Here is a 143,835-nt window from a genome sequence, read left to right as displayed (position 1 = left end):
ATCTCCACCCATGGCTTCTTGTCCTGCCCTGAGGTGGTTTGGAGCGCAAGCTGATTCCCACTTCTCTGGGACAGCCCCTCAGATATTGGAAGACTTACCACGTTATCCCTGATCCTTCTCTTTGTTTGGCTAGAGCAGGGGTGTCAAACTCAATTTCATTGAGGGCCGCATCAGCATTGCGGTTGCCCTCAGGGGGCCAAGTGGGCGTGGCCAGGGTGGGTGTTGCCTACTGGGTGGGCGTGGCTAGAGTGCGTATGGCCTACTGGGTGGGCGTGGCCAGCTCTACATCGTTCGCATCAAGGGTGCCTAGGGGGGCCTGGGCAGGAGTGGGACAGATCTGGGGGTCTCTGGCAGGAGGAGGGTCTCTGGGCCAGGGCCAAGGCAGTGGGGGCCGTTCCCTCACTGTTTCCAGGATGGCTTCGCGGGCCACATGAAACCACTTCGCGGGCCGGATCCGGCCCCCGGGCCTTGTGTTTGACATGTCTGGGCTAGAGGCATTTCCTTAACTCTCTTATCATATGATTTAGCCTCCAGGCCTCTTGCCACTTGTGATGCTCTTCTCTGCGCTCTTTGTTGAATCTCAACATCTTTTTCATCTTGTGGTGACCAGAATTGGATGCAGTATTCCAGCAGTGGCCTTACCAGTGCAGTATAGAGAGACCTCAACCTTCTCAAACTGGTGCCCCCCAGATGTATTGAACTTCCCTTTTCAAACTGCCAACCAACCTTCCTAAGAACGTTCAGCCTACCAGAAAAAAAATGAGAAGCAGGAAGAAAGGGGCATGGAGCATGTTGGACGTGACAGGTAGGGGAACGTCAGATTTAAAACTTGCTTTTAAAGCTGATGTTCTCCTCGTGACCAACAGAAACAGGCATCTCATTTGACCCAGTTCACAAAAGCAGGCAGGGGAAAAAAAAGACACCTCAGAGATGTAAGTAATGCTTGTCTTGTATAAACAGGACAAAAAGGTGTATCATTGCGTGGCTTTGGTGTGGCTCTGCTGGCAGCCAACATTTGCAAGATACCCTTGGATTTTGCAACGGTTTCCTCTGCCGTGAGAACAAAGGCAGGATCAAAGAAGAATCAAATTGTGAAATGTGACCCAAAGGTAGATCAAGGTCGTGACATCAGGGCCAAGTGCTCTGCTTCGACTCTTAAGCTCACACAGAATTTGCACATCATGCTGAGCTACCACTCAATTGTGGTTTATTGAACTAATCACAACAAAGACATCAACATATTGTTTACATGCCACTGTGGTGTGGCTTGTACACATTAACTCTAAATTAAACACGGCACAATATGTGTCATTGACCTGGAAGACTCAAGTTCCAGTTCTCCCTCCACCCCAGAAGACCTCTGGGGACACTTCAAATCTGACAGCGCAACCTTTCTCACAGAATGGCTTTTTTCAGGAGACATGTGCTGTAATGGTGTGTGGGAATGACTTTGAGAAACGGGGGGAAGTGTACATCCAACTTGCAAGACTGGTGTCATCCTTGCAAGGTAGTCCAGACAAGCAACATGCCCCGAGGAGCAAATTCTAGTTTACTGTAAGGTTACATGAATAGAATCTTGCAAGTCTGAAAGTACATCTCTCTCCCCCCACCTCACCTTTACTGTCCAAGAAACTGGTGTGTGTGTGTGTGTGTGTGTGTGTGTTTGTGTGTGTGTGTGTTCCTTCTGAGATGTTTGCCCATTCCTTCTGCAGATCCAGCTGTTTCTTATCTGACCATTGTCTAGTCCAGGGGGTAGGCAACCTTGGCTCTTTTATGACTCATGGACTTTAACTCCCAGAATTCCTGAGTCAGCTACTGACTCAGGAATTCTGGGAGTTGAAGTCCATGAGTCATAAAAGAGCCAAGGTTGCCTACCCCTGGTCTAGTCTGTGGCTCTTCCTCCAAGTTCATTCCTACATACTATTACACAGAAGGAAGGAGTACTATGTACAGTCATTTGAACTCCTAGAACTTCTGGAGCTCCTGGAGATGGGATATTACATTTAATAAATAATAGTTGTCCACACATGTCAGCTTGGAACTTGCAACATACTAGATCTGGGATGTCCAACCGTGGCAACTTTAAGATTTGTGGACTTCAATATTGCTGGCTAGGGAATTCTGGGAGTTGAAGTCTACAAATCTTTCAGTTGCCAAGGTTGGACACCCCTGGTCTAGTATGTTGCAAGTTCCAAACTGACACTTATGTGTGGACAACTATTCCATCAGGATTTATGTTACACTAAGCCGTGGTTTACTGAATTCATAAGTGTGGTTCACAGAACACAGCAAGCTGTGGCTTGTAAACCACATAGCACATACGTTAATCTTCTCATTACTTGGAAGCAGCCAAAATTCAGCCAATTTTATGGCTGAATTATGGTGAATGAGCATCCCAGGGAGTGGACTTGGCTATCTTCTCAGACCAGTATTGCACATCCCTGGAATTTGTTAACTGAAGGTTAATGCTGGGGGCCACCACAGGATCAAGATCTCTGTGTCCGGTTAGATGCTGCAAACCAGAGGGAAGAGCTTTCTCTTGAGGAGGACTCTGGTTGAAGCATGGGATTGAGAAGCAACTTTGCAAAAAAGCAACAGCTGATGTCCAGTATACCAAAGTAAGAATAATGATTAGAAAAAAGGAAAAAATACAGCTTAATCAAGTAGATTGGCATAGCTTAAAGGAAGCTGGTTAAGGCCAGGGCAGAAAAGTTCAAGGTGCCAAGTTAAGATGAATCAGGGAGCAGAGGATACACACATTCAACGCCCAACACCTCTGATGGCTTGAAGTTCCCTTTAGCCTGTGTCTCTGTCTTGTTACACGTTGGCCGTGTTCTTATGACAGGTTTATCTGAATCATGTTTATTCCATTTACTTAAGTTTCTGGTTTTGCCCTAAAGCAGGGGTGTTCAACTTCGGCCACTTGAAGATCTGTGGACTATCTGGGAATCTTGGGAGTTGAAGTCCAGAAATTTTTAAGTGGACAAGGCTGGACATCCCTGCCCTAAACAATCGGCTAACTGCACTCACTTGCCTGGTTCACTGCAATATGGTCCAGGGGTTTTTGCAAATGCAACCCCATTTATTTCGTTGAGAGAAGAATCCACACCAGGGGAATGTCATGTGCTCTGTGGTTTGTTGCTTTGGAGGAATGGCAGAAACGGAAGCACAATAAATGAAATGAGGGGTTGCGTCAGACCAAATCTGGCAGCGCCAGAACTCAACCAAAGAGCTTTAGGGGGAGTTCTACACTTCAGAATGCAACATTTGTCCTTTAATGAAAGATTAGGGAACTAGAATCCCATGACAACTCGGATACACCATATCTGGGGACAGCCTGGCTGTGGCTGATGGAAACTGCAGCTCAAAACGTATGGAGAAACCTAGACAAAGGAAACTCCCTGGAATATCTAATGGGTTTTTCAATGAGCCAACTTTCTACAGGAGGTTGGGATTTTTCAAGATGAAACACGGAGCACATACTAAAATATGCATCCATTAGACAGAATAACAGAGTTGAAAGGGACCCTGGAGGTCTTCTAGTCCAATCCCCTGCTCAAGCAGAAGACTCTATACCATTCGGGACAAATGACTGTCCAGCTTCTTCTTAATAGTCTCCAGTGATTGGTTGACCCCGCTGCTCTTTGTGGCAGACCCTCAAATATTGGAACGCTGCTATCTTGTCTCCCTTTGTCCTTCTTTTCACTAGACTTGACATGCCGGTATATATTGAACCCAAGACATTTAACTCCAAATTGCAGCAAGAGTCGTCTTGCCGGGTCTGAAGAAGACCTAATTAGTTCTGATTCCATTTCCTACACTTGCCTAAAGGTTTGTTTTGCTTGTTATTTCAAAGTCCATGCTCCCTTCTGGCCCCCAGGCATCATTCAAGACAGGTGCTAACCATCTAAACATAGAAGCAATTTTTAAAGACCATAAAAACCAGCTACAATAATTAGTCCATCTAAACGGCTGGGAGGGACAGAAAGATCTTGAGCTTTTGACTGAAATTGGAAAGAATGGAGGCTGAGGCCACTTGCGTCCCCCGCCTTGGTGGTGAACACATCTGGATATCTGCAGGCTCCTTGGAAATGGGCCTCTCAGCTCAAGACAGACCTTCTGTAGAGAACTCCTCTCTGGTATGAACCATAAAGCTGTTTGGATTCCTCAAACAAGGCTGCCTCTCTTCAGAGGTCCCCTTGGTTTGTTCACAAAAAAGCCCGCTAACTCTTGGGCTTGTACCTCCATCTGCTGAACTGAAGGAGACGGTGCATCCTCAAAAGTCTCCAGCAATCCTCCCTCTGAAGCCCGTATCTTTTGCATCAAGGCAGGTGTCAAGTGGGAAAAACATTCCCCTCTTTCCTAGAGACCTCCCAGACAGCCGGTGGGATGTTTTCTCAGCATCGAGAGCCAAGGTTTTGCTTTTAATCAGCCTAGATCTTTTCCAGAAGTCTGCTTTGATGGAGACCACCGCTTGGAAAGAATTGGCCCTTACGGTTTTCATGCGTTTAATTTAAATGGAACCGGCAAGGGGCTGTCTCTGCACACAAATTGGGATTATTGTCAGAATCCATTTATATCACAATCAGCCCTGGACAACCCAATTCTTCTCACTGGTACTGGCTTCCTGATGATCTCCCAAACCACCTTCCATAGTTCTCTTCATTAGATCTCAGACACAAAACCTAAAAGGTGTTTCATTAACTGTTCAGGAAACTAAATATATTTAGATCAGGGGTCTTCAAACTTGGCCCTTTTATGACTTGTGGACTTCAACTCCCAGAATTCCTCAGCCAGGCATGCGTGCCTGGCTGAGGAATTCTGGGAGTTGAAGTCCACAAGTCATAAAAGGGCCAAGTTTGAAGACCCCTGATTAAGATACTCCATCTAGGACAGAGGTCTCCAAACTTGGCAGCTTTAAGATCTGTGGACTTCAAGTTCCCAGAATTCCTCAGCATGGCTGGCTGAGGAATTCTGGGAGTTGAAGTCCACAAGTCTTAAAATTGCCAGGCTTGGAGATCCCCTGATCTAGGACAGGCAGAAATTCCATGTTTTGCTAGGCACCATTTCTTTCAGTTGAAACAACACCCAGAAGTCATAAAAGACAGGCTGCGTCAAAGCAGCAAGAACCAATCTCTACTCTTCAGATCCTACTGGATTGCAGGTCTCAACATCCCTCATCACTGGCGGTCGCTGAAAGTTGAGTGAGGTCAACAGCATTGTTCCAGGATAGAATCCTCAGTCTTATAAGTCAAGGTTGCTAACTGCACATGTTCAGAGAAGAGCGTATATGTCATCCTGCTCTTGAGAAATGTCCTCCACCTTCCCAGGTCTCTTGCCAAGCAGAGCAGGAAGGAGCCACAGCCAGGAGTCACTGGGCAGAGGAGACGATAGGAGGAGAGATGTTTGCAAGCAAGGTGGCAAAAGTTCAGAAAGAACCTGGTTGCCCCTTTTCCAACCAAAGGCCTAAAAAACAAAACAAAAGAGTACGCCTTGAATACAATTTGTTGGTCAGAAAAAGTGCATCAGATCCTGGATTTTGGGACAGGAGAAGCAAGTGGATGTTCTTTTGAGTCTTTTTGAACCCCAGATCCAGAAGCTGCTGAACTGGGAGATTTGCAAAGTTCTTAGATCATAACACAAAGAGAAGTGCCAAAGAGCTAAACTTTGACCGCAAGATGCACAAAAGCAAACAATGGACACACTTCAGACAAACATCTATTAAGAATGCATTTTACATCTGGTTAAATCCTGGTTAAATAGTGCAAATAAAAGATGACAGCCAGTCTCAGAGGCAGGCTTTCTAAAAAGCCTGGGCTTTTAAAAAATAATCCTGCTGCTACAAGTAGGCAGGCAGGCACACAACCCTTGCAATGGCCGGGCCATGATTTTCTTCCTGTCCTGCAACAGCATCCCACTTCACACCCGCTTTAAGGGAGAGGGAGGAGGAGGAGAGGAGAGGGAGAGTTGCAAAGTCCTGAGAGTGTCCTGGCACAGTCAGACACCCTCTGCATTTGCCAACCTGACTGGCAGATCTCACCTCCTTGGGTTTGGAGTTTTTCACGGCATGGTTAGGGTCTTCCAGAAAGGAGCTGCCAAATGACGTCTACTTGGATTTGTCTCCAGTTTCTCCTCTCAGCGAACAAAACGGAAGCATGCAAACAGGGCTGAGTCCAGATCAGAAGGGAAACACACACACACACACAGCTCAGATTTAGCTCAGGCTTCAGAAGAGCAACACCCCGAAGCTCCAGGAGAGGTTGCATCCAAAAAAAGGGACCAGCAGCCTGTGGCCCAGCCTGGTATGGAGAAACCCTGTTGGACGGCCGCTCTGATTCAGCAGGAGAAGATCAAGGGACAGCAGCCTCACAGCCAGGGGGCACCAGACCGGGGAAAGCAGATCTATTAGTATAGCAGCAACACATGTCAGAGATCAGCTGGAAATGCAACACACAAACACATGCAAGAGGAAACGCAGCAGCCCGGAAACCCCACCCTTGCAGCCCGTTTCTTCAGCAGCCAATGCTACAACAGATGCTAATGTTCTAACGGCATGTACGCTTGTGTTGTTTTTTTGTTGTCGTCGTTGTTTCCCCTTTGCTTCCATACGTCTGGAACACGCTCGCTTCTCGCGCTCGGTCGCCAAGCTTGCAAATCCTCCGTAGACAACAGCCAGGCTGAGCGTATTTACCCTGGGCTAATGAAATGCCTCTTCTAAATCACCAACAACCTTCTAAGAAAGCATCTGTCTCTTTCCTGTTTTCGTCCACACCGATAGAGTTAAATAAGACAGGCTGAGCGAAGGCAGGTTGGCAGAGAAAGACTCCCTCCAGCTGGACCTTACATGGGCATGGAACTCTTCTCCAATCGGAATCCCGTGCAATAAGCAGGAAGATCATTCGGCCGCCCCTTGTTGCAGCTCCAGCCGGCCATGAAGCCAGCAAAAAAAAAAAAGGGGGGGGGGGGAGAGAGAGAAGCAGACTGTTGAAGCTGAAAGCCAGCAAGCCCAAAGAGAAGTCAATACTTCTCCTTTTTGCTCTTGGTTGCCATCAGGGAGCTCCAGTGTTAGAGAAGGAGGAAGGGCTGGCCCAACTGGGGGTAAAAGTTGCCTGTCTCAGAAGAAATCCAGATGGGTCACATCAAGAAGCAACCACGAGGAAGAGGAGAGGAGAGGTGGAGTAGCAATCGCACGTCTTCTCCTGGGCAGAAGCTGTCTTAGGTCCGGACTTGGAACTTCCCAGCCTTGGTCATGTACTTGATTCCTTTGAAAGGCTTGTACTTCTCTCCATACATGTCTAAACGATTCACCTTCAGGCCTGGAGCGAGCAGAAAAGATGAGGTGTGAAGGCGGAGCAATGGGGAAGACGGAGGAGGCTGCAAAAACTGGGCACAAATTTCACCCCAAAACGTTTTGCAAAACGTTCAGCCAATTGTGGCGGAGAAATTGGATGGGTAACTTCTCTGAACTTCTTCAAAGGAGGAAAACCATTCGCAATAAGTTCTCACAATTCCTCTTAACGCCGACAATACGGGACTGAAGTTTCTTTTGAGGTCTTCTCTAGAGCAGGGGTCTCCAACCTTGGCACCTTTAAGACTTGTGGACTTCAGCTCCCAGAATTCCCCAGCCAGCCAATTCTGGGAGTTGAAGTCCACAAGTTAAGACTTGTTGCCAAGGTTGGAGACCCCTGCTCTAGAGTTTAATGAAAGTATGGGGCTTTGCTTACTTGTGCGGCCCAGTTGCTGGCATGCCGCAGCCCGATACTAGTCCACGGACCGGAGGGTCGGGGACCCCTGCTTTATAAAAGCCCCCCCCAAAAAAGTCAGAGAATTGGAAGATCACAAACCAGAGATCGCCAACTGCTGGATTTTGAACTGGAGGTTAATGGTGGGATTCTCATCAGGCTTGGAGGCCCCTGCCTGAAGACTCATTGTCCCCTTCAAACTGGGCAGCTTCTGAGGGTTGATCTTCCCCACATCCCACGTCAGGAGCTTTCAAGGGGAGAAAGAGATTACAAGATAGTTCACAGTGAATTAATAGCAATAGCAACAGCAATTAGATTTATATAATCGCTTCACAGTGCTTTACAGCCCTCTCTAAGCGGTTTTACAGAGTCAGCCTGTTGCCTCCAACAATCTGGGTCCTCATTGTACCGACCTTGGAAGGAGGGAAGGCTGAGTCAACCTTGAGCCAGTCAGGATCGAACTCCTGACAGTGAGCAGAGTCAGCCTGCAATACCGCTTTCTAACCACTGCGCCACCACAGCTCTTAATCTTAATCCTACAGAAGAGATTGCAACAAACCAGCATAGCTTGATAGGACCAGCAGAAACTGGGCTTTGTGACGCCAGAAGATTGGTTGAACCTACTTGAGTGTTCTCCAAACTGGGACACTAAATATGCTATACAGTTTATGATGACAACTGTGCCCAAAATTTCCACTGGTAAGCAAGACAATTGTTAAGTGAGTTTGCTCCATTTTATGACCTTTTTATCACTGTTGCTATGTGAATCACTGCAGCTATTAAGTTAGTATCACGGTTGTTAAGTGAATCTGGCTTCCGCATTGACTTTGCTTATTGGAAGGTCACAAAAGAGATCAGATGACCCGAGGACACAGTAACCATCCTAAATATCAGCCAACTCTCTGAATTTTGATCATGTGACTCTGGGGATGCTGCAACAGTTGCTAAGTGTGACAAACAGTCACAAGTCACTTTTTCCGGTGCCGTTGTAACTTCGGTTACTATCCGAATGTTTGTAAGGGGAGGACTACTTGTATTACATTTCTCCTTTTTGAGGCTGCTTTGAGCCCACTGTATTTGATGATATTTATTCATCTGTATGGACGATAAGAAAGGCCGAGCGCCAGAGAATTGAGGCCTTTGAACTCTGGTGCTGGAGAAGACTCCTGCGAGTCCCTTGGACTGCAAGGCGATCAAACCGGTCAGTCCTAGAGGAGATCAACCCTGACTGCTCTTTAGAAGGCCAGATCCTGAAGCTAAAACTCAAATACTTTGGCCACCTGATGAGAAGGAAGGACTCACTGGAGAAGAGCCTAATGCTGGGAAAGGTTGAGGGCAAGAGAAGAACAGGACGACAGAGAATGAGGTGGCTGGATGGAGTCACTGAAGCAGTAGGCGTGAACCTAAATGGGTTCCAGAAGATGGTAGAGGACAGGAAGGCCTGGAGGAACGTTGTCCATAGGGTCACGAGGGGTCAGACACTACTTCGGAACTAACAACAACAACAGCAACAACATTAATCTGTAAGTCCTCGTCTCCCCATTTCATTGACATTTTGGCAATCAGTAAACTTTTAGCACAGTTCTCTGTGTTTTCTCAGGAGAGGAAACTTGCTCCGGTCCATGACGGACTCTAAAATGAATTTAGATAAGCGGCTTTAGGCAATTACATTCAATCTATAATCTCCAAATTAGTTCCATTCTCTTCAAAGTCAGGCTTGCCACCTACTGTATGTTTGACAGGCAAGATGAGAAATTGCAGGGCAAATATCTCATTGTTATTCCTCCTGGCAGCCAAATTAGTTATTGCTGAGCAATGGAAATATTTAGATATTATCTCAATGGAGAGGCGGCATCATACGGTCTGGTCTGCAGCATTGCTTGAGAAGGCCATCGATAATAGCCAGGATGTGACAAGGCAAAGCAACACCATTGTTTTCCAAGGAATGGGGGGGATTTAATTGTTTATATGTAAGATTAGAATCCTGGCAGAAACTTGTCTCAAAAACAATGGACACATTAAAATGGCTAACATTATGTGAATTTATTTATTTATTTATTTTAAAAAACCCAATAAGCACTAGTGGTGGATCAAAAATGCCCTATCGAAGTGCTCTCATCTTTGGAATATGGAGGAGAGCCCAAAAAGGTTGTTACAGAACTGGGAATCCATCTCAGCATCTTTCCAGTGGTGAATGGCAGGATACCAAACAACAAAACTATAACACCTAGAACATCTGGCTGTAATCTCCTCTTCTTGAAGAGGTAGAAAGTGGTCCAGGAGAGTTCATTTAATGAGTCCAGTTCATTTAGCGACCATTCGAATGGCACTGAAAAAAGTGACTTATGATCATTTTTCATACTTATGACCATTGCAGCATCCCCATGGTCAGGGGTAGGCAACCTCGGCTCTTTTATGACTCATGGACGTCAACTCCCAGAATTCCTGAGTCAGCACAGCTGACTCAGGAATTCTGGGAGTTGACGTCCATGAGTCATAAAAGAGCTGAGGTTGCCTACCCCTGCCCATGGTCATTTGAGTTACTTTCGGATGCTGGACAACTGACTCACCTTAATGATGGTTGCAGAGTCCTGGGGTCATGTGATCAAGCGTTTTGCAAGCCTCTGACAAGCAAAGTCAATGGGGAAGCCAGATTCGCTTGACAACCACGTTACTAAGTTAACAACTGCAGTGATTTACTTAACAGCTATGGCAAGGAAGGTCATTAAATGGGGCAAAACTCACTTCACAGCTGTCTTGCTTGGCAATGGAAATGTTGGGCTCAATTGAAGTCGTAAGTCAAGGACTACATCTTCTCTGTGGCTATGTCTTCCTTTACACACACACACCCTGAGCCATCCCACTAAAGAGGACAATCCCCTCTAATAAAAAACTTCCAGTTAAACTGGTTTATTGCTAAACAGCCTATGCGTAGGAATCTTCTCAATTAACGGTCAACATTACTTGGATACGGGTCAATGGAATTCAAGCGGGGGTGCTTGTGGCTATGTGAGGATTTTAGGCTGATCCCTCTTTTAACTCTGCCACTAGATTCTGCCACTCCTTCTCCTACAACAGGGAAAGATGACAAACAGATCATCCCAAGAACTAGACTCCCACAAAGAAGAGGGAGTCAAGCTATTCTTCAAAGCACCTGAAAGCAGGACAAGAAGCAACGGATGGAAACTAGTCAAGGAGAGAAGCAACCTAGAACTAAGGAGAAACTTCCTGACAGTTAGAACAATTAACCAGTGGAACAACCTGCCTCCAGAAGTGGTGAATGCTCCAACACTGGAGGTTTTTAAGAAGAGACTGGACAGCCATTTGCCTGAAATGGTATAGGGTTTCCTGCCTGAGCAGGGGGTTGGACTAGATGACCTCCAAGGTCCCTTCCAACTTTATATTATTATTATGATTACTTGACTGAGGGTTCTACTTCCTCACCTTTGTGACAGGATCAAACGTGTGTGTCCCCTGTGAAGGTGTGAGGGTCATGTTAAGCACTCCTTTGGGCATCTGGCTGGTTACCAGTACCCCCTCCACCGTCTTTCCCATGGTCTGCTTGGGCCCCACAGTGATCTCAAAGCGGCCGAGGGAGCTGCTGTCTCGGAAGCTGATGTTGTGCTTCACGTAGACGGGGATGGCCACTAAGCTGCGGAAAAAGAAGAGCATTATCATGGCAAAAGGAGTTGTACCCCACTAATCCCTGGTTGGCATCACAGCAAGAGCAAGTGGAAAGAATAAGCGTGGCTGAAGATTGGCGAGCTGTTGGCATCTCACAAAACTGTGGCATCCTTGGTGCTCTCTGAACTTGGCTGTTTTCTTGTGGACGTTTCATTACCAAACTAGGTAACAGCATCACGCTAAAAGGGTGTGGGATGACTGCTTGTTTATATACTAGTGATATGCCCTGTCCTTGTTCGTGGGAATGTTCTTAGTGATTCCTTGATTAGGTTGTTGATTACGCTTGATGGTTCAAGGAGGCACCAAGAACACTCCCACCGGCACTGACAGGGCAAGCCACTAATATACAAACAAAGAGCAAACCCCACACCCTTCAAGCACTGATGACGTTATCTAGTTTGGTAATGAAACGTCTGCAAGAAAACCACCAAGTTTAGAGAGCGCCAAGGACCCCACAGTTCAACCCTGAGCTACAAATATCCTTTTCTCATAAAACTATTGGGTACCCAAAGTGGTGTAACTCCCGTAGTAGCAGAGACAGCCTGCTGTCCATGCCATCCATGTTTCCACAGACACCTCCCTTGGTGCTGCCGCCTCATCTTAATTTTGCTGTTCAACTGTAGAGAAAGGTGAATAAGAAGCCGCCCTCAAGGATCCCTGATCATCACAATTTTTCTTTTCCCAAAGTACCATTTTTACCTTAGAAAACAAACATGGCCGACAGAGGTGGCCCAATGCTCTAATCAGAAGGCCTGCCCACCTGCACAAGAGAAAAGCTTGCGGGGGGGGGGGGGGAAGGCCAGAAAGGCGATAAGCAGCTTCCTGAAAAGAAAGGGTTAAGCCAGGCAAGAAAGGGCAGAGTGGCGGAAGGGCCTTTAATCCTGAGGGAGTGAGATGTATGTACATTCTTGGATATTGTCCCTCTCTTGATTGGATGGTTTCCCACCAAATGCCCACCAACCTTGGCAGCTCTGCTATGTCACAAAAGCAGTATTCTCTGTCTTGCTGCTTTGCTGAGATAGAAAGCATTGCGTTACGGCAGGGGTCGCCGAACCAGGCAACTTTGAAGACTTGTGGGCTTCAACTCCCAGAATTCCCCAGCCAGCCGAGGTTGGTGGCCGTTTTGTGGGAAACCATCTAATCAAGGCAGCGACAATATTCTAGATATGTCTATATTCATCCTGCCTCTTCCAGATTCAAAGCCCTTCTGCCAGTCTGAATTTGCCTTTCTGTCCGACTTAAACCTTTCCTTTCGGGAAACGGCTTGAATTCCAACATGGCTGGCTGAGGAATTCTGGGAGTTGAAGTCCACGAGGCTTAAACTTGCCCAGTTTGGGGACCCCTGCACTACAGCATCTTAGGGACATTCATCCAAATGGACTGTACCAAGAAGATAGGGGTGACGTCAGTCCTGATACTTGTACCAAGCCAAAGGTAGAATTCTCTGGTGGACGATTCCATCTTCCGTTCCCTTATATAAAGGGAGGGAAAGTCCAAAACGCTGGAAGAATCCATCTTACTTTTGAGCGCTGACGTGGTAAGAGAGCAAGCGGAAGTTCCCGTCAGGGGGGATGAAGGACAGGATGCGTTCGGATTCCCACCGCTTGAAACGCACACAGGGGTGGAAGCTGACATCATCCAGCAATCTGGGGTTCTGAAAGAAGGAGGGGGATAGCTGGAAGTTCCTTGGCTGGGGGTGCTGTTCTCCAGTGTTTCTCAACCTTGGCAACTTTAAGACCTGTGGACTTCAACTCCCAGAATTCTTCAGCTAGCTTTGCTGGCTGGGGAATTCTGGGAATTTAAGTCCGCAGGTCTTAAAAGTTAACAAAGTGGAGAAACATGTTGCCACTCCCTTGTTATGAAGTGCCCAGTTCAGCCATAGCCACATTATGTTGTGCTTTGGTCTTCTCTCCTTGACACGGTTCCCAACCCCCATTTTCAAAGATGTAAACCAGGGGTCTTCAAAGTTGGCAACTTTAAGACTTGTGGACTTCGACTCCCAGAATTCCTCAGCCAGCCCTCTGGCTGAGGAATTCTGGGAGTTAAAGTCCACAAGTCTTAAAGTTGCCAAGTTTGAAGAGCCCTGATGTGAACGCTTCTCATCGCCCTTCCCTTCCACAAGACCCTTCCCCTATTTTGAAACAAAGCTGTTGCACCTCTCTCTTCCAGACTTGTTCCTAATTTCTATCCCTCTCTGCAGGCCGGGAAATAAACTCTGGCAGAATCTTAATATCCCCCAAGAGATGAAGAACCAAAGTCACCTACACCAACTTGATGTATTTATGGCGGCCAAAGCAGAACTCCGGTGCTCTGGTTTTACCGCTTCATACCACCCGTGGGAAGACTTTCTTGCTTTCCTATTTTGGATACTGGCTCCATGATGGTTGGCTGTGAAAGGGCAGCCAGGGAATTTGTTATAACTGGTGGGCGGCAAGAGGGATCTTTCCCCTCTCGTTTTTACCATGAAGGAGAGGGTGAGGTCAGGCATCCCAGTCAATTTCACGCAGGCATCAATCACCCCTTGGATTTCAGCTGTAATTGTGGAACCTGCAACACACACAAGCAAACAAAAAATAATTCACATAGATCAGGAAGGACGTTGGGGCTAGTCTAAACACTCTAACCCTCACATAACCGTTCACATAGTGACCATTTGAACTTATAACAGCAGGGAAAAAAATGATTTATGGCTTTTTTCACACTTACAATGGTTGCAGCATTCCCCCTAATCACGTGATCAAACTTTGGACCCTTGGCAACTGGCTCACTATGACATTGGCAGTGTCTCCTGGGGTCACGTGACCATCTTTTGTGACTTTCTGACAAACAAACTCAAGGGGGAAGCCAGCTTCAATTTGCAACCGTGTTAGTAACTTAACAACTGGAATGATTCACTTAACCACAGCAAGAAAGGTAGTAAAATGGGGCAAAACTCAGTTACTAACAACTGTCTCACTTAGCAATGGAATTTTGGGGCTCAGTTGTGGTTGTAAGTTGAAGACTTATCTGTATTCCTTTTTCAAAAGTTAAGTTTAGAAGAAGAGCAAGCAGAGTCCGGGGGTGGAGTCAAGCAAGTCATCAGCCTAGAGTCGTTACGTTCCCACAAACAATCCAAGTCCAGCCCCTCTTGAATTCTGTTGACTCATATCTAGTGACAACTTACTATTGACCATTAGTTGGCTAGATTTTTTTGAACAGGCATGACCAATAAATCTTCCTAACTGGAACTTGATCAGGGGTCCCCGACCCCCGAGCCGTGGACCGGTACCAGACCGTGGCATGCCAGCAACCGGGCCACACGAACAAGCAAAGCCCCATCTGCGGGATGCAGACAGAACACGAAACCAGGCCCCCTCCAGTCCATGGAAAAATCTCTCTCCACGTAACAGGGCCCTGGTGCCCAAAAGGTTGGGGGCCTCTGGTCTAGATTCTTCATGCCTGACAGTAAGTTTATATTTGCCAAGCTGTAGGCAAAGCAACCACTCATTAACTAATTAGGGAAAGTAAACTAGAAAAGAAAATGCTTTGAAGAGATCACTAAGTTCTAGTCTGCCTGAGGCACAGGAACATGGGGCAGTCCCTCTGTCAGCTCCAGGGAAAAGAAGGCAGGCGTAAATTGGCTTAGCAAAGGACAAAGGCTATGTGGTTTTCCATAAATGCCGAGATTGCTGCTGTCTTTGAGCAAGGACGTGGCTGGAATACCTGATTTGTCGTGGCTGGAATACCTGATTTGTCAATGATGGCGTCTATTTCCTCAATCACATCAAAGTAGGCTTCATTGTTAGTGTACTTCACACTGGTCCGTCGCCAGGGCACCACGGACAGCTGCCCTGTGGGGAGCTGCTCTCCCACATTGGTGCTTCCTGGAAAGACAAAGAAGGGAGGAAGAAGCCAGAACAGGCGCCAGACCAGTCAGTTTAACTGCAGCAATAACATAGGACAAAATGGTAGCCACAACTCAACAATCAAAGCCCTGCTCCTTTTTACGTGTGTCACAGGTCACATAAAAGTAGGTAGGCTTTCGCCATGGAATCAGGGCTACAACCTTACTCTTTCTCTCTCTCTCTCTCAGACACACACACAGAGGAAGAGAGCAATGCTTTGGGGTTGGAAGGTCTGTGCAACCAGCCTGCTGTCTTAGAAACATTAGACGCCAAACAGAAGCAATTTTATTTATGGGGATTACTTGCAGACGTTTCTTTACCCAACTACGTAACATCATCAGTGCTAGCAGTTGGGTAATGAAACGTCTGGAAGAAAACCAGCAAGCTGAGAGAGCACCAAGGACCCCACGAGCTACAAATATTCTCTTCTACAATTTTATTTGCATGGACCTTTTCCTAATATGAGGGATGTGGTGGCTCAGTGGGTTAGGACACTGAGCTTGTTGATCAGAAGGTCGGCAGTTTGGTGGGTCGAATCCCAAGTGCCGCGTAACAGAGTGAGCGCCTGTTACTCGTCCCAGCTTCTGCCAACCTAGCAGTTTGAAAGCACGTAAAAAATGCAAGTAGAAAAATAGGGACCACTACGGTGGGAAGGTAACAGCGTTCCGTGCGCCTTTGGCGTCTAGTCATGCCGGCCACATGACCACGGAGACGTCCTCGGACAAGCGCTGGCTCTTCGGCTTTGAAACGGAGATGAGCACCGGCCCGTAGAGTCGGAAACGACTAGCACGCATGTGCGGGGAAACCTTTACCTTTTACCTTTCCTAATATAAATGTGCAGTTTGATATTCCAAAGCTTTCTACGGGTTCCTTGCTTTTTTTTTATCCTGTTTCCATATCTCTTTAAAATGGCAATCCTCCCCCCCCCAAAAAAAAACAGTGTTGACTATGCTGTTGTACATCTGACACTACCTTGAGAATAAGCAACAGTAAAATAAATATTCAAATATTTTACAGAGGATAATGCTGATTTTTACTCTTAGGGTAATCGGTTGTCCTCAGCACAATCCTACACCACATCATCAGCCAGTGTAACTCAGCGTTAAATCCTAATGGAATTTATTCCCAAGTAAATAGGCATATCACATTAACCTATGATTTGATTAACCATGTTTGTTAACTACATTATAATTGCCATGTTAACCCAAAATCAAACAAAGCACTGGTTTTTGGTAGGATAACTGAACACAGCCCACATAGGCTGTGTCATTGTAATACTCTATGCCAGGGGTAGGCAACCTTGGCTCTTTTATGACTGGTGGACTTCAACTCCCAGAATTCCTGAGCCAGCATGGCTCAGCTTGGAAACCTCTCCCTTTCCCCTCAGCATGGCTGGCTCAGGAATTTTGGGAGTTGAAGTCCACCAGTCATAAAAGAGCCGAGGTTGCCTACCCCTGCTCTACGCCGTGCAAAACTGGACCCTGGAGTTTAGTTTGTACAAAACACTTCACTGTACACTAACTACGTACTGTAGGCTATTCAGCTAACCCCATAAACCACAAATCAACCAACCCCACTTTAGCCTAATGGACTATGTGAGGCCAGTCACAACCATCTACCTGTGATTGTATTGACAACTGTCCGGAGGATTGTCGGCGGCCTGATCAGCTCCTTCAGAATATTGGACTCTGTTGCCAAGGGGAAGCCATTGTCCAGCATCTCCTCAAGCACTTCATAGACCACCACCACGTTGTCCTTGATGACAGCCTCAGAGCAGACTCCGAAATAATCCTGGGGTGGATGGGAAGAAGCAAAACTAAGCAGTTCTCCATTCTTGGGGTCGGCAGCCTCAGGAAAAGAGAAATCCCTTAAGTGCCCAGGAATTAGGTGAGAACCCAAATTATAAATGGCCTCCAAAATAAGGGAACACGAACCGCGGCTCAGAAAGGATTACCTCCTGCCCAGCCTCAGCGGAAAAGAAAGCGGGAGGGAGTGGGGGGGGCAGGATTGTACTGTGGGACCACTAAAACCATCTGGAAATAGCCCATCCCATCATCAGACCAGATGGAGGTACAATTTAAAGAGTCTGCTTCCGTTCATCTGAAGACGATTTGGAATGGAGAAAGCTTCCCTTTGTGGGTTTCCTGCTTCAAAAAGGCCACAAAAGCAGCACTTCTCATTTTACAACCATCAGGAAGCTCCAACAGAAACTGAAAACCAGGAACATGGATAATAAAGGATTCCAAGTGACAACTAAGAGCTCACTCTAATTTCATATAGGCCTGTAAGGAACTATCTATATGGGGATAGGATAGGGGGAAACTTGAGAAGTCCCCAAGGGAAAAAAAAAGCAGAGATCTACATTTAAAATAACTAAAATACAGATGTCGATAGTTTAATATATTTAAAATATGTCTCCAAGAAAATTCATCATAGAATAACAGTTAGAAGGGGCCTGGGAGGTCTCCTAGTGTCTAGTCCAGGGGTAGGCAACCTCGGCTCTTTTATGACTTGTGGACTTCAACTCCCAGAATTCCTGAGACAGACTCAGGAATTCTGGGAGTAGAAGTCCATGAGTCATAAAAGAGCCGAGGTTGCCTACCCCTGGACTAGTCCAAACCCCTGCCCAAGCTGGAGACCCGATATCATTCCAGACAAGTAATTCTCTTCTTAAAAGCCTCCAGTGATGGAGCACCCACAACTTCTGGAGGCAAGCAGTTCCACTGGTTAATTGTTCACACTGTCAGGAATTTTCTCCTTAGTTCTACATTGGATCCTTCCTCGTTGAGTTTCCATCTGTTGCTTCTTGTCCTGCCTTCTGGTGCTAGGGAGAATAGGTTGACCCTCTCCTCTTCTTTGTGGCCGCTCATCAAGGTTCAAGGTCTTAGTGATGGTTTTTAAGTCCTTACATGGCATGGGTCCGGAATACCTCAGGGACCACCTGCTGCCGGCGTCGACTCCCCTCCACCCTGTGCGTTCCCACAGAGAGGGCCTCCTCAGGGTGCCTCCGGTCAGAGAATGCCGGCTGGTGGCCCCCAGGGGGAGGGCCTTCTCTGTGGGCGCCCCGGCTCTGTGGAATCAACTGCCGGTTCAGCTCCGGATGGCACCGGATCTCCGCTCCTTCCGGCGCGGGTTAAAGACCCATTTATTTGAACAAGCTGGCCTGGCCTGATGGGGAGTTACTTAGGGTTTTAATATTTATATATATATTTTATTGTTTTTACTGTGGGCAATAATTTAATTCTTTTTTAACTTTGGTATTTTTGTAGTTTTATGATATGCCCTGTTCACCGCCCTGAGTCCTTCGGGAGAAGGGCGGTATAAAAATATAATAATAATAATAATAATAATAATAATAATAATAATAATAATAATAATAATAATAATAATAATAAATATTGGAACACTGCTATCTCACACTTAGTCATTCTTTTCATTAGACTAGGGCCTAGGCACATCCAATTCCTTGGTGGAGCAGTGGGCTAATGCCTCCTTAAGTAACACCAGCTGCCTGCAATTAGTGCAGGTTCGAGTCCCACCAGGCTCAAGGTTGACTCAGCCTTCCATCCTTCCGAGGTAGGTAAAATGAGGACCCAGATTGTTGGGGGCAATTAAGCTTGACTTTGTAATAATGCCGCTTGGTGTGTGTGTGTGAAAGCCCTAATAAGCAGGCATATACATAGAATGAAGGCTACTGCTAAGCTTGTAAGCCGTCCTGAGTCTTCGGAGAAGGGCGGGATATAAATGGAATTTAAAAAAAATTCCTGCAACTGTTCTTCGTATCTTCTTCTTTTCTTTTATCTGTCCTTTTATCCTCCAGGCCCCTCATCATCTTTGCTGCTCTTCTTTGCACTCTTTCTAGAGTCTCCACATCTTTTTTGCATCGTGGTGACCAAAACTGGATGCCGTATTCCAAGTGTGGCCTTACTAGTGCATTGTAAAGTGGCATTAACACTTCATGTGGATTTTGATTCCATCCCTCTGTTAATGTGGACTAACGGAAAGGACTGAAGCTCTGTGGGAAGCAGAGTCCTTGCATGTAGAAGCTCTCAGATTCAAGTACTGGTATCTTCAAAGTAAGGAAGAAGATATGTCCCAATGACTTGCCTTTTGGTCTCCCAACCCTTTGGGTCAATATATAAAATTGAACTCCAAACTAATCCAAGCTGTTTGCTATCTACTCCTTGTCTTCCCTTTTTTGCAACTCTTCCTATAGAGAAGGTCAGACTTGGGAAAGCACCAATCGTTTAGTTCAGAGGTGTCCATGGATGGCAACAGAGCCTTGGTGGAGCAGTGGGCTAATGCCTCCTTAAGTAACACCAGCTGCCTGCAATTAGTGCAGGTTCGCGTCCCACCAGGCTCAAGGTTGACTCAGCCTTCCATCCTTCCGAGGTAGGTAAAATGAGGACCCAGATTGTTGGGGGCAATTAAGCTGACTTTGTAATAATGCCACTTGGGGGGGGGCGAAAGCCCTAATAAGCAGGCATATACTGTACATAGAATGAAGGCTATTGCTAAGCTTGTAAGCCGCCCTGAGTCTTCGGAGAAGGGCGGGATATAAATGGAATTAAAATAAAATAAAAAAATAAAATTTTTAAGAACTGTCGACTTCAACTCCCAGAATTCTGGGAGAATTCATAGATGGCTGGGGAATTCTGGGAGTTGAAATCCACAAGTCTGAAAATTACCACGGCTGGACACCCCTGGTTTAGTTCATCTTGAAATAGAGATTATCCATCCATAATGGATAGTCTAGTGGAAATAATAGTATATATCCATATACAACGCCTTTGCAAGTTCTGGGACATGAGGTCCTCAAAAATCCTAACTGCCCCTTTACTTAGTCACGTCTTGGGAGAAAGTTTCATCTGAATTTCTGGAAAATTGTTGCCACTCCATATCTGGGTCTACCTCAAGATATCTTGGAGCTACAGACTCTTGAAGTTTCAAACGATTCATACTTCTGTCAGTAGGAAAGTTGAAATTCTCAGAGACTGTAACTTTGATGTGAACAATCAAATTTATCTTGGAATCTCATTCCCCTAAGACAGGAAGTCTTCTGTGGGTGGGAGCTGTATGAAACATGAGGTAGGTACTTTTCTGAAATGGCTGCCATGAGAGAGCTGCCTCTTCGCAAAATGGATGCCACAGTCACAAAACATATTTATTTCTTCAAATGTACTAACTCAGGGTAGGCCACCTTGGCTCTTTTATGACTTGTGAACGTCAAATCCCAGAATTCCTGAGCCAGCTATGCTTTTGCTGGCTGGGGAATTCTGGGAATTGAAATCCCCACATCTTCAAGTTGCCAAGGTTGAGAAACACTGGTCCAGATTTTTTGCAAACAGGAGAAGGGATCAACCATACAGGTATCCACCATCTACCTTTTGATCCCTCCCTGCGAATGCCTCTCTAAAATGTCCCTTTTCTACTCTACTGCAGGCCTTTTCAACCAGTGGTACGGATACCACCTGTGGTACATTGGCACCTGGCAGGTGGTACACGACCATCCTAGAAAAGTGGTAGCGGGGGAGGGGAATGAGTTGAACTGGTGGCAGCACCGCACAAGCTGCTAAGTGAGAGATGGCTGGAGCTGCAGGGCTGTCAGGGCTCAGTGGAAGCGCCAGGATCAGCGGCAGGCTCCAGCTGGAGCTCAGCGCTGATCCTGGCGCTTCTGAGCCCAGAAGAAGCACCGATCAGCTGGAATGTTGCAGCATCTCCAGGGTCTTGTGATTTACATTCTGATGCTTGGCAACTGATTCATATTTATGACGGTCAGTGTCCCAGGGTCATGTGAAGTGACCAAAACCTGCTGCAACCACCCAGCAGACGGGGGGGGGGGGGCGAATAAAAACCAAACACCCACCCCACCCCACCTGCCAATCCTCAACAGAAATGCTCACAACAATGAAAACCGCGGGCAGGCAGGCGTCTTGCTCGGCTGTGGCTTGGGGGGCCCTTTTTCCAGTGCCATTGTAACTTTGAACAGTCACTGAGCGAACTGTTGTAAGTCAAGGACTACTTGTACTTCATCCCTTTTTTCCTTTTTTGTTTTTTTGGTCATCAGGTTTTTGACACCTTGCTAGGCGACTGGTGGTCCTCGGATGTTGCCATATTCTAAAAGTGGTACCGTGGGTGAAAAGGTTGAAAAGCCCTGCTCTATTGCACAGGCGGCAAGTTGAGAAGACAACCTGGGAGGCAGGTAAGGGAAAACGGCTCAAACTTGCCCGGCTTGATCGGCCTGTTTGGCAAAAGACAAGGTACCCCGGGTGCAAACTTTCAGGTGAGTACTGTGAGCCCAGGGATGTGGATTAGCATAAAAGCAGGGCTGGCCTTGCCAAACAAAGCAACTATTTCAAGCAGGATTGGCCACAGGATTCAGCCAGATTTAAAGTGCAGGTAGTCCTCGATTTGCCACAATTCGCTTAGTGACCGTCAAAAGTTACAATGGCATTAAAAAAAGTGACTCATGGCTGTTTTCCACACTTGGAACTGTTGCAACATCCCCCTGGTCATGTGATCGAAATTCGGACACCTGGCATCTGACTCATATTTACGACGCTTGCAGCGTCCCGGGGTCACGCGCTCCCCTTTTACGACCTCGTGACAAGCAAAGTCAACGGTGAAGCCAGATTCTCTTCATAACCGTGTTACAAACTATAGCTGCAGGGGTTCACTTAGCAACTGTGGCAAGGTGGTAAAACGAGATGAAATTCACTTAAAAACTGTCTTGCTTAGCAACAGAAACCTTGGGCTCAATTGTGGCCGTGCGTCGAGGACTACTCTGTGTATGGATTTTGACGTGTTTCTGCCTGTTCAGTCCAGCCGATCCAGACCAAAGCTGGACTAGGATGCCCATCATCCTACTGCCTGGGTAGCACCATCCCACTTCGGAGCGCCACGTTGGGGAAGGTGGTGAAGGCATACGTCTGATGGAGAAGCCATTTGGGGCTTCCGTGAGGGCATGGCTGATCACGGGACCGAGGGATTGCTGTCTGATTAAAGGCCAAATTTCATGTGATTTCAGATCTCGCTTTGTTGTCCTCATCTGCCTCTCCCTCTGTCAGAAAGAAATATTAAACTCAAAGTAGACATCCTGTTCTTGAAAGGGAGGGCAGGAAGGGAATCCAGATCAGCATCAGCACTGGATGGAAGGGTTTTCATTCTTTCCTTGCACTTCACTCTCTCCCACTGAAAACTAACCTTGGAAGGATCAACCTCTAGCACCATTTTTCTGCAGCAATGGCTGCCCCACTGCAGTGGTGGTGCAGGATGTGGAGAGGATATCCATTGCTGCTATGTGGTTAAGAGTGCACTATAATGGGGTTGGAAGGGATTTGGGAGGTCTTCTAGTCCAGCCTCAAGGCAGTTGACCTTATACCTTCCTGGTGAACTGGCTGGCCAGTCTCTTCTTGAAAATCTTCACTGACGGAGACCCCACAACTTCTGGAGGCAAGCCGTTCCACTGGTTAATTGTTCTCACTGTCAAGAAATTTTTCCTTAGTTCTAGGTTGGATCTTGCTTTGATAAGTTAGTACAGGGGTAGGCAGCCTTGGCTCTTTCATGACTTGTGGACTTCAACTCCCAGAATTCCTGAGCCAGCGTAGTGGACCCTTTAAAAATGGGCACATTTTTGACTTTCTTGACACCCGGACCATGGATACTCCTAGCACCACACTCGGACTGGGTTCATATACTGACTCACATTCGGATTATGGTTTACTAAGTAAAGCACAATGGCTGGGTCTAGGGTAAGAGTGCTGTGACCCAGCCAATATGGTTTAGTGGCTAAGGGGCATAGATCGGAAAGCAAAATAAGGCCCTGGAGCGCACTAAGCAAAAGGCAGGCAAACTATTTTATGACATAGCATGTGTCAATCTAACTGACAGCTGTAGCCCAACTCAGTTTTAAGATGTTGTCGCAGTCACACACTCGTTACCGTCTGCAAACATTTTACCAACCTAGAGCGTTTTACTGTAATGGCTTAAGAGTGTTTTGGCAGATTTGGCAACTTTTAAGATGTGCGGACCTCAGCTCCTGGGATTCTCCAACCACCATTCAGAGGTGCCAAGTTGGAAAACCACGGGTTTCAAGTATAACTCCACAATTTCTGGAATTCCCAGCCAGCACTGGGTTGTGTCCAACAATTCTGGGTGAAGCTGACAAGCTAACCATCCCCTCACAGAACCTGAAGCTCAGGAAGAGAAACAAGAATGTCTCCAGTAGGGGAAATAGAGCCAACATTTCTGGAAATGATAAAAAGCAAGCACCCCCCCACCCCCACCCCCCATGCACACAGAGTATGGTAAAAAGTCAAGATGGTAGTCACAATATTATGGTAAAAGGGTTTCCCATTTTTAATTGCATAACAAGATATAATGTAGGTACCGCTTCAATCATATCATTATGGCTGCCATCTTGACATTTACCTTTTGAACTAGTTTCTTGCTGTCGTTAAGGTGCTGGCCTCGAAATCACGAGACTGTGGGTTTTACTCCCGTCTTAGGCATGAACACTGGCTGATTTGGGGACAATCAGCAGGAGATGGTGAGTTCTAGCCCTGCCTTAGGCATGAAAGCCAGACTCTGGGCCAGTGACTCTCTCTCAGCCCAACCAATCTCCTAGGGTTGTTGTGAGGAAAATAAGAGGGGAAGGAGTATTATGCTTGCCCCCTTTAGTTACTTAAAAAAAAGTAATAAAGGTGGGATAAACAAACTCTAATAGATAAATATTGTAAATAAAATACCCTGCAGACATTTTAACACCGCTTTATAAAGCCTTGGTAAGGCCAAACCTGGAATACTGCTTTCAGTTTTGGTCACCACATTATAAAAAATATGTTGAGACTTTGACTGTCCACTCTCTTCTTAAAAGCCTCCAGGGATGGAGGCAACTTCTGTTCCACTGGTTAATTGTCCTCACTGTTAGGAAGTTTCTCCTTAATTCCAGGTTGCTTCTCTCCTTGATTACTTTCCATCCATTGTTTCTTGTCCTGCTTTCAGGTGCTTTGGAGAGTCGGGGGACCCCCTCCTCTTTGTGACAGCCCCTCAAATACTGGAACGCTGCTATCAATGTCACCCCCCTCATCCTAGTTTTCTCTAGATGAGCTGTATCCAAATCCTGCAATGCCAAACGTAGTCCAAAGAATCAACAAAGAATCAATATACAGCAACTAATTGCAACTAATAGTAATTGAAATTAACAAGATAACGAACAAAAACGATTTATTACTAATGCTAATAGCATTACTGTATTTTTTGAACAGGACCTTGAAAGGCCTTTTTAAGGAGCCCAAAATCTGGGGGGAAAATACTGACCATCGTTCCCTACCAATAACTTTTTTCACAGCGATGATATTTTTACAACAATGACTTCTTATGCCTAATGATGTTAGAAGAAAGCATTTGTTAGTCACACTGCATAATCCTACATCACAAGACATCATGTGATTTCCCTGTGTTCTCCTCCTCCTAGCCATAGTTAACTTTCCTCCTAGCCATGTCATCTTTCGACACATGCGTTTTGCACCTCTGTGAATTTCATTATCCATGCTTCTGCATGCTACTTTTTAAACATCCACTTCACAATCCCACCCCCACAAAAAAACCCGACAGTTGTGCATTAATTCTAAATCGCTAGAATACTTCACCTACCTGAAACGTATCCACCACCCGGTGAAGAAACTCAATGACAAAAAGCGGGGGCACTTCTGTTTGGATCACGGCCACGAAGAAGATCTTGTGTCGATACACGCTCAAAAGATAATGGTGAGGGGTGGAGATCACCGGGGGCACATTTTCAGCCTCCGAAGCTCGTTCTTGAGCCTCGAAGAAGTAGTCGCAAACTGAACGGCTGATCACGCTCTTCCAGTGTTTCTCCAGGAAAATGTCTCCAGAGGAGTTGATGAGAAAAAGGCTGTGAATCATTGCTGGTCCAGATGGAGGCCCACCGCTGAGGACCAGTCGCCAACCCAGAGATCAACTGCTCTGTGGCTCCTCAAGTCTAAAAAATCAACACACAAATACACACAAGCACGTAGGATTTCTCAAGTCTGTTCTTTCGCCTCAAGGTTCTCCACCGCTATCAGAATTTGCTGCCTTTCCCGATCTGAGCATGCAATAAGCTAAGAGAATGAAGCGCGAGCCGATTTATAGCTGCCAACACAATCATCAGCAAGAATGTGGGACGAGCACATGAAGATGATGTGGGAAGACACTGCAGAATTTTGACGGCTGTTGCAACATCGAAGGCGAAATTTGAAAAAGGGGGCCAGCCATTGCAGAAGTGCTGGTGACTTTTCTCAGGTAAGATTTTGCCTTAAGGACTTGTAACCAGACAGGTAACTGGAGACAAAAGGAATCTGAGCTGCAGCTAAGAAATGGCTTCAAGAACGTCAGGGTAGAAGTTTTGATTTTCAAAACAGGGGCATCCAAGAAAGAGGGGCATGTAAAAAAAATAATAGAAGGAAAGATGGTGGACATGCACAAAAGTGGGTGGGGCTTTGGTCATGTGGACTTGGCTGCCATCTTGCCTACTTGGATATCCCCCATAGATGCCCCTATTTCAAAGAAACGAACCTTACTGAGGATGTTCTTTGGCCTTGCAGTAGATCAACTGGCCACTGGATCAGAGTTTTGGCAGTGCTCTGACTTTGCCTGTAGTTTAGTGACCATTCGAAGTTATAACAGCACTGACAAAAGTATCTTATATCTGTTACTTCCCACTTACAACCATTTCAGCATCCCAGAGTCATATGATCAAAATTTGGGTGCTTGGCAAGTGCTTCATATTTATGACTGTTGCAGCGTCGATGGAGAAATCGCTTAACAGCCGTATTACTAACTTCACAACTGCAGCGATTCACTTAACAACGGTGGCAAGAAAGGTCATCAAATGAAACAAAACTTAACTACCTTGCTTGGGCTCAATTGTGGTCGTAAGTCAAGGACTATCGGTAAATTCTTTCTTTAAATTTGAATGCTCCCACCACCACCACCACATGCTCACAAGCCTGCAATGACTTTTGACCTACAAATCAAGCTTTGTATGCCTTCCTCTCACCTAAACTTCTTTACGGTCCCCTTTTCCATTATTTATAACCAATCCCAGAATGCATTCTTGCTCTTGGGAAATGCAATTCTGTACTGCATTAGGAGCAGCCACTATTGCCCTGCATTGGGGAAACAAGGACTCACCTTGAGCCTTGAAAAACATACATTTTATTCATTTTTTTTAAAAAAAACCTAATACCAGAATCATTTTATCTACTAAGGGTGCATCTCATTACGTTCACATGACACCTCTTGCAAGCTGTGCTTGCTCCCAAGTAGATTCCAGGTGCGAATCAAGGTGTTGGTTGTTATTCTATATAGCTAGGCTGTTAAAACCAGGGGTCTTCAAACTTGGCCCTTTTATGACTTGTGGACTTCAACTCCCAGAATTCCCCAGCAATCATAGTGTGTGTTCTCTGTCCCCATTCCTATACACTACAGCAGTGTTTCTCAACCTGGCAGAAGCCACACTTTTGTTTCCTATTTTTTTTTAATCCCATTTATATCCCGCCCTTCTCCGAAGACTCAGTGCGGCTTACAATCTAAGCACAAATCAATGTGCTTGTGGCAATGATCCTCTGGGATAGGTTGGTCCCAAAATCATCCCGTCCCTTTCCATAGCTTGAGGCCTGATTTGTACTAGAGTCCCCCTGCTCTGGTCCAACACCTGAACACCAGCCTGATTCCCCTTTGAAGATTAATCTGTTTTGGTTTGTTATTTATATCCTCCATTCCCTGCCCCAGAAGATCAAGATAATATTCCTGGGACAATATTTTTTAACACAACAATCCTGTAAGGTAGGTTGGTCCAACAACCATCATTGGCCCAGTCATCTAAGAAGCTTCCATTTTTAAGGGTTGATCTGAACCTGGGTCTTCCCAGTATTAGTAAAACACCTGAACTGCAAAATGTCCAATTGTAACTCCTTTTACAGTTGCTGGACAACCATAGGAGCCTGAGTCCCCACATTTATACCAAACTTCCATAACTGAAAAAGACAATAATGAAACCAGGATTAAGCAATTTTCTACCTCCAGGTGGTTTTGATGACATCCTACTATTTACTGCTGTGCACACAACTGGTGGGGAATGAAGACCGGGCTGTTTCCATCAGTATTGAACAGTTTTGAATTGCTAAAATGCATGAACACAGTTCCGGCCTGTGTTGCCTTAAAGCAACTAGGAAAAGCAAGATGGGGGCCCTCAGAAATCTCTTCGGGAAACTGAATTCAAAGAGCTCCAGAACACCACAGACTTTCTCTGCAGCCACCCCAAGAGTTCATTGTTACAATGCATCTGAAGCTAGTAAGACTATGTTTCTTTCAGCCAAATCTCTTCTCCCAAACCTTAGACTGTCCTGAAGCCCATGTGAGACCCCTTCTCCCTATATTTTTTTCTCGTCCTTCCAGGGAATCTTTCTGACATCCCCAGAAGGCCAGCCTCCCCCCCCTCCCCCATCGCTTCCATTCATCCCCAGTTATCCTCCAACTGGCGTTGCCCTCTAAATGAAGCCATAATGTGGCTTGTTGAGGTTTCTGTGGACATCTCAGCCTCTATAAACCAGGATTTAGGGCTCAGCACATTATGCAAAGCGACCCTATTGCAGATTGTTAGGCTGTGCAGCCAGTTCATTTGTGGCTTATTAAGCAGGCTCTGCAAAGCCAGTTCATTTGTGGCTTATTAAGCAGGCTCTGCAAAGCCAGTTCATTTGTGGCTTATTAAGCAGGCTCTGCAAAGCCAGATCATTTGTGGCTTATTAAGCAGGCTCTGCAAAGCCAGATCATTTGTGGCTTATTAAGCAGGCTCTGCAAAGCCCGATCATTTGTGGCTTATTAAGCAGGCTCTGCAAAGCCAGATCACTTGTGGCTTATTAAGCAGGCTCTGCAAAGCCAGATCATTTGTGGCTTATTAAGCAGGCTCTGCAAAGCCAGTTCATTTGTGGCTTATTAAGCAGGCTCTGCAAAGCCAGTTCATTTGTGGCTTATTCAAAGAACCAGGGCAAATGATTCAGTTTGGCTCCCGGTGTCTCCGGAAGTCAGATTCTGAGTTCAGATCAAATCGACATGTTCTTTGCCAGGGATTCCCACGGATCTCAATGTACACATGTTGTACTTTGACAATAAAGGTTTATTATTATTGATCTGTGCATATATATTTCAGGTATGCAATATGTTAGCTCAGCTAATATAGGGGTAAATATCTTGCAATCAACACTCAATAAAATAAATAATTGGATCTCAACCCAGAGGGTCCAGGTCAGGCAGGAGACCCTAAGCTTACCTTCTTCCAGAGCCCCTGACCCCAATTCACAGCCTCCGCATCGCAGCCATCGCTTCCTCAAATAAACCGTGATGGGGGGGCGGGAATAGACCCCTCGGAAGCCGCCCACGCTCGCCGTTGATTGGCCAGCGGAGGACAAACCCCCCCCCACACACACTTTCCTCCTATTCCGTGTCGCCGGTTCTTGACAGCTCCGATTGACAGAACTGGTGGCGCTGGGGCAGGGCGGGGCCTCCCAATGCCGTCCATCGATTGGTGGGTAAGTCCCGGCCTCGTCCCCGAATGGCAGCCCGGGAGGCCGGTAAACGCCGAGCCCTGGGAAAAGCTGAGCGAGAGATTGGCTGGCCTTGAAAGGCTCGCGCGAGCCAGGGAGGCGGGTCGCTGCGGCTCTATTAGCAACGGGGCAGTTGCTACGCGCTCAGGTGAAGTTCCCTTTCTCTTCGTCGGGCGGCATGTGACGGGCGGGGGCCGCGCATGCGCATTTGGACAAGCGGGGTGCCTTGGCGACGTTTCCGCGCCGCTTTGCGCCCCTCCTGCTTCGCCTTGACGAGCTTCCGGTCCTCGGTTTACGACCAAGTAGCTACAGAAGGAAAAGTGGACAGGCGTTGCTGCTTAGCAGGGTCAGGGTTCCCACCGCATAAGCCAGGGGTCTTCAAACTTGGCCCTTTTATGACTTGTGGACTTCAACTCCCAGAATTCCTCAGCCAGCGTTGCTGGCTGAGGAATTCTGGGAGTTGAAGTCCACAAGTCATAAAAGGGCCAAGTTTGAAGACCCCTGGCATAAGCCATCTGGGGTGTGTCAGAGCCCAAGCAGCCCAACGTCAGTACAGGGAGTCCTCGGCTTACGAGTACAATTGAACCCCAAATTTCTGTGGTCAGGCAAGTTCGTGAATCACTGCAGTTGTTCGCTTGTCAGAAGGTCACATGACCCAGGGGCACTACGAACGTCATAAATATGAGTAAGTGGCCAAGCATCTGAATTTTTATCACGTGACCTTTGGGGATGCCGCAACGGTCATAAGTGTGAAAAAATGGTCATATCACTTTTTCCGGTGCTGCTGTAACTTTGAATGGTCACTAAATGAATGGTGGTAAGTCGAGGACTCCCTGTACAGGGAGTCCTCGACTTAACAACTACAATTGAACCCCAAATTTTTGTGGCTAAGCAAGACAGTTGTTAAGTCAGCTTTGCCCCATTTTACAACCTTTCTTGCTGCAGTTGTTAAGAGATTCACACCGTGAAGTTAGCAACGGTTGTTAAGTGAATCTGGCTCCCCCATTGACTTTGCTTGTCAGAGTGGTGTTAAAAAGCGATCACTGCAGCCGTCATATATATGAGCCAGTTGCCAAACATCTGAATTTTCATCATGTGACTTTGCGGATGCTGCAATGGTTGTAAGTGGAAAACTCTTATAAATCATTTTTTGAGTATCGTCGTAACTTTGAATGGTCACTAAATGAATGGTTATAAGTCAAGGACTACCTGTGTACACTTCTGGAAATCAAGGCTAACAGAACTGAGGCTTAGCACAATACTGTATGTGTACGGGCTATGGAGCTGATAAATCATTTATAATTACAAGTTACATCCTAGCTCAACTCGGATCTTTCCAATTGCTCCAGATTTCCATTTCCATAATTCACCACCAGGAAGGGTCTTAGTTTGGGAAGAGTGACAAAAGCCCTTTGCAGAACTGAGCGTGCACCCTGCCTAACTATTATTGGTTGCCGTAGCCACCAAGTTCACCCAATGTGTAAAACTATCAATCATGGTGGACAGACCACAGTGGCTGGTTTTGCAGAAGCCTAGATGCAATCTAGGGACGCAGTGGCTCAGTGGGTGAGGATGCTGAGCTTGTCGATCAGATGGTCGGCAGTTTGGCGGGTCGAATCCCGACTGCCGCGTAGCAGAGTGAGCGCCTGTTACTCGTCCCAGCTTCTGCCAACCTAGCAGTTCGAAAGCACGTAAAAAAATGCAAGTAGAAAAATAGGGACCACTATGGTGGGAAGGTAACAGCGTTCCGTGCGCCTTTGGCGTCTAGTCATGCCGGCCACATGACCACGGAGACGTCCTCGGACAAGCGCTGGCTCTTTGGCTTTGAAACGGAGATGAGCACCGGCCCCTAGAGTCGGAAACGACTAGCACGCATTTGCGGGGGAACCTTTACCTTTACCTTTAGATGCAATCTAAAACAAGCAATTCAGTATGAATGTTATACATTTTAAAATTTTAAACAACTCTGTTCCAATGGTGTGGGTAGTTGAACTGATGTGATCCCTGGGTGTAATGTACACTAATATTATATCACTGTAATATACAATTATACCTTATTCTGCTTCATTTTGTTTTAATGTTTTGATTTTTAGTTCTGGTCTGGGGTCGTAACAAACGATGGATGCGGTCTCTGGAGTGTAACTACCTTTTAGTGCAAAGCATTTGTGTTTATCCATATATTTGTATGTTCTCCTTTGGATTATTTTGGAATGATTTTAGATCCCAACTCGGACATAAAACAATAAACTGAATTAAACAACAAAATTTAATTTTAAAAAAAATTTGTTTACAAAAACTAAATTTTTAACAAAATTAGTATAACTGAAGTGTGTTTGTGGAGATTCTCAAGCACCCAAGTCATGGTTGTCCCAAAGGTGCTTTTTCCAAAAGTCCAGTTGCCTTTTGGAAAAAATACCTTTTGGATGACTGATGGATATTTACTGGGAAGGTATATAGTAAACTGTTCTAGGTTTGAAGCAAAAGCAAAGGTTCCCATGGCAACTTAAAATACAAATCAAATTATTAATTGCTTATTTTTGTGTGTGATTGGTTCACAAATTTGTGCAACAATAGCTTTAGTTTTTAAACAGTCACAATGCTCTTGTTAAATTTCAGCACTAGCTGAGTGAAAAAGTCTGGTTAACAAGTGGGTATCTTCTTACATCCCCTTGATTCTCTAGCCAATAAACCAGATAAATATAAATAAATAAACCCAAAGTCTCACTGTGCAAATCCAGAGTTCTTCCTCATTGAGGTTAAAAGAAATAAGAATTTGTAACCAAGAATTTTCCTAACTTTGCAAGAAGAAACTATCGTTTATATACCGTACTTCTATTGCCTGGATCCTCATAGCATTCTAAATAAAAACCTAACAAAGCACAGTACAGTTGAATATTAGATACAGGTGAAAGGCTTAAAAAGGCAGCAAAGAATTAAAACAGGCAACCATTTTATTGGTCAATCAAGTTTTTGCTGTCTGAATCTTTGATTCTAACTTAGTGCAATTGTTGTTGTTGTTGTTAGTTGCGAAGTTGTGTCCGACCCATCGCGACCCCATGGACAACGTTCCTCCAGGCCTTCCTGTCCTCTACCATCTTCTGGAGTCCATTTAAGCTCACGCCTACTGCTTCAGGGACTCCATCCAGCCACCTCATTCTCTGTCGTCCCCTTCTTCTCTTGCCCTCAACCTTTCCCCGCATGAGGCTCTTCTCCAGTGAGTCCTTCCAGTGAGTCAGTTGTCAAGCATCTGAACTTTTATCATGTGACCATGGGGATGCTGCAAGGGTCATAAGCAGTGGTGGGATTCAAATAGGTGAACAGCCGGTTCTCTGTGTGGATGCTGCTTCCGGAAGTCCGTTCTGGGCATGGGCAACAAAAAATTAGCTACCGGTTCTGCCAAACTGGCTGAATCCCACCACTGGTCGTAAGTGTGAAAAATGGTAATAAGTGCATAAAGTCCAATTTTTTTTGTGCTGTTGTAAGTTCAAACAGTCACTAAATGAACTGTTGTAAGTCGGGGACTACCTGTACTGATTTACAAATATCCACCACAGTTTTTTTAAAAAAACAAAAACAAAACCCTAGATCTTTTGAAAACAAAAGAATAATTTTAGTCACAGGGCAAGAATTCCATGACAGAAAAGATCTGATGGAAAGCTGTGGCATATTCTTACTGCCTTGATGGTTGCAATTGACCGCATTGCCAAGCGGTCAAGCGTCATGAGCTCCCACCTTCTTCTTCTTTTTTTTTTTAGGACAAGATGTTCTTGTGTGGGGGTGGAAATCCCGCAGGCATTAGTACAGAGCCTTCAGCTGCTGGCAGGAGCAGGAGATCAGTTCAGGCCTGAAGCTGGTTAGACTTAAAAAGGGAGGGTTTTATTTAGGGTGGACGTGGCAGCTGATGCAGCAAGGAGCGGCAGTTCGGTGTAGTGGTGAGAATGCTGGGTTAGAAACCAGGAGTCCATGAACAGAATTGGAATTGGAATTGGAATTAAAATTAATGGAAGGGGATGGGGTGGGATGGGGTGGGGTGGGGTGGAGTGGAGTGGAGTAGAGTGGAGTGGAGTGGATCAACTTTCCTTGTAATGAAAATGGGCGTCTACGGCCCACTTGCTTATCAAGGACATCTTGTTCTTTGGGAATAGGATACATATCCTGACAGAGATTCCCTGGAGCAGTGTTTCTCAACCTTGGCAACTTTAAGATGTGTAGACTTCAACTCCCAGAATTTAAAGTCCACACATCTTAAAAGATGCAAAGGCTGAGAAATCTTATCTTAGAGCAGGGGTCACTTGGCCCTTTCATGACTTTTATCACGTCCCTCCAGCTTCTCCAAAGCCTGACCCTGCCGTACGAGAAGCCACGCCACGAACTTGCAACCAACTTCTGCATTTGCATGGATGTAGACCTTACAGAGGTGAGAAGCTTTCATTTGGAGCCGTGTCCAGAAATTAATTGGTAGTCAGCACGCACAGTGAAGCCGCAGCCCAAAGGTCCTTGGGTAGGACCCAGTGGTCAGATTCAACCAGTTTGCACCACTTTGGCAGAACCGGTAGCTATTTTTTTGTTGCCCAGGCTCAGAACAGACTTCCGGAAGCGACATCCACACAGAGAACCACTTGTTCACACATTTGAATCCCACCACTAACGGAAGGATCTCTGTGCAAGGGAATTTTTCAGGAGAGGTGTGTCACATGGCGTCAGGCCTCCAAGTTAGCCCAGGCAAGAAGCGCCAGGATTACAGGTAGTCCTTGCCTTACGACTGCGACTAAGCCCAGAATTTCTGATGCTATGCAGGACAGGAATTAAGTGAGTTTTTTACGACCTTTTTTGCCACAGTTGTTAAGTGAATTGCTGAAGTTGTTAAGTGAATCACGTTAAGTGGAGTTGTTAAGCGAATTCTGGCTTCCTACTTTGAGTTGGCTTGTCAGAAGCTAGCTGGGAAGGTTAGAAATGGCGATAATAATAATAGAATAGAATAGAATAGAATAGAATAGAATAGAATAGAATAGAATAGAATAGAATAGAATAGAATAGAATAGAATCTGGAAGGGACCTTGGAGGTCTTCTAGTCCAGCTCTCTGCTCAAGCAGAACCTCTCCCATCTCAGACAGGTGATTGTCTAGTCTCCCCTTAAAAGACTCCAGTGATGAAGCGCCCAAAACCTTTGAAGGCAAGCTGTTCCACTGATTAATTGTCTTCACTGTCAGGAAGTTTCTCCTTAATTCCAGGCTGCTTCTCTCTTTGGTCAGTTTTCAACCATTGTTGGAATCACATGGCCCTGGGACAGTGCAACTGTCATAAATACATGCCAGTTGCCAAGCATCTGAATTTTGATCACATGACCATGGGGATGCTGCAACAGTCATAAGTGTGAAAAATGGTCCTAAGTCCCATTTTTCAGTGCTGTTGTAACTTCAGACAGTCACTAAATGAATGGTTGTAAGTTGAGGACTCCCTGTATGCAAGAAAAATGACAGCAGGGGATGGTCAAAAAAGTCAAAATGGTGGTTGCAGCAGTGCAACCAAAGCTTTACTTTTATACCACTCGCAATAAGAATAACACAATAACAGAGCTGGAAGGGACCTTGGAGGTCTTCTAGTCCAACCCACTGCTCAAGCAGTAGACCCTACACCATTTCAAAGAAATGGACGTCCAATCTTTTCTTGAAAACCACCAGTGTCAGAGCACCCATAATTTCTGGAGGCAGTCCGTTCCATTGGTTAATTGTTCTGACTCTGGAAATTTGTTCTTAGTTCTAGGTTGCTTCTCTCCTTGATCAGTTTCCATCCATTGCTTCTTGTCCTGACTTCTCGTGCTGTGGGGAATAGGTTGACACCCCACCTCCCCCCCCACACCCTCTTCTTTGTTACAGCCCCTCAAATACTGGAACACTGCTATCCTGTCCTGGTCCTTCTCTTCATTAGTCTACTAGACATACCCAATTCCTGCAACCGTTCTTCATATGTTTAGCCTCCAGCCCCCTAATCCTCTTTGTTGCTCTTCTTTGCACTCTTTCTAGAGTCTCAACATCTGATCGCACCATTATGGCTAATGTTTTGAGTTTCTTGACTGTGGGAGCTCCTAGAAAAAGAGAAGAAGAGGAACAAAATGGGGCAGGGCTAGCTGGCTCTTAAAGCTCCCCCACTGCCTAGCCGGAGGGAAGACTGGCCAGATTGACAGAGAGGAGTGATCCTTCATGGAACACCCACCCAAGCGCCCTACACAGTCTAGTTAGAGGGGGCGGTTATCGGTCCCTTGGGGCATCAGGGCAGATGGTAGATGGCCTTCTCATAGCATCCCCTTCCCGGTGGGTAACGGCCTGTCCCGGAGGTCCAGTTAGCCCCATCTTTTGGCAGGCGGATGAAAACAGCACTCTTTTGTGAGCTTTTGAAGCAAGCCTTAAATTAGCAGCGGAGATTTCAAGATATTGTTTTCCTGCTGGAAAATATTTCCCTAGTTTAGCATTGCAAACTGCCTGCAGCCAGCCAATAGGCCGCCTCTGATTCTTTTGCAAGTGAAGACATCGGTGGGTAATTGGGGGAAACCTGCTCCTCATCGTTGGTCAGAGGAGAGTGTGTGTCCCTGGGAAGAAAGCTTTCAGACTAGCTGGGACGCTCCGCTGTCCTGCAAGCCAGCCAGCCGGCCCGCCCCAAAGCCACTTCTGCCATTTGGGGCTTGCTGGAGGAGTCCAGTCTTCCTAATTCTGCGCGCGATGGCCTTTGGCTGTTGCTAGTCCATAGGGGCTGAATGTCACTTAGCCTTTCGATTGGGCATCTGTGTCCTTCAGGCCTGACCTTCAGCGTGCCACAGGGCTCTGTCTTTGGCAGGCCCCCATTCAGGGCAGAGCCCTTTTGGAGAAGGGGGGAAGGAGTCACCTGACCACGTAGCTGAACTCCAGAGGGGGAAAAAAGGTCATAGAGGAGAGGGGAAGAAAGAGAAGAAGAGAGGACAAGAGGCAAGGAGAGAAAGAGTGAGAGGAGGAAGGGAAAGGGAAGAGAAGGGGGGAGGAGAGGAAGAGGGCAAAGGGAATGGAGAAGGGAGAGGAGGAAGAAAAGGAGGAAGGGGAGGGAAGAGGAAGAAGGGAATGGGAAAGGAAGGGGCAAAAGAAGGCTGACAATCACGCATTAAGACCGCAAACAACTGATTTAATCTTCGGCAGCAGCTTCTAGCCTCAAATCATCAGCAAACGATGCCGTGGGAATGGCCTTTGCTTCCCCCCCCCCATCCCACAATGTTAAACCTTATTGGAGTCTGCAAATCTTGGGACAAGATGGTAGCTAAACAACAGAACGGAGAGACTTCTTTGTGCAAGTGCTGGTGCTTACAAGAGAGGCCCCCTGCCTGCCCCCACCCCCATGCTAATGATGCAAGGCTTGGCCTCCACTAACTCCAAGTTTATGAGACGGTTAAAGAGATCCCGAGGGCCCTGTGAATCCGATGCAAAAGCAGCTGGTGCCCTGAAGTAGCAGCCTCCCATTTATGTTAACTCTTGCGGCGCTGCAGCGACCGACCGAGACGGCCGGTCGGGTGTCAAACCTCCCTCTGAACCTGGGAATCTAGGAAACCCCTTTGAGGCCCAAAGCGGCCCGGCCAGGATCTTTAATGACTGAAGTAGACAAAGGAGAGGTTTCAGCAGGTGAGAATGACACCTGATGAAACTGCCTCTGGTCCTCAACGATTATAGGTAGAGCCGTAGAGGCATTTGGAAGGACACATAAAAGATAGTCCTCGACGTATGACCACAACTGAGCGCAAAATTTCTGTTGCTCGGTGAGAAGAGTTGTTAAGTGAGTTTCGCCCCGTTTTACAACCATTCTTGTCACAGTTGTTAGGTGAATCACTGCAATTGTTCAGTTAAGTAATGTGCTTGTTAAGTGAGTCTGCCTTCCCCATTGACTCTGCTTGTCAGAAGGTCGCAAAAGGGGATCGTGTGACCCTGGGACACTGCGACCGTCATAAATGTGAGTCAGTTGCCAAGCGTCCGAATTTTGATCATGTGACCATAGGGAGGCTGCAACGGTCATAAGTGTGAAAAAATGGTCAAAAGCAGTGGTGGGATTCAGCCCGTTCGAACCGGTAGCTAACTTTTTGTTGCCCAGGCCCAGAACGGACTCCCGGCTGTTCCCATGTTTGAATCCCACCACTGGTCAAAAGCCACACTTTTCAGTGCGGTTGTAACTTCAGACGGTCCCTAAACGAACGACTGTAAGTCGAGGACTACCTGTAGAAAGGACAGTACTTCAATGCGTACTGTAAGGAATCCAGTTGACGCGTGTATAAGAAGTAAAATCGTTTTTACTTATTGTACGGCACATAATCCAGAATCAAAGTTCAGCTCAGACTTTCACAAAGAAGCTGGCATCATCTCAAAAGGTGGTTTATGGTAACCTGAATTGCCACATTCCGGATGTCTACTCAAACGGCGCCCTCCAACAATTTTCCTACCATCTAGCAGCTGTCACTGGTTGCAGCCCAGATCTGCTTAGTGAGAAATTAAGAAGACTGAAATGATTTGCTTGTTCCATAAACTAATACGATGAAGCAATGGTTTGCCGTTAAAAACGGTATGTGGGAATGACCTCGGGGATAGGATATAAAGACTAAATCAGGGGTCTTCAAACTTGGCCCTTTTATGACTTGTGGACTTCAACTCCCAGAATTCCTCAGCCAGCGTTGCTGGCTGAGGAATTCTGGGAGTTGAAGTCCACAAGTCATAAAAGGGCCAAGTTTGAAGACCCCTGGACTAAATAATGGTCAGATAAGAGGCAGCTGAGCCCACCGAAGGAGTGGGGGCATGGCATTGGACTGTAAAGACCAGGAGGGAAGTTTCTATTAGTTTAAAAGCACAGGTAATCCTCAACTTACGAAAGTTCATTTAGTGACTGCTCAAAGTTACAGTGGCACTGGAAAAAGCGACTCAGGCCCATTTTTCACACTTGTAACATTTTTCACATTTGCAGCATCCCCATGGTCACATGATCAAAATTCAGATGCTTGGCCAGTGGTTCATGTAAAGGTCGTGTGCTTCACATAGAGACGGACACAGAGCTGGGGTAAAGATGAGTTTATTCTGAACAGAACGAACTGGGGAAACAGGGAAGCCTGGCATCTATTTGTACCTGCCCAGGTGGATGGCATCCAATCAGTTCAAACCTGGGCTTCCTGCCAGTGCAGGTGACAATGGGTGTAGATCCTGGCTTCCCACCAGGCTGACCATGCCTGGGGCTGTCAACAGCTTAACTCATTAGGCTTATCCTGAGTGAGCAGTTATCGCCCGGAGCTGTCCAACCCCTCTGCTGATCTGCACCATCAGCCTCCTGCTGTGCCGTCCTTTGTGTATGCTGGGAGGCATACACTGCAGTTCATCTTTATGAGGGTCGTAGTGTCCTGGGATTACGTGGTCAGCTTTTGTGAGCTTCTGACAAGGAAAGTCAGTGGGGAAACCAGATTCACCTACCAACCGTGTGACTAACTTAAGAACTGCAGTGTTTCACTTAACACCTATGGCAAATGGGGCAAAACTCACGTAGCAAATGTTTCACTCAGCAACATAAATCTTCGGCTCAACTGTGGCCAAGAATTACCCTATAGTCATGGATGATGCTTCTTGTCTGGAGTAGCTCAGAAAGCTGACATCGTTGTACTAATATCTCAGGGGCTGCCCCAAAGAAGAGGGAGTCAAGCTATTTTCCAAAGCATCTGAAAGCAGGACAAGAAGCAACGGATGGAAACTAATCAAGCAGAAAGCAACCTAGAACTAAGGAGCAACTTCCTGACAGTGAGAATAATTAACCAGTGGAACAGCCTGCCTCCAGAAGTGGTGAATACTCCAACACTGGAAGTTTTTAAGAAGAGACTGGCCAGCCATTTGTCTGAAATGGTATAGGGTTTCCTGCCTGAGCAGGGGGTTGGACTAAATGACCTCCAAGGTCCCTTCCAACTTATTATTATTATTATTTTCATACTATTTTCAGAGTGGAAGAAAGTCTTTTTAAACACCTCAAGTGATGTGGAAATGTGCGCTGATCGACTTCACACAGCACCCTAAAATGTAGTTTGAACCTTGGCCATCAGTAATTGAAAACCCTCTTTGTGGCTTAGCATATTTTACAAACTGAGCCTCTTGTTATTCAGATATTAAATCAGGGTTAACAAAACCATAACTTACATGAGATGGAAGAACCAGGTCACTGAACCTCAACTCTCCAAAGAGACTTTGTAAAACTCCAGGAATACTTGTCATTTGCATCTGGAATAGTTTCAAAATCATGTTGGTTCATAATAGGCTGTTTTCTTTGATTATTAATTTCAAGCAGATCACAACTTGGTTGAGCTAATGAAGCAGTGACACTCTTTATAATCTTTTTAGTATGTTAATATTTGCATTTACATACTTTCAATTTACATAAATTACATTACATTACATTAATGCACTGCATTACAATATACATTACATTGATTGACTTAATATACTATAATAAATAGGTTTATTAACTCTCCTACCTGGGAAATACCTCTGTAAGCATACTGGCTTACAGAGAATCACAAACCTATCCCCATTTTAGCTGAAAATGTGAAAACCCAGCTTGCAAAGTTACTTGGTAGTTCAATGTGTTCTGTACAGCCAGAAAATTGGATTCCTCGTGTAAAGCGTTAATAGGTGAATACAGGTAAATGCAACAATACAGAACTGAAGACCCACTTATTCGAACAAGCTGGCCTGGCCTGATGGGGGGATTTTAGGGTTTTTAATGGGTTTTTATACTGTATTGTTTTATTGGGCGATTATTTAATTCTCTTTTTAATTTTTGTATTTGTTATTTATATGTGCCCTGTTCACCGCCCTGAGTCCCTCGGGAGAAGGGCGGTATATAAATTTAATAAATAATAATAATAATAATAATAATAATAATAATAATAATAATAATAATAATAATAATAACTGAAGGAGGTAAATAATATAACTGAATTATATTACTTGTGAAAAATAAGGACAGATTTGTACTTAACAGCACAGCCATGAAGTCCTTGCAAAAGATTAAAATGCTATCATGTGTTTGTGCCCCGAAGATCAGAATAGTGCACTGCACTTCTATGGAAGGAAAAGTTGAAGAAGCAGGATAGAGAGAGTATTGATGCTTTTGAAGTTTGGTGCTGTAGAAAACTCCTGAGAATACCATGGACATCCAATAAAACAATGGATCATTGAACGAATCAACCCAGACCTCTCACTCGAAGGACAGATGACTGGCCTCAAGTTATCTTACTGTACTTCAGACACATCCTGTGAAGATTCAGCTCTTTGGATTAAAGTCTCATGTTGGGAAAGGTGGAAGGAAACAGAAGATGACTAACAGCAAGGTGGGTGAATTCTCTTACAGTGGCCCTGGGTGCTCCATTGGGAGGTTTGAAGCATGAGGTTAAGGACAGATCATCATGGAGAAATCTATCCATTGCGGGGGTCTTCAAACTTGGCCCTTTGATGACTTGTGGACTTCAACTCCCAGAATTCCTCAGCCAGGCATGCTGGCTGAGGAATTCTGGGAGTTGAAGTCCACAAGTCATAAAAATTAAGCCAAGTTTGAAGACCCCTGATCTATTGGGTCACTAAGAGTTGAATTTGGCTTGTTGGCGCTTAATCAGTCATTCCCTTCTTGCTCCTAACCATGGCACAAAGATCCCTTTGTCTTCACATTCTCCGTCCATGAATGGATGAGGCAAGCTTCAGTCATCTTTAGCTGTGTTGAGATCAGATTTGATGGTCACATCTATACTTTTACCCTGGAATTTGTCCAGTCCAAATTTGTAAGACCTATCCTTGCTGTTCGAAGATGCATCAAAAATGCTGCCTTATATAGGTTTCGTTTTATGTCGGTGCCAGAACCTAGTACTATCACATTAATTTCATGGGTCATGTGATCGTGACCTTGTCTCTGGAGATTCTCAGTCATCCAGGTCATGGTTGCCCCAAAGGTGCTTTTTCACAAGGCAACTTTTTTTTCTTTTTTCTTTTCTTTCCTTTCCTATTTTGTGTCCTTCTGACAAGCAAAGTCAACGGGGAAGCCAGATTCACTTAACAATTGTGTTCCTAACTTAACACCTGCAGTGGTTCACTTAACAACTGTGGCAAGAAAGGTTGTAAAATGGGGCAAAACTGACTTAACAAATGTCTCACTTAGCCACAGAAAGTTTGAGCTCAATTGTGGTCATAAGTCAAGGACTACCTGTATATTATTTTATATGTACCCACTTTTTATTATAACTCGTATGTAGTACATTCCGCCCTAATAAAGATTTGTTGATGATGTTGTCTCTCTATTTTTTTTCTGACCAAGAACAGCCTCAAATTGTGTAGAAATCTGCTTGCCTTTGGCATCCAGTGTTTGGAGAGCACTCAAGTCAGTCCCTGGGAACGGAGGAAGGGCTGGACGTGGGTTGGCAAGGAAGAGAACAAATTTCAGGCTGGTCTAGTTTTCTGCCAGTCCAAGAATGGGTGGGGAGGAACTCAGCCTGAGAAAAAACGTCTGTTAAGCCTCGTTCCCCAGGAATATTGTACTTTAAAGAGCCAGCCTGCCCATTCATGTTTAAGATGACAAATGATATAATTCTCTACAAATAAATCTGTTTTGATTTTGTTCCAGGCATCCAGAATTCTCTGGTTTTGAAATTCCTCTGCTACCGTTATTTGATTTTGTGTGCTGAGCTGTGATATTTTACCAGGTAAAACAGGTGAATTTTAGAGCTTAGGTTTAAATCGAGGTAGGTAAAATAAGGACCCAGATTGTTGGGGGCAATAAGCTGACTTTGTAATAATGCTGCTTGGGGGGTGTATGAAAGCCCTAATAAGCAGGCATATACATAGAATGAAGGCTACTGCTAAGCTTGTAAGCTGCCCTGAGTCTTCGGAGAAGGGCGGGATATAAATGGAATTAAAATAATAATAAAAAAATCTTTAATGCTCCCCTCCCTTTGGACTGACACATAGGTGCAAATAAATGTTGTTTAAATATATTTTCATTCTATAGTATAGTGAGATGAATAAAAAAGTAAATAGTACTAATATGAATAACAGAATTGGGAGTTTGAATGTCTTCTAGTCAGCAGGAGACCCTATACCAGGGGTCCTCAACCTTGGCAACTGAGGAATTATGGGAGTTGAAGTCCACAAGTCTTAAAGTTGCCAAGGTTGAGGACCCCTGCCCTATACCATTCCAGACAAGTGGCTATCCAGTCTCTTCTTAAAAGCCTCCAGTGATGGAGCACCCACAGCTTCTGAAGACAAGCTGTTCCACTGGTTAATTGTTCTCATTGTTAGGAAGTTTCTCCTTAATTCCAGGTTGTTTCTTCTCACCTGAATTAGTTTCCATCCCTTGCTTCTTGTCCTGCCTTCAGGTGCTTTGGAGAATAGGCTAACCCCCTCTTCTTTGTGGCAGCCCCTCAAATATTGAACACTGCTATCATGTCACTCCGTGTCCTTCTTTTCACTAGATTAGCCATTCCCAATTCTTGCAACCATGTGTTTTAGCCTCCAGCCCCCTAATCATCTTTGTTGCTCTTCTCTGCACTCTTTCCAGAGTATCAGCATCTTTTTTATGTCATAGTGACCAAATCTGGATACAATATTCCAAGTGTGGTCTTACCAAGGCATTATCAAGTGGTATTAACCTTTCACCTGATCTTGATTCTATTCCTCTGACGGTATGATAGTAATTACAAATGGAGATTAAAATAAAAGTCCCCAAAAAGTAGTTTCATATAGTAATAGAATGTGCAATGAGTTGTCTTTTAATATATTATTAAAACTAGATCATATAGAAATATCTTTTCCATCTTATTTTTTGTACAATAAATCATCTCTAACGAACATGCTTTTAACCTCTTTTTTTTCCTCACCTGTGTGGAATGATTATCTTAGTTGAATCCCAGGTTCTTCGTAAAGGACGAAATACCATTTTTCTGCAATGTTTGCGGTAATTATGTAATATAAATATAGTAAAGGGGGGGGGCTACCAAATCCTGACCACCACAGGATAGCAGTAAACAGTCAAGTGCAGAGGTCCTCCAGATTTTTGCAGCCGGGAGTTTATGATATATATATATAATATAAATAGATACAGCATCTGTAATTAAAATCTCTTTAGTTTCCCTGCCTTTCTTGCTCCAAAACCCTTCTATTGATGCTGGGGTTACATGTTGCTACGCAGACCCAGCCACTCGGAGGCTGCATTCTCATAACATAATAGGCAAAGCTAAGATGGCTTGGGTAGTTTAGGGGTTCAAGCTGTCTCCCATACAGTTTCCTCTGCTGTGAGCACCAGTTGGTTGGCTTCCAAGTCCAATACAAGATTTATCACTATGAACCCCTACAAGTTACAGATCCTTGCTATTTGAAGGACCATTTATTTCCCATAGTGTTTCCCCGTCCTGTAAGCTCCAATGGAGGTCCTGGTTTAGGTCCTGTCAATCACAGTCATCTACCTAGCCCCAAAGATGGGATTCTTTGCTGTCGTTGCATCAGCTTTTTGCAGTTCTATGGCTCCATATTACGATGATTTTGTTGCTTTTAATTTAATATATTGTCTCTTATATTGTGGTGTGTGTGTGCGTGTGTATGTGCTGATACTTAATTGAAAGTAACTTTCTGTATCAGTGATTGCATGACTTCTGTGGATGCCATGCACTAAATAAAATAAGTAAGCCCTTTGGAATTTTTATTTATTTATTTTAATTCCATTTATATCCCGCCCTTCTCTGAAGACTCAGGGCGGCTTACAAGCTTAGCATCTCCTCAGATTTACATTCCCCTACACACACTTTACCACCTCCACACACTCTTTAATTTTAAGTACAGAGAGTCCTTCAGTTATGACGGTCATGGAGCCTGCCCATCGTGGTCATAACTCATGATGGTTAATAATGCAGCCCAGTTGCAAGCCGCCCAAAGTGTGTTCATAAGACCAACCATCAGAACTTTGAATGTGGATTGTAAGTGCCCCTCAGGTTGGTCTACTGGAGCTGTGGTCACTAGGAGACCGGTCGTAAGTCGAAGATAACCTGTATTCAAGCACAAGAGTTCTTCTTCAGCTTTTCTGTGGGGTTTTGGGTCGAGGGCCCAGCCCTCTAAGCTGGAGGGACATGTGAAAGGGTGCTTCTGTATGCTGGATTGTCGGTTTGTTTTTGTGGAACAGTTGTCCTTTGAACTTTGTGAAGTCGATCAATTGAAGTAATTCCATAAATAACCAAGTACAGATATTCCCATCCTCTAGTGGTCATCCAGATGTTTCCAGCCCGTATCTAGCACCCCTGCCCTCACTAAAAGCATGACACGAACCCTGCACTCTCTTGAAAGCCGATGATGATCAGTGCACAGTTGGAACTGAGTTCCTTATGATAACCTTGGATCATTTAAGTTCCTGAGAGGATGTGATGGTTTTGCTTTGGCCCCTTTGCAGCTGTAACTGTCAGGCATGGAAGTCAGACCTGTGTGAATTGGTGGGATAGATACTTCAGAACAAATATACCGCAATTGGAATGGGACATGACTTCTGCGAGGTCTTTTTGCCCGTTTAGACAGTTGACGGAGGGCTTTCCTGAACAGACCCTTGAACTGAACACTTCAGTGGACTGAGCGGGGTCCACCCGCTTTGCTCGGCAATGAGCACATCCAGGTGGCCAAAAAGGCGACTTTCGAGCCCAGTGTGCAGCGCTGGATACACTTGGGTGAGAGTAAAGGACACTTCTGAAGCCAGACAGCTCCGAGGCTGATGTGGGCAACTTTACCCGTGGGGAAGCCCTATTGCAGGGCTCCTCAACCTTAGCCACTTTAAGACTTATGGACTTCAAGTCCCAGAATTCCTCAGCCAGCAAAGCTGGCTGAGGAATTCTGGGACTTGAAGTCCACAAGTCTTAAAGTTGTCAAGCTTGAGGACCCCTGCCCTATTGGGAAACCCAGAGATCCGGTGGAGGTGAGAAACGTTGCTTACTCGTGCGTAAGGCCCGCGGGAAGGCCGGGAGCGATTTACTCTCGAGTAGAGGCAAAAGAGGACCAAAGGACTCCAAGCTCTCGCCGACCGATGCGCTAACTTGGGAGCGGCTCCGAAGGGAGGGCTCGGGGCCGTTGGCAAGGCTGGAGACGCCCTCTTGCTCGGGGGTAAGCACGCCTCGACCTTACTGGCGAAAGAGCAACGGCAAGGAGCCGCGCAACTCTGGCCCGCTTGCTGATGCGCGTCTGCTCGGCTTACTGGCGACCGACGGCTTCCCCCTGGATCGCAGAGGAAAGACGCAGGTCAGACGGGGCGGCCCTTCTCACGACAGTGCCGCAAGCTTTCCTGGCCCGCCGCAGGCGACCGACTCCCGAGTAAACGCGCGAAGAAGCGATCCCGTCCTCGCCCGCAGGGAGCAAAGCTGCGCGCTCCGCGGCTTTCCAACCTGGCCTCCGCGCTTGCGCAGAGCCGCGCAGGCGCCCCCTCCCTCCCTCCCTCTTCGCCACCCTCCCTCTCCCCAAATCGCGCGCGCCGCGCACACATACACAGACCGTGGGCTGCTCCCTCAACCCGCCACCCCTCCCTCCTCCGCCCGTTTCCCCCGCTGCTCCTTTCCTCTCGCGGAGAGGCTGTTCCCACACCCCTCCCCCGCGGCCGACTCCTCCCCGCGCCGGCTGTTCCGCTGCCAAGGGCCTCTCCGCCCTCCGCCGCGCTAGGGACCCAAGATGGCCGCCGTGTCAGTTTGGGTCTTCGCTGCCGTCTGGCCTCGGGCGGCTGGGCTCCGCCTCTCCTAGGCCCCGGTGAGTCTCGGGCGCCGCCGCGGGGATTCGGACGGCCTCGGCGGCGGGGCGGCGGCGGCGGGGGACGCGAGCCGCGCCGTCTCCCAGCCGGCGGCGGGAGGGGAGAAAGGGCCCTGCGCGGGCTTCTCGCCTCAGGCCCCGCGGCCTGTTCCGGCCCGGCCGACGCTCGCGCTGCGCCAGGCCCGCCCGCGGGGGCCGCGGCAGGTGCAGGCCGCCTCCGCCGAGCGCCGGGACGCAGGCCCCGCTCCTCCCGCCCGGCCGGCCTCGGCGGACGAGCGTCCTCCGGGCGTCTCGCAGGCCGGAGCGGCGGCGGCGGCGGCGGCGGCGCTTGGGCGGCCGGGGCGTCGCGGGCGACCCGCGGCTTAGGCCTCTCTCCGCTGCCGGGGGCGGGGGCTGGCTGGGGCCGCGCTTTCCCGGCGAGGACCCCCCGGGAGGGCCGGCGGAGCGGGGTCGCTGCTCTGGGCTCGGAGCGGCCGCGGCCCGCCCGTCGATCCGGCCGATCCGGCTCCTGCGTGGCCGCTTCTGCCCTTCGCCTAACGAGGCTGCCTTTCTCTGGGCGGGCATCTCCGAAAGGCTCGGGCTTCCCCGTCGCCTTCGCAGAGAGGCGCCCGCCGCGCTGCTCTGGCGGCCCCGGGGACCGTCCCGGCTCGGCAGCCGCTCCTGGCGGTGGCAAAGAGGATGGAAAGTTTCCCGGGGAAAGTTAGTTTCGGCAGGAGCCTCTCCCGGCTCCTCTCCGCCGAGGCAATCCGGCGCAGCCTGGGGTTGTTTCGATGCCCGTCGAGCTGCGGATCTTTGCCGGTCCTTCTTTAATTCGGGCAGGAGAGTTGGAGAAAGTGGCCGGCTGACTTGCCCCGATTTTAGTTTCCCCTCCGGAACTCTTGACCGTGCCGCTTGTCCCCGTTTGGCCGCCTTTCGGCTGGTTTTCAAGTCTTGTGCCGGGTAGAAGGAGTTTGGTTTTTCTTCTCACTGTTTCTCCGTTTCTTCTCGAGGAGTTTGCCTCGGCGGTGGTGTAAATCTGGAGTGCCTGGTCTAGATAAATCTGGCTGCCAAAAGTTCAGAGTTGTTGTGGGGGGGGGGGGGGAGAAAAATGAACAGATAACTGCTGTTTAAAATACCAGTTCAGTTTCAGTTCAGGGGTCTTCAAACTTGGCCCTTTTATGACTTGTGGACTTCAACTCCCAGAATTCCTCAGCCAGCAACGCTGGCTGAGGAATTCTGGGAGTTGAAGTCCACAAGTCATAAAAGGGCCAAGTTTGAAGACCCCTGATTTAGTAAAGTATTCTTAGGGGTAATTGGGGGAGAGATGTTTGTAAACAGTGCTGTCGTGAGATAATAAAATCCGACAATGTTTTCATGAATTCGGATAAATTGCTTCATTTATAGTTATTTTTTTCCCCCCTGATTTTCTTTCAGGTGCACAGTCTGCCTTTCAAATTGGGAATATAAAGCAGTGGAATGAAATGTATTGACATCTTTTTTTTTTTTTACTTGTGCGATACATTTTTTTCGTCTGGTTTTTTTTTGGGGAGGGGAGGGGCTATTGGGAAACATGAATCAGAAGTAGGAAATACTCTTGTTTGAAAAAAAAATAAGAGCAATTTGGGGCCAAAAAAACGCATATGCTATGATTAACTGGTCCTCTTTCTCCGATCATCTGTTTTCCCATTGTGTGAAACTCCTTCAGCATAGGGATAAGGGATAACGACTCTATGGATATAAAGAATTTTTCACCATGGTAAAACTCGCTAACCCGCTGTACACTGAGTGGATTTTGGAGGCAATTAAAAAGGTCAAGAAGCAAAAACAGCGGCCGTCAGAAGAGAGGATATGCAATGCTGTGTCTTCATCCCATGGTTTGGATCGCAAAACTGTCCTGGAACAATTGGAACTGAGTGTTAAAGATGGGACTATTTTAAAAGTTTCTAATAAAGGACTTAATTCCTATAAGGATCCAGATAACCCTGGGCGAATAGCACTTCCTAAACCACGGAACCATGGAAAGTTGGATGGTAAACCAAATGTGGACTGGAATAAACTTATTAAACGGGCAATTGAGGGCTTGGCAGAATCTTCTGGTTCCTCTTTGAAGAACATTGAACGTTACTTGAAAGGGCAGAAGGATGTGTCAGCTCTGTTTGCCAGCAGTGCCCCTTCTACCTTTCACCAGCAGTTGCGGTTGGCCGTTAAGCGTGCTGTTGGCCACGGCCGACTTCTTAAAGATGGACCTTTGTATCAGCTCAACACGAAAGCGGCCACAAATGCAGATGGGAAAGAGAGTTGTGAATCTCTTTCTTGTCTTCCTCCAGTTTCACTCCTTCCACACGAAAAAGATAAGGTAAGAATTGCATGCTTGCTGAATCTCGCTAGTGGTAACCAATGATATCCAGGTCTACCTTGAATTGTAGCGTTGCAGAATTGTGTAACTGTTGTGTGCTGGAATTTTCCAGTTCAGTTCTTGGCTCAGAAACTGACTTTATATCAAGACCTCTCTTTATCAGGCTACGCCATCTGCAGTGTCAAGATTACAGTGCTACCTTGCAAGGTTATTGAGAGGATTTTTGAGAATGTATATGTAAATTCTCTAAGGTGATATATAATCAATAAGCAGCCTGGAAAATTTTGTAAAAAAAAACCCTGAGAGAATCATTTTTGAAGGATGGCATATGTACTAAATTTATCTAGTGCATAATGGTCACTGCTACTGGTTGTTTCACGGGAGAGTAAAATTTGTCAGTGAGAATATTTTTTCATTATCTTATTAAGTATGCATGTTATTCAGATTCCCAGATCCTCTCAAAAATAGGGATGGATTTAATATGGCGAGATAAAAATTTAGTTTTTAATGTAATGGTGTCAATTGATAATCCTAAATGTGGGGGCCTTGGGTGGCAACCCCTGGCTGGTTTTAAATGAGCTTTGTAATTAAATAGTGCTCATCCTGGTAGTTCTTGGATTAGAGACCACCAGGAGCTCCAGGACTGTAGACTAGATTGGGAAATCAAGATGGTAATTGCAAATCATGTTGATGTTATTGCCAAGAACATCTGATGTTTGTATCAAAAATCGAGCTTGACTCAAAGGTGTCCTTACAATAGCATTTGTGTGTATTTAAAAGAATATAACAGTCATATCTGTTACTTGATATTATTGAGTTGTTACGTTATTGTTCAAGATAGGCTCTAACCTTTCAGTTTTCTCTGATCTACTAACTTGAATAATGTTATAAAATATATTCAGTGTTTGCTCTTACAATCTTTCCTGAAACGGAACTCTTACCTGAACTCTTACCTTGTCTGGGAATGGTATAGGGCAGGGGTCAGCAACCTGAAACAGTGAAAGAGCCGCTCGGAACCGGTTCCCTCACAAAAGGAAAAACTGGGAGCCGCAAAAAATGCGTGCGCATGTGCGTACATGCGCGCATGCGCAGAACGGGTTGACTGAAGAGTGGAGCCAAGGCGAGATATGCACCTACCCTGCATATTTGAATTGATGGGTTGAACTTTTTTAGTCCCACTGTTGTTGTTTTTTTGGACTGCACATGGCAGAGGACTGGGAGCCGCAGGAAACGGCTGAAAGAGCCGCATGCGGCTCCGGAGCCGCGGGTTGCAGACCTGTGGTATAGGGTCTCCTGCTTGAACAGGGGATTGGACTAGATGAGCCCCCAGGTCCCTTCCAACTCTCGTTCTTCTGAAACTGCATTTATAATTTTAGGTGAGTCCCAGGTTACCAGCAGAGTGTGATAAACATACTTTGCCCTGTTGTTCTTCCCTTAGTCTTTATTGATCCCTTCTTAGTGTTATTCAGTGGCTATCATTAGCGTAATAAGCAAAGGGCTACGCGTTGCTTCAGAGTCAAATCCTAAAAGGTATTTTGGAGCATCAATAAAGCACTGGTTTGTAACTCATAATCAGTTATGACTTTTCCTGAGATCACACAGCAACTGCAGGGGGGTGATCTTAGGAAAGGATGCGGCTGATTTAAAGAGCGCAGATGGTACTACATTAACAGTGGCATCCAGCAAGAGTACTTCAAATCCAAAGCACTGCACAGTCCTAGTACGCACTTGAATTCCTTTAACTAGTCCTAAAGCACAGTTGCTTTCAGAAGTAGGAAGAGGATAAAATTGGGAATCTGATACAGGAGCAAGAGAAGAAAGTTTGAGGGACATATTTGCTTGATGAGCCTTAAGTATAATTCCAATGGGAGTGGTGTAATAGTCTGTAACAGTTAGGTTGACAGTGAAGTGTCCACAGAAGGAAGTTGGAAAGCTACTCAATCTTTTTCTAAGCCCAAGCTTGTTGGATGACAAATAGTTGGCTCCCAAACTCAGCTCACCTTTACATTGAATAAGAATAGTATTGGGCAACCTGTTGGACAGCAATGTGACCATTAAGACTTTTGCTAGTCAAGGATGTAGCTTATGGCAGAGAATTTAGCAAGCTGGGGCTTGGGTCTGCTCTATAGCTTACCTGCATGATGTTGTCATTCTAAGCTCTCCTTGATTTTTAAAGTACCATTGATCTCTGAATGATTTTTCTGTATACAGTATGTCAATTATGTTGACAGTTTTAAAGTTACACATTTTTTTTGAGTCTTGATAGATTTGAAATCTTGAAGTAAATGAATTGCCAATGTAAAATCTAATATTACTCTGTAACCCTGTTTACATTTTTTGGGGGGGATATTTATTTGTTAGATTTATGTTCTGCCTTTCTCAAGTCTTATTTGCCTATCTCCTTGCTAGAGCAATCAGTGTTGCTTTAGTGCAGGGATCTTCAAACTTGGCCCCTTTATGACTTGTGGACTTCAACTCCCAGAATTCCTTAGCCAGTGTGCCTGGCTGAGGAATTCTGGGAGGTGAAGTCCACAAGTCATAAAAGGGCCAGGTTTGAAGACCCCTGCTTTAGTGTCTATCCTGACTTGTTACATTTACTGTCTTGTTTAAATGGAAAAGTTCTGTATTTCTGGAAACCTACAATCCTTCCCTTTTAAGGGGAACTATATTTTGTATATTATATCTGGTTTTACCTCCTGTGTTAGCTGTGTGAGATAGATTGATCTGAGAAAAATAACAGTATGATTCACGTTAGGAGAATTTTGAATCCAGCTCTCTTGCCTGAGACAATCTTAGCTGCCCCACTCTTTTTCTTCTCTGCCGGTTAATTTCCTGCCCTGTGGCAATTAATTAATCCCAAATATTACTAGGGTGAGATTACAGAAAAGTATGAAGGAAGCATGTGGATTTCACTGAACAATTCAACTTGTATTGTGGAAAGGGATCTTGCATCCCAATGCCTCCATTCTTTTACATGTTGACATAGCACCTTCATTCTGGGCATATTTAACTACTAATTCTGCATATTTGTCCTGATGTCTGTACCATAACATAAGCAAAGTCGGTGTAATGATGTAGGACTGTAAAATCCCCAAATAACTTTAGTGTTCACTTTTTAGGTGTACACCTATCCGCTCTGGCAGCAGCCCTTTTTTCCCCTAAAACTCTCTTCTTTCTTTTTTCTCTCCTTAATACTTGGACATTTCTACTAAACATTCCAGACAAGAGTGAGACTTTTAGTTTTGAAGTGGCCATACTGTACTAGCTATGTTACAGTATGCCCAGCAGAATACAGTAGCGATCTAGGGAGGATATGTTTGAGAAAGGAAGAAGACATTGATTTTGATTCCTAGATAAAGAATATTTATTTATTAAGCTTACAGTCTGAAAGTATCATACAGAAAAGTTTATAAAATTTGTCCCAGTGAATTATCTCTAAGAAGGCTTAGTTAGGATTTGGCTTTGTGATGCTTGTGGTTTTTTTATTTAGATCAGAATTTAATACTAACCTGTGATGTGGTTTGTTTGGTTTTGGTTAGCGTGTTGTATGACCACTGTCACATAGTTTTGTAAACTATGGTTTATGACTTGCTATATAGTACTGTATTGCATGGATCCTACCATTGGGACTTATTCAGCAAATTATGTTTAAAACTATTTCTTAGGCAATATGTGATTCCAATCTATAGACTTTAGGAATTGCTGGCCAGTGCAGTAATTAGCTTATATTTCTTTGTTGATCAGACTATAGAGATGTTTCTTTTTATTATGACTATCAGGGAAACAAGTGAATGAGTGGAAGACTCTCCCCTCCACCAGACTTGTGGAGGGGAATTCCTATTTGCTTCTGGGCTACCAGACAAGCTGTTAAAAACAAACCTAGTGTAAACAGATGCTGTCTCCTAGTCCACATCCAAAATAATTGGTCCTTTATCAAACTGTTTCAAGAAGGTAGTGCTATACATCTTGGAGAACATTTGAATATTTTTGCATGCGTTTTGCTAGTGTGTAAGCAGCACCGGCACTTAATTTATTATCTGTCAGTTTAATTTCTCAATTGTCACTCCTTTGAGCATCTTCATATGCTGTTGTGAATGGAGCATGGTTGTTTTTTAAAGTGTAATATAAAGGAACAGTCTGAAAATCCATATGTTTTTATTAACATTGTTTTAGAAGTCCACAAAGAGCCTCTTGGTAATATTTTCTTAAAGTTCAGGTCCTTAAACAGTGAGACATAGCGCTCGTGTTTGAACTACGGAGCTGTCTGTCTAATATATTCATCTCCTTTCACTGTACACATGTTGTACTTTGATAATGAAGGTTCACTCAGTTATGCTGATGTGTTTTGTAAGGTTAATACAGAGTTGGTCTGGAGTCAGGCACTGCCAAAAACAAATGCAGATAAGTCCTCGAATTATAATCACAATTTCTGTTGCTAAGTGAGACATTTGTTAAGTGAGTTTTGCCCCGTTTTATGATCTTTCTTGACAGAGTTGTTAAGTGAATCACTGCAGTTGTTAAGGTTGTTAAGTGAATCTGGCTTCCCCATTGTCTTTGCATGTTAGAAGATCGCAAAAGGTGACAGCTATGCAGCCGTCATAAATATGAGCCAGGTGCCAAGCACCTGAATTTTAATCATGTGACCATGGGATACTGCAGTATTTGTAAGTGTGAAAAAGGGTCATAAGTCACATTTTTGATGCTGTTGTAACTTTGAATGGTCACTGAATGAATTGTTCTAAGTTGAGGACTACCTGTAAATAGATAAATAGTCCAACATAATTTTCAGAGTGAATTTACCTAGCCCTTTCATTGCCAGCTGTTCAACACAACTTTAGAAAAAATGTACTTTGATGTGTGGGATCATTTTTACAAAGTTTATTTATTATAAATTGCAGAAATACTACTGTCTTGTAAGCTGAACTATGGTGTGGTTTGTACAGAAATACTTGTTTACTAGATACTGTAAAATTTGCAAGTTGTATGTGCAGAACTATTTTGTGTATGTTGGCTGATTGAGTTCATGTTCTTTTGTAAAATGATCTTGCCATTTTTCAGATACAGTTGAATTGTTTTTTATTTTTATTTTTTATTTTAATTCCATTTATATCCCGCCCTTCTCCGAAGACTCAGGGCGGCTTACAAGCTTAGCATCTAAATTATCTAAATTAAATTAAATTATCTAATTATCTAAATTAAATTAAATTATCTAAATTAAATTATCTAAATTATCTAAATGATCTAATTATCTAAAGTATGACAGTCTTGAAACTTTCTAATAAAATATTTTAAATTATAGCATTCTGAAAAGTCTTGTAGAATAAAAGTTTCCTTATTTTAAAGAGTGATATATGATTCCTTAGGGAAAATTATTTGAGAAACTGAGTGCTTTCAGATATTTGTGCCTGGAACTCCTGTTGTTTGTTTCTGTTGGAAGTTGTGGTCCATAACAGCTGGAGGGACCTATGTTAGGAAAGTCTAGCAGCTTATATTTTGGAAAACCTCTAAAATAGTTGCTCCTAATTCTCAAAGTAAATGTTATCTTTGGCCCCCCCAATGCTTCAAAAGAAAACACCATCTAGTAAATTATGGAGAATGCCTGTTTATATTGGCTAATAACTCAATTTATTGAATGGGAGCCAATGTATTGTGCCAAGACATAAAGACAACTCTTTGTGATTCAGAACTTAATTGACCTGAAACAGTGGTTAGATGATATTGCTTTGTTTGGATCATTGTATTTCAGTTTAATAACCTAAACTAAATATGAGAATGCCTTCACTCTTTTCATGAACTGGCAAACAAACCAGGAAGTGTTCCATTAGCTGTAGTTCCTTGTCCAAGACGAACTAATAAATTATGATTGCCAGGGCATTAATATTTTCCCTAGCTTTTAAATATAATTTTCCAATTTAAGAAGTAGAAAATCTTCCACGTTTGCTTGTTTGGTAATTCATACTTACCTTATTTCTTGGCTGTTCATTGAACTGACTCAACTGTTTCCAGCAATTTACCAGCAATTTACTTTTCTTGGCCTTTGGTGAAAGTCTGAATATCTTGAATTTGCAAACTAGCCCAGACACCGTGTTCAATTGCAAGGCATTAGAAGAGTTCCGATCCAAAGCAGCTGGAGACTGCCTGGTTGCTTAGGCCTATCGCAGTGGTGGCGAACCGATGGCACTGAGAGCCCTCTCTGTGGGCACGCACGCCATCGCCCCAGCTCCACCACCCCCTGTGGCCCCCTCCTCACCAGCAGCCCTCCCCCAGAGGAGAGTGGCCGTGGCTGCAGCCTGCACAGAGCAGCGCAATCAAGGACATGAGAGCCGGTAAGCAAGGACAAGACTCCGCCCTCGCACCCCATCGCGTGCAGATGATGCTGCGGGGCACGGACAGAGGGTGTGGCTGCCATAACGCTGCTGGACCGCCTGGGCAATCTGGTGTGGTGGGCCATGGAGGCAGTGGGTGGCCCTGCGGGCAGGAGAGGCGGGGGTGGGGCAGGGGCAAGGTGGTTTTTGGGCACTCGGTCTCTAAAAGGTTCGCCATCACTGCCCTATTGTATGTGCTACGAATGTTTTCGGAGTCATAGTCAGTAAAATATTGCGTGGCATGTCAAAAGTTTTTGAATGCTTCTAATTCTACAGAATTACTGGTAGAGGGATGGTGCTGTTGAGTCCTGTTCTGTGCATGTCCTTTGAAACTGTTTTGAATTGTTAAATTAAGATGACTCGTGGGATCATCCTAATTCTAGCATAACATGGGGAACCTTTTGTGACCTGACAAGCAAAGTCAATGGGGATACCAGGTTCACTTAACAGCCGTGTTACTGACATTTGCAGTGATTCACTTAACAATGGCGGCAAGAAAGGTCATAAAATGGGGCAAAACTCACTTAACAAATATCTCACTTAACAATGACATTTTGGGGTCCCTTGTGGCCATGGGTCGAGGACTATCTACACATGCCAGATTTTGTGGAGAGCAATTTTAATAGCAAGTAGCAGAAGAATTGTAGAATTCATACGTATGAATTGGTGCATCAGTTTGCTTTTGCGGTCCTCAAAAGTGCTGAGTAAATGCTTACGGAGTTTCATGATACTACATTATGTCAGTAATAGGTTTTTTGCTCTTCTGACTTGCCATTTCCAAGTGATAGTTTAACTTAGTAGAGAGCCGTTTTGATTTATTGAAAAAAGTTGTATCATTTGACAGCATGTGTACTAATGTTGCAAGGTATCTGACATCTCACTAGTCTTGTGGAGAGAACAAAAGATATGATGGTGATCCATCTGGAGGAGGACCTGGTAATGTATGTTTCTGGCATTTGGTTTCTAATCCTGCTGTGTGTAGCCTAGCTCTCAATGATCTATACCAGGTATGTCAAACTCGTGACGTCGCGCAACGTATCAGAGCCTTTTCGCCATTGCTGGCAATGGGGTGGGCGCAGCTTCCAGATGATGCGTCCGGCCCGCGGGCCTGCAGTTTGACACCCCTGATCTATACTATCTTAGAACACAAATATTCGAGGCAGTAATAAAATAAATTGATTTTGTAAAATGAATCAAGACAATTTACCATATAAATAAAATACAAGATAAAGTTTCATTTGAGTCCAGCTCAATTTGCAGTGATTTAATTGAAACACCAGTATAGTTTTCTGAGAAAATAGGGTAGTTTACTTGCAGCATATTTTTAAGATCTCTGCTGGTCTCTGACTGTAATAAAGACTGATTTGATTTAATTTCCTAATTAGTAGCCTGGTAGTCTCCCATCTACGGTAATAAAATCCCAATCTACTCTTGGTTCCCTTTTGAGATCACCCAAGGTTAACTAGGCCCTGCCACTTTATTTATATGTATATGTGTGTGTGTGTGTGTGTGTGTGTGTGTGTGTTTGTGTGTATGTGTATACACACATACATATATGTATGTGTGTATATTACAAATTTGCTGTTACAATTAAAATGTTTTTAATAACCACGTATTTTATATTTTAAATAAATACGATTCAGATTTCTTGTCATGCAGCCCATTTGCATTATGCAATATTTATTGAATGTATCTATGAATTAAGGATTTTTGTTTGGCTTTATTTGTGAATCCCAGCAAAATTGCTTACTTATTCTTTCAGGATGCAAAATCTTCTAGAAGCTTAATTGGGTAAACCAGTGTTTCACCAAAAGATTCTGTGTGTCTGTATTTTAACATATTTGTGCTCAGATTTCATTTTAAACGTGATCATTACAAGTTTCTTTTGTTGGCTGTCTCTTAGAAATCTGTTTTAATCACCGTTTTTTTATCCATTTTAAATGGTAAGATAGCCCAATGTTATTAAAATCTTCTGCTTTATTGGCATTTTTGGATGGGTTGCTTAGAGCTATTTTAAATGAAACATTCTGCCAGAGAAATCTTTAGTCATAAGAGAGCATAATCCAAATAATTTCTGTTCTTACTAACGAGAGTAGTTTTGTAATACAGCCGCAGTTCCTTTTGCCAAAAGGAGAATAGCTAATACTGCTTAGCCCAGGGAGGAAGTAAACAAGCTATTTATATCTGTAGTTATAATGCTGGGGATTGCCTCTCTGATTTGAGGCAACCTTTGAACGAAGTTTCCTCAAGATACAACCTGCAATACAATATCTATATTCCTCTTAGCAAGTTCTAATTATGTTTGAATAGTTATTTATAGACTCAGCTTAAAACCTTAGCTAAACTAAGACAAAATGTATTTAGTTTGATTTTTTTTTTAAATTTAGAAAACAGATCAAGGTGAAGGCTTGAGGCCAGTTCAGTCCACCCGTTAAGGCGCCAGGTTAGAAACCAGGAGATTGTGAGTTATAGTCCAATTTGGCAACTTTGGGCCCGTCACTCTGTTTCAGCCTATGACATGAAGCTTAGGCGACATGCCAGATGTCAGTTCCTGATGCAACCAATGATCAACACTTGATTGATTAAAAAAAAGGACTTTTCACTTGCAGAAAAAACCAGGAAGGAAAAAAATCGAGAGGTGTACAGTAGCAAAGTGTCTTTTAAAACCTAATTCTAATTTTAGTTCTTGTTGACGTAGCATTATCGGTCTCTTAAAATTCCTTATGAAAGATCCTAAACTGAAAGGTACTTTTTGTGTTAAACAAGGGTGCAGCAGCCAACAACCGTCCTGTAGAGGAAATGGAACATTGCATGCTCAGAGTAGGTGTAGCCTAAGAATAGAAGTAACTGAAACATTGGGTGGTTTTACACAGCATTTTGAAGGCACTAGTGCAGTGATGGCGAACCTTTTAGAGACCGAGTGCCCAAACTGCAACCCAAAACCACTTATGTATCGTCGGATGCCGGGTGGGCGTGGCCCATTGGGTGGGTGTGGCCAGTTGAGTGGACATGGTCCATTGGGTGGCCGTGGCTGCAGTGGTAACAGCAGACTGGGTGGGACTAAAAAGTTCAATCAATTCCAACCTTGCGAGATCTTTTTTTTTTCCCGTGAGAAGTTGAAATTGATTGATTGATTAAACCTTTTATTTTATTTTATTTTATTTTATTTTTGCACACGGCGGTGGAGGCCTAAAGCGAAAAGGTTTTATAAAACTCAGCTGAAGGCCTAGGACTGGGGCGATGGTGCGTGTGCCCACAGAGAGGGTTCTGCATGCCACCTGTGGCACGCGTGCGATAGGTTCGTCACCATGGCGCTAGTGAGTTGCTTATTTTCTCATAGGAAAGTAGTATTTTTTGTTTACCCTCCGTGCTTTATTTAAATTTCACATTATTTAGTCACTGATTGATAAAATTGAACAGTCTGAAGTGATATTTTTATTTGTTTAGACTAGATTGGCTTAAATAGCTTGTTCCAGTTTTGTAATTCCTTGTTCTCCACTTTTGAGCCTGGGAGTTGGGACATTGAGTTATGGTGGTTCTTGCCATTTTCTGCGTCTTAGGTTTCCTATCTGAGGTCATGCAAAACCTATTCTCAATAATGGTTGTTCTAAGGGTTCCGTATCCTCCTCACTATGATTTTATACATATGTAGAAACATCTGGAGGAAATAGTTTTTGGATATAAGCTCCTGTGAACTGATGATAATTCTTCCTTTCATTAAATCCAGATGAGGTGTTCTGTTTTTATATTTATGCTTATGATTGGTAGGAGACAGAATCACTGGGCCAGTAGATCATACTTTCCTTTAAGATGAGCTTCATATGTGAAATATATCCAGGTTATGCTGCGAATCCTATTTAAGATAGTTTGTGCTGTCTTATCAGTTAGCTCTGCTACTGGAAGACAAAATTAGGCCTTGGGGACGTCCAATTGAAATTGGATGAATGAAGCTACCTTTAAAAATGATTCAGGCCATTTTGTGGGTGTCAGAGACTATTTGTCCCTCTTACACAATCATGTTGTCCATGGGGTCGCGATGGGTCGGACACGACTTCGCAACTAACAACAACAGCACAATCAGAGATTATGGCATTGCTTGGCATGTTGATTGTCCATGCCCTTCCTTAGCTTCAGTCTGTCAGTTTTGATCTTTAACTAAGCTAAACATGACAAAGTGTGGGAAGGAATTAACAGAAAAAAGATGTATATAATACTTTCATAATCATAATTCATCCTTTTCTCCTATTGGTGTGATACTTTGTTTGGATGTTCCTGATAAAATACATTTTAAAAACATGCCTCAATCCAAATTCAGGGCAGAAAATATCTCCTTTCTTAAGTATTACCCATTTAATTAAGGTTTAGAAGTCTCAAAATTATGGAATTGCTTTCTCAAAGGGAGGTACTTCACATTAAAAGTTAGTTGCCTAACTGTGATCATCTTCTTTCAAAAAGCTTTTGATCCTTGATTTCTTTTCTACATTATTTCTACATTTCTTTTTTTTTTAAAGACACTTTCTACCTGGTGAATATATTTTAATCTGGGATTTAAAAACCGCACAAATAAGCACCAGGTTTGCAATGTTCTGTTGGAATTTTTAGTATTTTAAACAAGTCGGTCGTTCGTCTCTAATGGCATGTCTGGAATAAACTTTTGAAAATCTTCAAAAGACAGGTGACTTGTTGAAGATATCGAAGTAATCTCTTGGTCTTTACATTTCCATTTCATTAATATTGCATTTCCTCCTGAGCAAACTTTGGAGCCAGCAGAAAACAGACATATTGCTTGTGGAATATTTGGTTTGGATGGAGCCAATGTAAAAAAAAAATTCTTTGTGGTTGCTGGAGGACCAAAGTAAGATGAGAGCAGACCTCACCCCCTTTGAGGGGGGTCTGTTCCAACCAGAGCAGGATTAGATGAGTCGCTGTATTCCAGCTTGTTTATCTGACAGGGGAGAGTCATGATCTGAACAGATGGCCGCCATCTGTGCGTAACTCTGGAAACCCCAGTGCCACAAAATTAGTCTGAATTTTCTTCACCGGGTTGGTAAACAGGTGAAATGATTCCTAATAACAAACACAGCGTATTGTGTAAATGGTATCCATTTGTGCGTTTCCATAATAGTGACAAGAAACAAAGCAACAGGAGGAAGCGGAGCCCGGGTTGGAATTTTAAACAAAGAACATGACAGACTATTGGCATTTAGTCAGAAAGGCCGTAACGGAGCCCATCTAGGTAAAGATGCAGGAGCTGAGGTCCCCCCCCCAAAAAAAAGGTGCCATAGGAAAATGCTGCCTTTATTTGATTAAAGGAGTTGCTGTAGGAACCAAACGTAAAAATGTTGCAAATATTAACGGATAAAGCACAAGGCATCTTCAGCCAGCTATAATACCTTAAACATTTTTTTCCAGTTAAAACAGTTGTTATAATGTTAATGGACTCTAGTGCTGGCATAACCTCTCTTTAATAGACTTGAATGCAACCTTTTCCGTCTGTGCTTATTAAAGCTAACTAAGTGGGGAGGAGTTAATTGGAAGGTGATTCGTTCAATCTGCCAATATGTGGGAGATTGGCTGCTATACTTTGTCAGCTATTAGCTTCCAGATTTATTTGCTGGGTTATTTAAGAATGACCAATGTATAGAAAAACTGTTAAATTGCCCTGCCTTCACCTCCCAATGATGAGCCTGTTCCCCTTTATTAGTAATTATATGGACTGTAGATAGTAACAATTAGCCATGGTTCAAACCAGAATTTTTTTGGTATCTTTAAATTTAAAGTGTTTAAGAACAAATGTTCTAAGTTGAAGCATTTAAAAAATGCTTAAAAGATCTGTACAGTACAGCTGAGTCTAATCTCAGTAACAGTTGCAGCCTACTCTTGCTTTTCCTACATAAGGGTAAATCATATTATGTCTCTACTTGCTTCTTTACCATACAGGTAGTCCTCGACTTATGACCACAATTGAACCCAAAATTTCAGTTGCTAAAGAAGAGAGTTAAGTGAGTTGCATCCCATTTTACGACCTTTTTTGCCACAATTATTAAGCAAAATCACTGCAGTTATTAAGTGAATCATGCCTTCATTAAGCAAATTGGCTTCTCCCATTTGCTTGTTGGAAGCCAGCTGGGAAGGTTACAAATGGCAATTCACATAACGCTAGGTCAGTGCAACTGTCATAAATACATGCCAGTTGCCAAGTGTCTGGATTTTAATCACATGACCATGGGGATGCTACTATGGTTGTAAGTGTGAAAACTAGTCATAAATCACTTTTTTTCAGTGCTGTTGAACGGTCACTAAACAAATGGTTGTAAGTCGAGGACTACCTGTACTGTATAAATATGTGAAGCAAAACTCCATTCTGCTATAATTATTACCAAAATGTTTCCCTTCAAATTTTTATAATGTGCTAATAAAATTCAGCTTGATTATACTGCAAGGTACATTCTTCTGAGCCTGTGCAGCTTACACAACTTTATTTAAACTTATGCTTTAAAGGGATTATTTCTTCCTTTCAGCGTTTTAGGATGATATATCTATAATAGAAAATTAGGCACATTTACTGTTCATTACTTTTCCATGTGGGGTTCTGAGAGTTAGTTGTTTTGCAGGAATTGGCAAAAACCTGGTTGAGTTATAGTCAATATAAGCAATTTTGTGGGATGAGATATGTAGTTACTTTAGCAGTTTGTGTTGTCTTCCACAGTTCAGGAATTCTGTATTTTCTATTTAAAGTGGAAAGGAAGGGTTTTTATTCTTTCCCTATGCAGTAACAGCCAAATTACAAAATGGTGTTTCAACATGAGTAGGGTACTTTCCATCTGCAGTTTTATGGCTTGTGACTGCTGTGCTGATTAGTAGTAGACCCTCTGGAATTTCTCTGCACACGAGAGTAAGGCTGGAGGAAGATTATGGAAGGTTGTAGGATTGTCTGTTTTAACAATGGGCTGTAGCAGGACTTTGTTTGTATGCTGTTACATGGAAGAGAATGTGGATGGAAAAGAAGATCCTTGAAGGCAAATATAACACAGTGACCTTACCATGGTATTCACTTTCCTTTGCTGGAAGAGGATGTGATGTTTGCAGTCCTATTTTTATGTTTATGATTATCTTTTAGTTGTGGAGTCAGTATGTGAATGCAGTTCTGTTGCTGTGTGTGTTGTGAGACAGCTCCAGGATCATGGATATTGCACAATTGTTGGTCAGGGTATTGGAATGCAGAGATGTATGACATAGAATAAAGGGGAGTTTGGAAGAAACAGGGGCTTAAGAAGTAAAGGTACCCCAAGTGAGGCTAGAGAAGATGCATGCAGCCATGTATTTACACAAAAGTAAATTGCAAACTTTGAAGGAATTAAGGTTTACCATCCAACTCTGCAACTCCACGGAGGGATATAGTCAATATGGTCAGTAGCAAGGGTTGATCTGAGCTTCAGTGCAAATCGTGGCTAATAAAAGGACAAAAACACATTATGATGTTCAGTGTAAACTAGACAGTCCAGCAAAATGTATTTTAAAAATACTAACTAAGCTATCCATTCTCCTTTTATCTCCTCTCCTCCCCACTTCACTTTATGGCATTGTCATTACTTTGGATATTTTATATCTGTTTCTTCAGACTGGAGTCCCAGGTTTAGAAACTAATTTTTCTTTCCTTGTCATTGCCAAAGGGAAGCTCCGAACCGAGATACTGTCAGCCATAAAGTTGTTTTTGAAATGGTTGTTCTTTATGTGATAGAACATGCTCATTGAACCAGTAATAAATGCTTTTTACAGAAATAAGAAATGTTTGCCTCTTCTTGTTTGGTACAAGAAAAGCCATTCATGTTAATAACACGAATCTTTGTTACAGCAAGAGTTAATTTTAAAAATCCATGGATCAACTTTGAAATCTTGGGGAATGTTCCAATCTTCAGGCACACACCTTAAGAACTGTGGCTGTTTTTGTGTGTTTTAGAAATTGTCAGGCCTTGGAAATTTATTGCAATAATAATTAAAAACAATAAATGCCCATCCATTGGCACATAGTAGGGAAATGACTGGTGTTAGTTTGAGGTCAGAGACAATGATCCTTCTGTCAATGAGCATTGGTGATATTTATATAGATTTCAGTAGGACAATTGCCAGTTCCATAGGTTAATGCACCCTACTGGTGCCCGAATAAGGTATTAGTTATACAGTGAAATGTTCATTGCATCATATCTGTGGATTAAACTGCTACACCCTTGATCAGGGACAGGCAACTACAGGTAGTCCTTGACTTATGACCACAATTGAGCCCAAAATTTATATTGTTAAGTGAGACATTTGTTAAGTGGCATATAAATTTAATAAAATAAATAAATAAATTGAGTTTTGCCCCATTTTATGATTTTTCTTGCCACAGTTGTTAAGCGAAATCACTGCAGTTGTTTTAAGTTAGTAGCACGGTTGTTAAGTGAAGTCTGGCTTCTCCATTGACTTTGCTTGTCGGAAGGTCATAAAAGGTGATCACGTGATCCCGAGACACTGCAAAGGCCATAAATACGAGTCAATTGCCAAGTGTCTGAATTTTGATCCCACGACCGTGGGGATGCTGCAAATAGCCATAAACCATGAAAAATGTTCACAAATCACTTTTTTTTCAGTGATGTTGTAACTTTGAACAGTCACTAAACGAACTGTCGTAAGTCAAGGACTACTTGTAACGTCAAACGTTTCCCATTGCCCCAAATTTCAAGGATCCCTCTCTCGGCCTTCGTTCTTGTACATCCAGACCCTTTCTTCTGAATTGCACTGCTGTTGTGAACAGGAGTGTGAAACATTGGCCAGAGTCTTCCCTCATGTCCAATCAGAGCAGAGGTAGTCAGCTGACTCAGGAATTCTGGGAGTTGAAGTCCATGAGTCATAAAAGAGCCGAGGTTGCCTACCCCTGCATCAGAGGATATGAGGACTAAAGGTGTCGTTCTCTTGTCTCATAATGATTACTTGGTTCAGAATGCATCTTTTGTTTTGTTTTGTTTTGTTTTTAAAAAAACAACACACAGTAAGTATAACCCCACCAGAGTTTTGAAGCACTGAATGTTGCAGAACAAAGAATTGCTTAAATAAAGAAGCAGACTTTTAAAGATTTTTTAAAAATATAATTTTTATTGTTTCTACATAGAGAAAACCCAAATACAGAAATATATAAAGAAAAAAGAAAAGAAAAAAGAAAATGTGCAGAAGAGACTCGGTTAAAGAAAGAGGAAAAAATAGCAATTAAAAAAGTGACTTCTGACTTTTACAATAGTTCTAAACTTATTATCCCGACTCCTCCGTTAGCATTAGTGCATTCAATCCATTTTTAAGCATCAAATCCAGAAAACACAATTTCACTTTTTTCCTATTTTCATCAAAAAGTCCAAGGGTTTCTTCTCTTGTTTTGTGCCTGACCAAACGGCGGTTTTGCCATTTCTGCTAATTCTGCTATCTTCACAATCCATTCCTCCATTGCGAGTGCTTCAGTATTTTTGCATTGTTGTGCATAAAATAATCTTGCTGCGATGATCATATATAAAATAATTGTTTGTCTTTTCTAATTTGAGTATCCATAAGTCAATTAGAACAACTGGTTTCCTAACAATGGTTGGAAACTAATTAAGGAAAGAGCCAACCCAGAACTAAGGAGAAATTTCCTAAAACAGTGAGAACAATTAACCAGTGGAATGGCTTGCCTCCAGAAGTTGTGGGTGCTCCATCACCGGAGGCTTTTAAGAAGAGTCTGGACAACCACTTGTCTGGAATGGTGTAGGGTCTCCTGCTTGAGCAGAGGGGCTGGACTAGAAGATCTCCAAGGGCCCTTCCAACTCTGTTGTTCTGTTATTCTTTTGTAAGTCCTTTATATTTCTTAGTTAATTTCTCAGGTCCTATGCCAACAGCACAGCATTTTATAAAAATTCTCTCTTAAATTATAAAACAATGCAAATTTAAGTCCTTTTGTCCACATGCTCTTCCATTGATCCATCCGTATATTATAATTAAAATTCTTAGGCCATTTAATCATTCAACTTTTAATTTGTTCTTCATCTGCTTCAAGTCTCAAAAAGTTGTATATTCTTGCAATCACATTTTCATAATTTGTACACAATTCATTTTCATTTTCTGTTTTGTGTCATTCAGTCTCCATTATCTTTTTGTCTACAGTGTAATAAATCTTTTTTTAACTGTGCATATAAAAGCATTGAAAGTGAAAGCCCTCTGCAGTTAATTGCTCTCTTGATTTCATCTTAAGTTGTCTATCTTCTTGTATTAATAACTCTAGATACGATAACCGTTTCGCTTTGCTTGCTGGTTCTTTTCTATAAAAGGCTTCCTGTGTTGACACCAGTTAAGGTATTTTGGGCACAACCTGAGTTTGCATTTGTGCATATCCTTAATCAAAGCAGCTTACATTCTTTTCAGGATATTAGTATTCAGAAAGCACTATTGATTTGAAGACGTTTAATATCAATGATAAAAAGCTATTCTTTAAGCTTCTTAAGAATGGGGATGGTGTATAATGATCTGAGGGTCACGTGAATGGTTCTTAAAATGCACCAAGAAATTGTTTTTGCATTGGAATATGTTTTTGTTGGAAGTTAAAATTGATCACATTTACACTAGTCACATTGAAAACTTGAATGGGTCCAGTGGGCAGGTAAGCTCTCTTCTCTGTCTTAAATAACAAATAGTGAGGGAGAGAAATGTGGATGATATTCCTGAAATATCTGCAGACAGATATTGTTGTGTGGAAGATTCAAATAATTGGTTTTCTGTTGCCTTATGGGAGAAAGGAGAGTAGAAATAATATCAGTAATCTTTGATCTAGATCAAGGGTCTCCAAACTTGGCAACGTGCTGACTGGGAAATTCTGGAAGTTGAAGTCCACATATCTTTTAAGTTGCCAAGTTTGAAGATCCCTGATCTAGACCATTCGTTCAATAACTGCTCAAAGTTACTATGGTGGTGAACAAATGGTGCTTGTGACCATTCTTCTGAGTTCTGGCCATTCCAGCGTCCCCAAAGTCACATGATCATGATATGGGCTCTTGGCCACTGTTTCACAGTTATGAGTTGCCATCACTAAGTGATGTGATCGCACTTTACAACCATATTAGTTAGCGATGGAAATTTCTGTTCCAATTGCTGTCATAGGTCTGGGACAACCTATAGTAATAAGAGTAAATAAATAGTAATAATAATAAATTGAAGGAAATAGGAGGATTTTCTTAATAGGGGTGTCCTTGAAGAGGATTCGGAAGCTTCAGCTAATTCAGAATGTAGTGGCCTAAATAGTTTTGCACGAAACCTGACTTGCTCATGTGTTACTTCTTCTCTGGGAGTTGAGCTGGGTGACTATCTGCTTCAGGTAAAATTCAGGGTTCTGGTTATCACCTCTGCCCTATTACAATTACCTGGCTGATGGGGCAGGAAGGCACGGTATGATACGGGTCCCATTGATTAAGGATTGTCATCTGGTGGGACCATGAAGAAGAACCTTCTCAGTGGTGGTCCCTTCTTTATGGAACGTCATTCTCCTCCAGATAGGGTTGGCTTCCACCCTGCTGCTTTTCTGAAAGACCATAAAAACATGGTTTTGTCAGCAGGCCTGTGGACCATAAATGGGAATGGTGCTGATCAAGTGGCTGTTTTGATTGAATGGTTACTGCCATGGGGGGTGGGGGAGGGGGAAGTAGAGAGGGAAGATGACAATGATGATGATGGATCTTTTAAATTCTTTAAATATTGAAAGTTTCCTGGAACCACCTATGTGTGAGTTGTGCAGTTATATAAATTAAGAGGGAGGGAGGGAGGGAGGGAGGGAGGGAGGGAGGGAAGGAAGGAAGGAAGGAAGGAAGGAAGGAAGGAAGGAAGGAAGGAAGGAAGGATTCCATAGTGAAGTGGATATACTCAGGGTATTGTGAATTAATAGATTAATCCATGGATTCTTAGTGGGAACATTTTTGATATTCAACGTTGTTCATCTTATGGAAAAAAATCCTTAGAGGGTTTCAAAAGAAGACTAATTCATTTTTTTGTCCAAGTTGCTTTCCTGCAGTGGATCAGAACTTGAAATTGTTTTATTCTGACACAGTTTTTGTTTCATTCTGACTTCAGTTTCTTTGTTCATGACTGAAAACAACTAAGAGGTATGTCTTTTATTTTGGCTTATGGCTCCTTATAGCCCTAGTGAATCCAGTTATGAGAACCAGTAGTAAAATATTAAGCAAATTTTTTTACAATTAGAGGCTATTATTTCCACCCCATGTTTCAGTAGCTGTGAGCTGTTTCTGCTGTGCTGTTCCGTTGTGTTGTTAATTTGCTTTCTTATATAACATCTGTTTTATTGCATGTTTTATTTATTTACCTGGCTGTCATCCTGGTTGCTGTAAGAATGCAAAGTAGTTTGAAAATATATTCATGACAATTGTTTTCATCCTGAAACAGCAGTTGAAGTGATGATAAGAAACCCCATCACGTTGTTATGCTTTCAAGATAGAGGAAATTAAAAGTGCTGTGAGATTAGGGATTTGAGAAAGCAGTCTTTAATGGTGAAGAAATCAGTCTTTCAATGGCATGTTTTAGAAGCAGTCTTAAAAGCAGGGCTATCCAACCTTAGCAACTTTAAGATCTGTGGCTGGCTGGGGATTTTTGGGAGTTGAAGTCCACCAGTTTTAAAGTTGCCAAAGTTGGACATTGCTGCATTAAAGATTGAAGAACAATTAGCCTAAGTCTCTAACCCCTACTGAACATGCAGATGTGTTGAACTACAGCCTTTGTCCTGCAGATCCACACTCACCATGCTGGTGTGAATGATAGAGGTTGTCAGGCACATCTGGAGATTCAGTAATCTTACGCTTAGGCTAACCACAAAGCATAACCTTAATGCCCTTCAGATAGAGTTGTAGTTTAACTCTATCTGGAGGGCAGTTGATAAGGGACTAGTGTAATGGATCAAGCTTTATCTTTGGTTTGATTCAAGAACAGAAGCAAAAAAATGCTTGACTTGTCAGATTACAGTCATTATTGAACTTACCGAGTCTCAAGTATCGTTCTCTGTAATGTGTTTTTAAAAGTACGTGGATTCCCAAAAGAATGTCTCGTAGCCGCTTCTGAGGCTCTGGGCCCAGTGTCAGAATTGAGTGGCGTTTTCCGTATCCCGCAGCCGTAGATGAAAAAGGGTCTGATCTTAAAATCTCTGCATGCTAAAAGGATTGTGCGGTCTCCAAGGGTACAGTTGGCCAAGGACAGAGGCATTGTCAGGGCATTTTGAGATTTATGATACTTTTAATCTGGAGATGTTAAAAGCGGATGTTCAAATGAAAACATTCACCAGCTGCACGCAAGCCGCAATAAAGGCCCCGGCGATTCTGAAAGGAGGGTCAATCTCAGGAAGTTAGCTTGGGATGTTTTCACTGCCACTCTTCTCAGCCTGTCTCCACCCTAACATTCTGCACTAATAGTAATGCAAGGAATTAGGCATGTATTTTTGATGATCTGAGTCAATGCTTCGGGGGATTGATGCATCCAAGGTTAAATTTCTACAGAGTGAGAGTGATATACAGAAGGGAGAAATATCATATCTGCCCTCGCAGAGTGACTTTCTATTCCATACCTGTGTTCTGAGTACATAAAAGTAAATCTGCTTCAAGGTACTTACAGCGTGTGAACACGAGTGGCTGTCTGTTTTTTTAAACTGGGTGCCCAGACTGTCATTGCTCCCTCCTCCCCTTCTGTTGTTTTTCCTAAAGCGGTTAAGTAAGCAGAAGGATGGAAATGGAACAAATGCAGCAAATGGGGAAGAGACAGACCTCTTTCTGCAAGCAGGAGTTTGATATTCCTGTCCTCATCTGGACTTAGAACTCCCAAAATAGATGAAATGAGCTCTTAACGCCCGGAGAAGAGAATGGTTGGCTGCTACCTCCATTTATGCATCTGTGTGTTTTGTATTAAACCTTCCTTTCCATAAATTGTTCTCTTCTCTATGCTTCGCTATGGGAACACTTTAGTCTTTGCTTCTGTCGAGCAAGTGGGCTTCCCAGACAGCTTTTGTGTTATGTGCTGAGAAGCTGGCAACTCTTAAAACAGTCTCACTCTTTTTCAGTCTGAGACTCTTCCCTTTCCTTGTTCCCTCCCCCCATTTTCCCTTCGGCTCTGCTGACATTACATCGATAGATGTGCTTGAAAGGAAAACAGCAGAGAGAGTTGAATGTCTGCCAAACTCTCTTGCTGCCGCTGTCCCTTGTCTTTTCCCCCCAGATCTTCAGTTGTGTACGTTTATTTCTTTCCTCACTGTCTCTAGATTTCTTTGCTGCCTCTGTGTTTGTGTGTGTGTGTGTGTGTGTATATCTATATATATATGTCTGTCTGTCTATATCATCTATCTATCTATCTATCTATCTATCTATCTATCTATCTATCTATCTATTTATCATCTATCTCTATCTATCTATCTATCATCTATCATCTATCTCTATATCTATCTATCATCTATCTATCATCTATCTATCTATCTATCTATCTATCTATCTATCATCTCTCTCTCTCTCTCTCTCTCTCTCTCTCTCTCTCTCTCTCTCTCTCTCTCTCTCAGTTTATTATTCGGTAACTCCCTTAGGGATGACAGCTAGAGGACAGCTTTACACTCTCAAAAATGTTCTTCTTACCCTCTGTTGTGAGTCTTTCCCTATTGGTCCTTCAGAGTTGCTGATTTGTTGCTTAGCTAACCAGAGCAAATGAGACGAGAGTCAGGTGAGGTGATATAAAAAAAGTGAGATGGGCAGCAGCAGTTTTGATTTGACCTTTTCCAAGAATTTTTCAGTTCAGTTCAATTTTTTGAAGAGAATTTTTCTTTTTGCAAAAGAGACATTTACGTGTTGCTTGCTGTCTTTTCCCGCTTGGTGGAACGGATCTGTTAGCGGTTAGAGTCCTTCCTTCCTGGCTGTACTATGATGCATCCACTTGCATCTTTTAAACATTTCATTCTGATCTTCCTTGTATATTTAGTTTGGTGAAATGCCCCTTAGGTATCAGATTTAACATCTACAAGAAGGGGAGAAGTTTGGTTTGAATCAAGCCTGATGAGCTTCACTGTTTATTAGTATCTTTGTTAGAAATCCATCTGTATTAGTTGGATGGGTTGTGTTGAGATCTTGGATTTCTCATAACTGAGAATGAGGCACCGGGGGGGCGGGGGTGGACATCTAGAATCGGCATACAGACAACTCAATAATACTGTCCTAGTATTATATATTTGCAGAATCAAGAACTCCAGCAACAATTGGACATGGTAATTCCATCTCTACTTTGCAGCTAATATTGCCTTTTTAGGAGCCAGCCTCCTTTTCAGATGACTTTGTGATCAACCCAGTTACACTGAGGCAAGATATATTGCTGATAAAGTCACGAAACTGATTGATATGGCTGATGTAAAGTGCTAAGAGAATATATTTTATAGTAGAAACAACATTTTATTGTTTCCCATCATCGGTTAGCCTAAAATAGAAGGTTACCAAAATAATAAGAATGGGAGCAATTTGTGCCATATACATAGCAGCATAAGGTAGGCCTCGAGTTACAACGGTTCTTTTAGTGATTGTTCAGAGTTACAGTGGCACTGTAAAAAAAGGTGACTTATGACCGTTTTTCACACTTATAACCATAGCAACACCCCCCTGGTCACGTGATCAAAATTCAGACGCTTGGCAGCTTACTCGTATTTATGATGGTTGCAGTGTCCCAGGGGTCATGCATTTCCCCCTTTGTGGCCTTCTGACAAGCAGGATCAATGGGGAAGCCATTGACTTAACAACTAACTAACAACTGCAGTGATTCAGTGAACTGGGGCAAGAAAGGTCATAAAATTGGCCAGAACTCACTTAACAAATGTCTCACTTAAAAACGTGGGGGGGGGGGTCAGTTTCGGTTATGAGTCAAGGAGTCCCTGTACTCATGGTTCAGGAGTGACAAGTGGTCCTATACTGGTCTTCTGTCAGGGCTGGGATAGAAGAACGGCTTGTGTGCCGCTTTAAACCAGTGTGAATGATCTGAGGTCTCTGGGAGGCGTGTGTGTGTGTGCAAGGGTACAAAGCAGGCCATGATTTTCCAAATCTTCCTCCTCGTTTTTAGGGTTTGTGAACCTCTCGAGTTAGAGGGAGAACATGCTCTCTTTGTCAGGTACTTGGAAGATAGTTTATTTATTTATTTATTATATTTTTATACCGCCCTTCTCCCGAAGGACTCAGGGCGGTGTACAGGGCAATAAATATAAAAAAGGAATACAAAAGTTAAAAGCGATTAAATATTAAGCCCAAGTTTAAAACAGTATTAAAAACATATTAAAACCCCAACCCTAACCCATCAGACCAGGTCAGATTGCTCAAATAAATAAGTTTTTAGATCGCGCCGGAAGGAGCGAAGGTCGGGGGCCATCCGGAGCTTAACTGGCAGGCGGTTCCACAGGTCTGGTGCGCCCACAGAGAACGCCCTCCCCCTGTTGCAGGTGCCACAGAACAAAGCGGCTTTGGCTTTGCCAATTCCATAATGTTTAAGCCCTCTGCACACCTATGACCTTTTGTTCAGTCCTCTTGCTGAAAAAAATGGACCTCCAAGTTCTGGTCCTCACAGCATCCCCGTGATGACATGATTGCAATTCAGCACTCGCGTGCTTGTAACAACATCAGATTTCGTGCACAGACACATCTAGTTCGGATCCCACCAATAGGTATGTCAGTCAGGTTTATCATCCCCATATCCATAATTGTGACACTTGCATTTAATATCTTTTACCGTTTGTTGCCCTTCATCCAGTCTACACAGAGGCTGTCTGCTCTTCCATCTGCTGGTGGTATCCCCACTCTGAAACATTTAGTTATTAGAAATCTTCTCTATCTCAGTCTCCACCCCAGCTCCAGATACCTTAGGCATGTTGAGTAGTTTACTACTGCTGGAATTAGGGTTTATATTTCTTCTACAATAGATGGTACTTATATAAAAAAGTGAGCTTTAGTGGATGTGAAGAAAACCAGCTTGGAAAAAGTTGGAGCTACTTTTATGACCTGACATTTTCAATCTCTAGGCGGTTTTATGGGAGCATCTCAAAATGTTAAGTAGCTGGGCTAATCAATTTTTAGGAAAATAATCTTTGCATCTAAATGTTAAGTCGCTTCGTTTTTATAAAAGTCATTGTGCCGTGCATTCCACTTGCAGCTTTGAAGAAGAAAAGGATACAAATATATAGAGCTTTCATTTATTTTGAGCCAGATAGGAGAAAGCTCTTGGTCACATCTGGCAACTGGATAGCACAGGGGTCTTCAAACTCGGCCCTTTGATGACTTGTGGACTTCCACTCCCAGAATTCGCGTGCCTGGCTGAGGAATTCTGGGAGTTGAAGTCCACAGGTCATAAAAGGGGTTTGAAGAGCCCTGGGATAGCGTATACTGAATGTGGAAAGAGGGTGTGACCACTTAATCACATTTGTCTCTCATTTTTTCCCCTAGAGCAGGGGTGTCAGACTCAATTTCATTGAGGGCCGCATCAGCATTGCGGTTGCCATCAGGGGCCGGGCGGGTGTGGCCAGGGTGGGTGTGGCCTACTGGGTGGGTGTGGCCTACTGGGTGGGCGTGGCCAGCTCTACATCGTTCGCATCAAGGGTGCCTATGGGGGCCTGGGCAGGAGTGGGACAGATCTGAGGGTCTCTGGCAGGAGGAGGGTCTCTGGGCCAGGGCCAAGGCAGTGGGGGCCGTTCCCTCACTGTTTCCAGGATGGCTTCGCGGGCCACATGAAACCACTTCGCGGGCCGGATCCGGGCCCCGGGCCTTGTGTTTGACATGTCTGCCCTAGAGTTTGTAGTGAAACATATGAAACTGTACTTTATTTTAGTGACAACCTAGTGCAGAAAGTAGGACTGAGAACGTAATTTGCTCAAGGCCCCACGTAGAGATCGGCTGCCTTCCATTCTTAGCGACCATTTGTGGGTCCTGCAATGATCCTTGACAGAAATATTGACTGACTTGGTCTTCTCAAACTACTGACTCGAATCCTGGCTGGATTGCGTGCGCCTAAAGAGCGACCAACGTTGAGCCAGCTTCTCCTTTGGACTGAGGCGCCACGAACACCTTTCTCTCTATACGTTTGCTCCTGCCATTGTTATTTGGACCGAGCTTCCTTGAGCTCTGCGTTCATTGTTAGGTACTTAAGACTTTGAAAGTGAGAACTCAGTCCTGGACTCCCAAGTTCTTACATTTCTTATTTCTCATCTGATGTACTGAAATGTACTGTGGTACCTTTGTACAGTATTTTGCAAACATGCCAATTAATGAAAGCTTGTGTTTTCTCTCTCTCTCTCTCTCTCTCTCTCTCCCTCCCACCCCCACCCCCACCCCCCCTTGCAGCCAGTTGCTGAACCAATCCCAATCTGCAGTTTCTGCCTTGGTACAAAAGAACAGAACCGAGAAAAGAAACCCGAGGAGCTGATCTCTTGTGCTGATTGCGGCAATAGCGGTAGGTGACTTTCCGTGTATTTGAGGCACCAGCATTTGTGATGATCCATTTGTTCATCTGGTTGGAGCCACCCTGCACTTGGCCTTTGTACTTCCTTAGGCCTGAAGGCAAGTAAACATTTCTAAAGATAATGGGAATAATCGTGGTCTTTCTTCCTTGGACTGTCACAGTGCTCTCATCTGCATTGATTGGCTAGGGTGATTCTGTATCAGTCGACAGGAAAGGACCCGACGTCAGCACTTGTTTAGCTGCATTAATTCCCAGCTCTTCAGGGATTTCCATGTGAGTTTCAGTGGAGATGAGGCACGAATCTATTAGTGTACAGTGTTTTAAACCAGGTGCTCGTCCATTGTCCGTGTTGCTCAGGGTCGGCAAGTTATAGTTGAGATAACATAAGCTATTTTTGTTCTACTAGTAGTCCTTGACATACGGCCATTCATTCAGTGACTGCTTGAAGTTATCACGGCACTGAGTGAATTATAGTTATGACTGGTCCTCATAGTTTCTTCCATCTCAGCATTCTCACAGGCCTGTGATAGTGATCTGGGTGCTTGGGAATCGACTCGCACTTAGGACTGGTTGCAATTCTGTGATCACATGAACGCCATTTGCAACTTTTCCCTGCTAGCTTCTCCAAAAGGTCAGTGGGGAAGGTGGCAGGGAAAGATGGCAAGTTGCTGGGATAACAATCTCTTCTGGCCCTCTGCTTGTGCGGTGCTGGCCACTGATGCGCCCCACGCACCCTCCATAATCCACCTCTTGTGCAGTCCCTCACATCCTGCCCACGTGTGCCTCTCACACCCTTGTTCTCTCCCCCGCCCAGCAGCAGCTTCAACTTCCTGCCAGCTTTCACTCTGACTTTGGCTTCACACGTCACCCAACGACTGGGAGATTCGATTAGCAATGGCAACTGGGATTGCAGAGATTGCCATCACTAAATGATATGGTCACGCCATATGATTGTGTTGCTTTAGCAACAAATTCTGCTCCTACCGGTAATTGTTTGATGTAAATCAAGGACTAGGGGGGAAAAAGGTAAAGGTTTCACCTGTCCAGTCATGTCCAACTTTAGGGGTGATGCTCATCTCCATTTCCTAGATGAGGAAGCCAGTGTTGTCTGAAAACACTTCTGTGATCATGTGACCAGTATGATTATATGCCAAGGCACATGGAACACTGTTACCTTCCCACCAAAGTAATAACTATTTATCTCCTCGGATTTGCTTTTGGACTGCTAGGTTGGCAGGAGCTGAGGCAAGAACGGGAGCTCCCCCCATCATGTGATATTTGGGACTCAGACTGCCAATGTTTTGCCTTGACAAGCCCAGCATCTTAGCCACTAATTCACTGTGCCCCCTACATCAAGGACTACATGGATTTAAAAACAGAACAATTTACCTCACTAACAAGTAAACAGAAAGGAACGTTGGATGGTCTTCAAACTTTCAACTCAACTCAACACAAATTTATTACAGCTCTAAAGACAGATAGGTTAAAAACAATAAAAGAAGTATTACATATTTCCATATATACAGGGCTTTTTTTTCTCACAGAACGCTTGGAACAGAGTTCTGGCACCTTTTCCTTTTACAAAAAAAACCCCTAAGTGTAATATATCTAAAAACAATTAATAACAAAAATACTACATATATCCAAATAAAGTAAAATAAAAATAATATAAAATAAAAAAAACCCAAATCTAAATAATAATGAAGTGTATTGAAGAAATGGTAGCACTGAAGTGGGTGACTTGAGAGATAATTTTCAAATCCTTGTCTAAAAGAAGTAACATCAAATAGAAATTGCACTTCCTACTTGGAAATTTCTTCAAGACAGGATGCCTGAGGTTCTGTTTAGAGTCCACGTGGCTTAGGGCAGAGGTCCCCAACCTTTTGGGCACCAGGGACCGGTTCCGTGGAGAGAGGTTTTTCCTTGGACTGGAGGGGGCATGGTTTTATGTGCTGCCTGCATCCAACTGGCATGCTGTGGACCAGTACCGGGAGTTGGGGACCCTTGGCTTAGAGTTTCTAGGGAACCCTCACCCCATGGACATAATCAAAGGTGCTTAGAAGTACCCTTAAAACGTCCAAACAGGACTGCTCTGGGCAAAGTATCCCACCTGGCTTACAGTGAAGGCCTTACAAAATTTTAAAATCGGAATAAATGATTAAATAGTCTGGAGCAAATCTTTTGGAAGCTAAATGATAAATATTGAGGCGTGACACTTATTTATCACTGTTTGGAGATCTGTATCCCAAGTTAGTTTCTTAAGGGTGGTGGTAGCATTGGAAAAACCTAGCAAACATAGATTTTTCATAGAGAGGCCTAGCAACTGAACTTTTTATCAAGTGCTTTTCAAAGCCATGATGAGTTCAGATAATCTGTAAATACTAATGGGGGCCAAACCTATAGGAAGTAGAATTAACTTTAGCCAGAAGTTGAGAAAAAGCATTCTCTAGCATCCAGAGAATCTGTGCTTGTTTTTGCATATAGGATAGCATTTTTAATAAATTTTGGAACCATCAATATGGCTCTAATGCATTTATTTTTGATTGTTTCAATAACATGAAGCTTTGTAAAAGAGCAAATTTGGGAGCCAATAAAGAAGCTGAGGGACTACCTGAGCTTGGAAGACCTTTGAGGCTGCAGGACTATAATGGGCTCCTTTTGAATGGTAAAATCTTACAATAGCTTTGCAATATGGCCCAATAAGAATAACGAACATGCCAGGATAAGGAAGCCTGAAATTGCACTGCAAGGTATTTATAGGTACGCACCTGTTCAGTTGGCATCCCTTTTTTTTGCCATTTATAAATTTTATGATGTCCAACTTTTGGCTTTCTGACAATTTATTGATAGATTTTGCTCTGTGCAAAATAAAGCTGATGTTTTCCTCATTCCCGCCTGTGAAGTAGACATAACAGCGACATCATCAGCATACGGTAGTGCTGGAATCGTACGATCAGCCAGAATGGGTGGATGATGGGCTAAAACGACATGGGGGTCCTGAATTACAGCAGTTCATTTAGTGAGCGTTCGAAGTTACAACGGGACTGAAAAAAAGTGACTTAAGCCCATTTTTCTCACTTAACGACCGTTGCAGCATCACCACGGTCAGGTGATCAAAATTTAGATGCTGGGCAAGTGACGCGTGACAGTTGCAGCGTCCTGAGGTCATGTGATCACCTTTTTTTGACAAGCAAAGTCAATGGGGGAAAGCCAGATTCACTTTACAGCCTTGTTACTAACTTAACAGCTGTAATGATTCACTCAACGACTGTTGCAAGAAAGGTAATAAAATGTGGCAGATTTCTATCATGCTTAGCAACAGAAATTTTGGGCTCAATTGTGGTCGTATGTCAAGGACTACCTGTATTAAGTTTAGATACACATTTACAAAACGGATTCCTCAAAACAGATGACAGGTCGTTCTATTATGAGCAGTATTTTTAGTGCCAGATGGCGTTTCTTTGTCCAAAAATGCTATGCAGATGAAAATAGAGATAAATTTAACAAGTATATGAATGGTACTTTGAAATTGTGTGTAAATCACAGACATGTTGAAACCATTTGGGTTTTAGCCATTCACAAAAATCTTTTAGAACTAAAATTTTCCTCACAAAACTGAAATGCAAAGTTGTTGGGCAAGAAACCATGTCCTTTTGAAAGCATAGCCTGTGAATTAATGCAAAGTGCTGAGAATGCGTTGAACTCTTTTGACAAACAAGCTAGGAGTCTTCTCCGGAAGTCAAGAGTGAGCTGCATTAGATTCTGTAACCTTACTTTTTACTAAATATTGCTGTTTTTCCTTGGCGTCGTGGAAATCACTCTTGCATCCTTGGCACGTACAGGTCATCCATCCTGCTTGAAGTTCTCCCCAGAATTAACCGTTCGGGTGAAGGCCTTACGATGGCAGTGCATTGAGTGCAAAACCTGCAGTTCCTGTCGAGATCAGGGCAAAAATGCTGTGAGTATCTGAGCTGAAGTTCAGCGCTGGGTCAGTGCTCCGGAAGTGATACCCGATGAACTTGCTCTAGCTAAAACATGGACTAATCTCTTTTGCAGAATTCATCTGATTTGCACTTGCACTCTGTGATTTGATTCAGCAACAATCACGGCACACCTTTGTAACAGCCATGTTAGAGCACTTTAAAGATACTTTGGGGCTATTTGGAAGCTAGAGCTGACACAAAGTGCGGTGGGAGCAGCTGGAGCTTAGTGCAGGAAACGGTCGTAACAATTGTGTTACTCCCAGCAGGTTTCTGGGCACAATCCAGAGCTCTGAGGTTACTTTTTAATGCTCCAAAGGGCCTTGTAGCCTGTGAACTACTATATCCCCTGCGGGCCTGACCATTTTCTGGAATCATCAAATGCGAGTGCTGCTTTGTGTCGTTCTGCGGCTGACATTAGATAGGCTAGTTTGCACGAGAGTGTTTTTGTGGCCCTTGTACTTATTTTTTCCCAAGTGATCCTTTTTCCTTTCTAACGTGTACAGTGGAGAAGGCCTGGCTGATTTTACTTATTGATGTTTATTTATGTAAACATTATTTAAGACTTTTTTTTACATATAAATAGAAAAGCAGAACATAAACATGTGAAAACAAAAGTTGACACTTTATAAATAGCATTAACAAAATATTTTGCACGCCTGTTAGTTTAATATGTTACTTGTCCCAATGGTGACAAATTTATTTAAAAGATAATGTAATACATATTGCTTCCAAAATTGTGACAATTTAATCAGCAACAAAATGATTATAAATCAGTAAATCAATCAAACTGGAATGTGAACAAGAAGGATTTCTAATTTTCAGCTACCACAGACAGAAGTCAGCTCTGAATGAAAAAAAATTGCAAAGCCAGTTCTATATGGGGTGACTGTCTTGTTCAATGTGGATTTTCATAAGGTTTCATGCAGAAGATGGTCCTTGTGGTTGTTCTGCTAACTTTAAAATATGAGCAAGGCATATGAAATAAGTTATTTATTCGCGTGGGGGGAAGTAATTATGAAGAAGTCATTCTCTTAATTTATTAAATGAGCCAGTTTGGTTTAGTGCAGGGGTAGGCAATCTTGGCTCTTTTATGACTCGTGGACTTCAACTCCCAGAATTCCTGAGCCAGCCATGCTGAGGGAAAAGGGAGAGGTTTCCAAGCTGAGCCAAGCTGGCTCAGGAATTCTGGGAGTTGAAGTCCACAAGTCATAAAAGAGCCAAGGTTGCCTACCCCTGGTCTAGTGGTTAAGGCACTAGCCTGGGAAGTGCAGACCATGAGTTCAAGTCCCACTTTAGGAATGAAAGCCGACTGGGTGACTTTGGGCCAGTTACTCTCTCTCAGCCCAGCCCACCTCACAGGGTTGTTGTAGAGAAAATAGGAGGAGGAAAGCGCGTTGGGTACGCTTGCCTCCTTGAGTTATTTGTAAAAATAATAAATTTATTTGGGATACAAATAAATTAAATTGGTTACAGTAGGTAGATTTATATCCTACCCTTCCTCTAAGAGTGCAAGGTAGCACAATCCACCACCAGTTTTATCCCCCAAACAGCCCCGTGAATAGTTAGACCAGTGGTTCTCAACCTTTACTTCACGGACTCATTTAAATACCTTTTGTGGCCACGGAATCCCAAGACGTAATGCAAGATTAAAATCACATTTCTCCAAGCCTTTGTGGACCTCTTGTGACGACATTGCAGGTCCCCCAGGGGTCCACGGACCACAGGTTGAGAACCATTGGGTTAGACCAGGGGTAGGCAGCCTTGGGTCTTTTATGACTCGTGGACTTCAACTCCCTGGCTCAGGAATTCTGGGAGTTGAAGTCCACGAGTCATAAAAGAGCCAAGGTTGCCTACCCCTGGGTTAGACTGAGAGAAGGTAACTGATCCAAAGTTATGCAGTGAATTTTTGTGTCTGGAAAGGGATTTGAAGTTGCTGTAACCACTATATCACAGTGGCTCCCTTAGGTATTCTGAACCATGGCCAAAAGCTTTGGTGACACCCTGATTGTAACTCTTTGAGTGTGCACATACAAGACATTAACCATAAACATCTGTGCTTTACAGGATAACATGCTATTTTGTGACTCATGTGATCGGGGCTTTCATATGGAGTGTTGTGATCCCCCTTTGACCAGGATGCCAAAAGGTAAGGAGGGGGAGGGGAGCTGAAAAATGATCCAAAATGGGAGGCAAATTTTCTCAGATTACATGGAAAATCTTTAACACACAGGATATAATTGATCGGCCGAACAATTTACACATTTTTGAGCTTCAGGGCAATAAAAGAAACTGCTTTACGACAAAGGAGCCAAGAAAATGAACGGAGAGACTGGATTTTCTTCCCTGCTTTTAACATAGGTGTGAAGCTGCTGGGAGATATCCAGTGGTTCAGGGTGTGGTATCATCTATATCCTTGTCTGGTTCCTATGGATTGCCAGGATTTGGATGGGAGAGAGCAGGGTGTACCTGTTGTTGTTGTTACCTGCGAAGTTGTGTCCAACCCATCGCGACCCTATGGACAACGTTTCTCCAGGCTTTCCTGTCCTCTACCATCTTCTGGAATCCATTTAAGCTCACGCCTACTGCTTCAGGGACTCCATCCAGCCACCTCCTTCTCTGTCATCCCCTTCTTCTATTGCCCTCGATCTTTCCCAGCATTAGGCTCTTCTCCAGTGAGTCCTTCCTTCTCATTAGGTGGCCAAAGTATTTGAGTTTTAGCTTAAGGATCTGGCCTTCTAAAGAGCAGTCAGGGTTGATCTCCTCTAGGACTGACCGGTTTGATCGCCTTGCAGTCCAAGGGACTCGCAGGAGTCTTCTCCAGCACCATAGTTCAAAGGCCTCAATTCTTTGGCGCTCAGCCTTTCTTATGGTCCAACTTTCACTGCCGTACATTGCAACAGGGAAGACCATAGCCTTGACTATACGCACTTTTGTTGACAGGGTGATGTCTCTGCTTTTTAGTGTACCCAAAGCATAGTAAATCTGAGCTGCTGTGGATACACTGGAGTTTTCCATTACCACCTCAAGCATTCCCTGTCAAGGAGCAGGTTCATGATGTGGGGATCCTTCTGGATTCACAACTCACGAGGGAACAGCAGGTGGATGCCATAACTTAGAAGGTTCCCAACTTCACCGGGTGCTTCAGTTGCAACCCTACCTCAGGCACAAGAACCTAGCCTCTGTGATTCTCATGCTTGTCGCAATCTAGCCAGACTTCCATAATGGGCTCTATTTGTGGTTGACCTTAAAAAGCTACCCCAACATTACAATTGATCCAAAAGGCACCAGGTTGCGTATTTTTTAACCTTCTGTCGTTGGAAGTATATAACGCTGGTTTGTGAACCCTGCACTGGATGCCACGTGGTTTCCAGGTACAATTTAAGGTGCTGGCTTTTAACCTTTACAGCCATTTGTGGTTCAGTTTTTAGGTAGCTGCAGAACTACCGACTCTTAACGAGCGTTGGCCTAATTGATCAGATCAAATGGGGAGAATCTTATTACTAACTCTTTGCTTTCGGAAGATCCAGGACACTAAAGGGAGCAGGCCCTGTGCAACAGCCTCCCAGTCGACATCAGGCTAGCTTCCACTCACTGAAAGCATTTAAAAACTTGAGTTTTCTAGGAAACTCTCTCGCTGACTTTTAGTATGCCATCTCCGTTTTCTACTTTTATTCTTGGTAGTTTTCTGTTTGGGTGCTGATGTTTTTTTTTTTTTACTGTTTTTATCATTGTTATCCTGTCAAGTTTTACTCCTCTGTTATATTCCGTGCGAGAATGTCTGGATAGAAGATAGAAATGTGGAACACCAATAAGGAAGACTGTGGTGCTCTGCCTTTGGAAGATACTGGCATGACAACGAAGTTTATATCTTGCAGGCATGTGGATATGTCAGATATGTCGGCCACGTAAAAAAGGAAGAAAACTACTCCAAAAGAAGGCAGCACAGATTAAGCGGCGTTATGCCAACCCAATAGGTCGCCCCAAAAACAGATTAAAGAACCAAAATGCAACGTAAGTACTTTGAGGCTTGGAATGTGATCGAGATTGAAGCAGTTTTGTTGTTGGAGATGTCCTCCTTTTTGCAAATTTGAGCACCAAGTGTCTTAGTAACTATTTTGGAAGAGGCTAGTATTATTTCAGTTTTAAATAGATTTTTCCTTTAAACATTTGTTTTTGATTCACTTAATTCTTTAATATTCAAACTTAACAATTGTTTTGGTTTCAACATTTATTTCCACTTCTTGCTTTGGTGTTTGCCAAATGAAGAACTGGGAAGAGTTAGGTGGGAAACACTTTTACAGGATGGCATCCTGCAGTACTGATATTTCTTAATTCTTTCTTTCTAAAAGAATACCACCGCAAAAGATGGATTTTGCACGTTAAAAATCCTTCAGGGAGTTGGATTTCCACTTGATTTAGAGCCATTAGTGAGCTCTGATTCTTAGGAAAAATATTTGAACATACATTTAACTGTAACAACTTTTGAGTTAGGGATGTGCCCGAAACATTTTACTTTGATTTTGAGTTCCTAACAAAACAGTCCCACTTGAAACGTTCCATCAGGCCATTTCGTTAGAAGAGCAAAACTCTTGGAACGTTCACGTTTTGTTTGAAGCTCCAGTTCTCGACTTACCACCACAATTAGTTAAGTGAATTTTGCCCCATTTAACAACCTTTCTTGTCCCGGTTGTTAAGTGTATCACTGCATCATTGCTAAGTTAGTAACACGGCCGTTAAGTGAATCTGGCTTCCTCATTGCTCGTTGGAAAGCCACAGAAAGTGATCACGTGACCCCGGGGCACTGCAAGCGTCATAAATATGAACCAGTTGCCATTCGCCTGAGTTTTGATCATGTGACCCCCCCAGAGATGCTGCAACGGTCGTAAGTGTGAAAAACGGCCATAGGTCACTTTTCCCAGCACCGTTGTAACTTTGAACAGACGCTAAATGAGCTGCTGCAAGTCGAGGACTCCCTGTACTCAACACTAACGGTCTTCCAAGGCTCCTAGAAAGCACAAATTTTGCTCGTGAGTCTGGAACGCTCACACTTTTCTCCCCCAGTTTTTTGAGGTTACGGATATTTTCTACATTGCATCCTTTTCTAGCCCCCCCTTTCAAAACAGAGTACAGTTCTATTAAAGTGTTGATCTATGTTAAAGAAGATCATTTACCTTCTTGCACCCCTGTCATCTCCCAGACATTCAGAATTGTTGCTGCAACAGTGAAACTTTTGTTCATTATTTCATTTGAATCCTTCGATGTTTTGTCAGTTAATCCAATGCAAAAAGACTGGGAAGCTATGTAAAACATGGGTCTCCAACTTTGGCCACTTTAAGACTTCTGGACTTCAACTCCTAGAATTCTAGGAGTTGAAGTCCACAAATCTTAAGTTTGCCAAGGTTCAGGACCCCTGATGTAAAAGGTAAAAGATTCATTCAGGGATGTGCAAAACACGGTCACTGTTCCAAAACATGCGCAGAATATTGCATACCTATTCTTATTCTGGAAGATTTACTTCTGGAAAACAGAACAGCTAGATTGGGACTTTCTAGGAAATAGTGGGATATTTTATCCTTGGATGTTTACTTTTGTCCACAACTAAGACAAATGCTTCAGAAGCCTTTTTATAGATCCTAAGATTCTTGCTCAGAAAAAGGTAAAGGGGGTCCCTGCACATTTTACTCTGTTAGTCATTGCTGACTATAGGGGGCGATGTTCTTCTCCATTTCTTGCTCATAAACACACATTTTTAATATTTTGCAAAAAAAAGAAGAAGCGTGCAACGTTTGCAGTGGTTGTTGTATTTTATGTTTACGCAAAAGAGCCATGAGAAATCGCCACCAGGTGCCATGTTGCACTGTAATATGGAAGTAATTTCTGTGCTGAAATTATTCAACACATAGTTGGATTTGATTCCAGTAAACTTGCAGGGATTATGAAAGTATAATTCTCAGCCCAAACAGAAAATTTGAAAGCATACACTGTGCGTCAAAGACTGATTTTTGCATGATTGTTCGATATTTGGCGGTCTTCTTTCCGATATGTGATGCCCTTTCTTTTCGTCTCCCAATTATCTGTTCAGATCAAAAGCCCCCTTCAGCAAAGTTCAGACGGGACCCGGTCGAGGTCGCAAGCGTAAGACCCCCCTATCCAGTCAGTCAACCTGCTCATCGGAAGGGGGTTACTTGGAGCAAGTCGACGGTCTGGAATTCTGCGGAGATGCGAGCATCACCTTGAAATTCAACAAGAAAACCAAAGGGCTCATTGATGGCCTTACCAAATTTTTCACCCCGTCCCCTGATGGGCGTAAAGCTCGAGGAGAAGTCGTGGACTACTCTCAGCAGTATAGGATCAGGAGAAAGGACAATAGGAAATTAAGCACTTCAGATTGGCCCACAGGTAGGAACAGAGGTTGACTCTGTATTTTATGGAACTCGGAGATTATCGGAGTGAACTGCTATAAAGAAACTGTGATGGCTATGTTTAAAAGCTGTCCATTAGAAATAATCTGTTGTATTATCATAGGAAGACCAGAGCAAATAATTATCTTCATTTATTGCTGAAATTTATTGTTTTCGTCAATAATACTCTAAAGAGCATCTGGATAACAGAATCACAGAGTTGGAAGAGACCTTGGAGGTCATCTAGTCCAACCCCCTGCTCAGGCAGGAAACCCTATACCATTTCAGACAAATAGTTGTCCAGTGTAAAAATTTCCAGTGTTGGAGCATTCACAACTTCTGGAGGCAATTGTTCTAACTGTCAGGAAATTTCTCCTTAGTTCTAGGTTGCTTCTCTCCTTGATCGGTTTCCATCCTTTGCTTCTTTATTTATTTATTTATTTGTTTGTTTTTATATACCGCCCTTCTCCCGAGGGACTCGGGGCGGTGTACAGAGTAAGGTAGGTATACAGATTGAACAATAGTGAAAAACAATAGTAAAAACAACTGAGACCCCAAGAGCTATCTTGTCCTGCCTTCAGGTGCTTTGGAGAAGAGCTTGACTCCCTCTTCTTTGGGGCAGCCCCTGAGATATTGGAAGACTGCTATCATGTCACTCCTAGTCCTTCTCTTCATTAAACTAGACATACCCAATTCCAGCAACCGTTCTTTATATGTTTTAGCCTCCGGTCCCCTGATCATCTTGGTTGCTCTTCTCTGCACTTTCTAGAGTCTCAACATCTTTTTTACATTGTGGCAACCAAAACTGGATGCAGTTTTCCAAGTCTGGCCTTACCAAGGCATTATAAAGTGGTATTAACAATTCACATGATCTTGATTTTATACCTCTATTAATGCAGCCTAAAACTGTGTTGGCTTTTGGGGACAGCTGCAGTATACTGCTGGCTCATATTTAAATGATTGTCCCCTAGGACTCCAAGATCCCTCTCACAGTTACTACTATTGAGCAAGGTACGCCCTATACCAGTGATGGCAAACCTTTCAGACACCGAGTGCCCAAACTGCAACCCAAAACCCACTTATGTATCATCGGGTGCCGAGTGGCCATGGCCCTTTGGGTGGGTGTGGCCAAGGGTGGGCGTGGCCCATTGGGTGCGCATGGCTGCAGTGGTAAAGGCAGACTGGGTGGGACTAAAAAGTTCAATCAATCAATTCCAACTTTGCGAGAACTTTTTTTCCCCCCGCAAGAAGTTGAAATTGATTGATTGATTGAATTTTTTTTTGTGCACGGCAAAAGAGGCCTAAAGCAAAAAGGTTTTATAAAACCCAGCTGAAGGCCTAGGACTGAGCTGATGGCATGCGTGCCCACAGAGAGGGCTCTGGGTGCCACCTGTGGCACGTGTGCCATAGGTTCGCCACCACGGCCCTATACTATTCCTGTGCATTTGTTTTTTTCTTGACTAAATGTAGAACCTTATTTTTTTCACCATTGAATTTCATTTTGTTAGATAGCACCCAGTTTTCAAGTCTGTCAAGATCCTTCTGTATCTTAAGCCTATCTTCTGGAGTGTTTGCTGTTCCTGCCAGCTTGGTGTCATCTGCAGATTTCATGAGTTCCCCATCTATCCCCACATCCAACTCATTGATGAAGATGTTGAAGAGTACTGGGCCTAAAACAGAGCCTTGGGGTACCCCACTGCATACTTGCCTCCATGTAGATACAGTTCCATTGAGCAGTACACGTTGAGTGTGGTTGGTCAGCCAGTTACGAATCCATCTGGTGGTGATGCTGTCTAACCCACAAAGAATGCAATAAGATTTGTCTGGCATGCTCTGTTTTTGACAAACCCATATTGGCTTTTGGCTATGACTTGGTTTGCCTCTAGGTGTTTGCTGATTCATTGCTTGATTATCTTTTCCGGAATCTTCCCAGGTATTGAGGTCAGAGTGATAGGTCTGTAGTTTCCTGGATCTATTATTTTTCCCTTTTTTTGAAGATGGGAACTACATCAGCTCTTTTCCAGTCCTTTGGCAGTTCCCTAGTGGTCCAGGATCTCTGAAAGATATGGTTCAGTGGTTCTGAGATTATGTATGATAGTTCCTTCAGAACCTTGGGGTGTAGTCCCTCTGGTCCTAGTGATTTGAACTCATCCAGGGTGAACAGGAGCATCTCTTGACATCTGAAATTGGTTGAAATTCCCCTGTCTATTAAATAGAGGCTTTGTCATAAATCAAGAGAAATGGTACAGGACCGTTTTGAGGAAGGAATTTGGGTGGATTAGAAGCACTCTCATTTCAGTAAGTGAGAAAATGTTCTTCTCTGCCAAAATTAAGGTGGATACGATTGTCTTGTTAGAAGGCAAGGAAAGGCACATGACATTTCTTCATGAGAAATTACTTTAAATGGTTGATAATTCCTCAAGGAATTCTAAATGTTCTGTTTCCAGACAATCAGGATGGCTGGGATGGAAAACAAGAAAATGAAGAGTGGCTTCTAGGAGGCCCAGATGTCATGGCAGAGAAGGATATGGAGTTGTTCAGAGACATTCAGGAGCAAGCATTGCAGGTAAAGTCCAATCAACTTCCATCCGACGTGTTAACAGTCAAAGAAGCTCACCAAGAAAGAAGGCTTTACTGCTGTCAAGGAAACCGAAGATCATTTACACAAGATGTTCTGAGTATCAGACCACCAATGCACAATTGATTAATTGTGATTTTGATGCAAGAAGGCAGAGTTCCAGGGAAAACTTAGGAGACACTATGGCATGGCTCAGAAGCATGGGCCCGAGGATGCAACCACATGCTGGTTTAGGAAGGTCTGGCTTGTGAACCTTCCATGCAAATGCAAAATAATAGTTTTGATTGTTGCACAATTAACACAGAATTACTATTGTAGGGTTGAGTACATTTTAGCTGGGCATTTCCCTGTGGCTTCTCTTTTTGTCACCGACAGTTACTTGTGTGGGAGCTCCCTTGAGATCCTCATACAGTTTGCTTGCTTAATTCAGTAAAATGTTTGGCAGTCCCTTAAAATGTTTCATGTTTTTGTAACGCTTGTCCGACAGCCAGACGTTATCCTGTTTTAGTGAAGGCAGGATAGATCACATTGGAAAACAACGAGAGAGGGGAAAACTGGGGCTGCATTTACAGGTGAAGATGGGGGAAAAGGTCTAAAGGCTGTAGTGGCACAGTGATTAATATGCAGTATTGCAGGCTAACTCTGCTTACTGCCGTGAGTTTGATCCTAGCCAGCTCAAGGTTGACTCGGCCTTCCATCCTTCTGCAGTCGGAAAAATGAGGGCCCAGATTGTTGGGGGCAAAATGCTGACTTTGTAAACCTCTTGGAGAGTCTGGTAAAGCACTATGAAGCAGTATATAAGTCTTAGGTGCTATTGCTGGTACTATGGCTTTATTTGGAACTAACCCAAAGGTGAAAAGGCATTTAAACTTTCAAAGTATGGCAACTCAAATGAACTGGTCAAACTTGGACTTCTCTCAACTCTACTAGCCAAAGAGATGCAAGATGTAATATGTATCTCTGTTAATGCATGATGTCTTCAAGCCTTTGAAACAAATTGTTTTAGCATGTATAGCAAGATAGAAATGTGGAGCACTCATACTCAGAGAGCATTTTGTGTTTTACAGTCTTTAGGAAACATTAGGTCTGTTGCTTCATGTTACAACTTTGCTAATTGGTTTGTTTTGGCAAGGATTGGGTTAAATGCAGCTGAGTAGCTGACGCAGTCCGTCTCTAGGTAGACCAGAGGGCCGCACCTGAGCAAAAGGGAATTCACTCAGTAAAAAATGCAAGGATGGCTTGCTGGATTATTGGGGAATTTGTCGGATAAGAATAAACTAAAACAGCGTGTGTAGCCACTTTGGATCTTGGCAGCTTTTGATGGAACTTGGGTCATGTGAAGGGGATCTGGGCTGTTGTGATGTGCAAACAGTTGTATTGGAACTGGGACTTCACCTTTACTGCAGATGCTGAGTTGGAAGAGAGTTTTGCGGCTGTTGGGAAGGCGCAAACTCATGAGCTGTTATCACAGGTATAGTGAGTGCCATTCCTACTTGAAGCATATCTGCGTACGGTTAAAGAAATTAAAGAAACAGAATATTTGCAGTTTCCTTAGTGGCTTATAGATTTATAGTCATTCTCATTGTTAAAAAAACAACGACATATTCTCCATTCCTATTAGGAAAGAAATGGCGATTGATTCAGTAGGGCGTATTCTTGCAGGATGTAATCCCACCAATTGGTTTATTTGTTGGAGCAGTTTATTTATTGGCACTTGAGCAATGAATTTAATTTGTAGAATTATACTTTTTTTCCCCCAACCCTAACCCTAACCCACGATAAAAAAAGACTTTCTTAAATTGCAATGAAAGCCCCTTGTCTAGTTTGATTTGCTCTTAACTCCTCAGATCCAGCAGTCAATCCCTCAGGCCTGATTCTCTTCTTTTCGTAAGAGAGCTCGTGGAATCGGTTGCTTTGCTCTGGCAATGAGCTGACATTTGGAGAAACTGAATTTCCTCTTGTGTGCAGTGCGGCACGGTGGTAGAAAGCTTTTGTTGTGCAGCGTTGTGAATAGGTCTGGCAGGTTGTATTCTACAGTATATTGGGTATAAGTGTGAAGGCAAGGCCAGGTTTTGCAGAGGCAGCGTTAAACTTACTGCTACTTTGAAATGTGAAATGAAAGAGAGGGCAAGTAAGGCACACCTATAAATTCTCGTGGAAAAATGGCTTTGCCCTGAGGTTGGTATAGGAATATACAGATTGCTTTGTTGGTTAATATCAAAGGTTTACCTGCTGTAGCATCCTTTTTGACACTTGTCAACCGGAGGTCTCTAGCAGGTTTGTGAGCAGGGCATGGTGGTAGTAGCTAGCCAATTCTTGTTTTATCCTCCGTATATGGTGATCAGACACGTGGATCTTAAATACAGAAATTGTGTTTAGCTGTTAAAATCCACCCTCATCTTGCATAAAATATAATCCGCGACTAAATTACATAATGTTCATGAAGTCCAAAGTTTCACGTGCTGGGTTCTGAAAATATCTCAGTTTAATAAACCAGTGTTTCCTAGTCTTTAACTGAATGTTGGAAATTTTAATTTAATCTTGGACTACAAATTTGGATAGGAAACTAGAGAGACAAGAGAAGAGTAAACAAACTATCTCATTGTTCTCTCTTGATCTACTAAAAAAGAAAAGGGAAAAAAAAGCTGTTTGTAGGTATTTTTAAAGATTATAGAACTATTTTTACACCATCAAAATTATCATTTGGAAGGAGATCAGCTCCAGTGCAGTAAAATTAGGTCATTGTTATTCTAAACCTGAAAATACTTTTAATGGTCTTCTAAATGAATCTTGCAAACTTAAAAGATGGTTAAATCATTGGTTGAAGGGCAGTCTTAAACCTTTGGGGACAAAGTAATTGTGGCTTAAGCTAAAGAGAAAATAATTCATGGGACTGAAGTAAGAAAAGTAGAGGGCGTACACGAGCCCACAAGGTTTGCCTGCCTGATTAAAATGCTAAACAATGATTTGGCGTGACACTGTGATTCGGTTCAGTGCAGGAGGATGGGAAAAATCATGTAGGCCCAACCCGTATTCTTTTATCTAAACGCTTCAACATGTTCCTGTAATTCCCTAGAAAAGGGAACATAAAGGAAAAATAAACAAGAAATGGCTTTACGGTGGAGTTTCAGCTCTGCCTAAGCTGAACTAATTAATGTCTACCAAGGAACCATTTGCACAGGCTTCTTCTACTGGAAAAAAAAAATTGAGCGGGCGCAGAGGGAAAGAAGGCAAGAGCTGGACCTTCTGGGCTGTAATGTTTTTCGGGTGTAAGAGCTGGACATCTGAACTCATCTGTAGGCTAAGAATTATATATATTGGCATTGTGTATTCGTGTCTGAGCTCCACGGGTGGCACTTCTTGTCCGTCCCTCCCTCCCTCCCTCCCTCCCTCCCTATCTATCTATCTATCTATCTATCTATCTATCTATCTATCTAATCTATCTAGATCTAGATCTAGATCTTCTTGCCGATAGATAGATAGATAGAGAGAGAGAGAGAGAGGGAGAGAGAGAGATCTAGATCTAGATCTAGATCTCTCTCTCTCCCTCTCTCTCTCTCTATCTATCTATCTATCGGCAAGAAGTGCCACACTTGGAGCTCAGATACGAATACACAATGCCGACAGCAAGACACCTTAGTATTTAAGAAGAAGCAGCAGCTGGAGTAATGGGGGGGGGGGAGAAACCCTGTCACTAGGAAAAGCTGTAAAACATTTATAGTCTTTATTGTTTAAAGTTCTTAGTGCATGGTAGAAACTAAACAGGAAAGAATTAAAAGAGCCTAATTGGCATTTTCCCTTCACCTTTCTGCCTCTGCATGTTAGGGCAATTTGCAAGGTATTACCATCTCTTAGAACAGCTCCTTGAGAGAAAAGGGTTAGGTAGAGAAGAGAAAGAAAGAAGCTCTCTGTTTTACAGAGAAGTAAAACTATAAGGAACAATTAAGGCTGAAATTATGTTGATCACTTGAAAGGCAGAGACTTGACCACCACCACCCCAGCACTTAAACTTTTATGACCTCGAGTGTTCCTGCAGAAACAAACCCGTCCCCATTTTCTTTTTCAAATGAAGGTGCTTACTTTGTAGTTGCCCCTAAGATCCTTGGAGCTCCCAACTTTATTTTTGCTGTCCCAAATAGTGCGTGTAGAGATTGTTTTCTTTTGTCCTTGTTTTAAAGTTGTATTGATAATGCTGATTTCCCCCCCCCCCCAAATATTTGCAAATAAAGAATTTTTAACATTGCCCTTAGAGGCCTGAACTCAACTGATAGGTCTTAAATTGCACTCAGCGTGCTCTGTCAATTCCCTCTTAGATTTATGCTGTTTATTATAGATGCTGTTGGTATATACTTTTCCTTCTTCACTTTATTCACCTCAAACTGCGAGGTGGGTGGCATACAAATTTAGTATACATACATACATACATACATACATACATACATACATACATACATACATCCCATTATACAATTCCAGGGCATTTATTTCCTTAGAATAATAAGGGGAATTTGCGGTAGTTTCCCTTATGATCTGGGTCATTACAATAAAAAGATTTCTAGAAATATTAAGTATGACTGAGGTAGCCTTTCTCCTATGTAATTTTTTTATTTTCTCCGTTTTTTGGCATTGGTGGAAATTGACGTTCACGTAAACCTGTTGTTTTTTTAATTAGATTCCCCGACCCCTGGAGTAAAGTTGAGTGGTTTTTTTTTCCTTTTACAGAAAGTAGGAGTGACAGGGGCACATGATCCCCAAGTCCGCTGCCCATCAGTCATTGAGTTTGGAAAATATGAAATCCACACCTGGTATTCTTCTCCATATCCACAAGAATATTCCAGGTACGAAGCACCTTTTAAGATGTGCAGCGTGTTGCCGGGTGGAACTTTTTGCCATTACTGGAAATGAAACAGCGAGTATAACAGATTTATCCTGATAAACTCATATTTTAAGCTCTTGTCTCCCATAAAAAGAGAAGGGCATGTCAGATGGAGAAAGGAAATAGTAATCAGCAGTGTAATAAACTTATCATAAGTAAAGATGCAGATAAAATGTTGGAGGGCAAAGTAAAGAATATGTTTGCTAATTTTACAACAATTTGTTTCCTAAATTCATTTACAAAAGAGCTTTGAATAATTTTAGTAGCGGCTTTTATATGAGAGGGTGTATTTATATTTGAGTGTGGAGGCTGGTGTACAGTTAAATTACTAGGATTTGGCAATATCTAATATCGAGCCTCTGGTTACTTTCCTGTAACCCTTTTGTACTGCTCACTTTTGGGTTTAGAAAACATATTCCCTACTTTATCTGGTTCTACTTCTTCCTAATGGATATATTATGCCGGAAGTCAACTTAAGCAGCCTTTTGCTTAGGCTTCTGTAGGTCTCCCTCTGCTTTTGTGGCTCTTTGTCCAATGAATCTTTACTTAAGGGAAAACACTTTCTTGGTCTTGTCATTTGTTGTAAGGATGAGAACTGCAGGGATATTATTGATTGATTGATTGATTGATTGATTGATTGGACTTATATGCCGCCCTATCTCCCAAAGGACTCAGGGCGGCTAATAACAATAAAAAATACAATAATACAAAAGTTAAAAAAGAATTAAACTAGCAGCCCCAATACTAAAATTAAAAACATTTTAAAAATCCCTGTCCTCAGTCCAAGTCAGCCTGATGGAAAAGGAATGTTTTAAGGCCGCGGCGAAAGGACCGGAGATCCGGGGCCATCCCGAACTCGGACCGGAGATCCGGGGCCATCCGGAACTCAAGGGGAAGTTGGTTCCACAGGGCTGGCGCTCCCACAGAGAAGGCCCTCCCCCTGGGGGTCGCCAGCCGACATTGTCTGGCCGACGGCACCCTGAGGAGGCCTTCTCTGTGTGAGCGCACCGGGCGATGGGAAGTCGTTCCCGGCAGCGGACGGTTTTGCTCTTTGAAAGTTGCCTTTTTCTTTAGCTCTGAGTGGGTATTAACCAGTTTATGTTTTCCAGGTTGCCCAAGCTGTACATTTGTGAATTCTGTCTCAAATACATGAAAAGCAGAACTATCCTCCAGCAGCACATGAAGAAATGTGGTTGGTTTCATCCCCCAGCCAATGAAATTTACAGAAAGAATAACGTTTCAGTTTTCGAGGTAAATTTCAACAGCTCCTAACTGCTGTTTGTCCCAATAAAAGGTGAAACGGGTCTTGTAGTTAGTTCGCAATGCATTTTTTTCACAACACGTTCTGAACCAAGGAGTAGGAAGTGGCTCCAGAATACAGAAATATAGTTTGAATAGTCTCTGGGAAAGTTATTTGCGGAGTCCTGGGCAGCGAACAGCTTTAGCGAAGATACAGTGGCCGAGGAATTGCTTAATGCTCACATGTTACTACTTCTCTGCTGTAAATTTCTGCCTTTTAAATTGGCTTTTTAAATACCATTTCCAAAAAGAGTTCTGTTTCACGATTGAGGTGTAGTGCACAGCCGTTTTAGTGACTCTTTAAATAAGGTTATAAATTCTTGGCCACATAAACAAATCTAAGTGGCTGCCAAGCTTAAGTATATGGGTTGCTTTGGGGGCCAAAGGTCAGAGTAGTGATGTTTTCCAACTGCTCTCTTTCTCTGATTGCTTTCAAAAATGAATGCTATCTCTGTTGCTTGCTCTAATATTGTTTGGCCAGAGTATAGTATTTCATTGTGGTTTTCTGATGGATGCAATGAATTAATCTACTTTTCTTTTTAAGGTGGATGGCAACGTCAGTACTATTTACTGCCAGAACTTATGTCTATTGGCAAAACTCTTCCTGGACCATAAGACTCTCTATTACGATGTGGAGCCATTTCTTTTTTATGTGCTGACGCAAAATGATGTGAAAGGCTGTCACCTTGTTGGCTACTTCTCCAAGGTGAGGGTTCAGAAGTAGAAACCTGGGTTTTGATTTGCAGGAATCATGGCAGGAAGCCTGCATGTATGTGTGTGTGTGTGTGTGTGTGTGTGTGTGTGTGTGTGTGTGTGTGTGTGTGTCCTTCTAACTCACCAAGGAATGAACTCAATTTGAAGGTGACTAGTTTCATTTTGTAACGCTGGGCGTTGGTTCTTTTCTGATCACTCAGCAGGAGGAAATAGCTTCTGCACTGTAAAATCTATGAGAAGGAATGCGAAATTTGGAAATCCACTGAAATTACGCTAGCTATGTATATTAAGAGGCATTATCTGTATATTTAAGTTTTTGTATGCCTTGCATTTTTGCTAGTCATTAAGGATAGTAAATGCTGCATTCAGCGTCAGGTCCCATGCTTTCCTTCCCCCCCCCCCCCCCAACACCACTTCTGAAACTCTGCGATCACGAGATACGATTTGCGATTTCCTTCCCCCCCCCCCCCGTTTTTCTTTTGCCATCGTATTAAGCCTCCTGTGCTGAATCTGTATCTCTGGAAATTACTTTTGAAATTAGTCTAGACTGCATTCCAGTGGCTATAATTGGGCTGGTGTTTTCAGTTTAACGGTATGAATTCAAAAGCCAGTTCAAAGTGATTCTGCAGCAATCCTGCCCAATGTCTGCTGGATTTTAACTACATCGGGGACTTCTGAAGCAGTGGGTGGACTTCTCCATACCCCTTTTAAGACTCTGTCTAGACAAATCCAGGGAATTGAAGCAGTTAACGCGGCTGGCTTTCTCTTCATCCTGTTGAGCAGAGTGTATCCTCCCAGGAGCGTGAATTCCAGCTTAGCGGTTCTAAAGGGAGGTTTTAAATTACTTCCTCATCCCTTGGGTAGTGAAGAGTACAGCTAGTTGGTGAAGTAAACATTCACTGTTAGTGTGCCACCAAGCCCGCTGCTCCTCAAATCAGATGCTGATCTCATTGCAAAGCCTTTGTTTGCACTCTGGAAAAGACGCAATGAAGACCGAACATGGCTTTCGTGTTCCTCCTATGTAGATGGGGTGCAGGCTTTAGCTTTAGCTTAAGGCTCGCCTTTGCATTCTTTCCCCCACTCCTCCAGCCTCCATCCCCATGCAGAAGCTCTTCTGCTTGGAGAAGAAATTTTGGGGGGGGGGTCGGAGGAGGAGGAGGAAGTAATCGTGCTGTCAAATTTAGCTAGTCTGCCTACTAGAATGGAGTAAGTATGCTTGCTGGATTGTGGTTCTGCCAGAAAGGACCTAAATTCTCTGTTTCCTCGGGAGGCATTGCAGATTTTAAATTTCTACTCGGAAAGACAGGGAAGAGTGTTGTGTGAGGGAGGTTTTCATGATTCAAGGCAATGTTGAACAGGTTAAAAACATCATTAAAGAAAGCAAGGCTTAGGGAAAGTTAAGTACGATAGTATCACTTCAGGAAATGCGCAAATATTCAAATAGCTACCATTGAAATGGTTCACAAATTGTTCCAGAAACGGTGTTTTTCTGGAGATCAGCAGGGTCGACAAAGATGATTGGGGTACTGGAGGCTAAAACATATAGGGAACGGTTGCTGGAATTGGGTACTGTAGTTTAACGAAGAGAAGGGTGAGGGGTGACATGATAGCAGCCTTCCAATATCTCAGGGGCTGCCACAAAGAAGAGGGAGCCAAGCTATTCTCCAAAGCACCTGAAAGCAGGACAAGAAGCAACGTATGGAAACTAGTCAAGGAGAGAAGCAACCTAGAACTAAGGAGAAACTTCCTGACAGTTAGAACAATTAACCAGTGGAACAACCTGCCTCCAGAAGCGGTGAATGCTCCAACACTGGAGGTTTTTAAGAAGAGACTGGACAGCCATTTGCCTGAAATGGTATAGGGTTTCCTGCCTGAGCAGGGGGTTGGACTAGATGACCTCCAAGGTCCCTTCCAACTTATTATTATTATTAATCTAGGGTCAAGCTTTTTTTCCCCCCAAATGGGTTTTGAGGGGAAATGCCACTCCAGAGGGGAGAAGCAACAACAGGGAAAACATACCTCCAGGGTCCCACAAGGCAGCATTATTTTATAGATGGGCCTGGAGTATGCCCACCATGCCTCATAGGACAGACTGGCATAATTGGAGATCAGCATTCCCATAAATACTGGTTATTGGGATATGGCTAGTCTAGAGAAAAGAAGGACTAGGGGTGACGTGATAACAGTGTTTCAATATTTGAGGGGCTGCCACAATGAGGAGGAGGTCAACCTATTCTCCAAAGCACCTGAAGGCAGGACAAGAAGCAGTGGATGGAAACTTACCAAGGAGAGAAGCAACCTGGAATTAAGGAGAAACTTCCTAGCAGTGAAAACAATCAACCAGTGGAACAGCTTGCCTGCAGAAGTTGTGGATGCTTCATTACTGGGGATTTTTTAAGAAGAGACTGGACAGCTGCTTGTCTGAAACAATATAAGGCTCTCATGCTTGAGCAGGGGGCTGGACTAGAAGATCGCCAAGGTCCCTTCCAACTCTATTCTGAATTTGAATTTGAAGACAACTGAAAGATTGAAATGTACCCTGAAACCAACTAGTAATCGGTGCAGCCTGTCATATAGAGGTGATGTGTGGATGCGCTGCTCACATAGCTGCACTCTGGATCAACTGTAGTTACTGCAGGAGACAACACATGTATATTGCATTGTGGTAGTCCAAATGGGAGGTGCAGTGAATGAGTGCCCATAGGAAGAGTGGGTTGGTCTAAAAAAGAATGCATTGGGTGCACCAGCCCTGCTAGCCACAGCTGCCACATAGTCTTCCAGCCACAGCATTGGTCCGAAAGGTCTCCAAGTTGTGTGTTAGGTCCGTCTGGAGAAACACACAATATGTGTTCACCGATTCCTGTTTCAGAACTAATGATAAAAAAAAATATCCATGGACAGAAGTGATTTCTGAGCCCAAAGCTACCTAGTCATGTTGGATTTGAACCTGAGCTTGTTCTTCCCCACCCAGACCCTAAAATGGGGATCCTGATACTCTTCTGAATTTTAGAATTGTGCAACTTGATTTCCTTCTCTTATGACTACATAAACCGTAATGAAAAGCTGTGGAATACGTTTATTTGTTTATACAGATTCTGTGCCACTTCAGACAAGTGAATCTAAGTGAATTGACAGGTCTGTGAATTGCTCTCTGAGCTTGGTGGGTTTCTTGCAGGCTTTCCATCGGTACACTGACAATGTTACCTAGTTTGGTAATGAAACGTCTGCAGGAAAACCACCAAGCTCGGAGAGCAGCAGGGACCCCCTCATTTGAACCCTAAGCTGCAAATATTCTGTTAGTACCTACAACTCTGTGATAGATAATATTGTGCATAGTCAGATAATCATTTAAGCACACACATCAAAATAAGATTAAAAATACAAAGTGAAATACCAAAGCATTCATCACTTGGGTTGAGACAATAGTCCGCCTCAGTATCTCTGTGGGATAACCAGGTCTTCACTATTTCTTAAATACCAAGGGAGAGAGAGAGAAACTGCCCTCATTCCAAGGGTAAGCCATTGCCCAAGAAAGGGAATCCCCAAAAATGGTTACCTCTGTAATCCCCCTGCAGCATGTCCTGGAGGATGCAGGCTTTTAACTTCTGACCTGGACAGAGAGATTCTCTAGGGCAGTGGTAGGCAACCTTGGCTCTTTTATGACTGGTGGACTTCAACTCCCAGAATTCCTGAGCCAACATGGCTCAGCTTGGAAATTTCTCCCTTTCTCCTCAGCATGGCTGGCTCAGGAATTCTGGGAGTTGAAGTCCAGGAGTCATAAAGCGGCCTAAGCCTAGGCCAGGGGTAGGCAACCTTGGCTGTTTTATGACTCGTGGACTTCAACTCCCAGAATTCCTCAGCCAGCATGGCTCAGCTTGGAAACCTCTCCCTTTCCCCTGAGCATGACTGGCTCAGGAATTCTGGGAGTTAAAGTCCACGAGTCACAAAAGAGCCAAGTTTGCCTACCCCTGCGGAAAAAGCAACCCTGAAGATAAGCAGGCTCAATCAACTTAGGGCGTTATAGGTTATAACCAGATCAAAGTTTATTTCTCACATAATGACGCCTAAATATGTTTAATTTGTCTTGACTAATATATAATATAGTTGTGGCCCTATCTGGACCGGGATGCCTTGCGTACAGTCACTCATGCGCTCGTGACCTCTCGTTTGGACTACTGTAATACTCTCTACATGGTGCTGCCCTTGAAGACCACTCGGAGGCTTCAACTGGTGCAGAATGCAGCCGCGCGAGTTGTGTTGGGAGTCTCCCGATACTCCCATGTTACACCTTTGCTCCGCAAGCTGCATTGGCTGCCGGTTGCCCTCCGGGTGAGATTCAAGGTGTTGGTAATGACCTACAAAGCCCTACATGGCATGGGTCCAGATTACCTATGGCAGCACCTGTGGCCGGCATCAACTTCCCTCCGTCCAGTGCGCTCCCACAGAGTGGGCCTCCTCAGGGTGCCTCCGATCAAAGAATGTCGATTGGTGGCCCCCAGGGGGAGGGCGTTCTCTGTGGGCGCGCCAGACCTGTGGAACCGCTTGCCGGTGGAGCTCCGGATGGCCCCCGACCTTCGCTCCTTCCGGCGGGATCTAAAAACTTACTTATTTGAGCAATCCGGCCTGGTTTGATGGGTTTGGGGTTGGGTTTTTAACATGGTTTATATATTGGGCATAATTATTTAATTGTTTTTTAACTTTTGTACTTTGTTTTTTAATATTTATTGCCCTGTACACCGCCCTGAGTCCTTAGGGAGAAGGGCGGTATAAAAATTTAATAAATAAATAAATAAAGGTAGCCCATGGCTTACAACAGTTCATTTAGTAACTGCTCAAAGTTACAACAACACTGAAAGAAGTGACTTAAGCCTATTTTTCATCTGACCGTTGCAGCATCCCCATGGTCACGTGATCAAAATTTAGAGGCTTGGCAACTGACTCGTCTTTATGACAGTTGCAGCGTCCCAGGGTCACGTGATCCCCCTTTTGGAAATTTCTGACCAGCAAAGTCAATGGGGAAGCCAGATTCACTTAACCGCCGTGTTACTATGTTAACAACTGAAGTGATTCACTTAAGAACTTTGGCAAGAAAGGTCGTAAAATGGGGCAAAACCCACTTAACACATGCTTCACTTAGCAAGAGAAATCTGGGGCTCAATTGTGGTCGTACGTCGAGGACTACCTATATCACAAAATTCTTATTGCAATTAGAATCCCGCTCTTGTCAGTAATTCAAGGGCCCCAAATAATCTCATTGGCCCCATAATGGTGAATATTCAGCATAATTTTCATTCCCTTATTCAGGGGTAGGCAACCTTGGCTCTTTTATGACCCGTGGACTTCAACTCCCAGAATTCCTGAGGCAGGCTCAGGAATTCTGGGAGTTGGAGTCCACGAGTCATAAAAGAGCCAAGGTTGCCTACCCCTGCCCTGTATTAACAATATTTAACAAATCCATTGATATGCTTAATAAATAATTACATAAATAAAATACATGTTTTTATTCATTTTTTTTAAATAAAAGCTTCTGTTATCAGAGGTGAGCCCTCCTTTTGAAAGAGAGCTGCTTGGCTTTTGAGCCAAATCCACGAGACTGCCACTCTTCGAAGTGCAGACAGCAGGTCCTTGACGTGCGACCACAATTAAGCCCAAAAGTTCTGCTGCTAAGCGAGACATTGGTCAAGTGAGATTTGCCCCATTTTACAACTTTCCTTGCCACGGTTGTTAAGTGAATCCTTGAAGTTATTTGGTTAGTAACACGTGTTGTTCATTGAATCTTGGCTACCCTTTGACTTTGCCTGTCAGAAGGTCACAAATTTGAATCCTGATCACGTAACTCTGGGGATGCTGGAACGGTCCTTTGGAAAAAATGGCCATATGGTCGAGGACGACCATATTCATTCTCAGAGCATTTATTTAACATCTCCATAACATTTATTCTTCCCTACAGACACCTGGGTATTTTCATCCAGTAGTTAATAATCTCCATTTATCTGCTCCCTAGCTTGAGAGAGCCAGGTCTACCGAACGAACGAGTTACAAATTCTCTTGGGTGTATCACAGAATCCGAACAATAAACATTTCCCAGATTTTCTTCCCCATCTTAAGGCGGGGTGGGGGGGGGAACCTTGCTGTTTTAGAAAGTTCCAAAGAAGCAAAAGGCCCTTGGGGACAGACCTCCCAGACCCAGAGTCATTTGGAATAAACATGGCTGGATTTCAGGAACCAAACCATACCGTACTCCGTCATCTCTGCCCCCCCCTCCCCCTTCCCCCAATAATTAGAGGCTTGCTGTTGTTCTTCCATCAGAGACATGTTTTTCATCTGATTTTCTCTGACTCCCCGATGGAATTACAGCTGTGTCTGTGGCTGGAATATTCCCTCTGTATTAATTATTGTCCCAAATAACTCCTCTTCCGTGTCACAAAGCTGTGCTTTTAATAACTAGATTCTTTCCCCCCCCCTTTTCTCTTTTTTCTAGGAGAAGCATTGCCAGCAAAAATATAATGTGTCCTGTATCATGATTCTTCCCCAGTACCAACGCAAGGGCTACGGCAGATTCCTCATTGACTTTAGTAAGCCCCTTGTTATATTTTTCTGGGTTGTTTTTATTTATTTATTATTATTGTTGTTGTTGTTGTGTTTTGTTTTGTTGTTGTTGTTATTATTATTATTATTATTATTAATATTATTATTATCAGTGGGTTTTTTTTGTAAAAGAAAAGGGTGCCAGAACTCACAACCCGCCTTCCCTACCCTACAAGGTTCCATCCAAAAAAGGTGCTGGAACTCCGTTCTGAGCATTCTATGAGAAAAAAGCCCTGATTATTATTATTATCGTCGTCGTCATCATCGTCATTATTTATGTTCCCCTCTAATTTGGCTTTACAATTTACGGAGTGTACAATTCTCCTGCGATTGATTTGGTTGGATGTGACTCCAAAAGGACTCTTTTATCTGAATTGGCCCTATTTTGGAATTCCAGGAAACCTTTTTTTTCTCAACTGTTTTCTGTGAAAGTAAACGTTTTATTTATCGTCTGTGTCTTATATCACCATCTTCCTCCCCCCCCCCGGTTGCGTGTCCATTCAGCAGTCTTAAATTAACCGTCTTCCTACTTTAGATCTGAATTCTGTTTTTATCCAGACATCCATTTCGGTAAATGGATGCTAATTCACACCACGCTTATATAATAGTGGGGTGGCACAGTGGCTCAGCGGTTAAGATGCAGGGCTCATTGTCTGAAAAGCCGGCAGGCTAGGTTCAAGCCCCCCGTGATGGGGTGAAGTCCCATCCTCATCCCATCTCCTGCCATTCCTAGAAGTTCGAAAGTAGGCCAATGCGAGTGGATAAATAGGGAAAGAGAAAGGAAAAAAAAGCTCAGGACTGTATTTATTGGAAACATGCGGAAGAGGCCTTCCTCCAGCAGTGAATAGACAACGTCTAAAATGATGAAGGAGAAGGAAAAAAAATAGGTCCCACTTTGGTGGGAAGGTAACAGCGCTCTGTGACGTCGTGCTGGCCACATGGCGTCTTCGGAAAGCGCTGGCTCAATGGCCTTGAAACTGAGATGAGCACCACCCCCTGTAGTTGGCTACGGCTAGCGGAGTAAAATACACAGAGATTCCATTACCTTTACTTTATGTAATAGCGGTGCTGTTGCACTCTGTTTAGGTCCAGCTCTGGCACCTTCCACACGTGAAGGCTGTGTTGACCTAAGGTTGGCCGTGCCCCCTAAGTATTCCCACATTGGCCTACTGTGGGGGCTTGGGTGCAGGTGGGTCCATTCGTGTGTGAGAGGAAAAAATGGTGGAGAGTGTTTGGTGACATTGCCTCGAGCTGGGAGTGGATGGTTTTCCCGATGGTGGGAATTCATCCCTCCCGCCTTACTGCTTCCCCTCCCTTTTAACTTTTTCCCCTTGCTCCAAAAAGCAGCTGATGAGAGAGTTCCTAGCGTGGGCACGTAAGGGAGGAACATCAGCCTTGGGGGCTGGAGTGGCCTGCTTGAATCTTAGAAGGGCGTGCGAGGGGTCTGGAGATGCCCTGTGGCTGAGTGCTAGGTCCCAGCCAAACAAAGAAGCAAATAAATAAAGTTTCCCTGTCCAGTCGTGTCTGTCTCTAGTGGGGTGGGGTTCATCTCCATTTCTTAGCCAAGGGAGCCAGCGTTGTTCCAAGACTCTTCCGTAGTCATGCGGTAGGCATGACAATACACCGAGGTGCACAGAACGCTGTTGCCTTCCCACCGAAGTGGTATCTCTATTTATCCACTGGCTGGGGAATTCTGGGAGTTGAAGTCCATAAGTCTTCTTGTTACTAAGGTTGGACATCCCTGCTCTAGAGCCTTTGATTTGTCCTACGTTTGGATTAATCCATTTTGAAAAGGAAGAATCAGTGGAAATTGTCTGATTCTGCCTTAGAACCATAGCTTATAGAGCAAAGAGGTGAATTAGATGGTGTCTTGGAATAAGTGAATTAAACATAAGAAAAATAGCTGTGCCTTATGACTGTGGAAAAGCAGAGACATCACCCTGCCAACAAAAGTGCGTATAGTCAAGGCTATGGTCTTCCCAGTTGCAATGTATGGCAGTGAAAGCTGGACCATAAGAAAGGCTGAGCGCCAAAGAATTGAAGCCTTTGAACTATGGTGCTGGAGAAGACTCCTGCGAGTCCCTCGGACTGCAAGGCGATCAAACCAGTCAGTCCTAGAGGAGACCAACCCTGACTGCTCTTTAGAAGGCCAGATCCTGAAGCTAAAACTCAAATACTTTGGCCACCTAATGAGAAGGAAGGACTCATTGGAGAAGAGCCTAATGCTGGGAAAGATTGAGGGCAATAGAAGAAGGGGACGACAGAGAATGAGGTGGCTGGATGGAGTCATTGAAGCAGTAGGCGTGAGCTTAGATGGACTCCAGAAGATGGTAGAGGACAGGAAGGCCTGGAGGAACATTGTCCATAGGGTCGCGCTGGGTCGGACACGACTTCGCAACTAACAACAACATGACTGTGGAGCATGGCTAGAGGAGAGACTGAGCCAGATCTGTTCTTGGGAGGTCTGAAGATTGTGTCTACATAAAGGCATGAAACTTGATTGAAGCAGTTGGAAATGGTAACTGGCCACATGGTTTCAACCATTCCACACTAGATAACTTTACACAGTCATGTTTAATTTCATTTAAACTTCCACAAGAACGTGAGAAATCAAGAAAATTAATTTAAATAATGATAGACGCTTCATTAGAACGAATATCACGAAGAAAGGAAGGAAAGTTAAAACAAGTCATGGCAGTGCCAGTGTGATTGATTATGAGAATCAGGAAAGTTAAATATTTCTCATAAACTACTGCTGTACGTAGGGGGGAAAAACGTTACTTCTGTACCAATCAGAAAGTTCAAACAGTGCTGGAGAAGTGACCTCAGCTTTATTTGAGAAAGAAAGAAGTATGCTGTTTTTTCTCTTTTTTTAGCTGATCTCAAAGACCGGAAAATCTGATACATGCGGATTGTTTTAATTTTTGAAAAAAAAAGCATCTTGAACTGTGCATGGAAGCAAGTTAGTTCCAAATCCCGTTGGATAGCAAAAGTACCTTGTCTGGCCTTTGTTGGCAGTGGCGGGATGTATAAAGCAATACGATGCTTTCTGGAGAGGAAGAGAAATCCCGTTTTCAAACTAAGTACCTGTTAACTCATTTCCCCCCCCCCATCTTTAAATGGGAAGGTGCTCATTTGTGCAGACAGTTTCCTGTGTCGTGGAAAGTGAGCTGCACATGACATTTCCGTGCTCATTATCTGAAACGACCTCTATGCGCTGATAACAGTTTCTAGCTGGAGTTCCAGGTGGTGGTGGGTTTTATTTTAACCTTCTTTAAGTAATTGCTTGTTTACCACCTTGTTGCTGTCTGGTGTATTTGAAAAGCTCAGTGGTCACTCATGAATCACAGGACTTCAAATAAGCCTCTGAATTGACTTTATTATCAGCTTGCTCACGGTGAAGTGTGACTTGAAAGCTGGGGAGGAAAACCCTCTTGATTGTGAGAGCTACTTTGTGTTAACTGCAGAATGTTGATGTCGGGATGGGAGGAAGCAGCTGGAATTGAATTTTTATAAAGCCAGGGCGTGTAAGGAATGAAGGGTGAAGAATCATTCCGATTGCTTCATTGATTTGATCATTTCTTGATCGTATGAGGCCTTGACACTACCAATATACAGGTAGCCCTCAACTTACGGCCACAATTGAGCCCAAAATTTCTGTTGCTAAGTGAGACATATGTGAAGTGAATTTGGCCTAATTTTCATGACATTTCTCGCCAAAGTTGTTAAGTGAATCACTGCACTTCTTAAGTTAGTGACACGGGTGTTGCTTTCCCGTTTACTTTGCTTGTCAGAAGGCTGCACCCCAGGAGCACATCCTAAGGCAGGGTGGGTGGCCAGCTGTAGCAACTTTATGACTTACGGACTTCAGTTCTTGAGCCAGTATGACTTGCTCAGGAATTTTGGAAGTTGAAGCACACAGGTCGTAAAGTTGCCATAGTGGCCCATCCTTGCCCTAAAGTGGTTTGACAAATAGATTTTTTACAACAGTCTGAAGACCAGCACATTCACCGTGACATACATCTTTGTGGCATGCAGCCCACACCACTGGTTGTGTTAAAAAAACCCCAGTAAAGGCAATAGTAAAGGTAAAGGTTCCCCCGCACATGCGTGCTAGTCGTTTCCGACTGTAGGGGCCGGTGCTCATCTCCGTTTCAAAGCCGAAGAGCCAGCGCTTGTCCGAGGACGTCTCCGTGGTCATGTGGCTGGCATGACTAGACGCCAAAGGCGCACGGAACACTGTTCCCTTCCCACCGGAGTGGTCCCTATTTTTCTACTTGCATTTTTACGTGCTTTCGAACTGCTAGGTTGGCAGAAGCTGGGACGAGTAACAGGCGCTTACTCTGTTACGCGGCACTCGGGATTCGACCCACCAAACTGCTGACCTTCTGATCGACAAGCTCAGCGTCCTAACCCACTGAGCCACCGTGTCCCTTTGTAAAGGCAATAGAATGATGTAAAATTTGAAAAAACGTGCCTTGAGTCCCCTTCGTACAAGTTGGGGATAAACAATGAGTTCAAACTCTTTTAACGTGACGAGTGGCAGATGGTTCTTTTGGGAGAAGAGGCAGATTGCTTTGTCTTGGGGAAACTTCTAAAGTATCCAGAAGTAAGTCCCCAAAAAATTCTGAGGTGTCTTTTTGTCTTACAAAGGGAACACTGCTTTCTCTCAGTTGGTCAGTGCGTACAAAAGAGACTCACTGAGAAAAAAGAAAGAGCATGCAGGGTTTATTACAGAATTTTAAGAAGAAGAGCAAAAAGTAATCCTGTAGTAGTGTGTTAAATGTTAAGCATGACCACTTTTGCAGTCTTGGGATGGGCAGTGGACAGAATAGAACGTGCTATAATAGAGGCAGCCAGGCTGCATTTTGTTGTTAGGCTGTTAATCAGCACAAAAAATATCTGCCCCCTAGTGGCCACGAACACAGCTCAGATGCAGAAATGTGTTTATATTTTAACAGAATAGCAGAGTTGGAAGGGACCTTCCAGTATGTGTTTATAATCTGCCTGGACATCATCATTCTCCAGCATTTGGCTTCAGTAGAACGTGTGCCAAAGCCCTTCTCTGTGGCTTGGAAGAATTAACTTGTCTTCCTTGAAAACTGAGATTTTGATTAAAAAGGGTCCACATCACTACAGTTTTCACATTTCTGTGAAAAATTGAAAAATCTCAATTCCTCTTGGTGTCTGGCTCCCTTTCTTGATGAAACAGTGGAGAAAGTAGCATTTACTAATATGTATTAGATTTTTATTCCATCTCTTGTACAGGAGCTGAAGGCAAGCTACCTGAGATAGATGTTCATAAGAACCAGAGTAACAGCTTCTTAGTCATAACAATGGGATTGTTTTGTGATATATATTTTTCCCCCCACAGAGGTGTCACTAGTGGTCTTTCAGGGGCCCTTCGATACTCCCAGCTCTGGGTAAACGTTAGAAGAGTGCGGTTGTGTGTACCAAACTTGATCTTGAGTGCTTTCTCTTTTCTCTTAGGTTATCTCCTATCAAAACGTGAAGGCCAGGCAGGATCCCCGGAGAAGCCACTGTCTGATTTGGGTCGTCTTTCCTACATGGCATACTGGAAAAGTGTAATCTTGGAGTGCCTTTATCACCAAAACGACAAGCAGATCAGCATCAAGAAGTTAAGCAAACTGACCGGCATCTGTCCTCAAGACATCACTTCGACTCTGCATCACCTGCGCATGCTTGATTTCCGTAACGATCAGTGAGCATCACTTCCTTCTCTCACAGAATGGGGTGGCCTCAGAAAATGGCAGGATTATGCTCAGGGCTGATTCTGTAGATGCAAAAACCCTGTAAAATGCATTTTTTTTTTAAAAAAAAATCCATGTTTCCAGCCCTTGTGCTATCAAGATTACTCTTGAGAGATTTTTTTTGGAATCTCAGAATTCAGGGTGAATTTAAAGAGCTAGAGAAGTGACTGAGGAGTTGATCTAGGAATGGAGAGTCCTACGTGTTGTGGGTTGAAGCATTTTATGAGCCCAATCGCTGTGGATTAATTCCATGCCAAGAGTCTCTGTGACATTTCGAAGGCTGTGAGCTTAAGGGCGGTGAGCAACAGCTGCGCTGCATCAGTAGCAAATGCTTAGTAATAATGAATCCCTCATTTGGGTCTCCCAAACACCTTTTTTTTTCCTTCCTGCCTTTCCATGTTTATAATGTGAACATAATGTCATATGACCAAAGCCACCTATTCTTTTTTCCTTAGATTTGTAATTGTTCGGCGGGAAAAACTTATCCAAGACCACATGGCAAAGCTGAAACTGAACAGCCGGCCTGTAGTTGTGGACCCAGAATGTCTGCGCTGGACCCCGGTCATCGTCTCAAACTCGGTGGTTTCAGAAGATGAAGATGATGATCCCGAAGAAGCAGAAATCGACGTCCCACAGCAGTCGCGGGAGAGAGACATTGAGGTCAGAATGCAAGGCGTTTACGCATGTATGAAATTGTGAAGTATTATAGAACTAGAAAATAACAGAAGGGACCTTAGAGGTCTTTTAGTCCAGCCCCCTGCTCAAACAGGAGACCCTATACCAGTGATGGCAAACCTTTTAGAGACCGAGTGCCCAAACTGCAACCCAAAACTCACTTATATATCGTCAGGTGCCTGCTGGGTGTGGCCCATTGGTGGTTGTGGCCCATTGGGTGGGCGTGGCTGTGGTAGTAATGGCAGATTAGGTGGGACTAAACTGTTCAGTCAATTCCAAATATGCGAAGTTTTTTTTTTAACACAACCAGTGGTGTGGGCTGCATGCCACAAAGATGTATGTCACGGTGAATGTGCTGGTCTTCACGGCGGGCCGTGTAGGCGGTGAGTAGCCCTGTGGATGGGTGAGGTGGGAGCAGGAGCAGAGCGGGGGCGGGCCAGGGGGCGTTGCGGGTTTTGGGCACTCGGTCTCTAAAAGGTTTGCCATCACTGCTCTAGCCTATCAAAGAGAAGCATTGGGATGTGTGTGTGTGTGTGTGTGTGTGTGTGTGCAAAGCTGGCTGAGGAATTCTGGGAGTTGAAGTCTGCAAGTCTTGAAGTTGCCAAGGTTGAGGACCCCTGTTTTAGGCAACCATAGAAAGACCTAATTTCTTTTTGTACACCCCTCCCTCTCCCCTCCAGGTGATAAAGTGTGTCTCCTGGGAGAGGAAAGAGCGAGACTCCTGCTTTCCGCTGGAGAGTGAAAAAAAGCCAGAGGTCCTCCCGGTCAATGCCCTGCGAGCCAGCAAGCAAAGTCTTCCCCTGAGCGGTCTTCCCGCCAACAGCCACACGCCGCGCAGGGGCCGGTGGAGCCGCAAGAACAAAAAGCCGCGGGAATCCTGCACCGAGAAGGACCCGAAGCTGATCTTGGAGGAGAAGTCGGCAATGGCCAGGGGCGGTCGCTGTGGTGAGTGCCAGGAAAAGGCGGTGGCGGCAGCGGCGGCAGCTGCAGCGGCGGCTTCTCGAGGGAGATTTGGGGAGAGCGAGGAGAAGACGGCGCCCTCCCAGGGACAGTGTGGCAAATGTGAGGAAAAGAGCCCGTCTCTGCGAGGGCACTTTGGGAAAGAGGAAGACAAGCCAGCCTCCTCCCAAGGGCCATTTGGCAAGGGCGAGAAGCCCTCCGTCGCCCAGAGGCGATGCAGTGACGGCATGGAGATCTGGAAAGGGCAGCTGAAAGCCCTCGAACCCCTGCAGAGCCGGCTCTCGGAGCAGTGCGACAGGATAGCCCGGCGACACAGCGAGGGGGACCGTACGGTGCTGAGGCATTTCAGCGAGAGCAGCGAAGACGAAGACGAGGAGCCTGCCAGCCCCTGCTCCAGTTCCCCACCGGTTCTCACGAAGCCCGCACTGAAGCGGAAGGTGCGTTTCTCCCCCCACACACACACAAACACACTTTTGAGGGGTCAGGAGATGGGGCCTTAAAAGATAGCAGCGGGCAGAGTACAGCATTGGCTGCAAATGGACCCGTCGTTCTTGCTGGTTGTCATCAAAGTTCGGTTAATTGGCATAGTGGAGCAGAAGGACCAGGAAGTGATCATAGTGTTTCTGCTGGCAGTCCCCGGAAACCTTGTCGGTCATTTCTCAAGTACATCTTAAAAGTGATAGAGATTAGCAATTCGATATGTTGAAAAATAAGCATTATTTCTCAGAAAGCTGGACTCAGTAGCCCAAGGGTCTTCAAACTTGACCCTTTGGTGACTTGCGGACTTCAACTCCCAGAATTCCTCAGCCAGGCGCTGAGGAATTCTGGGAGTTGAAGTCCACAAGTCATCAAAGGGCCAAGTTGGAAGACCCCTGCTGTAGCCCCTACCGCATAAGAGCTTCTAGAATTTCCAAGAAAAGGTGCAACAAAGGCAGCTTAGCAATCCGTGTCTCGAGGTCTTTAAAGACGGAGACAACCTCCGTAGGGCACAACGAACAGAAGCTACTACAACCCAATTAAAATCAAAGCATTTTGATTTAATAGTACTAAATATTTGTCTTCCACCAGTTAAAACAGAAGCCCCAATTAAATATATTTGAACAAAATTGGAACAGTCTGTGTACAATCTGCTTTAAAAAAAAAATTCCCATGCGTATTTTGTGACTCTGGTGTCTTCAATGCCAGCATTAATAATGAAGCATTAGTAGCCAACTTTCCTTATTTATCTGCCATATGCTGGGCAAGTGGATTGTAGGACAGACAACCCTAGAAATGGAATTATTCACCGTTAGGTTCTAGTGAAATCGGGGGAATTTGTGACATTAATATACTCCTCACATCCCATTGACTGAGCTCACGCAACCCGCTAAGCCTTAAATCACTGTATCTTTTATTACTGTTTTTAATTGTGAGGAAATCCCTTCCATTGGCTGGATAAAAAATACATAAACAGATGTTGATGAGTTAATCAGATTGTGGAGACTCTTTGCAGTGTTTTTTTTTCACTGTTTCCTTGTTTTGTTTTTTTCTTTCTTTTCGACTCTCTCGTGCAGAAGCCAATTCCCCGGAAGAGACGGGTCCGTAAGCGAAAATACCACAACAGCAGCGTAGTTACCGAAACGATCTCGGAGACAACAGAGGTCCTGGACGAGCCATTTGAGGACTCTGACTCCGAGAGGCCCATGCCTCAACTGGAGCCTACCTTTGAAATGGAAGAGGAAGAAGAGGAGGAGGAGGAGGAAGAGGAGGAGGAGGAGGAGGAAGAAGAGGAGGAAGAAAGCGAATTGTTCTCTCGAGGATATCTTCGCCGTCTCTCTGCGCAGGATGCCCTCAGGCATAGGCCCTCCTTAAAGAGAGGAAATCAAGAAGGAGAGGAATCGGATGACACGGCTGGTATGTTTGCCCATACTCTGATTCCGTGCTTATCTGAATCCAGGATGGTTGATGTGTACCCTCCCCTTAGTATTCATCAAGTAAAAGCCTTGGTGGAGCAGTGGGCTAATGCCTCCTTAAGTAACACCAGCTGCCTGCAATTAGTGCAGGTTCGAGTCCCGCCAGGCTCAAGGTTGACTCAGCCTTCCATCCTTCCGAGGTTGGTAAAATGAGGACCCAGATTGTTGGGGGCAATTAAGCTGACTTTGTAATAATGCCGCTTGGGGTGTGTGTGAAAGCCCTAATAAGCAGGCATATACATAGAATGAAGGCTACTGCTAAGCTTGTAAGCCGCCCTGAGTCTTCGGAGAAGGGCGGGATATAAATGGAATTTTAAAAAAAAAGTATGTCCCAACGTGGCCTTCTATAAATCTCCATTCGGTTGTTATGGGGCTTATCTGGGCATATCCGAGATCACGGTGGTGGTGCGTGGGAATGACCTTGGGAGACAGGGCAAAGAGATGCAACCGCCTGACTGGTCAGATAAAAAGGCAGCTGAGTCTGCAGCAGGAATGCTGGTAAGGGGAGAAGCTCAGAAGAGACCTTCCCTGGGGTCTTGGGCAGTAAAGGAGACGGCTGGTGATTTGCACTTTCAGACTTGCAAGGTTGTGTGAATGTAGCTCTCCCGATACAACAAAAGTAGCTTATCTGGTCTTGTTTCCTGTCTGGTCTATACCTCGTAAGGATGACGCGCATCTAGCTGCCAGCCAGCCCTGTTCCGCCAGAGTAAGTTCCTCCCTTTTTGAAAACGTTTTGCCACACAGAGGGAGGGGGGGGGAATACGGTCAACAGGAAGCTAGAAAGGGGCAAAAGGGGTGACAAATTGATGGGTTGCTCCAAATGTTAAAAAAAAAAGGTAACGGTTTCCCCTGTGCCCATCTCTACAGGGCAGTACTCATCTCCGTTTCCTAGCCGAGGGACCCGGCATGTGGCCGGCATGACTATATTAAAAGAAGGGGGAAAGCAAGGAGGGAGTGACTGAGGAGTAGACAAGATACAAAAGTTAGGAAGAGACCTCGGGGGGACCGTGGGGCAGCAAGAGGCGTAGTCCAAAGAGCCCCATGCCTTCAGCATCGAGGGCTGTCCCGTTTCAAGGGGGATTGGGAAAATGGTGAGACACGCCGAGCTAGCTGGAGATAAGCTTGCTGAAATGGCTGCTTGAGGGAGAAGTAAAACCCCTGGAAGCAGCTTGTGCAGTCCAAGCAGGGGTTCTTCTGACCTTGCTTCCATCTGATCAAGGTTACCAGAGTCATTCTTGCCATCCATCTTTCCTCGTTGTTCAGCCCAGAGCTGCTGCTTAAGGGGGCCCAGGACTGGCGGGAACAGGCTATGCATGCAGCTGCCTCTCACGTCTCGCCTTTAGATTGCCCGGGGTTTTCATGGAAAACCTCGTCTAGAATTAAAATGCTGCAAAAGCCGGGTACCTAGAGAGCGGCACTCACCAGGACGAACCTTGAGATTCTGACATTGGATAGAAAGTGGCCTAAGCCTGTTTTGCATCCATCTCTGTGTCCCTCCGTTCTCCCTCCTCTCTCTGCAACCCTCCTCTCGTCCATGACTAAACTAAAATTGGAAAGCGGCACGACGTATTTTTTCAGCCCAGCAGAATATTGCTTTCAAACTACGTTTGTTCAGATGTACCAGGCTGAACTCCCTCGCCAGGAGAAGCAGCGTGGGGAAGTTGGCGTTATATAAATGGGTGTTAGCCCTTCCACAAATTTCACCCAAATCTTTTAACTGACCTCTTTAAAATAGTAGCCGCTCACCTCGAGCGCTTTCTGGGAAATGCCTCTCAAACCGAGTTCTTTGGTGTTTCTTTTTAAATGGCTAGTCTCCTGCATGCAAAATACATGTGCCAAATTAGATATAATTATACACACACACACACACACACACACACACACACTCTAAAAAATTGTTTTCCATTGACAGGTCTGTCTCAGTGATTTACTTGTAGATTGAAAGGAGACTGAAGCACGTGCGATCAAGATGGTTTTTTTGAACAGATGGAGCCTTGGTGCATGAGACTCCCACCTTGTAATTTGATTCTTGGTGGATTTCTAGGTCTACCTTCTTGTGTGATTCCCCAATGAAATGGCTCTCCCCCCCCCTTACTTTCAGCAGGGCCTGAATCACAGACTCTTTAGAACCTAACCTTGACAACTTTTAAGACTTTAAGAGGTTAGCTGGAGGAATCTGAGAGTTGAAGTCCATGTGTCTTACCGTTACTAAACCCTACTTTAGATCAGCGGCCCCCAACCATTTGGGCTCTAGGGACCAGTTCCATAGAGGCTGCTTTTTTCTACAAATGGAGGAGGGGCGTGGTTTTGCACGCTGCTGGATCCCGCCCATGCGCAGGTAGGACTTTGTTCACTTGCATGGCCCGGTTTCTAGCGGGCCGCAGACTGGTGCCAGTCCTGCTTTAGATGATCCTCTTGGTGCACTGGTAATGTCCTATGTCAGTGGCAGCATGCCATAAATTTTGATCTAATACTGTGTCTGAGAATGTGTTGGTTCATTGCACCGACAGTGTATGTGTTCTTGTGTCTTGGTGTAACTGTTTCAGAGACCCCTTTTCACCCAGGTCTTTGGTGAGGGAGGGTGATATCCCTCATTCCATTGGTCTCCCCATCTTTTATCTTTAGGTTTTTATGTTTTATTGATTTTTATTGTATTGTTTTTTCTTGTTTGATGGTGGTGAGTAACCCAGAGTTGTTGAGAGTGGGTAGAATACAAGTTTAACTCATTATGGTTCCTTGCACAGTCAGTCAGATGTTCACACTAGATTTGCCATTTTTATCCACCTATCGAGTTCTTCCTAAGCACCTGGGATACGCAGAGGTGGATGTTTTACGGAGCTAGGGACATAGTTGCAGCATGTAAGCTGTTCCAAGTAAAGCTGCCTTTTGCAACTGACTGATGGTGAATTTGTCAATGCCAATGGTGTTCCAGTGGTTCTCCAACTGCTTTGGGATTGCACCCAAGGCACCAATTGGTACTACCTTTGCTTTCTCTTGGCACAATTCATTTGCAATTCTTTCTCTTCCCTAGGATGCTGCCTCATCCAGTATCCAAACTTTTTTGTCTTTTTATGGACAGTCGTTAATAAGTTAATTGTTGTTATTATGGTTGGTCACTCTTTATTATGATTATGATTATTGTTGTTGTTTTATTATTTTCCAGAAATGCTTCAGTATCATGTGTGTTGAGTCTAGGAGTTGAGAAGTTTCAGACCTTGAAAAAAATTGGACAATCTTCCCAATCACACTGGCTCAGAGTGTAGTAGGCTAAAGTTTTTATGTGATTCTCTGAGAGTATATAGGATTGAAAAGTTTATTTAATATGGTCGCACTTTATTCAGCCAATAGTGTGGGGCAATCTTCTGCAACATTGAGAGTAAGGGGTATAGTTCTCCCGCAAATTTCAACTATTTCAAATATGTCTTTGGGAAAATGAAAAAGACAATAATGAATATTATTGTTCTTGTTAACAGTGAACGATAACATTTCATAGATCTCAAGATTTTGAGCAAATTACTTTATTGAATAATTACAAATCACCGGTATAAACAAACATTATTGATCAACTCTAGATTTTGGCAAGGCTAGCAGAAAAATAATTGTGGATTGCTGTTCCAAAGTTGACCCCTTCTTTTTTGCCTTCTCTTCAGATTCTCCTACTTTGAAACCCGTTTCTTTGCTGAGAAAATGTGAATCGCTAGATTCTCCGCTCCAGCCTGGCACTTCTACCCCCATGAAGAAGAAGAAAGGCTGGCCCAAGGGCAAGAGCCGCAAGCCCATCCACTGGAAGAAACGGCCCGGGCGCAAGCCAGGCTTTCAACTGAGGAGGGGAAGAGTTCGAGGCCCTGCTTCAGAGGAGACCACAGATCTCATGGAAGCCAGTTGCAAATCAGGGCGTAAAACAAAAATGCAGGACGAGGAAGAGCTGGTTGAGGAGAAGGAAGAACAACTGCCTTGCGCTGAGGAAAGGAAAGATGAAGATGGGCCTCCGGAAGTAGGTGATTTAGGAGAAGAGGAAGACGCGCCTGCTCGAGAAGTGAGGGCGACGTCTCCCGTGGACAGCAGCAACAGTCCAGAAATGGAATCGAAAGACCCCGAACTGGAGGAAGAAGCGGAGAAGCCTCAAGTCCTAGAAGACCAGAGGCCGCCGTCTGAAGAAGAGCAGCAGGAGGTTGAAGAACCCGAGCATGACCAGGAAGAGGAAGAAGAGGAAGTTGCGGCGGTCGCTAACCAGAACGAAGATCACGATGCCGATGACGAAGAAGATGATGGCCACGTAGGGTCCGTCCAGAAGAACGAGCTGGAAGAACAGGCTGAGAAGGAAGCGCTGAAGGAAGAGCCCGAAGAAGTCCAGGAGCCTTTTTTAGAAACAAGCACACAGGACGGTAGAGAAGACGACGCCAAGAACAAGAGTGAAGGAGAGGCGGATTCCGAGGAGGATCAAGGGTCCCACGAGACATCGGTAGGCTCAGAGCTGGTTCCTGGATCCGAAGATGACCAAGAGGAGGAGCAGCAGCAGCAGCAGCAGCAGCATCCCAAGGAAGGGCTGATTGAGCTGAAGGAAGAGGAGCCGGTCCCTCACAGCGAACTCGATCTCGAAACTGTCCAGGCTGTGCAGTCCTTGACCCAAGAGGAAGAAAACCACGAGCACGACGTGGCTTACCAGGACTGTGAGGAGACCCTGGCGGCTTGCCAGAATCTGCAGAGCTACACCCAGGCCGAAGAGGACCCGCCGATGCCCATGGTGGAAGACTGCCAGGCCTCGGAACACAACAGCCCCATCTCCTCTGTCCAGTCTCACCCCAGCCAGTCCGTGCGCTCCGTCAACAGCCCCAGCGTGCCTGGCACGCTGGAGAGCAGCTACACCCAGATCAGCCCCGAGCAAGGCTCTCTGTCCGCACCTTCTATGCAGAACATGGAGACCAGCCCCATGATGGATGTGCCTTCGGTGTCGGACCACTCCCAGCAGGTGGTGGACAGCGGCTTCAGCGATCTCGGCAGCATCGAGAGCACCACCGAGAACTACGAGAATCCCAGCAGCTACGACTCCACCCTGGGGGGCAGCATCTGCGGCAACAGCTCCGCGCAGAGCAGCTGCTCCTACGGAGGCCTCTCCTCCTCCAGCAGCCTCACCCAGAACAGCTGCGTGGTCACCCAGCAAATGGCCAGCATGGGTGGCAGCTGCAGCCTTATGCCGCAAGGCAGCGTCCAGCCAACCGCCAACTGCAATATCAAGTCTCCCCAGAGTTGCGTGGTTGAGAGACCCCCGAGTAACCAGCAGCCCACGGCGCAGCCTCCGCAGGCCCAGGCCCAGCAGCCCCAGCCACCGCCCCCAGCCCCGCAGCAGCAGCAGCCGCAGCCTCCGCCCCAGCAGCAGCAGCAGCAGCAGCAGCAGCAGCCATCTTTGTCGCAGTGTAGCATGAACAACAGTTTCACTCCGGCGCCGATGATCATGGAGATCCCAGAATCCGGCAGCACCGGCAACATCAGCATCTACGAGAGGCTTCCTGGCGATTTCGGGGCTGGCGGTTACTCCCAGCCCTCGGCCACCTTCAGCTTAGCCAAGTTGCAGCAGTTGACCAACACGATTATGGACCCCCACGCCATGCCTTACAGCCATTCTTCTGCTGTGACTTCCTATGCAACCAGTGTGTCTTTGTCAAACACGGGCCTGGCGCAGTTGGCCCCGTCACACCCTCTGGCCGGGGCGGCCCAAGCACAAGCCACCATGACTCCCCCGCCCAATTTGGCCTCCACCACCATGAACCTTACTTCCCCCCTGCTCCAGTGCAACATGTCCACCACCAACATCGGCATCCCCCACACCCAGCGGTTACAAGGCCAGATGCCGGTCAAGGGGCACATTTCCATCCGGTCGAAGTCGGCCCCGTTGCCCTCGGCGGCTGCCCACCAGCAGCAGCTCTACGGCCGCAGCCCTCCCGCCGTGGCCATGCAGGCCAGCCCCCGGGCGTTGGCCGTTCAGCGGGGCATGAATATGGGGGTGAACCTGATGCCCACGGCCCCTTACAACGTCAACTCCATGAATATGAACACCCTGAACGCCATGAACAGCTACCGGATGCCCCAGCCCATGATGAACAGCAGTTACCATAGCAACCCCGCCTACATGAACCAGACGGCCCAGTATCCTATGCAGATGCAGATGGGGATGATGGGGAGCCAGGCCTACCCCCAGCAGCCTATGCAGCCCAACCCCCACGGGAACATGATGTACACGGGCCCTTCGCATCACAGCTACATGAACGCTGCCGGGGTCCCCAAGCAGTCTCTCAACGGGCCCTACATGAGGAGATGAGCGAGACGATGCCCCTTCCCGCTCAGTCGGGGGAACTTTCGTACTGACAGAGCAGAGACAGCGGACCCTTTTCCAGTGGAATATTGCTGTAGATCTTAGATGGGGGTTTCTTCCCTTTCGGTTTATTTTCATTTTATTTTTTTTTAGGGGGCCTGGTCTTTTTTCTTTTTCTTTCCTTTTCTTCGCTGGGAGGGGGGGGTTGGTTCTCTGGTTTGGGGATCTTGGGTTTCTCCCCCCCCCCTTTTTTTCTTCTTCTTCTTCTTCCCCTTTCTGCAATCTGGAAACGCTTCACCGTTCAAATCCATTTTGGGAACTGGGCTTTGGGATTCTTTTCTCTCTCTCTCTCTCTCTCTCTCTTTCTCTCTCTCTCTCTCTCTCTCTCTCTCTCTCTCTCTCTCTCTCTCTCTCTCTCTCTTTCTCTCTTTCTCTTTCTCTTTTGTCATTTGGGGAGAAAGGGGATTGAAAACGTGCACACAATATTCCCGTCCTTGAACTAAGAGCCTTACTTTGCCAGAAGCACCTGGGCAGAGTCCCGTGGTCTCTTGTTCTGAGGTGCTGGAGTCTTTTTCTCCCCTTGACCCTTGTGCACAGCTCTTCAAATGGCCCAATCCTGAAAGGTCAGATCCTTCCCAACTCCTGTGCCCTCTGGCTCTGTGGCAGGCACTGGGAGTGGTGCCCGGAGCCCAGAGCGAACGTTCGGAGCCTCCTTTGCCATTTCCCCCAAATATAGGAACTCTGAATAGTTGATGTTTTGTTTTCTCTCCCCTTCTCTTCTGTCTCCTCTCCTCTTTTCTCTTCTTTCTCTCCCTCTCCCTTTCTCCCTCCCCCTCTCCCTCCTCGGGTGAACTGAAATACGGTTTAAATGTAACTTAAAGTGCACCCATTGCATATATCCAAGTAGGAACTATGTAGTCGAGTCCAGCCGAGTCCAGCCAAAAATAGGGGTGGGTGGGAGAAACAAGAGTCCTGGAGGTGAACCCCCAAACCCAATGGCTGGACTTTGCATTGTGAATCTGCTGGAGGATCCAGTTCCTAGAGGCACTTGTGCAAGGCTGTCCCACCCCTGGAAGTTGGGACGTACATTTAAACGGCTGTCGCAGTCGCTTCACATACGTATTTTAAATTCTTTGCTGGCCTGGCGCGAGCGTGTGGGGAGCAAGTATTCACATAGGACTTCCTCCTCCTGGTAACAGCCCCCCCTTTTTTTATCCCCTTTGCCTCCCTTCATCTTTGGAGGTTCACTAGGTGGAGTTTTTCCACACTGCCTTTTGTGTGAGAGCCTTTCGGGGAGGGGGACAGGAGGATCCCCACATTGCAGTCCATCCTGTCGAGCTGCGAAAGACACAAGGCCTGTGGGCACACCATCCGCCGATTACAAGGAGGAGAAAATGTAGCTTATCCTTCTGATGTAAAGTTTTCTCTGTATAGTCCTGTAGAGCTACAGACGCACTTAGATTGACTTAGATGTGTAAAGATTTTTTTTGTTTTTGTTTTTCAAAGCAACCTGAAAGGCAGTATGGAGGGGGCCAGAGCTTCAGCTGCACTCAGTGGACTTCCTCGCGAGGATAGAAAGGCAGAATCCCTTGGGCTTCCAGCCCTCGTTTTCTCCGAGTTCTTGAGCATGTGTACAAGGCTGTGTAGGACCCTGTAAATATCCACCGATCCAGGCTCACTTCATCTGTGTTGAAAGGTGACCCAGCCTGTCCCCTTCTGCCCAGATCATCTGCGCCGGCTGGCTGGCCTCAGCTTCCCGCCTGCAGATGGGTAGGGGCTGGTTGGTTGGGGTGTCGAAAGCAAAGCTGTTGGCACGAGGGCCGTAATATATATATATTATATTATATATATATATATATATATATTTCCGTCTGCTGTTACCTTTTTTCTCCCAGTTTTGGATTTTTCTATATATTTTTTTTTTAAATCAATTGGGCAGCTCCCTTTTTTCCACAAACCTTTGTGACTGTAGAGCTATTGTAGATGAACCGGTGTTCCTTTTCTATATTATTATTAAGAAAGAAGAAAGTATCCAACACAGTAATATTGGTACCTGTCATTTTTTCCCCCCCCCCACTTCTGTTTAAGAAAAAAAAAAGAAAAAAAAGAAAGAAAATAATAATGTATTTTTAGCAAAATAAACTTGGGTAATCTTCTAAAAGAAATTTTAAAAAAAAGAAAAACTCACTGTTAGTGACTTTGATGCCTTTTAAAAAAAAGAGCTTTTTTCATTTCATTCCATCTTTAAAAATTTTTATCTTTGTTGTAGAATATTAAAGACTATTTTAAGAAAGATGAAAATTCTCTTTAAAGAGATCTCTAGAATGTGTGACTAGAGCTCCAGATGCCTCTAAAGCCGCATGTACAAAATGAAGCCGCGTCTATTCCTGTCTGTTTATATTTGCTTTTCCTGTTTTGTAACTTCTTTGTACTTTGTTCTTGGTGACTTGTAAGCTTCAAAAGGGGAAGGGGTGCCTGGATGATAACCCTTTGTAATTCTCCATGTCATGATCTCCTGGGCCGGACGGCCTGCCTCTCTTCCTCTCCTTCTATGTAATATCACTTTTTCCCTCCCCCCTTTCTAGCAAGTACTTTCAAAAGAACTCTGTACATTTTAACATAAAAAAAAATAAATTATGTTGAGCCATTTTGGAGGTCTGGTTTTGCACATGGAATCTTTCTTCCTTTGGTGCGTTCGGTCTTAATAAGGGCTTCGGAGTTGCCTCTTACACATAAAATAGGTCTCTTGTTTTTCTATTAAGGTTTGCCATTTATTCACCAGGGGGAAAAAAATCAATCTGAATTATTCTGTCCCTCCCTTTTGTCTTAGTTTCCCTAATCTGCAGGAAAGTGAAGCTCACCTGACTTAGTTTGAAATCTGCTAAAGCTTAAAAGCACCTTTCTAATACACAGACTGATGAGTGCTGCCATCTTGAGTCAGGAGCATTGTCACTGGGTGAAGATGGCTTGCCTTTAGCAGAGGTGTTTTCATTTTCGGAAAATGTATTTTTTCCAGTTCAAAGTGCCTGTCATTTCCTGATTTCCTGAACCTCAGTTAGAGAAAAACGCAAGCTTCAAACATTGAGATCCAATGGCAGCTTGAAGCCTCTGGAGAGGATTGAACTATGAAATGCTGCTGGTTATTTGCAACTTCTGTCCTACGGCTTGCTCTCTTGTAAGCTATCACAGCTGACGACACCAAACATTTGGGATAAACATTTAGACGCACACATCTGGTATGTTCGTAAGTAAAACTGTAAAGGTTTTAGACTTCCTTTATTACAAACTAGACAACATGTGACTCACTACAGAGATATTTCCTTACCTAAACACAGAAGGCTTTTTCACCACAGGTGGTCAAAAAAGTGAAGTGGTGACTTCCTGCCGTCTTCCCCACTGACTTTGCTTGTGGGAAATTGGGGAGCATTGGAAATCACAGTCACACGACAATGCAGCAGCCACAACTTTGCAAATGCGACTGGTGTGCATAATGAAATAAAAGTAATAGATCCCGTATTTTGCACACATTCTTGAAGTTAGGGGATTGGAGGTGCCTTCAATATTTTTTGGCATTACAATGTGCCATTTAGGCTAATTGAAGGTTACCAACAAAAGAGAGTTTTAGTAGCATAAAGATAAAGGAAATGTTAAATAGTAAAAACTATTATGGGTTGAAAAATTCTCTTGAGATCAAAAGACCAGATAGAGGGGGTCAAGCTGTTCTCCAAAACACCTGAAGGGAGGACAAGAAATGATGGAAACTAATCAAGGAGAGAAGCAACCTGGAATTAAGTAGAAATTTCCTAACAGTGAGGACAATTAATCAGTGGGACGACTTGCCTTCAGAAGTTGTGGATGCTCCAACACTGGAAGTTTTTACGAAGAGATTGGGCAACCATTTGTCTGTACTGGTATAGGGTTTCCTGCTTGAGCAGGGGGTTGGACTAGAAGACCGCCAAGGTCCCTTCAAACTGTTATACCAGTGGCTAGTTGAAACCAGACTTAATAAATGCCACCTAATTTCAGGAGATGGCTCTGAAGGTGGACCACACAGGCATCTTGTTTGAAGGAAGAACTGAACAAGCTAAATAACAAAAAAGGATTTTTAGTCTTGAATTAGAGCAACCACATTGGCTCGGATTTGGGGGCTGCAGACTCACCTGCTCGGTGCCAATTGGGAAGGCTGGTTCATTACAGGAGATCTTTTCAATGTAGGCTTACATCTGCAACCTTCTGAGGCTCTAGATGTGCAGCAACTGTGATTGCAGTTTTCTGGTGTGAACCAAGTGATTTACTGGAGTCATAGTCATATCCTAAAAGTTGGCCCTCTAAATTGTGTAAGAAATGGCGAATGAAAGGGTATTAAGTGGCAGTGACAATGCACTAAGTCACTTAGACAGTTAGAGGCTAAGTGCCGACAGTTGAATTCACATACTGTTGAGCAACAAATCATATTTACCTTCAATGGGTTTGCTATGATAATTTGTAAAATTAAACCTATTGCTCATTAAAGAGTAAGCGCTAACCACAAAATTAGTTTTGGACAATTTGGTGTTTTGGAAAACAGCAGACTTTCACTTGGACTGAATCATAGGTTGCTCGCTTCAACCTGGTGTTCAGACTGAGTCCAGATTTGTGCCTTCTCTTGATTTAGCTCCTTTAAAAAAGGAGGATCTTTTTTAAAATCTGCCTCTTTTATTTATTCAGCAGAATTAGATGATATTTGCTTCTTTAAGGGCCCCTCTGGTTAAACTGCAGCTTTTCTCTGATTTAAATATTTTTGCGGAGGAAATGCTTACAAATTGAGAGGAAGGATAAATTTCTTACATTCATTTAGCAAAGTGGATACATGATTGCATCAAAATATTCTTAAATACCCCCCCCCAAAAAAGCTACACCTATGAACAATAACTAGAGGGATAACTTAGATGATTCCTAAAATGTTTTGTTCTGGGTACTGCATTTTAGCAAAGACAAAGTCATGTCCAAGCATGTCCAAAGGAGAAATGATCAAAAGAAGAACTGTGTCAAGCTTGGAGCAGGGAAGAGGTATGACAGCCATTTTCAAATATCTGCAGGCCTTTCAAGCCGGAGATGGGGCACAATTATTAAGGGTTGTCCCAAGAGACATGACAAGGAACAGTTGCAAAGAAGATTTTGCTGGGATGTCGGGAAAAGAAATCCTAGTGGTAAAAGCTTGTTTAGGAATGGAATACAGCAAATGCCTCAAGAGATGGTCAAGTTGTTATTTAACTTGTATGCCACCCAACTTTCCATGAGTAGCTCACAACAATATGGAAGCTCATCTGGGTAGTAGTAGATTTCTACACAGAACAGAGGGCTGGCCACCATTATATTCTGTGACTTGGCCTTGCCAATAAGCTGTCACTCCTTGATTTTTCCCCCCCATCAATGAATAATGAATTGTTTCCATTGGGTGCTTTTTCAAGAGGCATCTGAACAGTTGACAGGTAGTCCTTGACTTAACAACAGTTCGTTTAGTAACCGAAGTTAAACATCACTAAAAAAAAGTGACTTATGACCATTTTTCACACTTAACAACCATTGCAGCATCCTCATGGTCACATGACAGAGATTTTTTTAAAAAAATTCCATTTATATCCCGCCCTTCTTGCTTGGCAACCGGTTCATAAATTTTGGGCTCAATTATGCTCGTAAGTTGTCCGTATTTCTGTTTTCCTTGAGGAAGAAGTTTGGCTTCTGACTCAAGAAGCTTCATCAGTTCTGGCAGGATGGTGGCGGTGATGGAGGGATTAGTTCTGACAGGCTGGGGGAATCATGGAGGCCAACTAATTCCACCACTGTCCCCACCAGAACCCCGATGAAGCTTCTTGGGTGAGAAGCAAAATGTTTTCTTCCTCCTCAAGGAGTAAGCGGTCCAGTTGCCTTTTGAAAAAGCAGCTTTGAGGCAACCAGGACCTGGATGGCTGAGAATCTCCAGAGACGTTTTTTCCCCTTGGGGAGAAAGAAGCCCATCGGAAAAAATGGTTTGGACTGCAAAAAAAGGGAAATGCTGCAGCAATGTAGCTCCAGGAATATTTAATAATAGCAAATGCTGCCTTTGCACCACTATCGCCACCACTGCACGTTTCAACATCTGTCCAGGAGGTACCATCTTTTCTAAGGGAACAGAAATGTAAAATACAGGCGGTCCTCAACTTACAACACTCCACTTAGTGACCATTCAAAGTTACAACCGCACTGTAAAAAGTGACCTAGGACCATTTTTCACACTTAACGACCGTTGCAGCAACACCCCCCCCCCACGGTCATGTGATTAAAAAAAATTCAGACACTTGGCAACTGGTTCATATTTATGACGGTCGCAGTGTCGGGTGTCATGTGATCCCATTTGGCGACCTTCTGCCAAGCAAAGTCAATGGGGAAGCCAGATTCGCTTTAACAACCGGGTTACTGACTTCTCAAGTGCAACGAATCACTTAAGAACTGGGGCGAAAACACCTCACAAAGTGGGGCAAACTCACTTAACAGATGTATGGGTGAGAGGGTGCACGGAGGAAAATTATCTGCCAGCTTTCATAGAGAATTCCCCCTCCACACACAACCTTTATTAAAAACCTATTTAGAACTTATTTTTAGAGCCGCTTCCAAACGGATGGGCAGAAATAAATTTAATAAATCAAGAAACCCCTCGTCTTCAAAAAAAACCCCTCTATTTTTTGTAAGCGGGACCATGAAAACTCCGCCCGGCCTTTCCTGTTCTCCGTCACACCTCTTGGGGAGTTCCAATCCAGCAGGGCGAGTTGAGGGTTCTCGTCTCGAGTTACGAAACAAGGGGCGCGCGCGCACGCACGTCTGAATCGGCAGCCACCGGTGAAAATTTTATTTATTTTATTTTTATTTTAATTCCATTTATATCCCGCCCTTCTCCGAAGACTCAGGGCGGCTTACAAGCTTAGCAGTAGCCTTCATTCTATGTATATGCCTGTTTGTTAGGGCTTTCACACACACCCCAAGCGGCATTATTACAAAGTCAGCTTAATTGCCCCCAACAATCTGGGTCCTCATTTTACCTACCTCGGTAGGATGGAAGGCTGAGTCAACCTTGAGCCTGGAGGGACTCGAACCTGCACTAATTGCAGGCAGCTGGTGTTACTTAAGGAGGCATTAGCCCACTGCTCCACCAAGGCTCTTATATATTTTATTTTATTTTATTTTAATTCCATTTATATCCCGCCCTTCTCCGAAGACTCAGGGCGGCTTACAAGCTTAGCAGTAGCCTTCATTCTATGTATATGCCTGCTTATTAGGGCTTTCACACACCCCAAGCGGCATTATTACAAAGTCAGCTTAATTGCCCCCAACAATCTGGGTCCTCATTTTACCTACCTCGGTAGGATGGAAGGCTGAGTCAACCTTGAGCCTGGAGGGACTCGAACCTGCACTAATTGCAGGCAGCTGGTGTTACTTAAGGAGGCATTAGCCCACTGCTCCACCAAGGCTCTTATATATTTTATTTTATTTTATTTTAATTCCATTTATATCCCGCCCTTCTCCGAAGACTCAGGGCGGCTTACAAGCTTAGCAGTAGCCTTCATTCTATGTATATGCCTGCTTATTAGGGCTTTCACACACCCCAAGCGGCATTATTACAAAGTCAGCTTAATTGCCCCCAACAATCTGGGTCCTCATTTTACCTACCTCGGAAGGATGGAAGGCTGAGTCAACCTTGAGCCTGGTGGGACTCGAACCTGGACTAAAAGCACCCGATAAAACGGGGCAAACGCGCCCAGAATCAGCCGCCCAGAAGAACTGGGGAGGGATTCCGGGGCCCATTTTCCTCCGCCCAGCACGGCCTCCCAAAGGATGCCTCCTGGGTGTTCCCTGCAGGAATTTTAGCCGCGGACGTCCCGTTTCCCTTTTCCTGCAGCATTTCATTCTGCGCGACCAGGGGTAGGCAACCTCGGCTCTTTTATGACTCGTGGACTTCAACTCCCAGAATTCCTGAGTCAGCTATGCTGACTCAGGAATTCTGGGAGTTGAAGTCCACGAGTCATAAAAGAGCCGAGGTTGCCTACCCCTGTGCGCGACAATCCTTGCCCAGCTGCAGAGGAAGCGCGAGGGGGAAGCAGCGCCGCGCCTGCGGCATTTCTGCCTGGCTCTGCCACCTTTCCCTCGTCGTTCCCTGCTCCCGGCAGGTCTGGCAAGCGTAGTCCGGTACCTCTGCAGCCCCCCTGGGCGGGGAAGGCCAGTCTGCCGACGGCAGTCGTGTAAACCTTTGGATAATTCAGTCCGGCAGCTGCATTTTCTGTAAGCATGCTGAATCTCGCCCCCCCCACCCGCCACCCACTCCGTTTTCTTGCTTCCTCGTCTGTAATTCTTGGGTGGAAAGGGACAGAAAAATACATCTTCTTGTTTTGACTCTGTGTACATATTTATTTATTTATTTATTTATTTATTCATTCATTCATTCATTTATTTATTTATTTATTTATTTATTTATTTATTTATTTATTAGATTTATAATATATTCGCACCAGCCTGTTCCTAACTTTCATCCTAGTCTCTGTTTGCCCGCTTCATCCAGGTATTAAAATTGAAGGAAGGGGCTATATTTTGATCTGTGCGTGGGTGCCCGCAGAGAAGCAATTACAATAAATGGAAGGAAGGAAGGAAGGAAGGAAGGAAGGAAGGAAGGAAGGAAGGAAGGAAGGAAAGAAAAAAGAAAGAAAGAAAAAGAAAAAGAAAAAGAAAAAGAAAGAAAGGAAAAAAGAAAGAAAGGAAAAAAGAGAGAAAGAAAAAGAAAGAAAAAAAGGAAAAAAGAAAGAAGAAAGAAAGAAAGAGAAAAAGAAAAAGAAAGAGAGAAAGAAAAAGAAAGAAAAAAAGGAAAAAAAGAAAGAAGAAAGAAAGAAAGAAAGAGAAAAAGAAAGAAAGAAAGAAAGAAAGGAAAAAAAGAAAGAAAGAAAAAATGGGGAACCTGACCATGCCATCACCTCTGCTCCTTTTTACCTGACCTGCAGCACATAAATTTATTTATTTATTTATTTATTTATTTATTTATTTATTTATTTATTTATTTATTTATTTATTTATTTATTTATTTATTTATTTATTATGAGACTTGTATGCCTCCCTATCTCCCGAAGGACTCAGGGAGGCTAACAACAATAAAATACAATAAATACAAATATTAAAAAAGAACTAAATTATGTCGAAGTCCCACTAAAACCAATAAAAACATTTAAAACCATAATTAAAACCCCATTATCATCAGTCCAGGTCAGCCTGTTGGAAAAGATATGTCTTAAGGTCACGACGAAAGGACCAAAGGTCTGGGGCCATCCGAAGCTCAAGGGGGAGCTGATTCCACAGGGCAGGTGCCCCCACAGAGAAGGCCCTCCCCCTGGGGGTCGCCAGCCGACATTGTCTGGCCGACGGCACCCTGAGGAGGCCCTCTCTGTGTGAGCGCACAGGGCGGAGGGAAGTCGTTCCCGGCAGCAGATGGTCCTGCAAGTATCCCGGGCCTAAGCCATGTAGGGCTTTATAGGTAAGGACCAGCACCTTGAATCTCACCCGGAGGGCAACCGGCAACCAATGCAGCTCACGCAGGAGGGGTGTAATATGGGAGTATCGGGATGCTCCCATCACAACCCGCACGGCTGCATTCTGCACCAGCTGAAGCCACCGGGTGGTCTTCAAGGGCAGCCCCATGTAGAGAGCATTGCAGTAATCTACACGGGAGGTGACGAGCGCATGAGTGACCGTATGTAAAGCATCTCGGTCCAGATAGGGGCGCAACTGGCGCATCAGGCAAACCTGTGCAAATGCCCCCCTGGCCACGACTCTAACGTGGTCTTCTAAACTGAGTCGTGCATCCAGGAGGCCGCCTAAGTTGCGCGCCCTATCAACGGGAGGCAACACCTCTCCCCCATAACCAAAGATGGAAGACCTTGGACTACACGAGATGCCGATACGTAAAGCCACTCGGTCTTGGCTGGGTTGAGCTGGAGACTGTTCTTCCCAATCCAGATTCGTACCGCTTGCAGGCACCGGGACATCATGTCGAGGGCATCACTGGGTTGGAGCTTCGATCACATGCCATCTTCACTTTTTCTCCTCCTTACTCCAATTACCCCTGAATCCTTAATAGGAAATTAAGAGTTAGACTTACGACTCTGCCTCTGTTGTTCCCGTGGCATCAATTCTCTTCTCCCCACCCCACCCCACCCCAAAGTCCAACTTGCGTGTTATAAAAGAAGGATGAGGGACATCATTAATTGCGTTTGCTCTATATTGTGCTTTTACTTCAGGGACACATTTTTGTTATTAGCGTAATGCACATGCGAGTGTCAGGAGGACAATGTGCTTAAGAAACATCCAAATAAACCTAGGTGTGTATGTGGCTTTTCTATCTTCCCGCAGGGAATCTTCCTGTCTGAAGTCCTTTCCCAAATATTCAATACTCCCAATTAATTGATGAAATGTGGTTGCGAGGAAAACCCTTTGCTGTACAAGCCTAAGATCTTCGTTCAGGCCTTGCCTTTTCCATTCTTCTTCTTTTTAAAAATAATTCAAGTAGCAAGTGATTGGAAAAACCATGGCTTCCCTTAGCTTTGTCACATCCAAGTCTGGCTTCATACCACACATTGAACCCCAAACCACTTTAACAAACCACAACTGTGGTGTTCCCATAAAACGTTACGCCTTCTTCCCATAGGATGGCTTAATAGGCCAGTCTGATTTCATGCAACTTTCTAAGGCAATGGTTGACTTCTCATGTTATAGTGAGCCACAAACTACCCCTAGAACATAGAATAATAAGGTTGGAAGGGACCTTGGAAGTCTTCTAGTCCAACCCCCTCCTCAGGCAGGAGACCCTAGCTGATTCTGGACAAATGGCGATCCATTCTTCAGTGACAAAGCACCCATAACCTCTGGACACAAGCCATTCCACTGATGTCCTCAGTCACGACATTTCTCCTTAGTTCCAGGTTGGACCTCTCTTTAATGATCTCCCACCTGTTCCTCTTGGCCTGCCCTCGGGTGCTTTGAAGCTAAGGTGACACCCCTCTTCGCTGTGACAGCCTCTCAAGTAGCGGAAGACAGCCCTCATGACGTGCCTAGTCCTTCTCTTCATTAGACTAGAATGTTCCCTCAATTGTTTATCGTGTGTTTTTGCCTCCAGACTGTTTGTCACCTTTGTTGCTCTTCTCTACACTCTTTGTAGGGTCTCAACAACTTCTCTGGATCACGATGACCAGAATTGGATGGAGGATTCCAGGGTGCTCTCACCTCAATCTGTTTGAGGCTAGAATAATAATAATAATAATAATAATAATAATAATAATAATAATAATAATAATAATAATAATAATAATAATAATAATAATAATAATAATAATAATAATTATTATTATTATTATTATTATTATTATTATTATTATTATTATTATTATTATTTTATTTATATACCGCCCTTCTCCCGAAGGACTCAGGGCGGTGAACAGGGCACATGTATAAAATACAAAAAATACAAAAGTTAAAAGGAATTAAACATAATGCCCAAGGTATAAAACAATAAATACAAATATTAAGAACAATAAAAAAACCAACCCACCCCCCATCAGGCCAAGCCGGCTTGTTCAAATAAATGCGTTTTCAGATCGCGTCGGAAGGAGCGGAGGTCGGGCGCCATCCGGAGCTCAACCGGCAACCGATTCCATAGCTCCGGGGCGCCCACAGAGAAGGACCTCCCCCTGGGGGCCACCAATCGACATTCTCTGAGTAGGGTGTGGTGCCAGCTCAGACAAAATATACAACGCTGGGCTGGCTCTTTAGTTAGTTTTAAGGCAGTGTCCCACTTCTCCCTATCCTGTTGAACTACAGAACTATTCAAATATAGCTCCAAGATGGTACACAAGATGCTTACGAGCTAAAGAGAATTAGGATTTCCTATCATCCTGGTATTTCCTGAAGAAAGTTGCTTTTTGTTCATTGCTTTACAGGCAATCCTTGACTTACATCCACAACTGAGTCCAAAATGTCCATTGCTAAGCAAGAGAGCTGCTGAGTTTTGCCCTGCTGTATGACCTTTCTTGCCACGGTTATTTGAATGTACTTAAGTTAGTAATATGGTTGTTAAGGGAATCTGGCTTCCCCACTGGCTTTGCTTGTCAGAAAGCCACAAAAGGGGATCACATGACCCCAGGACACTGCGACCGTCATAAATATGAACCAATTGCCAAGCCTCCTAATTCTGATCACATGACCATGGGGATGCTGTCATGATCATTATAAAAGCAGTCATAAGTCACTTGTACTTTGCTACTGTACCTTTGAACAGTCCCTGTTGTAAGTTGAGGACTACCTGTGTTGACTTTGCTAGACAGTCTAGACCAGGGGTAGGCAACCTCGGCTCTTTTATGAAGTCCATGAGTCATAAAAGAGCCGAGGTTGCCTACCCCTGGTCTAGACTGTCCCTTTTTCAAAGTTTCAAGCAGTTCACAGCTCAATAGCAGGATTGGGTTGTTGCACTGCCTTTCATCCAATGCTCCAATGTCACGAAAGGGGCGGGGCTTGCATCTCATTAGCTTGACGCTGCTTTCGTCATTTACGGCCTGGGGCCAGCTTAGCAGAAGGACCGTCTTTTCCCAGTTACCTCAACCCAACCAACCAGAGCAGGGAGACAAAGTTACAATACCCTCTCCTAAGGAGCTCCATCTGGTGGGTCCAAGAAAAAGGGTCTTCTCCATGATGTCTTCCTCCCTGTGGAACATCGTCCCTGCAGAAATAAAACAGGCCCCCAACTCAGCACCCTCTGGAAAGGCTCTGCCACCAGTCCAGGGGACCCCAATACGGAGTCCATCAAGTGACTGATTTGATTGTTGTCACCTGAATGGGGATCTATTGGGATTTTATTGGGGTTTTATTTCTGTAAGCCATCTGGAGGCACCATGAGAGTTGGATGACCAGATACATTTTCTTAATAAATGAATAAAATTTACCATACTCTGGGCCTCTCTCGGATGTTGCTGGAGAAACTTACAATGCGGCATCAGATAAGTTTAAAGATGAATAATCAGCAGAGAAGAACCATTCTGATACGTACTGTATATCACCATTAGGAGGTAGCAAGATCTTATTCATCCTCAGAGGTTTCCCTCTAGAGCCATTATTTTATCTCATGCTTGGGAATACTTTCTTATAAAAGTCATACTCTTAATTTTAGTGGCTTTCTGCAACAAAAACATAAAACAGTAAAATCCAATAGAACATACTTAATTTTCCTCCTGCAGAGCCTAGAGAAAAGGAATGTTTAAGAATTTTTCTATGGTTCTTGCTGTGCACATTTAAAAATGATAAGCACATTTACTTCCCTGAAATGAAAATTGCCAGGATTGAAATCCCACATCAAATGCTCTTCAACAGACAGATTTCTAAACATTCAATAGCTGTATTAAAAATAATCCCTGATCCATTGAGTTAAATTTAAACTACTACTTGCAAAACCCATGTTTATTTTGCTAATTTTGCTAATTTTAAAATAATGGTTGAGTCGCCATGGATCCAGTTGGGATGATGACTGCCTAGATCTATTTCAATAGCATTCAAACATAATTTGAATTGACATTGTTTTACAGGCCACAAACCATTTCTTACATTTATACATTGCTTCTATTGTTTATTAGGTGTCTAAGGAGCTACACCAAATATTAATAGGATTGAAATGTTATTGAAGCATTAATGAAACTTGAATTATAAAATCCCAAACCCATTTGACCCCATGATTGGACAGATGATGCTATGCTGGTCACCAGAACTTGTGTCATTTGCACAAGTAAGTTGATTGTTAGAGCAACAAGCACATTATTGAATTGTTGATGCAGCTACAAAGCTGGGATTAAAGGCATTAACCCATTTTTATGGCTTTCGTGGAACAGCAGCCCGTGCCAAGTTCTCCTCCTCTACTCATTTCCCTTTCCACAACAACTTTAAGATTGCTTTCAGTTCAGAACAACTGTACAGTCTCAGTTCAACACTGTACAATGAAGCATAATCAAAATAGAATTACCTGGAATCAAGATGCAAATGAAAGCACTTCCTGGAAAGTATGCTGAAACGTGCATGAATTCCAGGTTTCTGTAAATGCTAGAGGCAGGAGTGGTGGATGGGACATATGTTGAGAGATTGACAATTTCTCCCCAACAGCTCAGACGCTGATTTTTCTTCCAGCTTTTTCTTTAGTTTTATCTGATTCAGTTCTCTTTTCAATCTGACCACCTCCAGATGTGCTGGACTACCACTCCCTAGGTGGCTGGCTGGCCATACACAGCTGGAGGCACCTGGTTAGGAGCAACTGTTTGGGAGGATTAACTAAGTCCATTCTTGGCATCTTTTCTGACTAAAACTGCAATGGCCATCTGTCCTGTGCCTTTGCTTAGAGAAGCAGTGTGTGTGTGTGTGTGTGTGTGATTAGTTGTGAGTCAGCAAAACAGAGATTAAATTTGTGTTTGCCAGTTTGGTCAGCCTAGCTGATTGTACAAACCCTTCTTCCATGTTGCACTACTTGTAAATGAAAGTTAAAACACAAAACATGGAACAATAGGATTGAAAGGGACCTTGGAGGTCTTCTAGTCCAGCCCCCTGTCCGGGACAATTTGCAAAAAAAAAAAGAGCCTTAAAGTGAACAGCTTCCTTTCCAGTTTACATGGCTCAAAGCATCCCAAGAAACAGCCAGTGGGTTTTCCAATTGGTGTACAAGAAACTAGTCCAGACCCTCGGAGCTGGGAGACCACGAGTTCTCGTCCTACCTTGGGGATGAAGCCAGCAATTTGTGGCCAATCCTTCTCTCTTAGCCTCAGGGATAAGAAACTAAAGGAAAGCACACACACTCACCCCAAAAAAGATTGCCTCAAAAACTGCAGGGACGTCTCCAGCCACTTATTAGAAGTCAGGCTGAAGTCAAAGACACAAAGACCAGCAAGTCAAGGATGATACAACATGGGGACACATCAAGAAAATTGTGGCTGTTCTTCTATGCATCATCAAGTCTCCTTACGCTATTCGTCTCAACAGGTCGTCCTCAACTTAAGACTATTTAGGAATTATAATGGCCTTGAAAAAAGGGACTTATGACTGTCCTCACCTTTATGACATAGCCACAGGATCAAAATTCTGGCACTTGGCACCCAGCCTGTATTTACGATGCTTGCAACATCCCAGGGTCACACAATTGCCATCTGCAATCTTCTGGCAGTGGCGTAGCGTGGGGGGTGCAGGGGGGGCCGGCCGCAACATCTGGGGGGGTGCGCTCGCACTGAGCTGCTCAGGGAGCCCCAAGGGCTGCACAGAGTCGGCTTGGCTCTGCTCTCGAGCTGCTCTTTCTTGCAAAGCGAAACGAGTCCGGCAGGTGAGATGGGCGGCCACATAAACTGAATAAAATAAATAGAAGCGCCCAACTCTCCGCCCAGGCTCAGGCCAACCGCAAGCGCCCCGCAGGCGCCCTGGCAGGTTTGGCCGAGCGAAGACGGACCCGCTGGCCGGCTGGCCTAGCTTCGTGCGCATGCATGGCTTTATTTAGCGGGGCTCACGTGCGAGCTTGAATGCAGCGGCTCTTGCAGGTCGGAGCCCCGCCCAGCCGCCCTCGAGAGGGACCCGGAAGCATCCCGCATGCGAGCGACTCTTCTTGGAAAGTCTACGCCGCTGCGGGGCGCGTCTTTTCAGCAGTGCCGTGACGTCACCGCCCGCCCACCCCTCTATTTCCGCTTCCGGTTGCCTTGCCCCGCCCCGGGTGCTGACAACCCACGCTACGCCACTGTCTTCTGGGAGTGGGGTGGGGGGTTTCCTGACAAGCAAAGCTAATGGGGGAATCCAGGTTCGCTTAATGACTGCGGCAAAAAGGTCACAACACCAGGTGTGACTCATCTAATGTCCACACCACTGACTGATGGAATTGTTGTCATAGGTTGAGGATGATCTCTTCCACTTTAATGCCCATCCTTCCTCCTCTTCCTCCTCGACACATCCTCGAACGCAGAGTTCCCCAAACGCTTCCGGCTTTGCGGATCGATAGGGGAGGGAGAGGGGATGGCTTTGAGTGAGCAGCAGGCAAGCGCACGTGCACACAAGTGGATCCGTGCCCTTGCCCACTGCTCAGGCAAGGGGGAATGCGCACGCTGCCTCCACAGCCCAGTTCGAACAGCTCACTGGCTGAAAGTGGGCCACAGCCCGGGGGTGTGTGTGTGTGGGGACCCCTGATCTAACACCTAGGGCACCTTTACGACCTATGGATTTTGACTCCCAGAATCCCTGAGCTAGCACAGTTCATAGATTTATTATCACTCTAGTTCTCAGGCTGGTGAGCCCGTATGATAACTAATCTGGGAATCCTGGGTCCTGCAGCCACCTCTAGGAGACAGCAGCCTCAGAGGGCCCACTTTAAGGCATCACCTGCTACCCACGAAGAAACAGCAGCAACGGAGTCTTCTGCTGTTTGCAAACCTTTATAAAAGTAAACTCTGTCGCAACTAGAATACAGAAAAACGGACTTGGAAGGGACCTTGGAGGTCTTCTAGTCCAGCCCCCTGCTCAAGCAGGAGAACCTATACCAGTGGTGGCGAACCTATGGCACACAAATGGGGCGGGGCGGGGCTAGTGCCTGTGTGATACTAGCCCTGCCCTGTTCTTGTGTAGTGCAGTGTCTTGTATCAGCACCTCGCAGCACGGTGGCCCATTTTTGTGCCCCTGGTTTTTGCACGCCAGAGGTGGCACTCAGAGGTGCCTCCCTTCCCCCCCCGAGGGCACCATAATAATAAATAATAATAATAAACCTTTATTGTCAAAGTACAACATGTGTACATTGATATTAGCTGAGCCTCCCCCTAATGCTGATGCGCCCCTGGCATCTGGCAATAAATAAGCGGGTTTTGGGTTGTGGTTTGGGCACTCGGTCTCTGAAAGGTTCGCCATCACTGCCCTAAACCATTTTAGAGAAGGGGCTGTCCAGTCTCTTCTTGAAAACCTCCAGTGATGAAACACCCACAACTTCTGGAGGCAAGCCGTTCCGCTGGTTAATTGTTCTAGAGCTGGGAAAGCAGAAAGTGGGAGAAGGACACTCGGAGTAGATTGACCTTGACATCCTTAAAAAGAGGTCAGTGGAGGCTTTGAACGTACATACATTCAGGATTCTGCAGCAATAAAGTAACATTTCTGGAATTCCTGTGGTGGTTTTTTGACATGGCCTACCTCAAAGGGCTGGCAAAGCAGGTTGAACGCCAAGGGGATTTTTATTTACATGTATATTAAGAGAATTACAAGAGAAAAAGGTTGGGAACCTCAGGAGTGATTACGGACAGTTTTCTTGGAGCTGGCTAGCTGATGCACAGCACCAGGACTGGGCTGAGATTTAAAGTATCAGGTTTCTTGCCATTTTTTTGTATAAAGACAATATAAATAACTCAATGCCTGGAGCTGGTTTAATGGTACACCTTATCAGTGATTTGGATAAAACCCAAATGTTTGAGTAATCGCCAAAGATATTCCAAAGATATCATCTTTGGCACCGGTGTACCTGCCTTCTCCTGTTCAGGTATCAAACTAGGGAGTATTATTAGAATAAAGATTATCTCAACCTATCTATTTAAGCTGTCATACAGTTATGACCGGGGGGGGACTTCAAACTTTGCCCTTTTATGACTTGTGGACTTCAACTCTCAGAGTTCCTCAGCCAGGCGCGTGTGCCTGGGTGAGGAATTCTGGGAGTGAAAAACAAGAAATAATTTTATAAGGTTCACACTTTATGTCTGTCTCTTGGCACACCACCTATGCATGCCAAGGCAAAAATTGGGTTTACATCTCCTTGTCACGTCTTATTCAATAAAGCTCCAGTGACATTAGAGAGGTGTTTTGTGGGGCTATGGAGGTTCCTATATTTCTGTGGGCACAGCATGCTGTGTCATTGCTGAGAAACCAAAAAATTTGCAGTAAATATTGGACAGATTGTATGATGCAACAAAGAGCCTGAATCTTAGAATCCAAGTCTCAAAGTGCAAAGCAATTGCATATGGCAGGAAAAGTGGAGTGAGTGATTGCAAGTTATACATCAGTGGCAAGAAACAAAACAAATAAATGCATTTCCACATCCTGGCAGATTGTACATTATACTAAAGATGGAGAAATTTCAAGACGTGTAAACGTTAGAGAGCAGCGGGTAGCGTGTGTTCTGCTGCAAGGCATGAAAGCTTGTCAAAACATGCAAGGAGGACTGTGGATAAGAACCCTTCCTTATGTGACAGGGAGAGATGACTATTTTAGGAGAAATATCAAAGTCATCCGAACGTGCTGAGAAAAGGTACTTAAGAAGTGTGTGTATTAAGATAGAATCAAGATCACGTGAAGTATTAATACCACTTTACAATGCCTTAGTAAGGCCACACTTGGAATGCTGCATCCAGTTTTGGTCACCATGATGTAAAAAAGATGTTGAAACTCTAGAAAGAGTACAGAGAAAAGCAACAAAGATGATCAGGGGACTGGAGGCTGAAACATATAAGGAACAGTTGCCGCAATTGGGTACATGTAGTTTAATGAAGAGAAGGACGAGGTGTGACATGATAGCAGTCTTCCAATATCTCAGGGGCTGCCACAAACAAGAGGGAGTCAAGCTATACTCCAAAGCGCCCAAAGGCAGGACAAGAAGCAACGGATGGAAACTAATCAAGGACAGAAGCAATCTAGAACTAAGGAGAAATTTCCTGACAGTTGCAACAATTAACCAGTGGAACAACCTGCCTCCAGAAGCTGTGAATGCTCCAACATGGAAATTTTTAAGAAGAGACTGGACAGCCATTTGTCTGAAATGGTATAAGGTTTCCTTCCTGAGCAGGGGGTTGGACTCGATGACCTCCAAGGTCCCTTCCAACTTTTATTTATTTATTTATTTTATTATTATTATTATTATTATTATTATTATTATTATTATTATTATTATTATTATTATTATTATTATTATTATTATTATTCAGAATCAGAAGCAAGAACAAGAAAGGTGTGGAAAAGAAGAGAAACTGGTTGGATGGAGTAGGTGAGATTTGGAAAGAGAAAGGAGCAAGAAGTTTGAGGAGCAAAGGCATTGTTTGAAGTGGGTGCAGCCCAGTTGGGGGCAAGGATGTCTGGAAGGATACAAAAGTAGAGAGTAGGAAAATGAGTTGTTGTTCAGTTTTAGCTCTGCTTTTTTTCCTGTCTCAAGTGAGCCTTTCCTTTCACTCATGTTCTTTGACTGTCCCAAAGGTGTTTTTGCAAAAGGCAATGGAATTTCCTTGATTTTTCTTGAAGATGTTTCTCTTCTCATTCAAGAAGCTCCTTCGGTTCTAAATAGGGATGCGGTGTGGCTCAGTGGGTTAGGATGCTGAGCTTGTCGATCAGAAGATCGGCAGTTTGGCGGGTCGAATCCCGAGTGCCGCATAACAGAGTGAGCGCCTGTTACTCGTCCCAGCTTCTGCCAACCTATCAGTTCGAAAGCACGTAAAAATGCAAGTAGGAAAACAGGGACCACTCTGGTGGGAAGGTAACAGCATTCCGTGCGCCTTTGGCGTCTAGTCATGCCGGCCACATGACCACGGAGACGTCCTTGGACAAGCGCTGGCTCTTCGGCTTTGAAACGGAGATGAGCACCGGCCCTAGAGTTGGAAACGACTAGCACGCATGTGCAGGGGGAACCTTTACCTTTACCTTACCTCGGTTCTAAATAGCTGGCAGGCAGTTGACGTCTTCATTCTGTCCCTTGCTGTGCTCTGCCTGTTGTGGCAGAATTCAGTAGGAGTAGCGTGATGCGCAGGCACTGAGGAAACCCAGTTTGGGGTAGTGCATATCAGGTTAGAAACGAGGAGAGTTCTAGTCCTGCCACAAAGCCAGCTGGGTGACCTTCAGCCAGTCCCACTCGCTCAGTCCTAAGAAGGAGGCAATGGGAGACCGCTTCCGAAATCTTGCCAGGAAAACTGCAGTTGCCTGGAGTCAGGATTGACTCAAAGACTTAAAAAAAAAATACAGTCACAATTAAGCCCAACATTTCTACTGCTGAGACATTTGTTTAGTGAGTTTTGCCCCATTTTAGGAACTTTCCTGCCACAGCTGTTAAGTAAATCACTTGCAGTTGTTAAAGTTAGTAACACTGCTGTTAAGTGGATCCCGCTTTCTCCTTGACTTTGCTCGTCAGAAAGTCGCAAAAGGTGGTCACATGACCCTGGGGCACCGCAACCGTCACAAATATCAATTAGCTTGCCAAGTGGCTGAATTTTGATCACCTGACCACGGGGATGCTGCAACGGTCGTCAAGTGTGAAAAGTGGTCCCTTTTTTTCCAGTGCTGTTGTAACTTCAGCCGCTAGACAAGTGGTTGTAAGTTGAGGACTTACAAGTATTTGAAGAGCATTATTTCGTTCCCCCATTGTGCTTCCTAGAGAGAAGTTTTGCCTTGTTGGGCATTAGACTCTTCAACTGAAGAAGGCAAGGAGAGAGACGGTTGGTTCTTCTCCGCCGAGCTGGATTACTCCCATCTGAAAGAAAAATGGGGGGGGGGGGAAAGAACAAACCACTTTCTCAAAAAACAAAACCAATTCTTAAAGTGAGCAAACAGGAGGAGCCAGACTGGTTTACTTCCTTGGGTGGGGCAAGATTTGGGAATGATCAGCTATAGCTTCAGGGGCTGGTGCAGGAGGAACAAGTCTCAATATGCAGACGTTGACTTCCAAGCTGGGCACGGAAGTCAGGGTAAAGATCAACCTGGCTGTGTCTTTTTTTCCAATATAATTGCCAAGTGTTCCGCAACTGTTTTCATGAAGAAATCAGTTCTATCCTTTCCTCCTAGCTAGCAATTCTCATTCAATTTGGTGAAGAAGAATCAGATTTCCTCTTTTTTTGGAAAACAAAAAGAGATTTTGCTGAAATTGTCTTGGGTGCACTCTGGGACTCTTGCACAAGTTTAGGTTGAGGAAGCCTTGTGTGTATCTGAGGATCTTGATCAGGGCTGGGCAACTATGCCTCTTTTAGACCTGTGGACTTCAACTCCCAGAATTCCTGAGCCAGCCATGCTGGCTCAGGAATTCTGGGAGTTGAAGTCCACAGGTCTAAAGGGGCCATAGTTGCCCAGCCCTGATTTTGACTCTCAGGGCTGGGCAACTATGGCCCCTTTAGACCTGTGGACTTCAACTCCCAGAATTCCTGACCCAGCATGGCTGGCTTTGATGGCCACAGCCACTTTGGCTTCCCAGATTCTCAATTATTCCCAGGAACCTTTGCAAAAGGATACGATGATTCTCATGATAAGGACCAACCCACCATCTGTACCATTGTCAGAGAAATTCTTTTTTCTCCTCTGATGAAATTCCCAGCCATATTTCTCTGCCTCCAACGTTGGGAGTCAGGCAGCACCTAAATCATTTTTATATAGACAACAATGTGAAAGCACAGCTGCCGTTTCTTTAGCTGGTGTTGGCTTTCATAAACATTGATTCTTCACAAGAATCTAGGGTGCTGCAATATGTCAGCAGAGTATATTTATGGATCCAAGCGGTGGTGCTTTTTTGTAATTGGCAGGTGGAAAATTTGTCATTATGCAAATTTTCTAAGTGCATGCAAGGCTTTTTGCTATGGCACCCAGAATGTTGATAATCACCGAGGTGGGTCAGTGTATGTTGGAAACTGATCAAAGAGGGAAGCAACCTGGAATTAAGGAGAAATGTCCTGACAGTGAGGACAATCAACCAGTGGAACAGTTTGCCACCAGAAATCGTGGGCTCTCCATCAGTGGAGATTTTATTCACCTGTCTGAGATAGTATAGGTCAGGGGTCAGGAACCTGAAACAGTGAAAGAGCCACTCGGAACCGGTTCCCTCACAAAAGGAAAAACTGGGAGCCGCAAAAAATGTGTGCGCATGCGCGTACATGCGCGCATGCGCAGAACAGGGTTTGACTGAAGAGTGGAGCCAAGGCGAGATATGCACCTACCCTGCATATTTGAATTGATTGGTTAAACTTTTTTAGTAGAACTTTTTTTTTTTTTGGACTGCACATGGCAGAGGACAGGGAGTCGCAGGAAACGGCTGAAAGAGCCGCATGTGGCTCCGGAGCCGCGGGTTGCAGACCTGTGATATAGGTTCTCCTGCTTGAGCAGGGGGTTGGACTAGATGACCTCCAAGGTCCCTTCCAGCTCTATTGTCTTCAATTCCTTGCTTTCTATTCTACTGTCTCCTGGTATCATATTAATTATCCACACTTGTCTTCTTTCAGCCACAGTTATATCTGGCGTGATGCACCCAGATTTTTTTTTTAGTTCGTATTTAATAATCCCACAGTATTTTAACCTGCTCATTTTTCAACTACTTTTTCAACTGCATGCCCCACATCAATTTTTCTTTAATGGCACATCATTTTTATAGATGCTCCAGGGAATGATTTTGCCGGCTGTGTTATGTCCTTGTTTACAAAAATCATTTTGTGTGATCTGAATATGAGCTGAATACATGATTCTTCTGTTTCTGTGCACAATCTGAATTTGTGTAAAATGTGATTTTTCAGCTCTGGCCTTGATTGCATTAGTTTGAATAGCTTGCTCTTGCATAGCCCCTCTTCAAGTTTTTAGGGTTTTTTTTATATTCTACTTTTAGCCATTGCCAGGTTTTATCCTTATCCTTATCCTCCCCAATCTTTTGTCGAAATTGACCTTGTAATGCTTTCCTTTGCCAGTACTCTATTATCTTTCAATATTCATACTTTTTTCCCCTCAGTAAGCTCCAGTTTTTTAAACTTGCATCAATATTGTTCTTGGCTGTCTTTGACATAACCAGCCAATGAACAATTTTCTTCTTTGAGTTTGTTAGACTTCAAATAAAATTGTACTTTTATTTCTTCAGGGCAGGTAGAGTCTATCAATACCATTACAGAGATGTAATGCATAGTATTGATTTTCTTTTTTCTTCAGGCTAAACGTCCAGTGCAGCTTGAGTCCAGTTAATAATTCCAGCATGCTTGATGGCGGTTCCACCATTTATTTATTTATTTATTTTATTACATTTATATACCGCCCTTTCCCGAAGGACTCAGGGCGGTTTACAGGGTGATTAAAAAACAAAGATACAAAAGTTAAAAACAAATTAAAAAATATATATTTGTCCCTGCATAAATAAAACCCCAGTTAAAATTAAGAATAATTCTCAGCCTGGGCCGGAGAGCTCGAAGAGCCAGGTCTTCAGGTCCCAGCGGAATGAACGGAGGTCGGGGGCAGTCCTCAGCTCCACTGGCAGCTGGTTCCAAAGGGCAGGCGCCCCCACTGAGAAGGCCCTTGTCGAGCCCCTCGGGCATGACATACTCACCGGGAGAGGGATCCAGCCGCAGCCCGCAGCCGCGCCCAACAGCTGCTCAGCGGCCGACAAAGACCCCGGGCGTCCACGCCGAGGCCACGCCTTCCCGAACAGCTGCTCAGCGGCCGACAAAGACCCCAGGCGTCCACGCCGAGGCCGCGCCTTCCCGAACAGCTGCTCAGCGGCCGACAAAGACCCCGGGCGTCCACGCCGAGGCCGCGCCTTCCCGAACAGCTGCTCAGTGGCTGACAAAGACCCCGGGCATCCACGCCGAGGCCGCGCCTGCCCGAACGGCTGTTTGGCGGCCGGAAACAAGCCTCGCTGAACACGGGGAAGCCGCGCCAGCCCTAGCAGCTGTGTGGCGGCCTGAAACGGGTCCCGGCAGGCAAGGGGAAGCCATGCAAGCTCAATCAGCTGTGCGGCGGCCTGCAGCGGGTCCCGTCAGTCACGCAAGAGCCGTGCCGGCCCGGACAGTGGGGCAGCAACAGCGAGGGGCGGACCCCGACCATCGTGCAAGAGTTACGCGGTCGGAGACAAGACCTACGGATGTTTCAGCCGGTTGCATACCGGCGGAGCTGCAGGGCGCCCTACAGCTACAATCGGACGATGGGGCTTGCCAAGGGGCTGCGGGTGTGACCCGGAATACCGAGTTGGTGGAGGGGAGCACAATAGGGACTTCAGGGTACGGGAGAGGGGGATACTGGACTTACACCTTCCTTCACGCTGTATGGATCTCGGCGTCGGGGGAAGAAGCAGGGCGTGGGGCGACAGGATAGGGGGGTGGGGTTTTACGCAGTTCAGGCGGATGCTGGTCTGTGTGGGGGAGGGGAGGGCTAACGGGTGGGACTGTTAATCAATCATTAGCAACGTTTAAAAGAAGCGTTGGGACGAGTGGTTCCCAACGCTGACTTTGCAATTGCTTGGAGATCCTGCTAGTAAAGGTACTCTCGCAGTCATCCGTACTACGTCGTGTTTTTTCTGCTTGCTTGCGTTTCCCGGCGTAGACGAGGATTTGACAGCCCTATCCCTGGGTGTCGTCCGCTGGCAATCTCTTACCGGTGGCACCCTGAGAAGGCCCTCCCTGTGGGAGCGCACAGGACGAAGGGAAGTTGATGCCGGCAGCAGGTGTTCCCTCAAATATCCCGGACCCACGCCACTTAGGGCTTTATAGGTCATCACCAGCACCTTGAATCTCACCCGGAGGGCAACCGGGAGCCAATGCAGCTCATGGAGTAGAGGTGTTACATGGGAATATCGGGAAACCCCCATCACAACTCGTGCGGCCGCATTCTGCATTCAATTTTCTCTTTAACAATTTTCTCACTCTTTGGGAGTTTTCTTTACTAATTGCATTTTTAACTTGTTCGTGCTTGATGTCATCAAATTGTAAAATGCGTAGATACTTGTAGGCTTCATCCTGATGTCCGTTTGGCATTTTAGCTCTGTGACAGTTCCTGATTTTACCCCAATTTATTGCTAGCACATTTCTTTACGCCAAATTCCATTGCTGTATCTGTGTTAAAAAAATTCCTACAGTATTTAGTCAATGACTGGATTTCGGTTCCTGATTTTCCATGAAGCTTCAGATCATCCATATTATAAAGCAAAGGTGAGATTTTATTAATGAAGTAGCCAATAAGAATCATATGAACCCCAAATATCTATTTTCCTGATAAAGTAAGCCATTGCTGAGCTATGCCGGGGAATATGAGTGTGTCTGGTACAATATATGCCAATGAAATTGTTATGTAGCGGGTTCTTCGCGCAGGAAAGAAGACGAGGCGAGTGAGTTCAGCAAAGCTCATGGTTTATTGCTTGCAGGATCTGAACTGAGAACAGGGCTGCAGCTTGCAGCAATTTATAGCCTGGCCCCTAGGCGGCAGCCAATAGGTTTAAAGCAACCATTGCCACCTAGGGGCAGCCAATAGCAGCACTAGAGACCTGGAGTCTGGGTTGCTGGAGAGCCATTAGCTGCTCCAGCTTACCACGTGGTATTACAGCTGAGCCCAATACATAACACCCCTCCCCTCTTAGATCAGACAAACATCATAGCAATAATTAGCAAACAATACAAGTTTACAAGACTTAACATCACAGCCACCTTAAACAAAACACAATACAAGTTACAAGGGTTAACATCATAGTATCTGAATGAATAGGCTTTCAGCACACTAGACAGTTAACATCATAGCTCCAGTATTTTTTAGTACAGTGACAAGTTACAGTACAGACAACATTATAGTTCCTTTATTTTACAACGTAGTCAGCTGGCAGAATGATTATGCTGGTGTCTTTTTTTAGGTTAAGTAGTGCTGTCTGTTCCTCTTTGGGTAAGTTGCTTTTGGGAGGTTTGCTGGTGCAGAGGATGTTGGTAACTTCGAGTCTGATTTTCTTGGCATCGTCAGGGTTAATTTTGTTCAGGCTGGATTCGACTCCGCATATAATGGTTTCCGTGGGGATGTGTTTGGGAGCGACTGCAAAATTAAATCCTTTAGACAGGACGTTGGTAATCATTCTGCCAGCAGACAAAGGCAATGCCACGGTGGTAATGAACTCATCTGACTACCATACCAAATTATCCAACCTACTCCGAGACTCCACATACAAACTCCTCAAGACAGATCCCACCACCTACCTGGAAAAAAACCACAAAATCCAAAATAAAAGCCACCCCCATCAGTGAAGAGATCCAGCAAACAATCATTCCCAGAGAAAAATCATCCAGATGTCCCAAGCTCTATGGTCTCCCCAAGATACACAAAGAAGGAACCCCACTCAGACCCATAGTCAGCTCCATAGGCTCACCTCTACAAAATCTAGCCAAATTCCTTGCCAGACAACTACAGCCTTATGCAAATTCCATCACCTCACACGTACAAAACTCATTCCAATTCATAGAGATCATAAGTAAAGTAAACTTACATCCCTGTGACCTACTTGTGAGCTTCAATGTCATATCCCTCTTCACCCAAGTGCCAATCAAAGAAGACTTGACAGCTATCCTAAATAAATACAACCCCCCTAAACACATCCTAGATCTGACCAACCACTGCCTATCAAACACATACTTCATCTACAATGGACAAAGATACAAACAAATGGAAGGAGCATCCATGGGATCACCCCTTTCACCTGTCATCGCAAACCTCTACATGGAACACTTTGAAACCCTCGCTCTAGAAAAATCCAACCACAAGCCCAAACTCTGGCTCAGATACGTAGATGACACCTTTGTAATCTGGCCACACGGCAAAGAAAAACTGGATGACTTCCTCACACACCTCAACAGCCTACACCCCAAAATACAATTCACCATGGAAACAGAAGCTAACAATCAACTTCCCTTCCTTGATGTCTTAGTCTACAAGAAATCCAACGGCTCCCTAGGACACACTATCTACCATAAAAAAACACACACAAACCGCTACCTGAACGCACTCTCACACCACCACCCAGCACAGATCACTCATCTCCAGAACAAAACACCTAGCTGACGAACAACACCTAAAAACCGAACTACACACTCTCACTAACGTACTAACAGCCAACGGATTCCAAAGAAACATGATTACCAACTTAATCCAAAGAGAGACACCCACAAAAATCCAAGACAGAGAACAAGAAAATGGCAAAGCCCCCCTCCCATACTTAAAAGGGATCACAGACAGAATCAGCAAGATCCTCCACAAACACAACTTCAAAACAGGATTCTGCACAGACAGAAAAATATCCACCATCCTAAGAAACCCCAAAGACATAATTGGGTTAGAAAACCAAAGACTATATGAAATCCCATGCACCACCTGCCCCACCACATACATCAGACAGACCAACAGAAGAATAAGTGCACGCATTGAAGAGCACAGGAACTCACTCAGAAAGGGAGAACAAACTTCATCCCTGTTCCAACACTTTAAAGCCACTGGACACGAAATTGATTTTTAAAAAAAACCAGAACTATCGCCAACATTGAACATTTTAACAACAGAATAATCAGAGAAGCCATCGAGATAGAAAAACGCCCCCACAGCATGAACAAACGAGATGATACCTCTCACCTACCAGCCATTTGGAAACCCGCCTTGATTGACAGACGAGTCCCAACCACCAAGAATGATACCAGACCCAAACTCATGATAACATCACATGACATCACCACCACACAACCATTCAAAAAGCAAATCCGAACCCACAATGATAACGACACACAACCACAAAACAGAAACCTAACTACAGCTGCAACATTAGCCACTTTAAACCCCTCCAAACCACACAATAAGCAAACTGACACCCACTATAAAAACATGGCACCACCACAAACACGGAGCCGAACAAAAGCAGCACAACTCACCAGTTCAGGTCTAAGACTGGCAGCTGAGACCAGCCCATCCACTCAAAACACACTCCCACCCAATCAGAACACAGCTAAGCCCCCACCCAATCAGAGCACACCTCCACCCCATCAGAACACAGCCAAGCCTCCACCCACAGAACACACCCCCTCTGGCAGTTTAAAAAAGAAGAAAAAACAGCCACCATCACACACTTCTCCTAGAAGAACGAAGCTGAAGTCACCAGCCTGAGGATGACGGATGAGATTTTGTCGAAACATTGCCCTGATACCTCCAATTCTACGTGGGAAAAACCCAAATGACCAAAGATCTACATACAAACACCCACGAAAACCTCAGAAAACATATATACGTGTGTATACACACACACACATATGCAATTATTCTAAAAATTCGAGTCCCAGGTATATTCATTTAAAAAGACTGCTAAAATACTGCTAAAACGCTCATCTCTGGGATGAAAAAACTTTATTCAATACTAAGCTCTCGTCAACAAGTGCTGGCGTTATCAAAGCATGAGTTAGCATCTGGAAACACTCGTCCTTATAGCCCTTTGGATGTTAACAATTTGAGCATGTCGGAGGACTGTTGCAGGACGGACGTGTCCGGCGAGGAGGGCAGGCAGGGGTGGGTGGGAGGCAGTGTGGCAAAATTGAAGTGGGTGTTGGCCAGTGCAGCCGAATCAGGATTAATACAGCCAATTACGGGAGGGCGGGTGGCGGATGGTCCTACGATACGCTCAGTGGCCAAATTGAGCAATAGTAGATTGCTCTGTCCCATATTTGGATAGACCAGGTTGCACTGTTAGACCAGTTTTTATTTTTATATATGGGTTGGTTTCCAAACGTTTTCTTACCAGGCTTGGTAAGATCTTCAGCGGAGTTCAGGGGATGCCAGTGTCGGTGTTCTGTTTATAAAGGCTTATAAGTCCTTATAACCAACACACAAGCTCAGGGAACGAATCTTCACCCTCACGTCTAGGTGTGTGTGTGTGTGTCTCTGTGTGTGTGTGTGTGTATATGTATATATATCTCAGAACTATCAGTTCTGATAGAGCATGATAGAAATATTCAGTTGAATATTTTGAATATTGCTTTTCGTTGACAATATTGCTTTTCATTGAC

The 143,835-nt window shown here is 44.4% G+C and overlaps 2 protein-coding genes across 3 annotated transcripts; one reads left to right on the top strand and one right to left on the bottom strand.

Annotated features, from left to right (window-relative positions):
* Positions 1–3,643: 3,643 nt before the first annotated feature.
* AP3M2 (adaptor related protein complex 3 subunit mu 2) lies at positions 3,644–28,814 on the bottom strand. Of its 2 annotated transcripts, none has more exons than XM_083368762.1 (10): positions 28,644–28,814; positions 24,965–25,313; positions 16,930–17,101; positions 15,152–15,289; positions 13,888–13,973; positions 12,947–13,080; positions 11,187–11,394; positions 7,845–7,989; positions 5,493–7,316; positions 3,644–4,807 (listed from the first exon to the last, which is right to left on the bottom strand). In XM_083368762.1, the coding sequence occupies exons 2-9, from the start codon at positions 25,235–25,237 to the stop codon at positions 7,216–7,218; spliced, it is 1,257 nt and encodes a 418-aa protein (XP_083224888.1). In that variant the 5' UTR covers positions 25,238–25,313; positions 28,644–28,814; the 3' UTR covers positions 3,644–4,807; positions 5,493–7,215. The 2 variants fall into 2 exon arrangements, with proteins under 2 accessions (XP_083224888.1, XP_083224889.1); XM_083368763.1 differs by having other exon boundaries at positions 3,644–5,466; positions 6,041–7,316.
* An 18,201-nt stretch (positions 28,815–47,015) lies between these two features.
* KAT6A (lysine acetyltransferase 6A) lies at positions 47,016–117,678 on the top strand. The gene is made up of 16 exons (XM_083368323.1): positions 47,016–48,039; positions 72,800–72,908; positions 76,760–76,875; positions 78,965–79,046; positions 80,776–80,911; positions 82,983–83,299; positions 85,749–85,867; positions 90,602–90,717; positions 91,865–92,006; positions 92,599–92,760; positions 99,250–99,343; positions 104,847–105,078; positions 105,583–105,787; positions 106,483–107,199; positions 108,316–108,655; positions 112,365–117,678. The coding sequence occupies exons 1-16, from the start codon at positions 47,437–47,439 to the stop codon at positions 115,028–115,030; spliced, it is 6,156 nt and encodes a 2,051-aa protein (XP_083224449.1). The 5' UTR covers positions 47,016–47,436; the 3' UTR covers positions 115,031–117,678.
* Positions 117,679–143,835: the final 26,157 nt, after the last annotated feature.

The sequence above is a fragment of the Vipera ursinii genome (genome assembly GCF_947247035.1).
Source record: "Vipera ursinii genome assembly, chromosome: 8".
Classification (NCBI taxonomy): Eukaryota; Metazoa; Chordata; class Lepidosauria; order Squamata; family Viperidae; genus Vipera; species Vipera ursinii.
This window is presented reverse-complemented; position numbering and strand designations above follow the sequence as displayed.

Coding starts and splice junctions, on each gene's coding strand:
- AP3M2 (XM_083368762.1), bottom strand. CDS start 25,237: ATGATTCACAGCCTTTTTCTCATCAACTCCTCTGGAGACATTTTCCTG. Junction 15,290..16,929: donor AGTTGTCAATACAATCACAG/GTAGATGGTTGT, acceptor TTGTCTTTCCAG/GAAGCACCAATGTGGGAGAG. Junction 11,395..12,946: donor TACCACGTCAGCGCTCAAAA/GTAAGATGGATT, acceptor CTTTTTCCGCAG/CTTAGTGGCCATCCCCGTCT.
- KAT6A (XM_083368323.1), top strand. CDS start 47,437: ATGGTAAAACTCGCTAACCCGCTGTACACTGAGTGGATTTTGGAGGCA. Junction 85,868..90,601: donor TTCAGGAGCAAGCATTGCAG/GTAAAGTCCAAT, acceptor TTCCTTTTACAG/AAAGTAGGAGTGACAGGGGC. Junction 92,761..99,249: donor TTGTTGGCTACTTCTCCAAG/GTGAGGGTTCAG, acceptor TCTTTTTTCTAG/GAGAAGCATTGCCAGCAAAA.